Genomic DNA, 144,179 nt, shown 5'->3' with positions numbered 1-144,179 from the left:
ACAGGGACTCCACTCACAAAACCCTCCCCACATGACTGATGACTGAAGAGTTCATTTCTAATCATTAATCATCTCTAGGAATTCATTAGTCTGATCCAATGCTCCCTCTCAGGGGAATTTAGACTTTCAATGTTGCAAGTAATTTCTTTGTTTAATAATTTATATACTTGCATCAATACCTCCCCCCAGATTAATAGCACTTGCACTGCTTAGCATAAAAAGGTTTTTAAACCACAGCTAGCCCAGAACAGGAAGATTAAGCAGAGACCTCAAACCTGAAAATACTAAGCAACATCAAGTCAGTTCCTGCAGTGATTTGTTCAGCCCATGCAGAAGCATAGGAATAACATCAAAATTGCTAAAAAGAAAAAAGCCTTAAAAAATCCAAACTTTCTTTAATAGGAAACATGAAATTCTGGTAGCGTAAGCTTATGGAGGGCTGCACTCCATGCAACCTTAAATTTCCTTGTTAGTAAAAGTATCTTCCCTCTTCCTTCTGACTCAGAATCCAAATACAATTTTTTTGGATTCCAGTTCATGCTGTCAGCTTTCCACTCCATGCACTGCCAATCTACAAATACACCAGCTTATTTTGTTTGTAAGTGTTATCCATGCCACATGGACTAACCCTTCCACTTTTAGCAGTGGAGTACTGCCTTTAGTGTTCTGTGCTGAGTCAATGGACATCCTACTGATTTACAGAGGACTTGCAATAAAATCATGCATACAGTAGATGAATATGCCAAACCTACCCCTTTCTGATGTATCAGTGTTAACAGACCTAGAAGAAGCCAGCAAGCCACTACAGAGTACTGCTACAAACCTCAGATCAGACGGGCATTCACCTCTAAATTATCTGCTATGAAAACTATCAACCTCCAACATCTGTGAAGCTTTCTTATTCTTCCTAATGCTCAATTTTAACATTGTGTGCCAGACACCACAATGAGCTGACAAATCATCCAGGGTATCGCCTATTTTACCATCCATAAGTGTTCAAAAATATTTCACCTAATTCTGTGTAGAGTCTGGTGTTCCCGTCTTTCTTCTCAAAAGAACTATGCACTAAAGCCTCACTGAAATCATGATGGGGATGGGCCAAGGGGAAGGATCTCTTCCTTCAGCTGCTGGCTATGCTTTGCCCAGGATGCCATTAGCTTTCTTTGAGGCAAGGGCAAATTGTTGGCTCACATCCTTGTTGTTCTTTAGGCTTTTGTAATTTAAGTTCAAGTCCACTTAAACATTCATAAATTGCTTTGCCAGTTTATCTTTACAGCCCTTGGTATGGCTGTAGGCCTCCACAGGACGTCCATCAGCTCAGAGACAGCTGACACTTTTCCTCAATATTTAGCTTTTGGCATCATACTTCGGCTAGTTGAGTTTCCACGGCATTTCCAGGGCTTGCATCATTTCTAGGACAATCTGTTTTCTGAGAGTAAATTCCTCAGTTTTATTAGACTTGGTTGTCTTAGCTTGGCCGTTACAATACACTTTCACACCTAACCATTTATTTGTGCTACAATGCTGAAGTAAGAAACTAAGCTATCCTCATAGCTGTTCATGTAAGCTGGGACATCCTGACCTCTGGACAAATGGCCCTCTGTTTAAGCTTTCTTATTATTTCAGAATAGAATTTTGTAAATGTGCTTTTCAGCTTGCCTAGACATTTTGCAGTCATTGTTCAAACAAAAGTGTTCAACGGGATATTTTTTCTTCTCTCTATAATAACAAAGATATAATGACCTTTGTATTGTCTGAACGCATGTCCACTATTTGTTCCAGATTACAGTAGGTGAGTCCTAACTCATAACATATCTTTGTGGCAATACACTTTGTTTCTAGCACTGGGGTTATCTTCCTGACCAGAAAGAGAAGATAAATTGAAGATAAATAAGGCAGAATAAGAAATTGTGAAAAAGCTAGGTGACAGTATGCATTTGATGCTGCTCCTGTTTTATAAGCATCTGAACCCTCTTGAACACAAGAGGGATGAAAACAAATGAAGGCAGTTTTCTGGTTTACAGCAAGCACTTTTCCAGAAATCTTCTAACCCATTCTTCACGCTTCTAAATCTGGATTGATTCTTTCTTCCAAGTTTGTTCCTTTCTCCACCTCAGTTTATATCACCTACTGCAAATACCCTTCAAAAGGTTATTCTAACTACTGAATGTCATTATGTCTTCTTCTGTTTTGGGTGAAATATGTGCTTAACTGTCTTTCATAGCTATTTTACATGAAAGGCAATGATTTAGTAAAGTTTGCCTTAGCCTTTTAATCTTATGTACTTAATTGTTTATAGAGTAAAGACTCACGTAGAAAAGTTAATAAATGCAGTTCTAAATCCTCTGCATTGTCAATAAAGATTGGTTTTTTGACTGAATGATATTTCTTAAGCACAATGTCGTATTAAAAAATCCTTTCTTTTACAAACCTACAGACAAATGCCAGCTGTTTCTAAGAAGCATCAGAGAAAGCTTTTACTTTCCAGCAAAATCCTGCACTATTGAGCTCAGAATAAGTGTTTTATTTCATCCAAAACATCAAATGCAATTTAAGGGAACCAATGATAAAATTGGTGTATTACCAATCACACAGGATATCTGTTAGAATAGCTACCTCAGTCAACCATACTCAAGCACAATGATCCAACTGATTGATGCTAACAGCTTGTTCAAAAGAAAATGACAGCTACTTCATACTTCAGTTAATGTCTGCTAAAGCACAGAAGTCTCAGCTTCACAAGGGTGTGGTGCAACAGAACCTGACTCCAGATATACTGAATTCATAATGTAATGGATACATCATCTGTGAGTGACTGACAACCTTATCTGGGGTGTCAGATTTTGATGAAGTTCAATGACAGTCGGTTTGACTGATTAAGCACAGCTTCACCTCTGCCTGCACTTCAGTTTTCCACAGGCATGAGTCTAGAAGCATTCCATTCTGTCAGACTAAAGACTATAGTCTACCAGCTGTATCTCTTCCAGGATACCTCTTTACATGTCTGGTATGTAAAGTCTCTTAATTTTCCACGTGGCAATCCAGAAAGGATGTGTATCAACTGGAAAGTTCAGGGAACAGAGCTAGAAAAAAGGCAATCAACATTTACTAGAAGACAGAAAAAAAAAAAAAAAAAAAAAGAGCTATTTTCTTTAGAGAGGAAAGACTAGGGTATATTCACGTTTCCACTTTTCAATATATTGACGTATAATGGCTTTTCAAATATGTAAGAGGTAGCTAGAGAAAGATAAAGAGAATCTCCATGCATACTGTGAGTAAAACCAGTATTAGTGTGTTAAAATTGCAGCAATTGAGATTTCATTCTGCATCAGAAATTAAAAGCTTTCTATCAATACAGGCAATGGAACACAGGAGCAAGTTACCAATCAAAGTTGGTGGAACCTCCATCGCAGAAGATTTCAAAAATTTGTCGGATCTTTTAGAAAAGAAATCCACTTCAGCTATACCTATATCCTTTCCTTCTGTGCTTCTTTCCAACCCTATTTTTTTATGATAAAGTCTGCCCTTTAATTTGGGTTCAGAGCCCTTTCTACTTCAGAAGGCACTTAAACATCTGCCTATGACTTCTGATGTACTTCCAACTTTAACATTTTCAGGAAATATAAAAATATTTCAGGTGAAGATTCATTGTTTGATGTTTAAGTCATAGATTTTTCTATGGCTCTGCAATGCTATTGCAGCAGCTCCAATATATTCCAATATATTTTTTCTTCTCTTTAGACTTCTCCATTGATTGGGTAGAAAAAGACGGCTATGGAGTCCCAACTGATGACTCTCTTTTGCTACACAGATACCAAACCTAGGAAGGGTTGTGTGGTAATTGGATTTTAGCAGTCAGGCCACAGGATTTTGATTATGCCCATGTTAATTCTCTAGCTTGCCATATATATATATATATATATGTATAAATTTTTTTTTCTGCACAAGATCCAAATATATCTCTACTGAAATTCTTATGAGGAAAAATACTATTAGAAAATTAAATAATTGTTTATGTGCTTTTCTGATATCAAAATTCTAAGCTGCCAAGATCCATTTGAATGAGTTCTGGGAAAACAGGAAGGCTGCAATAATATTACATTTTTCTAGTTCACTTGGTGACCTATTTCATTAACATAACAATTTGATCTGGACCCCTAAATGATGACTGTAAAGTACAATCAGCCACTAGCTCCATCAATGTATGTCAAAATGTATTTTTGCTAACGGGCAGAAGAACGCTACATTACGGAAGAAAAAGTATTCTGCAGTGCCTTACACAGCTTTTTTCAAAGTTTCAGTCCTCCTACAATTAAAAAGTTGTCCTAATACTCATCCTGTCTCTTTGCCACTGGAAGATACTTGCAGTTCTCTGCTCCTCATGGTACTCTGGAGGTAGAGAGGAAGATTACCTACTTTAGCACTATTTTTTCCAGATTCTGAGGCCACTGAAAATCTAAGAAGCTTAAAAGATCTGAGGTGATTGAAGATCTAAGGAAAAGAGCATTAGTTTATATATTTTTTACATGAAATCATGAACTTAGAACAAATGCTTGCGCATCCTAAATAAAAAAACAAGCAGATACCCACCTAAAAATACAGAAAGTGAAATGCAAGCCTTTTAAGATTTATTGTAGATTCTGCTTCTACTAAATGCACCAGTTAGTCAAGGATTGATTTTCCAGGGCAAGCAGCTCTACAGGGGATGTTTCCTGAATGATCGATATGTTATTGCTTATTCAGTAAGTGATGATGAAGTTTACCTGCCTGGCAGAGCGTTATCGGCCTAACTGGAAACACGTCTTCCCTGTTCTCTCTGATATGGAGAAGGGCCATGAGCAGTGGACAGATGTGACAGAAATACAATCCACAATGGCATTGCCATTATCACATTATCCCTAGTTGCTGGATTGTTCATGTATGTCACTGGCACAAGCGACTGGAAAAAAAAGCTTCAGATTAACCTATATGCTCTTTTCTAGTATCACGCTTCTTCCATTTTCCTGGCACATTCCACTGACTTTTAGCATGGTATTTATCAAGCACGATAGAAAGATAGATCCCTTCTCCCTGCCTAGTCATTCTCTCTACCCTCTCTCCCCAAAAGCTGCATAGATTTATGTCACCTGCCCTTAAAAGCCTTCAGAAATGATATTATGTCCTCTCTGTGAATAGTCTGTTCCTGTTCTTCATTCATGAGCTCAATTAGACTGCCTAAGAGCAGCTACACCAGGTCAGCTCAAGGGTCCTTGTAGTCCAGGATTTTATCTCCAACAGCTATAAACAAAAGAGTGGAATAAAAGGACAAACACACCATAGTAATTCTTTGGACAATGTTCACCAGTTGTCATGAATTCTAGCTTAGGAAGTCACTGAGGCAGTGTTGCACAATGTTCTTCCTAATAAACAACCTAAAATTCACCTGCAAAGGGTAGATTCTGTGCAGAATAAGGAAAGTCTATACTGAGGAATTATACAGCCTAAGAGTAAATTCAAGATTCAGTCTTGCAATATATATTACAGTGAATATCAGCTGAAATTCTTCAAAGGTATTCAATTAAGTCTCAGATTTTATCTCCCACTTCACCTCTCCCAATCACTATCACTTTCTCCCCTGGCTTTTAATAGACTTCAGTGTGCTCTGAATTGGGCTCAGGAAAATATTCAAGTCCCACATTTAAGAAATTTGGCTGCCTAGAGTAAACCAACAGTCAATTAAAAATTTTTACAATAGGGGATTTCCTTCCCTTTTCCACTTGAAAAGTTTCTATTCCTCTCTTTTTTTTTCCAAAAGGTAATCTAAAAGTAGTTTGTTTCAGGACATTTTCACTTTCAGGTGGGCAAAAAGGAATTTGTAAAAAAAAAAAAATCTGGAAAATGATGATTTCAACAAAGAAAGTTTTGCAACAATTGTATTTTTTTTTCCTAATCTTTTGGAGTAAAAACATCTACCCCCCCCCTCTTTTTTTTCAGGGGTTTTCCTTTTCTTGTCCAGCTTTTTCTCATACGTTGCTTTCTGCTTCAAAAAATATGGAAAGGAAAAAAGCCAACAGTACTTGCTAATGTAAAATGATAAGCATTGTTAATCAAAGAAATATATACTAATAAAACAGGTGTTAAAGGAATGAAAAATCATGTCACATTTACTAGAAATATTGCTTGTGTGCCTTTTAAAAATCATTATTTAATTAACTTCAATCTAACATCCTAAGGTTTAAGGATGCACCTCATCATACTCGTGATTTGCTTCTTTATTTTGATTTGTCTGATTAATTTCTGCCTCTTATAAAGATTAACCACTTTAGGTGGCTATATTCTGCAGCAAACAAGAAGCTAGGCATATCTCATAGGTTAGATGACACAGCAGTTCAATACTTCCTCTGACTTCAGGATAAAGGTTCCTTCATGCTAAGAATAATTCTTAGATTTTGGAGTTTCTCTGCAACATATTCTGAAAGTATTAAAATGGTATCACATGGTTTTATTTGTTAGTGAGTGAATAGATAGCCAAAGCAACAGAATAATGTGGAATGCCATCTATTTAGCACAACAGGCCTATTGTTATGTTGGCATATTACGTTGACGTGAAAAATGTTAAATACAATGGAAACAATATAGATATTTATTCATTTTCAAATGTAGCCTTATGAGGTCTGCATGAGGACCTTTGAGTAGTGGCATAACCAAGAAAGGCAACTGCTTAAATTGCGGATTCACAAAGGCTGCCAAAAGACAACTTAAAAAGAAAAATAAACTAACAAAACCCTGACTTCCCCACTTTGCAAAATACATAAGTGAATGAAATACCAGCCCAAATTTCAGAATGCTCTGGGCTGAGAGCTGGTATTCAAGCCAAGTTATGAGGTGGTTTCAGAAAAGTTATTTTAACCTTATCTGGATGTTCTCTCTTTCTTCCTCTCCCAGCATGTCTCCCCTTGGATGGCTTCAGCTCATTAACTGGGATTTTAGGCTTTGAGGGAAAAAAAAGAGAAAAGGGGAATAAATAAGGAAATTTTAGTTGTGTTGCTTATGAAAGTCCTGGTGAATATTTGAGAAAAGAATACTGGTAGATAACTTAAATCCCTAAGACCACTTTGTTTAGATGCAGGTGTGTAGCTCTGAAAGACCAACTTATGAAGTTTCTTTTTATCTCTGTTGCATTAATCAAAACCACAGAAAAATAGGAGGTGATTTTTTCACATTGGATACAAAAGAGTAGGACATACAAACAATATGCAGATACCATCATATGTCATACTCTTTCTAAAAAATAAACTGAAATTGCGAAAAGACCTTTGAATTACACAGGAACCTATGCACAATTAAAAACCTGAAAGTTTCCACTGAAGTCCCTGTCTGTAAAGTGTAAGTGCATAAATAGTATGTTTAACTAGAGCTATATAGAGCAGCTTTGGAATACGAACCTGCTTACCTTTCCTGTCCTGGAATACGCAAGGTCTTCATTAGCTGTAAGGTGGTGTATCCAGGGGAAAAAAAAAACTTATTCTGGGGGGGCTCCAGAGTGGAAGTGAAGGGCAAATGCATTTGCAAAGCTTCAGTAATGCTATTTGATTAGAGGGAGGTTTCTTCAGAGGAAGCTATTAACTATAGGAGTTTTAAAATGTTGTTTTAAGATACAGGAGTAAAGCAGTTGCATTTCAGTGAGCGTTAGCAGAAATGATTTCTGGCTGCTTTTAAAGAAGTGCAAAGGGGTTAACTGTCTTTCTGCAAAGATCCATAATGATATGATGACAGAAGTATTGTTCTGGAGAGCAGATAAGGAAACAGAGGCATGCACAGTTTATGGAAGTGCTGTCAGCAAACCAGACAAGCACTGCAAGTTGTCCATGCACAAGGTGTCTAAAATCCTGTAAAGTTACCATACGAACCTTAGAGGAGGAAAAGACAGCCTGATGGCAGTGGCTTGCTCATTTCATGGCTACATTGAAGGAAGAATTGGGATCCTCTTCCAAAGAAAGCTTCCAAGATCATGAAAGACTTCTAACTGACTCTTAAGAGCTATGTAAACAGAAAAACAAATACTCAAGGCATTTTTACAGGCTTGTCAGTTTGCAGCAGATACCTGGCACTGGGATGGCTAGATCAAGGCTCCTGAGCTCCAGTGGCTATTGAGCTCTTTCAGTCAGCCTGGGCGCTTTGGGGTAGAAGACTCTATTAAGTCTGACAGTGCTGGTTTTAGACATGGATCATGTCAGTCCCTGAGCCCTCATATGAAAGGAGCTCTGCACAAAATAGCCCTTACTAGCTGTGCAAGACCTACTGAGCACACAGAGAGTAGCTGCACAGTGAATATGCAGCAAGTCTGGTGACTTCCCGTGCATGCAAGATTGATGGTGCAGGCTCCAGCAGCCCTGCAAGCCCCACTGACAGCGCTGGCTGCAGCACCGCTTTGTCGTTGCAGACAGAGATTCACCCACAGATGCAATAACGATGTGATGACTGTTCCTTTTGCCACACTGAGAGGAAAAAAGAGCAACGTCGATAAAGAATTAGGCTTCCAATAAAAACAAACAATCAAACAAACCAGGACAGCATCCTTGGCATTCCAGTAGCAGAAGGAGCACACAGCATGCCAAGTATCAATAGTCAAGTCAAATAAGCATCTCTTTCTTGGGTTTAGCTACGTTCATCATCAGTCCTGCTCCCCATACTTCTGTGAGCACACCACTTTCATACCACCCTGTATTTCTACCCTCGCTGTCTAACAACATCAGTCAAACGTGCAGTAGAAACCCTTCTCACTTTGAAGTCTTTACCTTACACCCTTTTTAAGCCTAACAAGAGATGGCCAGGCCTTAGGATGCCTGCTTCAAATTATCCAGTTTGCACTAAAAAAACTAAAAAAAGTTCTGGACATGCCCTTCAGCAACAGACATTGTTGCGGAAAGGACTGTGCCAGGTTCAAACTATGCGTGAAAACAGACCTCAGATGTTCGATCTCTCGAACAAAATCATCTTCTGTTGTCTGCTGCCAAGTCCATGTGTGTAGCTGAACGCTAGAGATGCAGGAGGACAAACCGTGGCACTTCATTACGGCCACAGAAATGTAAAATTCAGAATGCTCTGTAAAAAGGCCAAGCATCTGTTACCATGGTGGGCTTAAGAAATTCATAAATAAAAAATAAGACATTGAATAATGAATAAGACTACATTGAATAAGACGACTGAGAGAAAAACGGTACAGAATGAAGATGCTTCTTGAAATGGCCTAAGATTCAGAGACTCAACCCTTAATTTCTATTTAATTCTTGTAGAAATTGTGTTGAACGGTGAAGAGAAAGTACTTAAAAAGGCATAAAAAATCCATTGTTTAGTGTAGTTCCCAAGGCATAAAAAGAAAAATAGCAGAGGAAAGCAGAAATACAGAAAGCAGGTAACTCCAGAGTTTGGCACCAGGGAAACCGATTGATATTTTTCCACTCTATTTTGTCAGAAAAAAAGGTACTTTACTGTCCCCAAACTCTTATCAGCCAGCGCACCCCACCTCCCAGAGACGAAAAACACTAAAATCCAAACTCAGTCTGCTGCAAACTTTTTCTTGGCTCTTGCTACTCTTTCTGAAGGGAGGGAAGCACATCTTTGCAAAGCTCACAAAGGTCTGAGAGCACTCCTGCTAGTCAGTTCCGATGGCTCTTGTAACAACCAGTATAAATGTCCTGCAAGAAAGGGATGTTGGCAACATGATAGACTATAACTGAAAATCTTTTTGAGGTTGACCTGGCTTTCAGTTAATGACAGCTTTCATCGTAATGGAGACTTTGTGACAAAATCCTCAAACTTAAACTACTCATAAGACATACATATTAATCCTGGAGAGCAAAGGTGGTTAGTCCTGCTTTTAAAAAAGCTATCGAATCTGATCCTGCTCTTATCTAAGACAAACCATCCGAGGCAACCTTAATTGTGGGAGGGACAACTCCATCCAGGCTATGCTCTACAAGGAAACTTGTAAATCTCCTAATGTAGTGTTGTAATCCCACAAAAAATTCCCATCTTCTTAGTTTGTCAAGAGCTAACTTACTTCACTCCAAGTATGCAATTGTACATTTGAAGTGGTATTGCTGTTACAGATGAATTGCTCATTTGTTTTTTACTAGTTTCACTTCTTGGCTCTTATCCCAACACAGAGCTGCAATTCTCAGGCTCCAAACACTGCACAGGGAAGTTTCATTGTAAATGAAAAAAATGCTTTCACCATTATTATTTAAAAACCACTCAAGAAAATGAATGTGTGTGATGTACACAACAAAATTTAAAGCTGAATCTATACTGTAGCATCAGACTGCACTGTCTTAAGACTTCTTCATATAGTCTGTAGGCCTGTAGGCTTTGGCAGCTATCCTAAAATAAGTTTCAGACAAAGAGGTGTAGCTTTACTTTCATTACAGTTAGTTTTGTCACTGACTTCAATAAAAGCAGGACTAAGTCTGTAAATGTTATTCAAACAGGTCGCAAAAAGAGAAACGTCTGACCGCACAACCGACTCATCTCCTATGGATGGCACCTGATCTAGAAGCTAAACATCATCTGTCTGTTGTTCACTGTTCACTGTTATTCACTGTTACCTGAAATTGCAATTCAAAGGGTTCTTATCTGAATATCACTGCTCTGGAAATCATCATGAAAAGTACTCTGAAAGTGTGGCATCAGAATACAAGCTCAACGGTCAGCAGAAATTCACTACGGAAGATATACCAAGCAGCAGATTTGAGGACAGGTTTATCAATTCATAGCTGCCTATTAAATTTGAAGGACCAGACAAGGATGAAGGAAAAAATGCAGCAATGCTACAATGCTACTAATGTTACTACTAGAAATGACCAAGGCAGAGTGAGAAGAAAGATTAAATTCAGGAACACTGAACAGTCATGTGGATGAGGTATGCAGCTGCAAATTCCTGCAAGGAGAGAAAATAGGGAGCCTCATGCACATCAGGCTTTAGTCATATTTTTAACTGAAAGGAGGTCAGACACTATAGGAACAAGGATAGTGAATGAATATAAACAGAATTAAAAGTCAAATGTTATTTTTGTTTGAATTTTGTTTTCCTGAATCATTCAAAAAAATAATAAAACTGTTCAAAGCTCTTTTAAATATCTAGGTCACAGATTTTGGCCACGAAAGGAGCAAGTCCTCATCCTCCTGATGTAAAGTTCTCTAAAAGTAACTTCTACATGGAGTCACTGGAACGCAATTGCCTCAACCTAAGTAGATCTGCTGACCTCAAACAGAACAGGATCTCATTTATCAAACAGTCTGATCTGGGGGAGCTAGGTTATCTGAGTGAGGCAGTGGTGGAGACGGGGTAGCGTAGGCCGCATAAAAGAAGAAAAGGATGCTATGTCGCTGCACAGTGGACAATATTCTGGTTTGGGATGTCTTCACCTTCTGCTCATTTCTCATCTTTCATGTACTGAGGAATCCACGGCTCAGACAGCTCTACAGTATGTTAGAAACCCACCACACACATTAGTCAGAGAACAAGTCTAAGCAACAACACAACGCTCCTTGACCTGACTGCAGCACTCATCTCTAACCCCAGCACCATTCACATCCCCAGCCCATGGGCCTGGAACACCACAAGGGTTTCTTTATGGCAACATAGACACAAGACACTGCAGTCGTTCAAGAAAAGCACCCTCTAAATTATTTTGGGGTGAAATTCAAGGCAGCAAATCTGGTTAGCCAACCTCTTGCTGGTTTAGGCTGCTCAACAGACCCTTTCAGCTATGCCCGTCTCATTTTCTGCCTCCTCCCTTGGTTGCAATGAATAATTCTGTTATTCAATAAGAACTTCATAGGTACAATTGCTATGCTATCGCTATCATTGCAGAAGCAGTCTTTCTTCTAGCTTGATAACATTCTTCTTTTGCTGTACTGTCCTGTATACATAGTTGTAAGTGTATGAATGGGGGGGGAGAAAAGATCTGTTTCACTGTAACAATTTTCATTTGAGGACTGGTTTTATACATTTATGTGAATGAAATTGAAAATTGAATAAAACTGAGTGTGTTTTATTCTATAGAAGAATGAATACCCAAAATAACACAGGGGAACATTTTCTAGTTCACATAGAAAGTTGGAGCCAGACAGGATCTCCGGATACAAAACATTCACACAACTGATTTGCCAAAAGTGGATGAACAACAGCAACAAAAAGATAAGGTATTTTGCTTCCTCTCCAATTGAATACTGGTAATAACCAGCCATTTCTGAAAGCCTTAGCACAGGCTTCTGTGGCAGTTGTTAGATAACATTCTCCCCAAACGCATCCCAGTGTGGCATATGAGAGGCAGGAATAAGATGTAAGAGCACACGCACTGTAAAGGATACAGCTGATAGGGATGTAAAGGCAAAGACGTTTTCATGTGATCCCTGCAGTAGCACCAACATTGCTCGCTGGAATATAAACAGATATCTTCTGTAATAATAATAAAAGTTCAAGATGTTTCTATTCTAAAAAAACAAATATGCAAGATGGAATTTCCTCATGTATAACATCTGGTAAAAATAACTGCTGAGCTCTTCTGTTGCCATGCAGCGCTGAGCACATCAAAAAGGTCCAAGGGTACAGTCCTTACACAACCAGATCCTGAGGCACTAAGATCAGGATCTGAAATGGTCCAGGACCAGTGGTCAGACCGAGCTTCACAAACATTTCTTCTGGTAAAAGCACTGGTTGTCTAGGCACCACAGCACCAGCCTTACTAACGGCTCCATTCTCGAAATGATGAAGTGCCCCAGCAGCCCAGGGAACTAGCAGATAAAGAAGTTTGCTGGAGTACTTCATCTAACAGAAAAAGATCTCTCCCAGCCCCAGCCAAAGCACTTAGCACCCTGAAGGATATTTCATAATATAAGCCTTGCGTAGACAGTACCATTGCAAATGCAGTTTTTTAAGAATAACTCTGGTGTTGCGGCAAAGAGGACTCTGACAAGTAATTTACAGTTCTTGCAGTGCTCTATAGCCTGTGTCCCTCTTAAGTAATAGCAATATAACATGCTCACTCTTTCCCGTGTATCTGTCTACAGAAAGTGAAGAAGTCTATCATATAGCAGATAGTAGAGGTCTATAAATTACCCAATATACATTCTAGGAGGTCTGGTTTTAACACTGCTACAGCTCAATGCTAAGTTGAATAAAAACGTTGTTTTTTTTTATTATGAATCACGATGTTGCACAGCAGCAACGGCCAGTTTTATAATCTCAGCTGTCTGAAATTCCTTTTAGCTGTTGTTTTCATAGACAGTAGGAACTGTCAAGAGCTCTAACAGCAATTAACATTAGCTTAGCTATTCAAGACCGAACACTTCCAGATGGAAAACACAGCAGCTTTGGGTACCCATGCTGGACTCAAAACATCCTGCAGATACAGGGATGCAGCATCTTTCACCAGAGCATGGGACTGGCAGTTAATATTCAAAGCAAAAGCTCTAATACTCATGTTCTCTCAAATTACCTAAACCAAAAGCAAATGATGACCTTGCCTTAGGATGTGAGTAATATTCTGTTTTCCTAAGACAAATATAAAAATAGCATTGCTGGGTTTTTCTTGCAGCAGAGAATGAACAGTAACTCCTGAAATCCTTCCCAGTCTCCACATGTGAAATAAAGTAGGTCAGGAAGCAGTCAATGGTAAAGCCTTTCAGAAAAGCTACCAGCGAATGAAATATGTGGGAAGGAAACAAGTGGGCCTGTGATTTCTCATCCATGCAGCATACCAAATGTGTGGGCTGCTGGTTAAGGTAGAACTGAGACAAGTTCAGTTCTTCGGAACCAACTTCACAGCCACGTCCCTTTGGAAAAACAGTCCCCAGATCAAAGCCTAGGGTAAGAAAACCAAAATAGCTGCTTGCAGATCCAAGACTGTACCCTGCTTCAGCCTCTTGCACTCTCTTTAAGTCAGTGTGTAAGAGAAAGGGTGTGAGACTCATGCAAGTGGCTTTCACTTTGTGCTCTCTCCTTGCGTGATACATCAAGCTACGTCACCACAGCTTCCCTTTTGCTAACTAACTTAAGATGTTGGATGCTACCGGCTGACCTGAGCTGCAACCCACCGCCTTTCTGCACCTTTCCATCAAGTAAACAGAGCAAGTGAAGAGCCTGTGGCGCTGCACTTCAGCTACAGACTTACAGTCCAACAGGATTCAGTTAAGGAGCACGCTGTCCTTCTACGAGGTCCAGTGATCCCAGTACTCTAATGTAATTTTCCATTTAAGCTGGTGTGACTTGATTTCCATCAGCCCAGAGAAACCTTGGTGGCACTAGACCCTGCTAAGCCAAGAGCTTTCTGAGGGTGATCAGCCTTACCTGTAGGGATATAGTTCTGCATCAAGGAGGAAACCCTCCCTTTGCTCCTCCACATCACATGGTGACTGAAGAAAAGAAAAACCACACTCACTGTACCCTGCACAATTCTACCTTACAAACCAGTCTGGGGGAAGCTCTAGCATCCTTTCTTGTCATGCACTCCCCCATGCAAGTTTTTCTTTTGTATTTAAGCATCCTTTGAAGGCTTTAAAAAAAACAAACAAACAAACAAACAAAAAACACTCAAAAAGGTGTTTAAAGAAACATATAAAAACCTACAGTTCTTTTAGTTCAATACTCTCAAAGTGGACCGAAATTCAGTTAGATTTAGAAAGCTATTTGCTGCCCCTCTTTGCATGTAGGAATTCCAGAGAAACTCCACTAACACAAAGAAATTTCCTCTGGAAATAAACAAATGTCAGTTAGTCACTAGGACTCCTTTTGTTTTGTGCATGTCTCTGCTATGTATAGCCCCTCCCAGGCTGCCTACTCAAATTATCTGTTGGAGCTGCAAGGGTATTAAAACGTTGTCTTTTTGTATGTTCCCCAAATCCTGCCAGCTGAGAAAAGCCCACAGCAGCCAGCCAAAACAAAAGCCAAATGCAAAGCACACATCTGGCAGCTCACAGGAAATCTCAGCTTCATGTGCTGCTATTCTTGGGTGCTCCTTAGACAATAATTCCCAAATTAAGTAGCCACCAGTCTTAAAACCAGCTCTACGAGCTCAGAAAAATAACAGGCTTGAGTGATGTTCTTTGTTCAGTGAATGCCATAGCACTAGTAACCTGACATACCTGGGCTGTCTCATGGTTCTGCGCTGATAAGCCCTGTGATTCGGGGCATGTCCCTGCTTAGCCTGGTGATGCCTGCAAATCACCTCGTTAAAAAAAAAAAAAAAAAAAAAAAAAAAAAGGGATTTTGAGCATTTGCTTTCGATGTGTGTAGGTCAGATTTCGACTTTCATTCTATTGATGATGACAGAGTGGAAGAACAGAGGCTTTTTTAAACATTAATGTACAAGGGTGAATGGCTGGGCTGTGACAAGGAGCTGGTATCCTAGCAGGCCCGCTATGGAAAGCACGCTCTGAGCATCAGCAGGAGTGATAGAGGAGGAAAGAAGGGATAGGAAAGACTGAACAAAGAATGAATGGGGGTGAAAGAAAGAGGCTCTGACATTGAATGCACGAGATTTAATGTTTCAGTGTAGCTGGTCACATCAGATGCTGTAAGCTATGAGAAGAACATAACTACAGCCTCTAGAAACAAATAATCCTCTGTATTTAAACACATTACATAGGCACATCTTTGCACACATCCAGCTTCAGCAGGCCCAATTCCTCACGTTCCCAAGTTGTAAATTCTGTAGCTGTACTGATGTAAAGCAAGTATAAGTGTAAAGCAGAACAAAATCTGAAATGTTCATTTTACAGATGTATTTCTTTTTGTTTGCTTTGAAAGAAAACCAGTCCTGTCAGGCAACGGTCTCAGGTCACAGAAGTTAAATAAACAGGAGGTGAACAGGTTCAGATCCGTGGGCAGTCTGTCGTTGCCATCTGGTGGCTCAGCATGAAAAGTACAGGAAAATAAGGAAATAATCACATCTTTCTTACCAGCGTTTTTAAAGATTGTATTGTCACCATTTTCTCTTCCATGAGGGTTAGGAACGTGAAAAAGCTACTCCAAGACTCGTTACTTACACATGCAACTTCTCAGGAACGCAATTATTCTCTTTTACCTTTGGCTCCCAAGGATCTCACCCTCATTTTCCCTCATGTAGCTTCTTCCCTGCCGATCAGCTCTAAAAAGAATTTAAAGTAGTTGCATGCATACAAACAAGATTCTCACATGGTCCCCATCATCTGCTAGGACACCAGCCCTACAGACATTGCCACCCCCATATCCCTGTACCATGACATTGCTATATCCCATAGAGGCTTTGTAACAACAACCAAGGGTGGTCATTGTGAGGTTCAGGACGATGGCATTTAGGTGGCCAAGAGCATCAGAAGGACTGATGACCTGGGCATTGCGAGGAAGGCTAGTGGCCAAGGTGTGACGCTAGCCAGGATGCAATTACATGAAACTTTCTGTAGGAGGGCTTGCTCATTTTCATTTTCCTATCAAAAGCCCTGCAAAATAAGACTATTTCATTTGTATTTTCAAAACATCAACACAAAGGCTTTCCATTCATGCTCCCCAGCTTCCCTATTTCTATGCTGTCTTTTCAAATAACTTTGGCTTGTTCCAGCAGAAGAACAAGTTGCTATTGGCAACCTTTCTTTTTATAACCCCCTGTGCAACACAGTCTGAGGGAGTCACCCTGTGGGTTCAGAACAGCGAACATAGTTTCTCCAAGGACTAAATGAAATGCAATAGTAACTCAGGCCATCTTTATTTAAGCTCTTCAGGTGAGGAAGAAATGATTACACCTTCTGGTAAAATACTAAGGTATAAACCCTTTAATCCAGTATGTGTTCTCCAGGGATGGATACAGTGCCATATTTCAGAGGCACCCCCGTGTAGGCATAGCACCAGTCCTATCAGTGTACCCTGGTGGCCAAGAAGGCCAATGGGATCCTGGGGTGCATTAAAAGGAGCGTGGCCAGCAGCTCAAGGGAGGTGATCCTCCCCCTCTACTCTGCCCTGGTCAGGCCTCACCTGCAGTACTGTGTCCAGTTCTGGGCTCCCCGGTACAAAAAAGACAGCGATCTCCTGGAAAGAGTCCAGCGGAGGGCCACAGAGATGATACGGGGCCTGGAGCATCTCCCCTATGAGGAAAGGCTGAGAGACCTGGGTCTGTTCAACCTTGGGAAAAGAAGACTGAGAGGGGATCTTACCAATGTTTACAAATATCTTAATTGTGGGAGACAGAGGTATTTGGCCAACCTCTTCTCAGTGGTTTGTGGGGACAGGACAAGGGGCAATGGCCAAAAAATGGAGCACAGGAAGTTCCGCACTAACGTGCAAAAGAAATTCTTCACGGTGAGGGTGATGGAGCACTGGAACAGGCTGCCCTGGGAGGTCATGGCATCTCCTTCTCTGGAGATATTCAAGGCCCATCTGGACACCTACCTGGGCAGCCTGCTCTAGGGAACCTGCTTTGGCAGGGGGGTTGGACCTGATGATCTCTTGAGGTCCCTTCCAACCCCTACAATTATGTGATTCTGTGATCTGAGGCTGCAGATGCTTATATAACCCAAACTAAAAACACCGTATATGAAATATCAGATACTTCTACAGAAAACTAATGTAATCTTATTCAGCTAACCACATTTACAGGTTTGGCTGCAGAATGAAGCCAAACTTAGGATCTCCTTCTTAGCATCCAAGAAAGACCCTGTAGGTTTTCATCAATGGGTTTGTTTTAGTAGTCTTTCAGTAACAAAAACTAAAGTCTACATCAGTTTCACTATCAACAGTAGCTTAAGGGCAAGAACCCAAGTTAAATGGCATAACACTAAATGCTCTGACAGAGCTAAATGCTGTCGCCAGTAAGATCCACACAACACATTCAACTGATCCCCGCACACCTATCGCTGTGCATCCTTGCTCTTCATCCTTCCACTACGGAGGTGCAGGAAGCATGCTTGGTTTGCATTTCGTGCGTAGTGAGATCTTTTCTCAGGATAACAATATTCAGAAAAGGAAATAAACTGAGACAGGAATGGGACCTGCCCTCTGATGCCCACCACTCGCATGCAAAGACAAGATAACAGTAGACGTGGCAGGTGTCCTCAGAGCCACCAGTTTCATTGACCTCATATTTGATGGTTGAAAGGCAGATGGTGATTTTAACTGAACCACAGCAGTGCCAGACCCTCATTCAGTCAATCTAAATTAGCACTTGTTTCAAGCTCTGCTCGAGTGATGCATTCTCAGCATAAAAAGGTTCAGCAGAAGACGGCCTTCCTTACACTGAGGGGTAGGCTAGCTAACGTGACTGAATTCTTGAAGTGATTTTTTTTTTCTTCAGACAATATCAAAATCACTGATTGAACACACAGAAACAGATGTTAGCACTTCCTTTTCACATAGAGTCTCAGAAAACCAATGACTTCTATTTAGAGGTCAGGGCAGGAGAAAACATTTTTCCCCTTACATTGCAGGACTTTCACAAGAGTTATTTTAAAGAGTTGTTTATTTCTTGTCTTGCCTTTCTTTAACTTCTGTCTCTAATCTGAACTCTGGCCTTTCCTCCTATTTTTTCTGCAGCTGTATATCTTTTTATTGCCATCTCAATTGCTTTTTTTATCAGGAGGTTGAGTGTAGTTCAATCTGTCCTTCGCATAGTGATCACAGAAAGTCTAGGAGTCTGATTTGCTTGTGTATCATTCCGATTTCACACCAGCACAGTTTCTTTTTGAAGTGACCAGAGAATAAGACTGTTGAGATTCAGGCCTATGCTACCAATTTGTATGCAGCACTGAACATCAGTGAAGTATTTAGATGTCTGTTTGGAGGAGAAGCTTATTTGAGCCACTGGGATATTTTTCAAAGAAAGACATCGCTCGAAATATGCAGAGAAAGGGGGAAAAAAACCAAACAAACTCCCTACTTTTTGCTGACAGCAGAAATCATGATCGTGGAAGTGGAACTTTCCCTGATGGCATTTTTTTCCTGCATGCACACAGTGTACAACTACCTCCATCAAAACAACTTGTTTTTGCAGCACCAGCACTTGCAAAGACCAAGAAGTAGCTAGATCATCATCTGAAAATCAAGTGTAGACTTAAGGAATACTACAGGATTCGGGTTGAGGGGAGTTACTGTAGTCTTGTGGTCAGGATACAGGGCTGGGAAACCAGAGACCTTCCTGTCTACTACAGTGACCTCAGACAAGTCATAAAAATGCTGTACATCAGATTCGGTGAGGGCAAAAAGAAGCATCCTGCTTCAAACTACCCAGGAGAAATGGTGCTATCTGCAGCCACGTAGTCTATTTTTTTTCTGAACAATGAGGTCCTAAAAGGAAACAAAACAAGGTAATATCTCCAATCACAGAATAATCCTGAATAGGACAAAAATTGAAACAGACATTGCAAACTTCTGGAGCAAATATTATGTCTTATGTCTGACCACAAAAGATCCCACTGGGAATTATTAGCCTCTTATTTCTGAGATGAAATTCAGAACAGGAAACTATTAAAAAAATAAGCTTCATACTTTGCATTACGATGTAATCACACAACAAACAAAAATGTCCAGAACAGTGGTGCCTATTTTTAACTTGTTTTTAAAATTTAAAGCCACTGTGTCTTGTTCATCAACAGAATTGAAATGGTTCCCTGCCTCTGACTACACACACCAAATCTCTTCCAGCTGCAACAGAAGATCAGAAAGAATAAACAGCTAGGAGCAGACAAAATTGCCAAAGCATATGTAACAGTGATAATCACTGCAACATGACTATTTGTAAAATTCAAAGAAAACATGTTTGGTAGCTATGACTCACCATCAGTAGAGAGGGCTATTTAAAAGGCAGTACAATTCAAGTCTGTGTAGGTAAGCACATTAAAATAAATAAATAAATAAGTAAATAAATAAATAATCTTGTCCTTCACTCCTGTAGCATGCAAAAACTAGAATACCAACAGCCTTTAGAGCACTCCAGTAGAGCTATGAGGAAAGCTCATCCTGAAGCACTTGCAACATAACTAAGTTGCAGTTTATTGATTTCTCAGTCCAGAAAGGCACATATTTTGGTATCAGCTGTGCTCTAAAACCAGAGGATTTCCATGTGTACATCTTTAGCCCTCCTCCATTCTCTCTGTTTTCCACATCGGCATCCCATTCTATGCCAGTGAGGTTGGAAGAACCACCTGAAGAACCTGTGCTTGTTGCACACGAAAGATCAATGCCCTGGGAAGTCAAAAAGCTGAAAAAATCCACAGAATAAATTGCTTCTCTGTAAGAACTCATTCTCAGTCCATAGCAAGATTTGAGGCACTTCAGCCATGGTGAGTGAATTCTGCATTAATTACAAGCCTTTTATGTTATCATGGTGACATCAACACAGGCAAGCTTGAGCTGATTTAACATCTTGCTGCCACAAAAGAGGCAGATACCCCCCACATCACCTTGTGCCAGGGCTGCAGCTTGTCCACCTCCTTCATGGGCCAATCCAGTGGCATTTGAGGGAGGGGATTTTCCCCCTCTGCTCTGCTCTCGTGAGACACCGACTGGAGCCCTACATTCAGCTCTGAGGCCCCAGCACAAGGACATGGGAGTATTAGAAAGAATCCAGAGGAGGGCCATGAGCATGATTGGAGGGCTGGAGCACCTCTCCTGTGAAGACAGGCTGAGGGAGTTGGGGTTGTGCAGCCTGGAGAAGAGAAAGCTCCAGGGACACCTTACAGCGGCCTGCCAGTACCTAAAGGGGGCTACAGGAAGGCTGGGGAGGGACTCGTTGTCAGGGGGTGTAGTGATAGGACAAGGGGGAACGGCTGTAAACGAAAAGAGGGGAGAGTTAGGTTAGATATAAGGAAGAAATTCTTCACTCAGAGGGTGGTGAGGCCCTGGCACAGGTTGCCCAGAGAAGCTGTGGATGCCCCATCCCTGGAGGTGTTCAAGGCCAGGCTGGATGGGGCTTTGGGCAACCTGGGGTGGTGGGAGGTGTCCCTGCCCATGGCAGGGGAGTGGAATTAGATGATCTTTAAGGTCTCTTCCAACCCAAACCATTCTATGATTCTAATACAGTAGCAAACTGAATACTGACGAAACCTAATGAAACATGCAGCCCATTGAGCACCACAAATAGGAGAGAAGTGACCTGTGAAGCCAAGAGCAGGAGTAAGCAGCAACAGCTCCTTTGTTTGGTATGGCAAGCTATTAAAAAAGTGCAGCATCTTTCATAACTTTATCCTTCTGCACCTTGCAACACTGTGGCTGGGGTAAACTGTTACCATATTAAGAAAGCACAAGTTTTGTCTCTAATAGATAGGTGTATGTGGCACCTTGCAGAACGGGACATTTCAGAAGCCCTGTAGTGAAAACCAAAAGCAGCATGGTTTCTAGGCACCTGCGAAAGTTTTCATCCATACAAATTTTGTTGCATATACTACCAGAAAAGTATATAGAAGAGGGAAACACGGGTTATAAACCTAGTTCTTATTTCTATGCCCTATATATTAGTAAAAAGTAAGAAGCTGGTATTTTGAATAGTTTGAAAATACGAAGCTAGAATAAATTGTAAGAAAAGTTTTCTAGGTGAAAAAAAATCTTCTAGGTTTCATTTGCTTCTCTTCTATTGACACTTTACAACAATACACCTCATTTAATTCACTCATGAAACATTTAATAATAAGTTCTGTCAGAAACACTTCAGATTTAATTAGTAAGTGGTTCTATAGCATAATAGGGACTTGGAACTCATGATTTTCTTCACTTTTTCAAAATAAATTAAACCTATGGAGCCCTCAGGAGCTAGGCAAGTCTTTTCACTGTCTGTATGGCAAATACATAACAGCAAAACACAGATATTTAATATTTACAAAGCAGACAGTATATTAATCCACAAGCAACTCTCCCTTAAAATTACAGAAAAAAATGTTGAAAAGAAACCCATGAGGTCAATTTGGCCCAACCTCTGCTGAAAGCTGGGCTAACTTCAAGGTTATATCAGGTCACAAAGGACTTTGTGCAGGCATTTTGAAAAGTTCCAAGAAATTTTGTGCTCCATCTTTTGGTAGCCTGTTCCTGTGCTTATGCACTGCCATGTTGAAGGGACTGCAACTATGAGACTTCTTCCAGTTGTTTAAAAAAAGGCTTCCTTCTTTTTCTTGTCTTGAGAGAGCAGTCAGTTGCAGACAGACAGCATGATGTTCCCCCTTGCTGGCTTCCCTTCTAATCCTGACACATAAACCTGTCATCAGCTCCACAGCAGACCTCTGTGTATTTGAGCATCTGCTTTAAATCCTCTCTCTCGCAGCTGAAACTGTAACAAAGACTAGCAACCGTTATCTCTAGATAACTCACCTTTATTTGATAAGCTACAAAAGTTGTCCTCAGACACTAGAGTAACTTGTACCTCCACTCAAAACAGGCTGTTCCTCCAGTGGGTCATAAGGGGAGTAACTGGTGTCTCCTTAGCCTTATGCTGTAACTAAAACAGTTTGGAAGTTCCCGTCTTAATCACCCATCAGACTAGTTTTGTGACTCAGAGGAATGAAAGGCTACTGCAAAAACTGCCACTGAGAGGCCTTCTTCCCACCCAACCCCAAATCAAAAACCTGAGTCAATTCCCAGCATGCTTACTCCATTTAGTAGGGACATTAAGGACCCTGCCCACAAGTATGCAAAAGCTTTATTTGTTGTAAATTAATGTGACTACATTTGCACATGCTAAAGGGCTAACAGAGAATAAGCTAGTAATCCTGCAGGTATATCACAAGAAAGTAGTACAGAAGTTGATCATTATCTGTATTTGAACAGCACCTTAATGTACAACCAGGTTTCTCATCACCCAGCAAGTACAGTTCCTACATAAAATAGTCACACAAAACTCATTTCAGTTGGACTTAAGGAAAGCTGTGTCATGCTAAATGGCATGTAGAAGGACAATCCTACTCAAAACATCATCTGATATGCACCTCAAATAACAGAATAACAGCGAGTTTGTTTCCTCAGTTGAATGAATCGGAAAAATAAACAAACAAACAAACAAACAAAAACTTCCATAGATTCCTCACAGTTCAGAGAGAAAGAAAAAAAACAACAACCAACCAACCAACCAACCAACCTCTTAGTATCTTTAGTAAAAGATTTTTCCACTAAAACATGGAGAAAGGTGAGGGAATAACTTTTCCTACTTTTTGGTTTATTTAATATTTTTGTTTTAGTGAAATATTTTGCCTGCAAAGTGACCTATACTTTTCTGTATAGGAAATTCTGTATAGGAACAAGCACAATATTTTATGAATTTATCACAGCTGTAATTTGTTCTCAAGTAAAGCTCTTCCACTGCTCTTTGGCTGCTGCTGTTGTGTATTTAAGGGTCTTAATGTCTTGTCCAAGCTGAGACACACTGAAGGCTATACGTAAAATGGCTGAAAGCAGTAATTCAGAGCTTCTAAGTGGGGTGAACTTCTCAATTAGTTTAAGAATGCTGAACAGCACCAAACTTTTCACAATATTTCCATCTCAGTTTCCTCAGTGTTACCTTTTGCTTGAATAAATGCAGCCAAAACCCAGTGGGGTTAAATCCCTCTGGAGTATTAATCTAAAGATAAAACATGTTTTCGCTCAGTGCCTAGTCCCATGGTGCTTCATTAACTCCATTTCCAAGTGCTTCAACCAGAAATTAGCTGATCAAGGATTCTAGGTTCCTAGGCCAAAAAGCGCCCCGGCCATATTAGCCTTTTTAGGAACACCAGAAGATGTGTCCGTTCTTTAGCCCACATCACTTAAACACAGCATTGATTTCAGCTTACATTAATGAGTAGAGGCAGAATAGTGAACACGGGCACATTATGCTGCTCCAGGTACAGAACGGTGAGCTATGCTGCTGCACAGGGATACAAACTTCCACTGTGGTCATTTTCAATCTCACGTTATAAGTTATACGTAAGTTATATATATATAACTTATATAAGTTATATAACGTCTCAAGTTATAGGGGAGAGCTAAGATATTCCATACTGGTATCTGCAACAGCCTGCATGCTGAAGGTAACCTGGCAGGCATCTGGGTTTGACGTGACAGTGTGGCAGAGCACTCTGCTCAGACTATTAGCTGGATCATTAAAAGCAGGGCTATCACACAATGGGGCCAGACTGTGTAGGATGGTATACAGCACAAGACAGGACTAATATCAAAAATGCTGCTGTTGTTGTTGTTTTAATATCTGTCTTTGGTCAGATATTTTGAGTTTTTGTTTGTTTGTTTGTTTGTTTGTATCTTACAAAATTTCAGATCATGCTACTGCTATGTCACTGGTGTAGTGCACTTTGCTAAGAAGGAGGTACCAACACTTCCGCAGGACTCATCTAGTGGTTTTGTACTAAGATTTTCTGGTGTAATGAGCTCTGCAGGTGAGGTCAGTCAAAGTCCAATGCCTGGAATTCATCCTAGGTTTAGGTTTTGTCTACATCAGGAAGACGTGTGGTGCAATAGGAGTAAACTTGTCAACTAATTGGGTGTTGAAAACAGGCCGACCATACTACATATAGATGTGGACTTAACTTTTGAGTTTTATTGTTGGAAATGTGTCTTAAGCATGCATTGCCACCTCAGCTGGCAGCGGGGCAAGGGTTCTGAGCACAAAAATCTGTAAAGAGCCAGGGAGGTCATCCCTACATGACAAATTCCTCTCTGCTCATGGACCTAAAGGTTATGGACTCCTCTCAAACATGATGAACAAACTGAATGGATTTTTCCAAAACCATGCGGTAGAGATTTTAAGAGGTGCAAAAAGACTCCAGGAAATGTAAGCATGTAGGAAGCCTGAGGCCAGTCCTCAAGCCAGGAGCTGGCAGTCCCAGGTTACACACACACTCTCTTAGGGGTTGAACCTCAGTAAAATGGAAATACAGAGCTCTGAGACATCAAGCAGTCAGTCCTCCTCCTGGTAAATAAATCCACAGGTGCATCTATGTCTCTGAAGAGAGCCTTTCAGAGAGTATTAGGGTACACTCTTTGATAAAATAAATGTCTTAAAGTACAGTTTTTATTTTTTTTCCCCCTTGTTTTCCCTCCATTATGCCACATATCCTGTGGAGGATAGCACAGCTCTGTGTGAAACAGACACGGTGAACCTAGTGTGGAAATCATTGCTTCACCTCCTGATGGCATTTGAAACGTGGGGTGGCAGGATGTCAAGGATATCGGATAGAGGGGGAAAGCAGGGGAGAACTGGCCACGTCCAGACGGACAGCCAGACCTCGGGAAAGGCTCTGGGCAGGCTGAGGTCCCGATCCCGGGGTAAAAGCCCCTCACGGGTGGCCCAAGGCCCTGTGTGAGCCGCCGGGTCAAACATTTAGCACCGCGGACCCGCCTGAGGCGGCCGGGGCCCGCCCGCCCCAAGGCGCCGCGGGGCGGGCCAGCGGCGGGACTTCGGCCGGCGGGGCGGCCGCTGCGGGGCGAGGCGGGGAGCGGCTCCGGAGCGATGTGGACGGCCCTCGGCACCCTCTCGGAGCCCCCCGGTCCCAGGGCAGCCAGCGGCCGCTTCTGGGCTGCCACCCTGGGAGCAGCGGTGGGGCTCTTCCTCCTCGGGTTCCTCATCGGTACAGTGCGGACTCACCCGCCGCGGGTCGGGAGGCTCTCCCGGCCGCCCCCGGAGCTTCCAGCCGGGGGAGAGGGCTCGGTGCCGGGCTGAGGAGCGGCCGGATGGGGGGGAAGGTTTGGGAGGGCTTCCAGAAGCCGGGGGATCCGTGCCCGTGGTGAATCCGTAGCCGGCCGAGCCGCCATCTGCCCAGCAGGCACGGCTGTCTTCCGTCCAGAGTGCCTTTTTGGCTAGTTCTTGTATAATTTAATTTTAAATACGGTAGTTAGGCAAGAGAAATGGCTTTTGTAGTGTGCTTGGGGTTGGTGGAAAGGTCCTGACTGAGTGGTGCCAGCCTGTTGCCTGCTCTGCTCCCCGCCGTGTCCCCGATGTGCCACCTGTGTAATGGCTGCTGCGTTTGCACTGAACACGTACAGCCCCCAGCTTAAAAACAGATGTCAAAAACTTCCTAGACAGGTGTTTCTCTCATCACTTACTCTGATAACGCCGCTAAAGTAAGGGAACGATTCCAGAAAAAGAGCCAGAGAATGAAAAAATAGTTACAGGACATCTGTTCCTCACAAAGGGTCTCTGTTTCTGTGTGTTTTTGTAAAGCTGCTGCCTTTCAGAGGTGACTGACAGCGTGATGTTCTGGTGCTCAAGGAAGATAGATAGGACTCCTCAGCATCTACAGTAAAATGACTGTGATAAATAGATATAATACAGTATTTTATTCCCCTCAATATGTGCCTAGGTAATACGTTGTCTCGCTGTGGTGTGGGACTGCCACTGACATTACCAGGTTGTGGCTGCTTGACTGTGCTATGATAAAAAACAGCTGTAAAATATGCAGCAAAATACTTGTGGTGATACTGAAGAAAAATTATGTGTGTCATGAGGATGTTGTTCTGGTGTTTTTACTGTTGTATTTTGCTGTGTTGTGTAGGCTGGTTTGCAAAACCTGTAGAAGAGAAGACATCTTCGAGTCCTCATGGGGAGGTGAAGGCGGCATTTATGGCTGAAATGAAGGCTGAAAACATCAAGCAGTTTCTTTTGTAAGCAATGTGTAGGCTTATCGGTAAAAAGAAAAAAACAAGCAGGAACCAGCTCACAGATATCACCGGACAGAGCATGGTGTACAGGTTTTTTGGCCGTAGGTTTAATCATGTTTTCCAGTGAGCTGAGTGCAGTCCATCTCGGCTCCTTCCAGTCTTATCTGTGTTGAGAACACTTGAGTTGTTGTCAGTAATCTCAATACTTAAAGTAATTAAAAATGGCCAAGTGCTTGTTCAGCCTTTGGTGAATGCTTGTATAGTGATGTAGAGGTTGACCCCTTCTCTTATGTGTGGCCTGTTTCAGCCTAAAGTAATGTTTACCTTACATTGTTTTTTATGGAAAAAATGTTTATTTTGAATTAGGCTGTATGACTAAACTTAAGTTGGGAGAGATTCAATGGAAAATAGCGGGCCACATCAACATAGAAGAAAATCATACTAGTATTTGAGTTTGCAGTTCTTCCTACAGATTAGAACTTCATACCTTATTGTTATTCTCCCTTCTGACTTTCCGACCAAATATATATGTTAATTTAATTATCAATCATCATTCTGACCATGTATTCACTTTCATGAAGCAAGATAGGTTTCCAAGCTTTCACCCTCTGCACGGTGAATAGCTAGAAGAACCATAGTAGATACAGGTTAGTCATCTAAGTACATTAAGCTGTTGATAATAAAACAAACACCTTTTAAGCTGTAGGGTCTTTTTAAGACTGTGTTTCCCCAATAATTTATTAATCTCATCTATCTTCTAGTAATTAAATTAGGTGATTTTAGCACTGCTCTGTTTCTTTTATTACATCTTAAAGCTGTTCACTTGTTCCTGAAAATTCAAATAATGAAAGATGGCAATACAGATCTTTTAAAAATATGCTGTAGTTTAATTACTGTAATTAATTTCTTAATTTATGTAGTTAGGAAGCTTTACAAGGAACATGGTGCACTATTATTTGTTTATTTAGGGATCTTGTAAACAGATTGTCTATTAGAAGACTGCAGTATTAAAATGAATGGTTTTAGGTGTAGACAACACAACTGATACAAACAGCCTGATTAAATAGCAGGAAGTTCTTTCTTGCTGCAAAACCAAATTACTAGAAAAAAACATTTTCAGTTTATAGATTGTGGCAACCCCACACATTTCATTTTAAGTGCACTTGCCATGAACTTTTGTAAATAAGTTAGCTGGAAAGTACATTCACTTTACTACATAATAGACACGTACTGGGCTATATAAACATTGAAAACCAAATACTTAAGATATTTTTTCAGTTGTCAACCTGTGTTTTGGCTCCTACAATGTCAACTGTTGCTAAAGAACTCTGTAAAAGGAACTTTCTGCCCTCAAAGCTCCCTGTCTCTATGCTAACAGTAAACATTGTATTGCATTTGCTGACATGCAGCCAGTTCTGTGGCGAAACACAGAAGATCTTTGTCACTACTCAGAACTACCCGTGCAGGCAGTCAACAGCTTAGAACAGGAAATGAAGAAAAACACAATATTCAGTTAAATGGGAATATAATACAGGAGAATGTTATTGCGTAACTCAAATTGTAATAAAAACCTGAGACTTAAATATTCTAAATCTTAAAGAAAACAGCCATTGGCTCTTTAAAAATAACCGTGGTGTTGGTTCAGTATGTTATCCAGAAAATGGTGCCTTCACAGTACCAGGGACTTCTCTAGCATAGTATTGATACGAGCTGTTAACATTATCAGAAGAACATGGCAGCATTTGGTACGAAAAGCAGAAGTGTATAGTTCTTTTGAAGTAAGTGCTTTATTTGCTGGTTTTAGTAATGCTCACTGGAACGCAAGAAGGAAAATTTTTCCCAACCTTATACCTCTTTCTTATCCAAGAACCTGTTTCCTTCATCAACAGCAGCTGGTGTGACACGTGCGTCTGTGTCATGTTGGTGGCATGGTCATATGACAGGATGAGAACACGATGACAAACCTCATTCAGCTGGGAGATTCTTCAGCTCAGTTCACCACTGGGCCTGCTCAGTGGTCTGAGCAAATTTTCTTTTTTCATGCAGTGGGTTGCTCACCACTCATGGTATCTTTCACTGTTACTGAATCTGGATGTCTCTGAAGTCACAAGGTGCTGAGTTTTCCTGTTCCTTGTTTGTAAGCCACTGTGAACTCTTATTTGCCAACAAGACATGCTCAGAGTGAACTTTTAGATAAATCAGTATTTATGCCAAAATTAATTAAAATAGTGGAATCCAAGGAGAATATCCATCTAATTAAACGCAGGGATCAGAGTAATTACGCACATTTCTAAATTGAATACCTGGAGGTAATTATACTTGATTCTTTTATCGCTTCACAAGGAAGGTCAGTCTCCTTCTGCACAGAAGTGTTTGGCCCAGGGTTGCCCAGAAGACAAGAAATAAACCAAGGACAAGACCCCACAGCTGATGTCATTATGCCGTTCTTGCTAAACCACACTGCTAGCAAGATGTAAACACCTGTGACAAACTGAAACCCTTTGCCTCAAGTTATGTGTAAGATAAATAGATACATAAATTCAGAAGAGTCTGGGTCTTAATTTAGTTTCGGTATGGTCTTATCTGGGGGTTTCTTTCCAGCTAGGCTAAAAAGGGTTTTGATTACGTTCTGCAACGCCTGATTCTAACCAATTGCTTCTTTTTCTCTAGCAATTTTACACAGCTTCCTCACCTCGCAGGAACAAAGGAGAATCTGCATCTGGCAGAGCAAGTCCAAGCTGAGTGGAAGGCGTTTGGTTTGGATTCTGTTCAGTTGGTTCATTACGATGTCTTGCTCTCTTACCCTGATGAAACTAAGCCCAACTACATCTCAGTAATTGATGAGTATGGAAATGAGGTACAGAAAACATCTGTTCTTGCAACCAGGGAAAAAACACCTTCATATACCTGGGAAGACTGGGAGGGAAAGCCATCTTCTGTTCTGTTCATGGTGTTGCACCTGATCAAAAGCTCACGGAAATCAGTGGTTACTGTTTATTTATTTTTTTTCCCTAAATTTGTATCTTTATTTCTTCAGCTGTATGCTAAGAATACTAATAATTATCCTACTTCATGCAGCATACGGACATACATGGATGAAAGGAGAATTATTTATTAGAATTACTTTATGTAATTCAATTGTTTTAAAATTGTTCTTTTATTAAGAAAGAGGAAATCGACCATGGTCAGCATCGTTATTTGTATTGATTCATTATACAGTATTGATGATTGTGCTAGATTCAGTTTCTTGAAGATTATAGAGTTTATGCCTTGAGACTGACAGAAATAAAATCAGTTCATTACAGAGCAGCTCTAGTGTTCATAGAAGCTCTGGGGATGAGCAGAATGCATGAATTTTTTTGTTATGATCTAACCGTCTGTTATGTGCTATATGAGACCACTTTAGAGTAACCTGTGTTCATTTAAAGGAGATTATCTGCAAAGAGTGGAGATGGGATTTGTGAGATCACACGTTGAACCTGCATATGGAAAGTGATGCCCAGTGCTTGTTAAAGTTTTGGTCACACCTCATTCTGAGTTATAAAACTAGTGTCCTTTAAGTTGTAAATGTCTGTGAAATGTGCCTATGTAGACAGTACTTCTTTTTCATGTTGACTGTTTTACATTTTTGTTTCTTCTTTCCCAATAGATTTTCAACACATCATTATCAGAGCCTCCCCCTCCAGGGTATGAGGCTGTTAGTGATGTGGTGCCACCCTACAGTGCATTTTCAGCCCAAGGAGTGCTTGAGGTAAAATAAAATAGTAAAAGAAACAGAGATAACAGAAATAGGAAATGGAAATAGACAAAGATGGAATACTGTAGCATAGTGTAGAGTACCATTGAATGGAGTAGAGTAATCTGAAATTCCTGGATCTTAGGCTTTATTTGTTCAGAACCTGACATATCACCCTTGGGAAAGATGAGCTAGCTTTGATGTCTGTGATTTTTTTTTTCTCTAGTTGGAGTTAAAATTGGACTGTTCTGCCTTGTTCTGAAAAAATGTGGAAAGAAATCTTTAAAGTTGACAGCTGCTTTAAGCTTTTCCTGATTATTCTGTGAATACACACCATTGTTTTCCATTTTGGTGAACAAATAGGACTCTTATATTTATGTAGCCAGGTGAAAAAAAATGATTTTCAAAATTCTGCTTTCCAAAGGCTCACACACAGGTATAACTGTGCAAGTTTACGGTGAGTGTGAAAATGGCCTTTGCTAGCACTTCTAGCTCGTGGAAATAGGTGTCACTGTGATCTGAGCTTAACACTAATCCTTTCTATCTTGTACAGATGGTACCAGCTGACGAGCTTTCTTTTATATAGCTGGCCTGTGTAACAGGATTTTTCTATCCTATGAACATTAGTGGATTCAATTATTAATTTATAAGAATATAAATTATTTTTTGTTTGCAGTATCTTTCCTGCCTATACATAGGATAATGTAGGTTGTCAGGGCCCTCTGGAGATCATCTGGTCCAAGCTCTGCTATAAAGTTGGATGTGACTTTGAAACCTGATAACAATGCCTTTAGTCATCATACAGCCCAGTATTAAATTCTTATACTTTCTGAAGTTTGTTAATAAGCTGTGCAAGTCCAGAAGACAAAAGATATCCTGGATTCATTTGCCTCAGATACTCAAAGGAAGCTGGAGAACCAGACGGATAGACTCTCCCTTAGGATATGAGAGCTTTGAGCATTTCAAGAATTGCTGTGGGAATTTTGGAATGTAATATAAGGTCACATTCATGGATTCTGACTTTGTATCTTAACATAATATCCCCCAAAAAAGACAGAATAACTTCACTGCTTTATTTGGTTTCTTGAGAGCTACGGTAATTGATGTGATATGAGAAATAGTAAAAACAAGTTTAAAAAGCTGCAGCTTCCTTCTTTGGAAAATGATTTTATTTTAATTAAATGTGAGAATGTTGCTTCTGAAAGAAACAATACCTAAAAGACAGATTATCTTTTCAAAATACATTGCTTATGTTTCCCTTAATGCGTAGTACTTTGACAAAAGCTCCAGGTACCTAGCTAGTGCAGTTAGCAATAATGTTCTTTGGTGAGCACTAGTCTGCATCTATACTGCAAATAGCATAGGAGGGAGCGTGTACATAGCTCAGCAGTGGGAATGCTCCATGGGTTTTGGGCTCTTCTGAGTTTTCCCAGATCTGTTTCTGTACTTTATGTCAAAAGCCGTTCTATTAAACAGATCTAAGCTGTGGAGAGAGAGATTTGGAACTTGCCAAGTGCATTCATCAGTCTTAGGTTTTCTTTGTGCTCACAAATTTTGCAAACAATTCCTGCATAAAGGTCCAAATTCAATGAAGGGAGAAGGCTGTACAGTACCTGCATGCCAGGGTAACGGCAGTCTTATGAGTAGGACACTTTCCTGGAAAGTGGGAGAAATGGATCAAAGTTCTTCATACTGAGAGACCAGGAGCTCAGCTCTCGTATTTTCTGAGTGAGTGCTCTAATCAGGGAGTTGTGGAAATACCATTGGGCACCACTACAGTTTCCTGCAGTTGCTCTTTAAAGATAAGTGGTAGTGACTGTGTTTTGAAGGTTAAATACTGCCACAGTAGGATAGTAGCTACTTGCCAGTTAGAGTGAGACCCTGCAGAGATGTAGAAATAGCTGCTACTCATTTCTGGTTCTCAGTAAATGGTAGATAGAATATATCCTGGGCTCAGATACAAATTGTCATAATGCATTTTTGTGCTGTGTGGTGTATTTCTATTAGATCCCAATAAACAGAGGAAAAAAAAAAAAACTTTGAGCAGAAGTGTCTTTTAACAGATTTTTTTAGCAAAAAACATACAAAGTGGTGAAGTCGCATTCTTAAACAGCAGTATTAGTTTCTGTTCCTTCCTTCCTTTTTAAGTGACTGCAAAAGTACCCCCATCTAGGTAATGATGGTCACAGATAACATGTGTGCTTGAGACCTCTAACTAAGCTGAAAGAGACCAGACAAGGCATTTTATGAGTCCACACTACATACTCATAGCTTGTATTTTGTAATATTTTGTAAGGGGAGGCTCTACAAACTTGAGGGATTTTATCACATTACTAGGAAATTAAATTGTTGCAGTGCTCCGTTGAGACATTGATACCATTGGTGTAGTTCTTAGTCCTTTTAATGAAAGTTAAAGATGAAGAATTTTCAGAAATGTTAAATGAATTTCCTTAGGGAAGCCTGATCTACTGTGCAATGTATCAAAGAATGACAGAATCTCCAAATAAGTACCTTTGAATGTAGTTTCAGAAATTGACAGAGATTAAACAATACAGTAGAAGTTCCAGGTGATTGACAATCAAAATAAATACGTTACACATAAATAAAGTATTCGTGACTGTGTTTCAAACATGTTATACAATAGTTGGTGTGTGATTCTAGTGCATAGGATGCAATTACTATTTACTGCGATGTCTGGATCCAAAATACCTCCGGCTGTCCAAGACTGCTTACAGCTTAAACAGACTATGAAGAGAAGTAAGGGCTATACTCTGAGCATTTAATCTCAGTTTCTGATTCAGTCACGTCTTATATTCTCCATAGAGGCTGAGGTCACACAGCTTTTGATGGTATGAGTCTATTAGGAGTCACTTACCTATCTAATTGTCTTAGGATCAAAGAAGAATTCATACAAGAGCCTGTCCTGGAGCCCATTGTTCCCAGCTTATTCTCTTCCTAGATCACACCTTCCTGATACCTACACTGACATTCTTGTTTCAAATTCTGCCCCTTTCTATCAGGGTGACTTGGTCTACGTGAATTATGGCCGCACAGAAGACTTCTTTAAGCTAGAACGTGAAATGGGAATTAACTGTACAGGAAAGATTGTTATTGCCAGATATGGGAAGATCTTCAGAGGAAATAAGGTAATGACTCTATGTAAGAATGTTACTTTCGCTGTCCTTTGGTTGATTTCAAGAGACTGGAACTCGTTACTAAGGTCTTCTGGAGCCTTTAGTGCAACTGAGTTTTCCATAGAGGTGCATTCAAAGTTGATTCTTCATTAGGAAATACAAAATACTTATTTGATGTGTATATAATACATCTAAAGGATAAATGTAATTAAGTTGGAAAATGTTAAATATTTTAGTATTTATCTGCATACTATATTTTTTTCCAAAATGTAACTAATAAGCTTGGGTAATACACTCTGTGAACTAAACTGTTCTTTCCTGTTAGTTCAGATATACTTTAAGATATCTGTGCTGTGGTTGTTGATAATGGTTTCTGTACACTAGGCAGAGGCAGATCTACATGGAGGTTATTTTAAATTCTGTATTTATTAATTCCATGTCCCTATCACGTGAACATTTTTAAATTACAGTTTTCTGCAGATTTCCGTGGCCTGACAGGAAAGAACATAACCATGTGCGTACTTCAGTTACACACAAGTTATTTCCTCAAAAGGGTTGTAAAGAGACAGTCTCTTGTAAGCGTATTTGGCTCTTGTATGAAAAATAATTTGACCATAACTTGGGCAGGGCTATATTTTGAATTTCTTGATTACTTCAGTGTCAAACACTGAATCTCTTCAGTGGAATGCCAAATCTTAATGAACACTCTTGACTGATCTTCTGCGAGCTTTAAGTGGATAACTCACTGCTTTACATATATGCCATTTTCACCAGTGAAAAGTGACACTTGACTCTTATTCTGGATCAGGTAATAATTTCGCAAAATTTTTAAAGGTTACCACTCTTCAAGATGCTATCTGAATGGAAGAGACTAAAGAAGGTATCACTGTCTATGAATCATTTATTAAAATGAAATACAAACACATCAGAGTTACTAGTATCTAGAGGGAGGGGCAGTTGTTCTTTGGTTTGGAAGTGAAATGCCCTCATTGACACAAAAGAGTTGATACCTGATATCTATATATATACAACAATAATACATATCTATATAAGCATTTTCAGGAAATTTTATGATATGAGACAATTATGGGACCTTTACTTAGCCCAAGCTGTGTAAAAGGCCTTGAGCTATAATCACTGTAATTTTTAATACTTTCTTTTGCCCCTTGAACATTTGTGTCAAACTGTAAAGGTCTGGATAGGAACCAGAGATGTGCTTTGCAGGTGAGGAATGCTGAATTGGCAGGTGCCAAGGGAGTTATTCTGTACTCAGACCCTGCTGACTACTGTGCCTCAGGAGTAGATCCCTATCCAAACGGCTGGAACCTTCCAGGCGGCGGAGCCCAGCGTGGAAATGTGTTAAACCTGAATGGAGCTGGGGATCCTCTGACACCAGGCTATCCTGCAAAAGGTGAGATATCTGTACCCTGGACCATCAAGTATTTTCTAAACTGGTGCTGGAAGTTATTGTGGCACTAGAAATTCATCTGTTTTCTGTACAGTTGCAAAGAAAAAAGCTAGAGTTGGTGATCTTACAGATGAATCCCTGTCTGCCCCCTCAATAAGGGTTCCTGTGAATGCTGTAGGGTATAGGGAGGGGAGTACAGTGCTGTAGGGAGTATGAGGAAACTCCATTCTTTTCCATACCTGCTAGAGAAATGGCTTCTAAACGTCAATGGTTGTACACATTGTGAAAATTAATATCCTGGTTTGTAGAAAAAAAACATCATTTGTATTTTAGCTGTGTCCAAACAAAACCTGGATCTCATTTTGTTCACAAAAATCAGCAAAACAGAATACTAGTAGCCTAGTATATAAAATTATGTCTACATCTCTCTGGCAAATGCTTAAGTTCCCAGCTCAGTGTTCCAAGCATCAGGATACGGGGTCCCTTTTTGTTCTTGTAGTTTCTCTCTGGCTTTTTCTGAAGTTCCTTCAATGGAGAGAAACACTTCTATCCAAAACCATTTCAGTGCAAAAAAAAAAAAACCACTAACTAAGAAATTATTTTAAAATTTCCAGGCAGTTCTGAATGCATAATTGTAGATGCTGTGGGAGATTTTTTTTTTATTGTGTCTCTGAAAATGTGTTGATGAAGCATGAAGAAGGAAGTCACTGAGGAAATGTCAGCCCAACTTCTAGCGAATTGAAATGATTATCCCTGACTTTTATGCTGTAAATTGTACAGATACCTTCTGGAAGTTGTAAACATGGAAATACCTGTCTTCTGCTTTCAGAATACACCTACCGATTAGACAAAGCCAGTGGTGTAGGTCTCCCAAAAATTCCAGTTCATCCCATTGGCTATCATGATGCTGAGTCATTACTGCGGTAAGTATTTAGTAGACATGAGGAATTTTAAACAGACTGTTTAGTGAAAGCGTTAAGAGTATTTGAAAAGAAAGGGAAAAGACTTTTTCACTTCGCTTCTACTATAGTTGTTGAAACAGTATGTTTGTACTTAGGTTCTGTGTAGGAAGTGGACATTCTGTTACCTATTACTGCGTATCAGATACGTGCAAAGAGATTTAGAAAGGGCCCTTTGTAACACATCAAGTATGAACTGCAGTTATAACAATTAGCAATCAAGCATACTGAAGTTATAATATAACTCTCAGTTTGAGTAAAGGCAAGGATTTGTGGAGCTGCCATGGTACCTGCCTTGTGAAAAAGACCAAAAATAAAATCATTGATTTATCCAGGTAAATTCTTACCATGCATCTTTTATGGAACATTATCTGCACTCTGTTGTCAGTTCTATCAAGCTTTCTTTCATCTTTTGTATTATGTTGCATAAATATGAAATGATGCTAGCAAACCAATATAACGATACTGGAAAAAAGGAAGTGTCACAGGAGATTTAGCAGACATATATGTTTCACTACTTTATATACTAAGTATGCAAGTGACATGAAGACAGGCTACCAGCTTTCCAGAGGATGGTATTAAAATTCATAATTATCTTACCAAACCAAATAAATTGAAAAAACTAAGATGCAATTGAGTTAGCAGGTGCAGCATCGTCCTTGTATATTCACCTTGGAACACGAAAAGATGACTTGAACTCGTTATATTTCTTCAATTTTAGACATCTTAAATCACATCAACTCTGTCTGTGCTAACATACTAAAAAATGTCTAGAGGCAGGCACTGAAAGACAGCTGCTTGTCCTGTTAAACTGTTAGAATGGCCCAAATAACTCAATCCTGAATAAACTGTAAATGCAGTTCAAGACAGTAGAAAAGGGCCATTTTCAAGAGGCAGTTTGCTTGCAAAACCCTTGCAAGCAAAGACTGCTTTCCAGGACAGCTGTAGACTGTTCCAAGCTGACCTCAGTGTGCCGGAGAATTCCTCTATGTTATTTACTAACATTAATGTAGCTAAAAATACAGATTAATCCCTGTGAAAGCTTATAGTACAAAATGTTTAAGACTGTGACCCACCACTGTGGTCTACATTTGTATGGGACTTAACAAAATTAGCAAAATGTGGTTCCTGGTTCCTCATTTGTCTTTGGTGTTCTTGTAAGATGACTATAACTAATAATGGTAATACCTTTTTTTTTTTTTCATAATAGGAATATGGGAGGATCTGCACCACCACATAGTAGCTGGAAAGGCAATTTGAATGTGTCTTACAACGTTGGTCCTGGTTTCACATCAAATTATTCTACAAGGTCAGTTTTGTTTCATAAGGAACTTGTTTGAGATCAGAGAAATATAGGTAGAGAATTTGATGAAAAGTAGAATAGTTGGGGTTATTTGCATCATTCCTTTGATTCTGACCATTTTCTGGGATGAAAAGCTCTCAGTGCGAAGCTGCAGCAGATTTTCATCTAATTGGGTGGATATGACCGAATTGCTTTAGTTTCAAGCTAATCTTGAGCCAGGTTCACTTGGAAAACATCTAGCTTTTCAAACAAACTATTTAATTAGAGTGGTTACTTTTCAGAGAACTGAATTTGTGTCTTTTAAATTCATGCGGGTCCAGCTTTTGATTTTACCAATTGCCGTATCTAAAACATTATAAACTACATGCTAAGTTTTCCAGAAATAAATGCTTTAAGTGCAGTGTCATTTTTATTGCTTTAGATTTGTATTTAAACTGATTTAGTAATTACAGTTTAGGATTAAGTCCAGGTATTTCACTATTGGCTGCATTGTTTTGTTGACTTCAATATGAAACATTTGACCTTTTCTCTCTGTCTTAGTCAAACCGTGTGAAAAATTCTTCCTGAAAAAAAAAATTTAAAAAAGGCAACCCTTGAGGATGAGTTGTTGCACCTTCAACTGTGTAGTGGATAAACAAAGTCTCTGACACAGCTCAGGCTGTCTGATTTTTGTGGTGTCTGAGGTGTCACATCAGTATGATCACATTGACCGTGTTGGAGTTGGTTCTGATTTATACCAACCTCGAGATTCGATTCAACTATTTACCTTTTTAATATTAGATAGTTTTCATTTTTCTTTCACTCTATCAAATTTAAGAACTAGCTCCTAGCCAAAAAAAAAAAGAAAAAAAAGAAAAAAAGAATTTGGACCTCTTGAAATCGTTATCCATATAAATCCTACTGACATCACACATTTCAAGAGCCAAATGCTGTTTGTTCTCAATAGCACAAGTATAAATCTGAAAAAAAAAAATTTACACTGAAATATTTTCAGATTTACTTTGGTTTAACAGTGGGTAAATTTAGCCGAAATCTTTTCATTACACTTCATATTGTACAGTTTTTGAAGGTGTTGATGTTTTAATATCTAATCTGGTGGATATTCTGTTTGGATTTTCTTCCTAATGCACTAGAAAGGTGAAAATGCACATTCATAGCAACAACAAAGTAACAAGGATTTACAATGTGATTGGTACCATCAGAGGCACAGTGGAACCAGGTAAAATCGTTTGTCTTCAGTGTAATGTGAGTGTGCAATGACTTCTACCCACACTTCAGAGTTAGGGGAAATGAGGAAGATAATTTTCTCTGAAATACTGGACTGTGTGATCCTTTGTGTTGAAATATTTACTGCAGCAGATTTCCTATGTCTCGGAGTATGTCAGCACTTTCACCATACATGCTGGTTTTTCAAGGGGAAGTCATACCCTAGACAGAAATATTTTGCTTCAGGCAGGTAATTTTGCAACTGAAAGAATACTCTTAAGTGGGTATTTTTCCCTACTAATGGAGAAACAGTATTATCAATCATATGAATTCAAAAACAAATGGAAATGGGGTATAATAGTACAAGTCCTGAAAGATTTTGCATTCCATCTGAACACATCATTTCCACCACTATTAATTTATTGCCTGTCTTACAGTCTCCTGTAGCCAGTGAGATCTTTACACTATAAAAAAAACAGATATATAGACATCCCTAGAATGATAACAGCATTTCATCTGTAACTGCAGCACTTCTCTGTTGCCTGAAACAAAATTGTTAACCATATTGTGGTATCACGTAGCTCTAGTCTGACTTGGATCATATTAATCACATTTCCATCCTGATTGTAGGCATTCCTTTTTGTGATTGGTAATATATATACCCAGAGAAATACACACTTTAATGTTGTGAGTTGTCATGCTGTACAAAAATGATTAGTTGGTCAACTTCACCACGAAACACAGTATTGTAAAATGTGAAAAAACGGTTCTGTCTTCAGAGGAAAGGCACAGTATTTCTAACAGTAGAAGTAGAATAGTAGAATTTAGGAGATTTTACGTATATGGGATTGAATTACTGTGCTTGACAATTTTTTTAACACTTGCTGAAAATGCAGAAAAATGTCTTTGGAGATTTAAAATGTCTTTTGCCTTTCCATTAAATGTATGATAAACTAGTAAGCTTTGTTACCTGATGCTTACACATTTACATGGAAAACTAAAAATTACTTCCAACTAACAGCACTATGGATTTTTTTTTTCTAAGTAGACTTCCCTGTTTCTCTAGACAGATATGTTATCCTGGGAGGCCACCGTGACTCGTGGGTGTTTGGTGGTATTGATCCTCAGAGTGGAGCAGCTGTGGTTCATGAGATTGTGAGGAGCTTTGGAAAACTGAAAAAGGAAGGTAATTGTAATGAAATACTAAAGCACACTAAAACCACCGCTGTCAACAGTGCCCATTGATATGGCTGGGATTGCAGCATGTGCTTAAAAGTAAACGTGTATCTCTCTGATCTCTCAGATAAGCACACTGCTCTGCAGCTGTTAACTAGTTCCAGTTACAACCCATCAGTATTTCTGAATTATTTCTACTCAAGAGAAAATACATCTGAAAGAAAACAAAACACAAAGTGGAAGATGTGAGGATAAAATAAGTGAGACATTCAGATACAACTGATTGCTGTGTATTTGGTGCTGATCATACCGGATGTTTCAGTGGTCCTACAAAACTGGTACCATGGTGGTCTTACCAACAACTCTTCAGCAGGGCAGCATTGGGAGTCTTCTGATCGCTTGACTCTAGTTTGGAGAAAGACTCAAGGACGAATAAAGTCTGTGCAATGCAAAGAATGAGCTGTGCAAGCATAGTATAGGAGGTAATGGTTAAAAATACCTCAAACACAGTTACATTACAATAGGAAAAGAATGTGAGCTGTGCCAAATTTCTGCTGTTGTCAGAGCAAATGCTGTTACCCTCCCTGACATCCCATGGAAATAAGCTTTGACACAACTCAAATACTGTGCTATAGGAACTTTCTTTGCCTACCCACTGCGCTTAAAACCTATTAGCATTCAGTTTTCTTCCCATTCCCTTGAAGTTATTGTATGTCAGGGGAATCAAGGGAAACTCTCCTTAGAATGCAAGTTGAAAATAAATCAAAAAAAAAAAAGTTGAAAGGTAGCAAAGACTGAAAGGTTCTAGTAGCCTCAAACTTTGGGCAGAGACACAGAGGCAAGGCAATAGTGCCATTTGGCCTGGGTTTAAATGCAGAACTTCAAGAGAAAGGTCTTTGCTTTGAAAGTTACAAGGAATTCTGTAGGTATTGAAATCTGGTATTTGGGAAACAGGTCAAAGAAATTCAGTAATAGATATGAAAATTTGCTAAACACACTTTTCTGAAAAAGTAGACATTTTAAAATGTGCACTAAGTTGAATTGAGCAAAAAGAAAAGCTTTCTTTCAAGCATTTGTGCATATGCACATTATTTTTTCTTGTTCAGAGTTAAATTTTAGAAATTTTTGTTGAGAGAAGAGCAAGCATACATTTTTATCATCATATTGAAGCAATAGATTGCTAAAAAAAAATTAGCAAGGCATTATTAGATTAGTAAGGAAGCTTTTAAAGTTCCTTAAACACACCTCTTTTTCCACAAATCAGGATAAAAGATGACACGCACACACCCCCAAGTGACACAAGCTGTCTTTATTTCTGTAACACACTTTTCATGGTCTTTTATTGCAGGATGGAGGCCAAGGAGAACAGTGATATTTGCAAGCTGGGATGCAGAGGAGTTTGGCTTGTTAGGATCGACAGAATGGGCTGAGGTAAACTGACAGTGTTAAAAGAGAAATTTTCACAGTGGCAGATCTTTGAGAAATCTGTGCCAGAAAGAAGCACTCCCTCTTTCCCTTGCTCTCTCTCTTTGTTGCACTTAGGAACTACCAGGGCTCATTGCAGTAGGTTATATGATGTCTTTCCCAGAAACAGCTGTTAGTTCTGGGGGTGGGAAAATCGTTCTGGGAGAAAAAGTTCATCAACATCTTCTTTCTCTTTTCCTCATAGGAAAATGCCAAACTATTGCAAGCACGCGGAGTAGCTTATATCAATGCAGATTCCTCTATTGAAGGTATATTGTTTCGATTTGTGTTTTCTAGTAGTGGTGGTATATACAGGTGACCAGGAGGCAGTTTAACTTGGAGATCTATGAAAGCTCCAACATGATAATGTTGTTGCCTTAGTCCAGGAGGAGATAAGGAAAGAAACTGTCCCAGAATCATAAAGTATCCTTCAGGTATTCCTGTTGCTTCAGGGAAGATGTTTACAGCAGCTGAACTGTTTGGGAAATCATGGGGAGGGACAAGTGTTGTGCCTCTGTCAGCAGTTTTATAGCAACTCTTGAGTCTGCATCCGCTCTCATAATGTATGTAATCAACATAGGGACATAGGAAAAGCTCTGAGAGTTGCTTCAAAAGGTGGGCTGTAATTCGTCCTAATTAATACAAATGCATTAACTAGATCACAGGAGGAGAACCCTTATGCAAGGAGAATCAGCTTGTTCCTTGTAGCACATGTAACTCTAGTCCCTTTCTTATCAACAAATAATGGCACAAAGCTTCAGCTGAGTTGAACTTGCTTCTTCATACAAATAATTTTTCCTATTTTTCAGGAAACTACACACTAAGAGTGGATTGCACGCCACTGATGTACAAACTAGTGTACAGTGTGACCAAAGAGGTAATATTGCTTGAATTTTTTAGCCAGAATGTTCAGTACTCACTCACTGGCTGGGGCTCTGTGCATAAAATATGATGTCAGGTGTTGCTTTCTTTTCTAACTGCAGTCACCCTCTTTAAGTCAACAGCTTTTTTCCCAGGAGTGGCAAAGGGATTTCAAATGTATACCTTTAAATTATTGGCTATTCCTGATTTTTTATCTCTTCCTGTGAAAGTTCTCCTTCTGAGAACAGAGAAATAAAGAAATTCCATGAGCCAGGGAACAAGGACAAGCACAAATGTGGCTGCCCAGTCCAACAGCTCAGGTGCCCGTGGTAGTGGAAGAGTCTGTCTGTCTCCCTTTAGGCAGGGTAAGACATTAGGGTTGCTAAAGTGTTGTTTGTAACATGATGTGACAGGTTGGGTCAATGTGCTCATCTTCCATGGATCCTGTTAGGTACTCATTGGCTCTGCCCATGATGCTCTCACACGTATTTATGTGGCACATAAAATTAAAAGGTTTCACCTTTCTCGGGAAATAGCATCTCCGTCTTATATGTAAGATGTTCCTTGCTTTGAGAGTGGGTCTTAGAGGCTGATACTAAGGGCTTTTTATTTGTTTCTTTTCTGTTCAGCTGCATCAAAGCATGAGCATTTATTTCATCTTCTGTGTATTTTATATATATACATGTAATATACATTTAACTGCTATGTGTATTCTGTGAATTTACTGTATCTGTCATCATCTGCTGTGTCTGCTTCACCCATCTGTCTTTTCCAAGGTCAATACCTTGTTGTCTCTTGGGAGCTGACATTAGTCTGCAATAAAAGTAAGGGAAGGGTAGTAACTCAGTATAATAATTTTCTGGCAATTGCAAGAGAACAAATAAAATTTAACTGTTAAAATTAGATGCCCATTTACAGATATTTCTGTCTAGAACTGCAGAAGAGCTGATCACCTGCAGTTCCCATGGTAACTTGTGCTAAATGCGATTGTTCAGAACTGTCAGAAAATCAGGTCATTAGAGTCTCAGTTTGGACACCAAGAGCTATCATTAAAATGTTGACCTAAATACCAGTAAACATGGTTGAATAACCTTCCCAGAGCTGGGAAACAGCAACAAAGGCTGATGAATGCGTGTTACTACACTTGCTGGGTAGCTGATGTTTGAAGGGAATGCTAATCAGGAAGGAGGTCCTGTGTAACCCCATCCAAAATGAATCTGTAGCAAAAAGCATTAACGCTGTTCTGTAAACAATCAGCTCTGTGGCCAGATAGCCAAACATGCTTTACTTTGACTGTTATTTTTGAGAAATTCTTAGAAACACATAAAAAAATAAATATAGTTATTGATAATTCTTAATAAAGACAATAAAACCTTAACTGCCAATCAATAAAAAAAGATAAAATAAATACACAGTGTTTATTTTGCTCAATAATCTGTGAAGTACTCTGAAAATAGCAATAGGAATGATCTTGATAATGATGATGACTTGTATAACTCTGTTGCACCTATGATGATAGAAGCAACTTCTACTGTACACTTTGTCCTTCTAAGGTCACTACTGCATCCATGGAAATAATTTTTGTGAGCTAAAACAAGGATGAAGCAATTTTGAGTTAACCCAAGACAGAATTGTTTGAAATTTCCTGCCAAACTGAAACAGGAAGTTTTTTTAATGATTTTTATGTTGAATATTTAGATTATATGACTGAAAATCTCATAAAGAAATACCAGAGTGTAAATACTGATTTGAAATGTTTTGCTTTTCTTCTGTTTTTTTTTTTTTTCATCTAAAAAGTTGCCTATTTTTATTCCTTTGAAAAATGCTATTCATATAAAAGGTTAAAGTGAAAATGCAGAAGGGTTGAGGGACTTAAGAGTGTTACTTATTCATTTCCCTAGGCCATAGCCAAGTTATGGCAGGTTGTAGTTTTGCTGATTGGTAACATTTAAAATTGTACCCTTCGTCTTCTTTTGCCATGCATATTTTCTAGATACCAAGTCCTGATGAGGGGTTTGAAGGAAAATCTCTCTATGAGAGCTGGTATAAAAAAAATCCATCAAGAGAATATAAAGAGGTTCCCAGGTCAGTTACAAAAGAAAATCAAAACTTTGCTGGAACTTATTGTAAAGTGTGGGTTTTTTAAAAATATATACACTTGAAAAACTGGGCACTTGTAAGAAAGAGTATTTTCAGCCGGTATAGATTTCAGAATTTTGTTGATTGCAGCTCGTACAGTGTTCTACAACATTTTCGTGAACTTGCTGTTGTAGCATGAACAAGAGTCTTTGTGTATGAAAAGTAAAATGTTGATTTAGTTTATAGAGATTTAGACAAATAAGGTTGGTGTGCACAAGCCAGTGGCAGAAGTACAAGATGGTAACGCAGACCTACCCTTGCACTTGTTTCCAGTCTCCTGGAAGGCCTCTGAGTTTGGCTGAGGAATATACCAGGCAGGTTCTTAAAACACTCTACTTCAAAATTATCAGGGTTCCTTTACTGAATCTCATGTATGGGGTTGTGCTGGTACTGTTCTGTTTTCTCTGAGCTTAGAGCCTGGGGTAGTGGAAGTTTAACAGGAGTTCATTGGGTCTGTCTTCTCAATGATTAAAGACAGTGAGTTAAATTCTCCCCTTGAGTGTTTGATTTCTCTCCAATGACTCTGTCCCTTTGAGAATACAGTTGTTGGTAGGAGGTACATGCAATGCTGGAGTCCAGGCAATTCACAGTGTATTGACAGAAAGAGCGTGCTAGGGAAAGACTGCGTAGTGACTGTGACTGGAGAAAATTAGCTATCACAGTACTTAGAAACAAACTAAAAAATATATTTTGGGTATTGTCACTCAAGGCGTTTTCCTCTTTCTTGTTAAAAGAATAAATAAATTGGGTTCTGGCAATGACTTTGAAGTCTTTTTTCAACGTCTTGGCATCGCTTCAGGCAGAGCACGTTACAGTAAAAACTGGGTAAGTCTGTGTCTTTGTAATTACATCTCCCATGTAACTGCCTGAATAATATCAACTGTGTAATTGAGCCATTCAGTCTGTCAGCTTTTTGGAGTCGGCTTAGTGTGTCAGAGTGTTCATTAGTGTGTTCATTACTAGAACTCTGTGCTACTACAACACAAATATTTAATAAATAGGAATGGTCAGCTTGGTGTCAATCAGACAAGAGAAGGAGACCTTTGTTTAGAGTAACTGGGTGTGCTCAGAATTCCCTATGGCTGATGAAGGCATGGGTGGCTTCTGATGGCTTCTGAATGAATTGGGGTGGCTTACAAAGCTTTAAATTCAAAAATGGTTCATCTTTTGTGAAGAGTATAAGTTTGACTCTGGAGCATGCTGTAAAATGAGACCAACTGAGAAACATTCAAGGAACTATCTATTAAATGTGATCTTTTCCTCTGAAAAGACATAACCAAAGACATAAACAGAAATGGCAGTTGAGATCCAAGCAATGAGAGGAACGGCAACCTTAACTTAATTTAGCCTACTAACAGTTATGTGTCTGCTATTAGCTACCTTCTTAAGGACCTATACCTGGTTAATGTCTCTGAATGACCATCTCATCATAGGTTGATGTCTAGGAGAGCCACCACTGAACAGTTCTTCTCATTTGATTGTATGTAGTGGCTACAGCGGATTCCAACCCTAATGATTCTATGATTCATGTGACCTGAACATTTAACTTTACAGTGCCTTGAATCCCACAGCAAAGGTTTCAAGCAAACCTAAAGTATCCACCACTGTCAGAAATTAATGGTTTTGTTTGGTTTTGTTTGTTTCAGAGTGTAGAAAAGTATAGCAGCTATCCAGTTTACCACAGTGTCTATGAGACCTATGAAATTGTGGAGAGGTTTTATGATCCCACTTTCAAGAATCATCTGACAGTAGCTCAGGTACGGGGAGGGCTGGTGTTTGAGTTGGCCAACTCTGTTGTGCTTCCTTTTGACTGCAGAGATTATGCGTCAGCTGTGAGCAACTATGCTCATATCATCTATAATATGTCAAGAAATCATGAAGAGCAACTGGCAACATACAACGTATCCTTTGGTATGTACAGTCTGTAATCACATTCCTCTGTTAGTGCTAGCAGTGCCTTATCTTAATGTATAAGCCTTGGTCAGGACTTGGTATTTGCCTTGTGATGTAAAATAATAAGAGAGCCACACCCTAAAATAATTTGAAATGTGACTGTTTTTCAATAGTGTGCCATTGCTCTACCACGTAGAGCTAACAGTTCCCATCACGTGTTCTTTTACCTGTGCATGTTTCATCAGTGTTGCTGGCAAGATACCTTGGTCTTGGTCCCTACAAAAATACTGCTTTGTGGCTTATAGTGCTGAACAATTCAACGGTGATCGTAGGATACTTGTGATTAGAAGGGGTCTCAGGAGGTCTCTAGGTCAACCTATCCAAGGCAGGGTCAGCTCTGGGATCAGACTAGGTTGCTCAGAGCTTTGTCCAGTCTGGTTTTGAAGACCTCTGAGGACAGAGACTGCACAACCTCCCTGGACAACAGTGCTTGCATGTGCTTAGGGTGAAAAAGTTTCTCCTTATATCCAGTCAGAACCTCTGTTACAGGAGTTTATGGGCACATGATGGCAACTTTAAGCATCATGAGTAGTTTGAGGGTTTGTTCAGGCAGGAGTGGTTCATCCCCATGCTACGGTACGGATCTTGTGCTGGCGCATGGAATTTTGTTTCAGGTAAGAGAGATTCACAATGCATCTGCTGGCTGAGAAGCATTCATTTTATGGGCAACGTTATACACTGTTCTGTTTAGGACTGGACTGCTAACGACATATAGTAGATGTGCCTATGCACGCTCGCTTTCTTTTTCTCTCTCCCTCCCTCCTTCCCTCACGCTCACTCAAAACTCCTTTTTGTGTGGCAGGACATAACAGTAAAGAACAGGTTGTTGGGCTCTATAAAACTGCACAGCTACCTGAACAGTCTGGTTCTGGCAATCCATGCTCTAGTTTTTGGTACTTCTGTACATTCTTCAATCATCAAATATTAAACAGTGTTCCCAAAAATACTGATTTCTATTGTCTCCAAGGCAAGTTTTCACAGAGAATTACATAGTTTTTAATGTCGGAATATGGGGTTACTTGATTTTTGTTCAGCGAGAATGATCAGATCATGATCACAGTGAAAGATAAGCAGTTTTAATTTGAAGAATTTGATTTGTTAAATGGTTCCTTCAGAATTTAAAGTTAAATGCTTCCTTTTTGCTCCCACCAGATGCTCTGTTTTCAGCTGTGAAGAATTTTACAGAAGTGGCTGCTAACTTTCATGACAGGCTGCAGCACGTAGATATCAATAAGTAAGTTTTTTCTTCCAGCTGAATCTATGTAGTCCTCTGGGCTCAGAGGGAATTGTCTTCACTTGCATTTAGTCCCCTGAATAACCTTGAAGTCCTTATGGATTCTTGTCTTTAAGGATCTTGTTACTCTAGGAAACAAACTATAGAACTGTTGAACTAGCGAACATCAGAGGCACTGCAGAGCCTGGGAATCTAGCTATTTTAGCTTTGAAAAGTGTCCAAGCTAATGAGTGTTAATTCTGCTCAGGAGCAGCACCAGGATGTGACAAGACTATTGGTTAGCATGAGCAGAGCCAGCTCAGGTGTGTCACTTCCTCCAAGTACAGACACATCCTAGGACTGTGTCACTGGATTATCATTAAATAACTAATGATGACTTGTAGTCTTCATTTGCCAGCACTCGAGTTTTCAAGTTACTGATACTACTTAATGAAAAAAAAAACAAACATCTGTACCATGCGTGTAGTCATGGCAAGCTTTTTGACAGGTTTTCCAAAAATTCTGTATATCATCTATTCCATAATTTGCACTTGCATTAATTCATTCTTTGTAGGCCATGCCCGGAATTAGAAACTATGCTTCCTTCTGTATATACATATGTGTATGTTGCACTTATTGGGAAGAATCTAATTTAGCTGTATGCTTGCCCTTATGGACGACTAAATGAGAATAAAAGCCATCCTTTTAATGGCAGCAACTTTTGAGATAAGTAAATTAACAATTATCTCATATGCAAAATATTACATTTACGGCATATGGTACATATAATATTTATGTGAGCTTTATATTTCTAGAACATTTACACTTCATCATGTTACTAGAAAAACACATTTGGATGAGCAGAAAAATTGTCTTTTAAGTTAGAACACAATTAGTTTTCTGTTTTATGCTCCATTTACAAATCATAACTTCTGTCTCTACTATGTCAGATCTTTTCTGTTTTATTGTGATTTTGTAACTTCTGTCAGTTATCACAGCTTACATACTTATTTACCATGCAAATTTCAATTTGTTTTTCTGAATCACAAAAGTGTATCAATAAACATAGTAGAAGTTTCAAAATACGTATAAGAAAACACTTTACTGTTAACCTTTGTGATCCAGTGTGGAAAGTAACATGTCCTGCAGAATTCTACAGCACGTTAGCAGTTGATAAAGTTCACTTCAAAATAATTTCATTGATGGAGGGCCTAAAGATAAGCATTAATTCAGCTAACCTGATTCACTTTCCATTTACACCCATGTAAACTTGAAACAATTTCATTCACAGTAGTAGAATTACTCCAGACTTACAGTGATATCAATTTTACCACTTTTTCTTGGTGAGTGCTTTTCACAGAATCATCTAGGTTGGAAGAGACCTCCAAGATCATCTAGTCCAACCTCTGACCTAATACTAACAAGTCCTCCACTAAACCATATCCCTAAGCTCTACATCTAAACGTCTTTTAAAGACCTCCAGGGATGGCGACTCTACCACTTCCCTGGGCAGCCCGTTCCAATGCCTAACAACCCTTTCAGTAAAGAAGTTCTTCCTAATATCCAACCTAAACCTCCCCTGGCACAACTTTAGCCCATTCCCCCTCGTCCTGTCACCAGGCACGTGGGAGAATAGACCAACCCCCACCTCGCTACAGCCTCCTTTAAGGTACCTGCAGAGAGCGATAAGGTCGCCCCGAGCCTCCTCCAGGCTGAACAATCCCAGCTCCCTCAGCCGCTCCTCGTAAGACTTGTTCTCCAGACCCCTCACCAGCTTCGTTGCCCTTCTCTGGACTCGCTCGAGCACCTCCGTGTCCTTCTTTTAGCGAGGGGCCCAAAACTGACCACAGTACTCGAGATGCGGCCTCACCAGAGCCGAGTACAGGGGGACAATCACTTCCCTAGCCCTGCTAGCCACACTGTTTCTTATGCAAGCCTACAGTAAGTTACTTTAGATGTAAACTGCCAAACCCACATATAGTCAGTATATTATTCTTCACAGTTCTTGTATTAAGCATCAGTAGTATGCCCAGAGCTATTCAAAGCACACAGAAACAGATGGTCTCTGCTGAAGGGAATTTACAATCTGCTATCAGACAAACACAGTTCTTGGATGACTCAAAAGATGATTCTAACATCACAAGTTTCCTGTTTCTCAGATGTTGTAGTTTTACATATAGAAATAAATGTGATTTAACTGAAGTAATTTGCTGCTCGCTGGCTTTGTAGAAAATGGGGTTTTGTACAAAAGAAGAGAATGGTTTGTCCAAGCATCCTAATGAAAAGGAAGTCCAGGAATAAAGTGCAGCATGAGAGAAAATACCTGAAAGGCTTTCTTCTTTTACCGTATTTCTTGGCCTTTAAGAAAAGCTTTAAGAGACTTTCATGTTATAGGCCAGGCTGTCTCACAGTATAGAGCAGCATAATTCTCTTGTGCAGGTTAGCTGTCATGCTCTGTCTGCTGTGGGCTACACTTGAAATTCAGCATTGTAGATGTACTGTCCTTCATAAATCCACAGCTGTATCCATTATGGCACAGAAGGAAAGTGGGCCAAACACTCTGTAGCTAACGTGTTCTTGTCTTGTTTTGCTTTTAGCCTACTTGCTGTCAGATCATTAAATGATCAGCTCATGTTTCTAGAAAGGGCTTTCATTGATCCACTTGGATTACCTGGAAGGCCATTTTATAGGTAAGAAAGACTTATTTTTTACATTATGGCTGAAGAACTGTATGAGAATTCCTTTATGATTTATAGGTCTCTAGATGGAATTGTAATGGTTTTATTCAACGTAGTAAAATTAGATTAAATAGGACAAATAAGATTGAAAAGCAAAAACAACGTTAGGGAAAACTTCAGTGAGATACTCTGTACAGAGTAGGAGTCCTATTTTAAGCCTATTCTGGTCAGTAAACCCATTTCCATTGATTTTAGTGGGCTTCTAAACAGATCAAAAAGTTCGTCTGTTGTCTCAGCTCAAGTCATTTCACTGGTAAAGGAAGTTGGGATTCAAAGTGAAATAGGGTATACTTGAAGCATCTAAAATTTGACCTGCCATAGCAGAACAGCCATGCTAGAAAATACACCGTAGAGGGCAGTACTCCAACAGCCGTGAAGTGAATTCACTAGTTCTCTCTTCCAGTTCAAGAAATAAATCTTGTTTGAGAGGCAGAATAGTTGAGTCAAGCCTAGCTTTTTGGTCATTCCAACCACTCTGTATTCAGATCAGTCATCTTTCCACTAAAAAGTTCCACTAAAAATTAAGTGTAGAAAGAGAATGTAAGATCTACAGTCCTTAAATCTCTCATGACTTCTGGTTAAAAATCTGTTGAGAACAGTCAAAAGCCTTAAAGCATGCCTGTATCTGTCAAAGACTGTGTACATCTGTGAGAAAAGGTGCTGGCTTGCTTATTATTTTTTTTTAATCTTTCCCTTTCATCCAAAAAAAAAGAAAGAAGAATGCTTTAGTCAACTCTGTCTCAAGTCTTAGCTACAGAGTTCTTGCATTCACGTGGAATAATGTAGCTCATTTTATTTTCTTGCTTAACAGACTATAGGCACTATTGCTGCAATGATACTATTTATTTACCCCTTCAGTGTCAAAAATTTTAGATTTGTATAGAAAATAATATTTTATTTTCCTAATACAGTATATTATTGTGTTTTGCTTTTTTTTCCCCTCAACTTCCCTACAGACATGTTATCTTCGCTCCAAGCAGCCATAACAAGTACGCAGGAGAATCATTCCCAGGGATCTATGATGCCATGTTTGACATTAAAAACAAACCCAATCAACGTGAAGCCTGGGAAGAAGTTAAGAGGCAAATTTCCATTGCTGCCTTCACTGTACAGGCAGCAGCAGGAACACTGAAGGAAGTAGCTTAAATATCAACAACGTAATCATCAGCGAAGACTACAGATAACAGCTTGCAGACGCCTCAAAACAAGAACTTCTAAAACACTAAGAGGATTATTAGAAAGAACACAAAACCCAGATAGTCTTGTTCTTTGCAAATAATATAACCAAGTGCAATGCATTTAGCAGTGTTAAGGTAAAGTAATCCATTCTGAGAGCTCGGGCTTTAGATAAGTTCTGAAGTGAGAGTCTACATTTAAAAAAAAATCACTATTTTTCTGTGTTTCATATTTCAAGAATTGCTAACCACTGGCTTTATTTTCAGAGCTGTGAGTTTTGCCTGCTTGATTAATTTCTATAGTAATCCTCATAATGCATTAGGAAAACAAAAGACATTTCATGTTTTTATCAGTTTCTATCTTTGTTGTCGACTTTCTATTTTTTACCTTGGAATTGCATAACATATACAAGATAACCTTTTCAGCTCTCCTTTTATGTGAAGATTCACATATGAAGATGGGAAAACTGTCACATGCTGCGTGAGGAATATATCATGATCTTAAGAAATTTGGGGCTGCCAGCCCAAAATATTCATCCCTGATGTTCTTCTCTTTATATGCAGAGTCTTTCAGCTGTTTGCAGGTAGAGTTGCGCAAGAAGCCTTCTAGTCACCAGAGTGAAAACAAGACAAAAGCATCTTGTCAGACTATTATGATCTCACAAAACATGTCTTTCAAGATGAAGACCTATTTTTATTCTCTTATCCCAAACGTACTTGTGCTAATTCTTGGCCATAACAAGGCATTTTAATATGAAAACAATTAGCAAGGAAAATTCATCATGTCCTTAACTTGAAAGGATACCAAATTATTAACATCTTCATGGAATCTGTATTTCCGATTTTGGCATGCAGCTTACTCTTACAACAAACTGCTCAAAAGAGTACAATGGGACAATGGAGATCAGGCAGAAGACTCAGAAAATCAGGTCAATTCATCTGACAGTCTGCCACTGGAGGATTTAATAAGCTCTTGCATGGCAAATATTTTTGTGTAATATAATTTGCTATTTCAGCTCAGACTTCCACCATTTCTTAGAAGACTGAGCCATGATCTGGTGGATTTCAGTGTTGTGATAGAATTGGGATTTTCCATAAAATCCTAATTTATTCATAGGTATTTCTGACCTAACCACAGCATAGGTTCATTTAATTAGGTTTTTTTTGGCAATAGCTGGCAGGTAATATACAATGGCAGGGCCTAGGACCTCACAAAATATTAAGCTACATATATGTGTATAAAAATATGTATCTGTGGTTTGTTCCCTAAGCACTACAGGTAATAGGACATAGGGACAGAAGCTCTCTCCTCTTGACTCCGTGCCTCAGAACAGAGCAAAGATACAGGTTGGCTGGTGCAGAGTGTCTTGGATAAGATTTAAACTGTCTAAAGAATCACTGCTAAAGTTAGTAGCAAAAAATGGTTTATTGAAATAAAATACTGTAAAAATGAGGCTTAACAAAGTCCAATGGCAAGGTTCAACTTGATACTTACTGCACAGAGGATAATAATAAAGATTCAAATTTACCAGTACAAGAACTTAATGCCCTGTGATACAAGTTATGCACAGTATTGGTCACTTACCAAAGATCTGCACCTGTTAAGGTGTTTCTCAGCCTTGAGGAGGCATCCCAGTTCAAGGGGGGATCACTGCCATGCAGCCAGCTGCTTAGCAGGGAGAGCTCAAAGCAGCTCCTTCAGACTGTCGCATTATGGAATAAAGGTGTTGGCTTGTACTCAGATTGTGAAAGATGGAAAAGGTAAGCATGAGTCCTTGTACCCACAACTTCTTTTATTCCATGATAATTAGTCTTGGAAGAACCTCCTGCTATTCATGTGTTGATTGCATGATTGATATCCTTGTTTCCAAGCTCATCATAGTGTGCTCATCAAAGCACACCATGTCACCTGTTCCTGTGCGGGTTTTCCAAGAACAGGGGGGAATTAGAGAAGTTTATGGCCTGGCCAGGGTCTAGGCCTTTAATTCCTTCAGAGCCTAAACCAAACTACCACTAGTTTGGTCAAGGAGTTGAGGGCATCCTTCACATAGAGGGGGGAGGTACGCAGAAGGGTGGTTGTAACACAGTGATTGACATGATGTTTTGGTAAGTTGGGGTTCAAACTGTCCAGTGCCTTTTCCCGGATTTGTGTCTGCTTTGTGACCTGCATTTGTTCAGCACAAACCACAACCTGTAGCAGTTGAATTTTGAAAGCAAATAGACCATTGCTTAATTTTTTTCAGAGAAGATCCTCAGTTGCACTCAGTCCAGATCTTTCCCTAAGCCCTCATGCAGTCACTTTAATAAATCTGAGGTCAAAGCGCAGTGCTCCATGCTGCCTGTGGGCGTGTTGCCCCACTCCTTTGACAGCATGAAGATTTCCTGATCTCCAACATGAGAAGTCTGACTAATACTTGGGGCTGGCTTCTCTCCAGACAGCCACTGTTATTCTCAGCCTCAGTTTATCCAGCACCATGTTGGCTGTTCCTGACCGCACTACAGGAAACCACCGCAATTTGCGGAATTGTTATGACCAGCACTCATTTTTTTCTCAATATACTGGGCTACAACTTGTGGCTGTTTGGTGGCTTCTTCGAGAGCTGCTACAACATTTTCACATCTTTATCCGTGACTTGCTGAGAGAGGGGAAGACAGACAGCAGGTGATAAACATGATAAGTGTTCCTTGGTAACCCGTCTGAACTTGTAAATGTCAGCGCCTCAGGATCCTTCCTTTCTGTAAGGAAGGAAGCGCAGGTGTCTAGTTCTGCAAGCTATAAGTTGTAGCATTTGGCTCATCCTGAAGTTGTTGATCCGTTTTTAAAATTAAAAATATAAGTCCGGGTGCTCTTTATTCTTTGAGGATTTTAATGGAAATTCTGATGGGATCATTGTTCTCCCTGGATCATTTCTTATTGTCAGTCTGCCATGGAGTTTAGGTAAAGGCACTGCCGCCTTCAGTTTCGCAGACTATCCCAAGCAGAAGTGTGCAAGTTGTTCATGTAACTACAGATGTTTTCATCTAGAGTTGGTCAATAGGAGAACTGTCTACTATAACCAACTTTCAAATCTTTTGTTTTTTAAATATGCTGTAATTACTGCTTGGAAAAACTAACACCCTACTTCCAGGCAGCTCCTTGCTAACACTCATTTGGCTTTCACAGTCACTGCAGACAAACCCAATGCATCACTGATTTATATACAGCAGCAGCAGACTTAATTACAAGACGAGTTTTAGAAGTGTTTAGTAAGCAGAAGAAGGAACTGCACTGTTAAGAGAAATAAAAAAGCAATGCTATTTTTTTTAAAGAAAGTACTTACAATCAAAGAAAATGCTGCCAGAATTTTCCAAAGAGCTCCATACAATAACCATTCTGTGCACTGTGTAAATCAAATAAAATGAAGGTGTGCATACCCATGTGTTGGAAAAGTCGAACCTATACTCGTATTAAAATATATCCTTGCTGTCATGAAACAAGCAATATCAATGTTGTTTTGGCTGGTAATTCTGTTGACCTGGCAGCATCATTTCTGAATTAGGATACTGTCACGACAGATCTTTCTTCAAGTGGTAGCTCAGCTAAGACAGAGCCATCACTGGTAGTCAAGATCTTTGAGATGAGTGCCCATCTCTACGTACATAAGCTGTTTGAAGTTTGCTGCTGGACCACTGACAACTGTGATGGAGCAGAATAGCCAGCACTTAACAGCTGGAGTCAAAGTGTACATAAATTGTATTCTGTCACCTGACTGACAGCAGCTCCTGAGGGCAGGGGATTGCGATGAAGAGAAAAATGTCATTCAATCATAGGATCATAGTAGGAGGATCATAGTAAGGATCATCATTCAGGCTGGAAGAGAAATTACGAGGTCTCTAGCTCAAACTCCTGTTCAAAGCAGGGTCAGCTCTGAAGGCAGACCCGGTTGCACAGGGCTTTATTTAGCTGGTCTGGTCTTGAAGAACTCCAAGGATCGAGACTGCATAGCCTGTCTGTGCAACATGCACCAGTGCTTCACTGCCCTCTTGATGGAAAAGCTCATCCTTAAATCCAGACAGATATTGTTTCAGTTTACGCCTGCTGGAAGATATCCTTTGGTTTGTGCTCAGTGTACAGTCCTTTACTCTCTCTGCCTCACTGGGCACATCCTCTTGTAGAAGAAAGGGTCAAAGTTTGCAAGCTGAACTTAGCTGCCAGCAATGTAAATTTCATTTTAGCTGGAATCTGATAAGGGGCTTCTGAAGTTCAGGACAGCAGAGACTCCCACTCAAGGCATCAGACTCCACTGCCCTTTTAATTTGGGAGTCAGATAGACTGCAGAAGCCACGAGAGACTTCTGGGGAGACTGTGAAACTGGTAGAGCCAGAAGGAAACCGCTGATTTGAAATTGCAGTTGAGCATTCCCCTGTTGCCTTTTTGCTTGCAAGATCTGCCCTCCCCACAAAGCAGGGCCCTTTGATCTTTCAAGCCGCAAGTTCAACCTTTATTCAAACAACAGATCAAGTAGCTGCTCATATTAACCTTTGGGTCCCAGTTGCCAAGCAGCTACAACTGCCCACTATGTACAAGCCGTGGCATTTGTTCTGTGTCTTATATATTCTTATATACTGTGCTGGTTTTGCTAGTTGGCAGCATAGCATTGTTATGCATTCAATACACAAATATGTGCTAATTTTGAATCTGGTATGTATATCCTAGCCATTTTTGGAGCTTTGCTAGTTTACCAAAGGGTTTTATTTGTTTTGGTTTTGTTTTCTGTTGTTTTTAACTGACAGCGTATGTACCTATCCACAAGTTCTGCCCAGCTTCAGATGAACCCTGATTGCATTTTCACTCTCAGCACAAGCCATTCTCACCATTCCCGAGCTCAATACAGAGTCCATACAGTTACCAAGAGTTTCCTTGCTAGTTGTAGAAGTGCTAGTAGCTTGAACAAGTACTGTGTGTTCATGAGTTTGTCTCTGCTTTGAGTCTTTTTGGTAGTTAGGCTGCCTGGCCTGAGAAAAGGGATCTCTTTTCCTAGTAATCTTTCCATTACTTGACATGCATAAACTTTGTGACTACCTAGGATCAGTTGTATCTCCCATCGGCCCCAAGTTTGAACTTCAATTAACCTTAGGCTCAAGTTACTATTATCTTACTATATAGTTACAACTATTATCAGATAAGCAGTCATAGCAGTGTCTCACACTGATAATACCTTAATTCTAGCAGGAAAAGCCCCACATAAAAAAGATAGTCGATAGATGTTTGATTTGGTCAGGAAGTCACTCAGAGACATGAGCCTCATGAGATACTGATCATCTTTATAGCTCTGAGCTCATGCCTTGGCTGCTGAGATGCTCAGTAGCAGCGAGATGTGCTTTGGTTCGGAGCAGCTTCTCCCACCTCCTCACAGATGTGCTTTTCCATTCTAGGCACGCTGTACCTCAGCTTTCACTGGGTCAGGCTCATTTTTCCCTGGCTTCAGTTATTCTGAGGAGCTTCAGCATCTGTAAGACATGGCACTACGACTTTGGCTTTGTGGTTTGGTAATGTGTGTTGTGGGTTACTCGGGGCATGCCTCAGGAAGCAGTGAACATGCAGGGTAGATGCTGCATTTGTTACGGTGCATGTCTTAGAACTGGTAGTACCAGCAAAGGGGAGAAAGTAGGAGAGGCAAAGAAACAGAAAATGAGGGGGATGAGGGGATAAGAAATGAGCAGCAAAAATGCTAAAGAGAACCCCGTCTTCCAGCTTAGGCACCGAAGAAAATCAAAGTGGGTATAGGAGGGCGTAGCTTTATCCTCTCTCCCTTTTGAAAAACTTTGTTTTAGCTGCTGTCTCTGCATACTCTAAGAACAATCTAGGTTACTGCACCCTGTTCCCCCTTCCAAGAAAGAAGCCAGCAGCAGTTATAAACTCTGTTATCAGGCCAAGATTCTGTTTCTCCTGGATGAATGGGATTTATTTAGCTTTTATATGTTTTTTTTTTTTCTCATCTTCCCAGTAAGTGTGTAGATGAGATAGTTCAGGTATGCTCTCGCAATGTATCGGCAAACAATCTCAAATAAATGTATGTAAAATAGATATGATCCAGGCGAGACAACAGAATATCTTGTGTAGCAAAGCCTCTCCTTACACTGGCCTCCACAGCATACCAAGGTAATTCAAGGTATAGATTTATTCTTGCATTTAAAAGGAACGTAAAATATTCCACCGGTGGCCAATCCATGGTGTGTAAGAATATGCCACACCTAACAAGTAATAGTGTTAGGGCTTTGTCTTAAATGGTAGAAGCCACTTGGTTACTGCAGTGTTAAACATGAGATGCCTGGTTCAGCTTCAGTATTGCTGATGCCATTATCACTTTAAAAAGATGTAGGTGTAGAAATAAATATACTTCATACTGCCTCAGTGTTGCTATTCTTACCCTCTTCCTCCACTGATGTTACCATCATGTGAGGTCTAATTTAGGCATTAATCTCCACAAGCCCTTGTCACTTTACTGTCTATTATGTGCCAGTCCTACACCTGTGGTGCTATATAAATGCTAATAATACATCAATATGCTCATTCTTTATAATTTGTGTAGGTGGAATCCCATCTGGTTTGTACATGTCAAGTGAGATGTTGGTGTGAAAAGGCCTTGCTGTTCAGAATTCGTGATGGTTTTTGAGCAGTTGGGAAATGACAGAAAAAAAAGAAAAAAAGATCACAAAACTAGACGTGCTTATCATTTGAACAAAGACATCCAGCCCTATTCTTAAGGCTGTGGCTTTGGCTGGAGCAGAATACCCAAGTGGTGTAATTCTTCTCTAATCTCTGGCCTTCCTGAAAATCCTTGGTGAAGTGATTGGGACGTTAAGTGGTCTTTCCAGCTGTTTCTGAATATTTTCATATCAACATAGTCTATCTGAGAAAATGTTGATAGTTGGAGCACTGCCGTTTCTTTCACAGGATCTGCCTCTGCCTCCTCTGGACTCTCAGAAGTAAGTGGTAAGGCTCTGGGCTCCCAGAAAAGCTTTCCTGCCTTCATCCCCATCAGCGGTCTCACATGGGCAGCTCCTCAGTTCAGAAAGATCAGTCTTAGCTTCAGTGATGTGCAGGAACCCACCAGCAGGGAGAGATGTGCAGGGCCATGGTGAGTTTGTATAAACCATCTTGTTTTTTCCTTGGGCTGAGGTTGTGTCCTTTGCCATGAGATACTGATGGATTTGGTGGAATTAGACTGGCAAAACTAGATCTGCAGAATCTTGTAATCCAAATTAAAAAAAAAAAAAAACAAAAAAAAAACCAGGAAATTATTTTGCAACTTTTCCAAGCTGAAAAGTGGATGACGTCTGGAAGTGTCCCTATTGGCTAATCTGAATTGTATTCTGAGCTGCTCTAAGTATTTATCACTTGCCAAGGATTAACGTAACCACAGGTTACTCGGGGGAACAATTCAGTGCTTCCTCAGTAAAGAGGAAACAAATTTTCCCTTTCCTCCATTTTGTCTCTTGGCCACTTCCACTGATTGTGATTAAGCTTAAAACAGGAACCTTCAAAAGCAGAAAGTCTTGGTAATTAGAAATGAGTAGAAATTAGTAGTGGAGCATTGCTTGCAGCACAGGCTAGCTGTTTGTTACAAAGACACACAGACTGTCTTGTGGGGTGAGACTAAACCAGAAGCGTTGCATTGCACTCCGAAAAATCACATCCTCATCCCAGGCTTAGGGCTGGCACCAGAGCCAGAGCCGAGGATCGCAGGAGCAAGGGGCAGCCCTGGGGCTGAGGGCGGGAGGAGGAGGAGGAAGAGGAGGAGGAGGAAGGCAGCTGCTTGCCTGCCCTCTTCGCTGCCCGCAGATCTGCCTGCCACTTGCGGTGCCCCCACATGGCCAGGAGCTGGGCCGCTGTCCGCACGTGGCTGGGCTGCCCCGGGTTGCTGGGCTGCTTCTTGCTGGGCTTTCTCATGGGTGAGTACAGAGCCCCTGGGGCTCAGCCCACAGCCTTTGCCCGCTACGGATACTTATACGTGACCTGCATTGTGATTAATTCCCCGTCAGGGAGCTTTTACTCTTTTTTAGGGACCTTATAAAACACTCACTTGCAGCACTGTTTTTCTGAGAGGTTGTTCTCTTTAGCATTTTGGGGCCGTGGGGATTCAGTAGAATTCAGCAGTTGCGTGCTTCAGCAAAAGATGAGCCCCAGTGATCTGACAGCTTCCCATAACGGGCAGTCAGACGTTCAAAGAGGAGAGGTTAATGGAAGAGTTTGAGACTTTTGTGACCCCAAAATCTCAAAGCTTTTTTTTTTTTCTTTTCATTTTTCTTTCCTGATTTTTACTGAAGGTCTGGGAAATGCTCCTATTCAGTTGCTATCTTAGAAATTAAGGACAGAATGCAGGGGAGGAGGAGTTTTGACTGACAGCCAGGAGTGGAGTTGCTGAATTTTCCATCATGTATAGTGCACTTCACCAGAACATCAGATTCTTCTCTGCAGTCACTTGCAGCATTTGATTTTAAACCTGAAATTGCATGTCTGTGTCTGTCCTTTTTAATCTTGTGCTGCAGCACTCACTTAAAGCTCAAGCATTAAAGAAAACTCCACGAGGGCTATGAAATACCCAAAGCATTAGTTTTGTTTAGGAGAACCCCGAGCTGCAAATTTCTGGTGCTATTCTTATACATTTCCCTGAATATCATCTTTTGGCTATGCTCTGAAACAGGCAACTGGGCAAGATGGACCTTTGCTCTGATCCAATATGACTGTTCAGAGGGCTGCTACAATTGCATCTATGTCTAACAAGTTATATATATTGTGCACGTGGCAGTACATACACTTTGATTTATGGTGACAGTTTTCCCAGTTTGGGATTTCCTAGCTGTAAAACGATTTCTTCAAATTCATACATTTGTTATCTTCTCTCCTGTCAGATTTATGGCAACTGAAAAATCTTCAACTGTTTAAAACTAACCAGGGTCCCACTTAATGTTATTCCTTTAACTTTTAAACAGACCAACCCCACCCTTCTCATATTTTGTAATTACTGTAATGCTGACAGGGTGACTTTTGAATCTTAGGCCTTCACTTGGAATATGCTCATGCACAGATTTTATTTTTTAATATCCGTATAAATTAATTAAAGGAAGTTAATTATGGGTATCAGAAGTTTAATTCTCCCACTGCAAACAGATAGTTCACAATTTACACTAAAGTTTAAAATTAATGAGACATGAATCTTCCTAAATATATATATATATATGTACCAGAAATTTAGGGTGTGCTCTTTTAATAATGTCAGTTTTTTGCACTTCATTCAATTGCATGTATTTTACTTTTCTATTTCATTTCTATGTCTGAGTCAGCAGCCACTGACAGAGGGTGCTCTAAGCCCTGTTCATCCTCTTGGTTTTTATGAGGCTGTTCAGTATTTAAGCTGCACATTGTCTCAAATATGGGAGGACTGAGGTTCTTGCTAAGTGGGAAGCTTTCCAAATGTATTTCAGGATGGTTTACAAAACCAAACGAACCCCCCCCCAGCACTTCAGACATGTATGAAAATGTGAGACAGAAGCTTGTGGATGAAATGAAAGCCGAAAACATCAAGCAATTCCTTCGGTAAGCCCTACACATCTTGGTTCTTGAATAATTTTATCAGTCACAAAAGTCAGAAAGTGATAAAATGAGCTCCAAAAACAGCCTCTAAAAGTAGAGCTGTTAAGGCGCCTTGGAAGTGTTTGGTTTGTAGAGGCTGCCTGGGGAAAGGAGATACTCACAATCCCACTTTTTCTTTTCCCCTGGTTTTTGAAGCTGCCTTTTCAGCATGGTTGTACTTCCCTCAAGCTGCATTGCTGCTAGTGCTTATCATGCCTTTTCCTTATGAAAATATCCCATAGTTTTGATTTCAAGTAGTATGACTGTTTTTTTCGTCTTGAGTCTATGAAGCTCTAACATTAGAAAAGAACTTTGCTTTAGTCTCAGACAGAGATGATGTTACTGTATTTGGGAAAATGTGATTGCTATTAATTACATTTAATTAATAACCTGCATGGTGTCTCCTTAAACTTGCAGTCTGAGCAACTAATACCCTAGTTAGTCTAAGTAGAAAATGTGTATATTCAAAATCCTACAAAGTTTGCGTGGCACTCCATTGCATCTATAGTTGCAACTGATAATGTCTTTAGAGTGGCAAGATCGGATAATGTGCTGTTGATTGGGTGCTTGAAACCCCATTATACCCTCTTGTCTTTCTCAGAAGGTAAAAGTCCCTGTCTCAAACACACTGTGTGTGAATATTTGGCAGTCTTGCATGTGGCAATGGTTATTAAATATACTTTTTTGCATTTTACTGAATCCATGCAGTTCTTTCAAAACATCTAAAATGCTGAAGATACAGAAATACCCTCTTGTTTTCCTCTGTATTTCACTGGAAATGAAATATATATATATATATATATATCATTCTCATGCATATTTATATCTTCTGCAAAGGATCAAAGATTTTCACACAAAAAGTCAACAAATAAAACCTCTGGTTAGTGATGTGTTGGTATTCAGAATGTAAGTCTGCAGCTACATCATAAACATCAAAGGTTTATTGACAAATTTGATTTCTGTACATTTATTCTAAAACTAAAAGGTTTCATTTCCAACATCAATTAGCTTTATAAGTCTGCAGGCCTTATCTTACTTCCTTATCTTACTTTGTATTTGTTGCTCTCAGTAGATTGGTGGGTTTCTGAAGATGATGTTTGAGAGTCCAGGCAACACACAGGTTGATGACAGCAGTTATGTTGAAGGTTCTTGGCCATAGGATGTTAATGGCATCCAGTTTGTCTGCTTGTTTTGATGGTGGGCCAAATTCTTCATAGTGGTTTGTTGTTGTTTTTTAATTAAAAAAAAAAAAAGCAGGAACTGCAGAAAAATTATATATTTGGTAAAGTTGCTTCTCTGTTTCCAGAAGCATGAAGACATGGAGATAGTTAGGAACAGTCAGCATTTATTTTCTGTTTATTTATGTGATCAGCCTGACCAGCATGCCTGCGCTCAGTGAGGAAATGACTGGTTATATGGATGAGTGGAGATGTTAGAGTGGGCGTAACATCCTTGACTTTGTCAAGCCTTTGGGCGTCATCTCCTGCAGCATTCTAATTTGGAAGCTAAGGAGGAGTGTACTGAAAAACAAGCTGTTGGATGGGTTGAAAATTGTCTGAGCTGACAATTTCAAGTGGTACTAATCAATGGTATTCGTTATTATTTATTAACGGCAACTGATTAGCCATTAACAAGTGGCCTGTTGGGAATCCAAAGGTGGTGCTTAGTACCCCACTGGGTGATCAGCATTCACCATAATTCATTTGTTCAGTGGACCAAGCAAATTGTAGACAAGTTTTTGTAGACAGTTAGTCCAGAAGGGCTGGATATTGTTTCTGACTATTTATCACCACTGTGTTTTGCATTTGATCTGAATGTAAATGTTGATAAGAAGATTTATGTTATTTAGGCTTTTGATTAAGGGGAAAAAAAAAAAAAACAAATATGTTCAGATAATTTAACATAATGATTTTCAAGTTAACCTTGTTAGTACATGTTATACCAACAACATACAATTTACTTGGAGAGGTCCTTTCTGGATACGTAGCCTTCCTACTGCTTGCATACCGTTCATATTTTGCTGAATATCTTTGATGCTGATTTTCATTGCTAGTGTGTAGATGTGGCTATTGCTATGCAAAGAGAAAAGCTGAGCAACCTTATCTTAAGGCCTCAGGAAAGATCCTCTCTTCTGACTACATTTTGTGCTTATCCTGATACAGACTCTGATAAATAATCATGGCATATAACCCCCACTTTATCCATAAGAACTACTTTTTGTGCGTATGGCTTGAAGATGAGCTTTGGACACACTGATCCGAGTTGGTTGTTGTGTTCCTCTGCACTTACTGCTTACTAGTGACTTTCTGTTTTGTTCTAGCTCCTTTACCAAGTTGCCTCACCTCGCAGGAACTGAACAGAATTTTCTTCTTGCTAAACAAATTCAAGGCCAGTGGAAGGAATTTGGATTGGATTCAGCAGAACTTGTTCATTATGATGTGCTTCTTTCCTACCCAAATGAAACACAGCCAAACTACATCTCAGTAATTGATGATCAAGGCAATGAGGTGATCTTTTTAATGATTAAACTATGTTTATGTAAGACTTCTTTAAAGAAACAGCATCTTCCACTGTCTTCCCATCCCTTCATCCCAGCATTGAACTTTATGATGTGATAAAAATACCAGTGGAAAGGGAACTCAAATTTAGAAGTGGTTTTCCAGACTGCAGCAGAGCAGAGCCAAGTGGCTGAAATCTCAGTGCCTCATACAGCAGAGGGACGATGTGTGGAGAAGCAGGGACTCGACACCTGTAGGCCATAATGTGTAATAATGTCCACAGTGGTTCAGATTAAGAATATGTCTAGACCAATATCCTGGTTCTATAAACAACTCCAAGTGGATGCTCAGGGAAGTTTAGGAACAAAGAACAATGTCTGATGTGCATAATTCTTCCAGTGTCTGGGTGTTTTCAGCTCAGATGTCCACTGGATGTGATTCAATGAGTATCTTTAAGAAACCTCATTAGACCTCTTTTCCAAGTATTTAACCAGTTAGTAGCTGCATTATCTCTCTCTTCCAAGTACCTATCTAATGCCTGCTTGAATACCTGTACATTTTTTGTTTCCACAATGTGCTGAGGTGAGGAATGTCACACAGATGCTGCCCTTAGCCACCTTCTTCATTTTGTAGACCCAGGGGAACAAAGAAATAGAAGTACAATCTGCCAAGGAGCCTAAATGAAGGGGGGAGCTGGAACTACTAGGGAAGTATCACAGCACATAGGCAGGGATGGAGAACCCTGGTAGGAACTGAGGAATATGTGCTCAGGCAAGATATGAGCTTAGAGGTAAAAGAATGGAGAAATTCTTTCAGAAACTTCTTAACACAGTTTCTGAACTAGAATCTTACAAGGTGACAAAGAGTAGAGGTAAACCTTGAGACAACATGAGTGTTACAGATAGGCAGTGATGAAGGGCTGCACATTTAACTGGAGCGTAACTACCAAAGGGGTAAAGACACGAGTAATAATACAAGTGGGAGTAATCACAAAAAAATGCCTGTGATGACATGGACAAACTAGGTGTCTTTTTATTGCCACCACCTCTTGGCAATTTTCAGCTACTTCTTTGCTTAGGTTCAGGCAGTGACTGATGAACATCTTCTGACAAGTATGCACAGCTGCATTCTGTTACAAAAAATCAGCTAGGTATCCTTAGCTGATTTTTGTTTGAAGTTATGCATGCTAGTTAACATTCTATTTTTCACTGACAATCTATGGAAAATAGTATATCATTTGCAATAACCCAACTTACTGTACAAACTTGTGCCTGGAGGCACAGTAATTGACCAAAGACTTCTGTTATTTATTTATAGATTTTCAATACATCATCATTTGAACCACCTCCTCGGGGATATGAAAATGTTACTGATATACTGCCGCCATATAATGCTTTTTCACCACAAGGAATGCCAGAGGTAAGAAAAAAAGGAAAAAAAAAAAAAAAGAAAAAAAGAAAAAAGAGTATTATTAGCTGAATCCATATTTTGTTAAACACTTGATGGAATAGATTTCTCCCACTTCTCAAAATATTTCATGTAGAAGTTTTAATTAATCATTGTTATAAGTGAAGGAAAGCATAGCTAGGCCACGTGTTGTGGGAAGGTTAGAGTTCTATTAAAAAAAAAAAGGTTTCTCAAAGTGCTGGAAATCTGAATTGCAAAACAAATGAAAAGCTTTTAACTTTAGGGAAGTGTTTCATACATCTCAAATCACATGGAAAGTATTTTCATAAGTCTAAAATGGAAATAACAATATATAAATCAGTTTGGAAGACATTTTGGATTAAGCACATATCTTCAAAGGCTACGAAAGTCCCTCACTTCATCTGATAATACATCATGAAGGGATCAGTCAGAGACAATATTGCATTATATATATATATGAATAAAATTATATAACGATGAGTGTTTGTATATCCAGGGAATAGGACTATCTTTTCATGTCCACAGAAATTTGTCAGTTTAGCAAAGTAAGTTGTTGTAGCTTGAAATCACAGCTTATAGGGCTGCTGTTAAGCGCTAGATAATATAGAAAGGCCAGCAGTTTGAGCCAAGATTTCCTATATAATACTATGGAAATCTTTAGTTATTAATTTTAGGAGTACTGGAACTTATTTGTAGAAATGCAAAATATATCATACACAGTGAATGAAACTGCATATTTTGGAAAAGAGGTATTTTGTTGAATGACCAGTTGTCATCAAACCAATTTTCAATTCTATGCAGTCAGATCTGGTATATGTGAATTATGGCCGCACTGAAGATTTTTTTAAGCTGGAGCGTGAAATGGGAATTAACTGTACAGGAAAGATCGTCATTGCCAGATATGGGAAGATCTTCAGAGGAAACAAAGTAAGGGCTGTGTTTAATTTTTTCCTCCGTGGGTCATTGTTTCTGTTGCTGATCACAGTAGACCCAATGGGAGTTAATGAGGGCTGTAAGTTGGAACATATGAGCAGAAGGAAGCCTGCAATGTATCCAGCATGACTACCTTGTAAGAATAACTTTCAAAACAATAAAAACAGATAAATGTTTTAATCTCCTGACACTGACATTTTAGGCAGTTCTTGCAAGAGGAACGAAGTTTGGGGAACTCTAGTTTGTAGAGCCAAGGTTTTTACTACTTTTCATCCACAAAGCTGCAGAATTTTGAAGAAGCATTCAAGAAGGAATCTGATGCACAGACATTGAATAACTACTCATTTGGCTGTAGACATCAACTCCAACAAAACTGGTGATCGTGGGAAAATGAGGATAATGGTTGGTTCTTGTGCCTCAGTGTTAGGCCTTGTGCTTTATCTCATAGCCTTGAGCTAGGACTAAAGTTGTGACTGACGCAAATAATGAATGTATCATGCTTTGCTGTTCTTTGTTCTTCTGCTTAGTCTATGATCATTTTCACTCTTCCACGTATACAGCTTCTAAAACTATGTCCCGGTGGAGGTAAAATGCAACTTCTGGAGTTATTACTGCATTAAAAAAATTAAAGGCAAATAATTTTACAGGTTAAAAATGCCATATTAGCAGGAGCCCAAGGGATCATACTTTATTCAGACCCTGCTGACTACTGTGCCCCAGGAGTAGATCCCTATCCAGATGGCTGGAATCTTCCAGGTGGCGGAGCCCAGCGTGGGAATGTGTTAAACCTGAATGGAGCTGGGGACCCTCTGACACCAGGCTATCCTGCAAAAGGTGAGATACCTGTACCGTGGGCCATCAAGTACTTTCTAAACTGGTGCTGGAAGTTATTGTGTATTTCTGATACAGATGCAAAGAGAAAAGCTACTTAAAATGACTTTTAGCAGTTGTTCATTTTCCTATTGCAGCTTGGGTTCTATCTGTATGTTCTTTGAAGTGGTTGCATTTGAGCTAGGCAGGGAAAGTAAGTTTTTAGGAAAATCTCTTTGTACAATCTCAGCTTTATAGCTCTCAGACAAACAGGACGTGTATAGGTTTACAGACTGCAAAGCAGTAGATAATGGCTGAGAATTTATAGGTGTTTTAAAATCTCTGTGTTTCTTAGGAGGACCAGTTTAAACTAGATTATAGACTATATATTATTACTCATCAAAGAGGAGTAATAGGATTGCTTGGAGGTATGTTTCCTTACTAATCCTAAATTCCTAGTAGAAAAAGAGTTTAAGATTCTCTGTACAGGGAGTAAAATTTCTGTAATAACAATAAGAGAAGCCTGGAGTCTTTCAAAACTTGGCACCATATGCATGTCTTGTCCTTGTAGGCATCCTGAACTAAGATGCCTACCGGTTCTGTCTGCCAATGGGGTGGGAATGCAGGGGTGGTTCTGTAAATCTTGCTGGCTTGTGTGACCACTACTGGAGGCATAAGAAATCACTATACAGAAAAAAAAAAAAAAAAAAAAAAAACACAGGATGTCTGCAATGTAGGTAAATCATAGGGTAACAGAATGGTTTGGATTGGAAGGGACCTTGAAGATCATCCAGTTCCAACCCCCCTGCCGTGGGCAGGGGCACCTCCCACCAGACCAGGTTGGCAGGGTGCTGTAAGGTCTCCCTGGAGCCTTTTCTTCTCCAGGCTGAACAACCCCAACTCCCTCAGCCTGTCTTCACAGGAGAGGTGCTCCAGCCCCTTGATCATCCTCGTGGCCTTCCTCTGGACCTGCTCCAACAGGTCCGTATCCTTCTCGTGCAGGGGGCCCAATGGCTGAATGCAGGGCTGCAGGTGGGGTCTCACAAGAACAGAGCAGAGCAGAGGTGGACAATCCCCTCCCTCACCCTGCTGGCTACTCTGCTTTTGATGCAGCCCAGTATACAGTTGGCTTTCTGGGATGCAAGCACACGTTGCTGGCTCATGTTGAGCTTCTCATCCACCAGCACCCCCAGGTCCTTCTCCTCAGGGCTGCTCTCAGTCCTTTCTCCACCCAGCCTGTATTTGGGCATGGGAGTGCCCTGAGACAGGTGCAGGGCCTTGCACTTGGCTTTGCTGAACTCCATGAGGGTTTGCACAGGCCCACCTCTCAGGCCTGTCCACGTCCCTCTGGATGGCATCCCTTCCCTCCAGTGTGTCAACCGTGCCACACAGCTTGGTGTCATCAGCAAACTTGCTGAGGGTGCACTCTATTTCACTGTCCATGTCACTGACAAAGATGTTATATACTGCCAGTCCTAATACCGACCCCTGAGGAACACCACTCGGTACTGATCTCCACTTGGACCTGGAACCGTTGACTGCAACTCATCGTTGAGTGCAACCATCCAGCCAATTTCTTAACCACCAAGTGGTCCATCCATCAAATCAATGTCTCTCCAATTTAGAGAGAAAGATATCATGGGGAACAGTGTCAAATGCTTTGCACAAATCCCGGTAGATGAAGTCAGTTGCTCTTCCTTTATCCACCAGTGCTGTAACCCCATAATAGAACCCCACAGTAGAAGGCATGATCTTCCCTTTGTCAAGCCATGTTGGCTGTCACCAATGACCTCCTTATATTTCATGTGCATTAGCAGAGAGTTTCCAGGAGGATCTGCTCCATGATCTTGGCAGGCATAGAGGTGAGACTGGCTGGCCTGTAGTTCCCTGGGTCTTCCTTTTTTCCCTTTTTAAAAATGGGGGTTATGTTTCCCCTCTACCAGTCAGTGGGAACTTCATCGGAGTGCCACGACTTCTGAAATATGATGGACAGTGGCTTAGCAACTACATCTACCAGTTCCCTTAGGACCCTGGAATGTATCTCATCAGGCCCCATGGATTTGTGCACCTATATTTGGTAGAAGCTGATAAGAATGCTGTAATCTTGACATTTTGTTCTGGTTTCTCAGAGTACACTTTCCGATACAAAGTTAATGAAGGTGTAGGGATTCCAAAGATCCCAGTTCATCCCATTGGATATCATGATGCAGAAGTGTTACTACGGTGAGTATACATCAGTCCTCTTCATCTCTTCAGAATTTAGTATTTGCAAATGTGCAACTAACATTTTTATACTAACTGTATTGTTACTTGTACTCATTGTTCTTTTGCAGTAGTGTGTACTTCAGAAAACATGGAAAATTCAAAACAATCTGTTTCTGGCATGATGTTTTTAAGAATTTTGTAAACCTGCCATGGTTTAGTTGCAGTAAGTGTTAAGGGAATTTTTGTTTTTAGTCCACTGGTCAAGTATGTTTGTCTTGTCTTTCACTTAACAGTGCAATGGGAGGACCTGCAGCTCCAGACAGCAGCTGGAAGGGAAGTCTCAATGTGTCTTATAACATAGGGCCAGGATTTGCAGACAGCTCTTCAACAAGGTCTGTTTCAACACTCACCTATTCATAAAATATTGCAAAAAATGTCAGCAAGACAAAGACTGTGAAACAATACATCTAGAGATATTATCATAGAATCATAGAATGGTTTGGGTTGGAAGGGACGTTAATGTTCATCTAGTTCCAACTCCCATGCCATGGAAAAATCAACTTCCTTTTTGGTGAGCACCACCACTATAACTATGATAACTATAATGATAACTATTAGAATTTGAAAATAAATGGTCAAACCTATAGTTACGGATAGACAGATGGGTAGACAGATGCAGAGGGTACATATCCAGCCTACCTATCTATTATTCTTTCTTTCCTGTTTCTGATGACCAACGGGAAAATAGGACAGCCAATATGTAGAGGTCCAACAGGGAAGTACTACCAATTCAGTAGTTCTCTCCTAAATTTTTCCCTTGTCCACTGGAAGCCTCACAGTATTTCTTTGAACTTAAAGCTGTGAAATATGGAAATGATGTGGGAGTCCATCAGCTGTTTCCCAAAGCAGGTAGGCCCCCTGGTTGAAAGCCCTTAACAATAACAAGACATAAGAGCACAAAACGCATATACCTTACTAACTTGTTTGGGAGAAACTGGACTTTGACCACTTGTATTAGCAATAATATGTATGCTCTTTACCTTTTTTCAGCTCTAACAGAGAAATAAAACTGGTAAGGTTTTCAGCACTAAGAGTTGCTCTTAGGCAGTCTGAGCCATGTAACAATTGTAGTTGGCTGTCAAGGATTTGACTGGCTGTTAGGGGCTGTCACAGCATTCCTTTTGGTTTATAACTGATAAGCTATGTTAGATTAAGATCAAGACCACTTTCCTATAGGAATACATCCCGTAGTTTCAGTTTGCACAGAATTTTATTTCACAAGGGCCGGTGGATAACAATGAGCAAATGGTGTGTAAAAATTATGCATCATTATCACTGCTCCACCTCCTGCAGAACAAGAGAGTGTCTTAATATACGATTTTGAAAAAACTTAATTGATTGTTACTCTTTTCTTCTGTGTTTTAACACCAGCTTAAAGTGAATAAAGTAGGGAGAAAAAGGCGTATTTGACATAATTAAGGTGCTGTTTTGAATGTCTTCAAGAGCAATAAAACCCAACAGTGAGAAAAGAAACAATATGATTCATCAACAAAACATATACATGGGACATATTTTTGAAAAGCACTTTTAACATCTTCATACTTGATAGAGACAAGTTTTTATAAATAAAGGCTAATCCTGCATATACTTCTCTATCAGAGTAACTCTATATCAAAACGAGCCTTTTGAATCTAGGTAGACAGTCGCTTGCACATGAAAAGTGTGCAAGTATATACATGCTCAAGGCACTGGTGTCAATTATTTTCTGGGCAACAATCCAGTAGCTGTCCTGAAGTAGATTTTGATTTTGACAGCTCTGCAGATTTGCTGCTGAAAAGATAGCTTCAAATGTGAAGCATTTGGAGTTTTGCCAGACCCAGAATAAGCATTGTTTGATTCTTTGTTTTTAATACAGATTAAGAGAAGCTGAATATTGCATTATTTTTAGGTCTTCTAATACCTGAATTTCCTTCCTTTTTATAACATTTCATGAGACCTTTTTTTGTTTGTTTGTTTGACAAAACCTGATCACTTTGATCTGCTGTCCTAAACACCAATTTCAATTTATTCATGCATAACTATTTATAGTGACTCTCTCCCCAACTTCTATACCAATTCACATAACTGTGCTACAAAATCGTGGTGTATTCTTTATAAAATTGCAGTTATCAATTTGGTCAAAATGTAAAAACATTTTTAGTTACTGCATATGCTTTTCAGTTTCCTTCTCTACAATTGACCAATTGACTCCCATAAATAACAATTCAATAAATTCTGTAAATGTTTGAAACATTGGAGGTTAGACTGCTTAATAGGGTTTCTTTAAAGCCACTTTCTATCAACAGTTTAACATGAAATAAAAAATAGGACACTGATACAACATGACAGATATGCTGAACACACAAAGCAAAACAGAAGCACAAACTTTCTGGCTTACAAGCTGTGACTTTTTATTGTCTTCTCAGTCAGAGATGGTTACTCCACACTGTTTTTCATTTCAGAAAAGTCAGAATGCATGTTCATTCAAACAGTAAAATAACACGAATTTACAATGTCATCGGTGTCCTCAGAGGAGCAGTGGAACCAGGTGAGCATCAAGTGCTTGAGAATTTTAATTCCTTCGTTATTTTGTGCTTGGTGAATTGTTCTCATGTTGCAAGAAATAAAGTTTTAAAGATATATAGATAATATTGGAATCTGAGAAATCCTTAATAGCTTGTCCTGTCCCTCCCATCAGATGTTTTTTCATGAGCATTACCAAGAAGATATTTCAATAGGAATGCTAGAATGATAGGTGTCAAAGAATATTTTATGTTTCATTTTATCATAGGATTACAGCATTCATGCATTTTGTCTTAGAAATCTTAACACAGTGTGAACTACAGAAAACTAATGATGATTTGAAACCTTGACATCCTATATTGTGGAAAAATATATATAAAATATTTCTTGTCTTCATATATACCCTTCAATAGACTAAGTGAATGACTGAAGATTACCTTAAAAATACATTTCTAATGCTGATATTAAAATTAATTTGTTTGACACAAGTAGGGATGCAATCATAGACTCACAGAATTGATGGGAGGTTGGAAGGGACTTTGAAGATCATCAAGTTCCACCCCCCTGCCATGGGCGGGGACACTCCCCACCAGACTGGGTTGCTCAAAGCCCCATCCAGCCTGGCCTTGAACACCTCCAGGGATGGGGCATCCACAGCTTCTACGGGCAACCTGTACCGGGGCCTCACCACCCTCCGAGTGAAGAATTTCTTCCAAATATCTAATCTAAACCTACTCTCTTTTAGTTTAAAGCCATTCCCCCTTGTCCTATCACCACACCCCCTGACAAAGAGTCCCTCCCCAGCTTTCCTGTACCCCCCTGTAGGCCTCTTACAGAGGCAGACCTCTGTAAGGTGTCCCTGGAGCCTTCTCTTCTCCAGGCTGAGCAACCCCAACTCCCTCAGCCTGTCTTCACAGAGGAGCTGTTCCAGCCCTCTGATCATCCTTGTGGCCCTCCTCTGGACCTGCTCCAACAGGTCCGTATCCTTCTTGTGCAGGGGGCCCCATGGCTGAACACAGGGCTGCAGGTGAGGTCTCACAAGAGCAGAGCAGAGGGTGACAATCCCCTCCCTCACCCTGCTGACCACACTGCTTTTGATGCAGCCCAGGATAAGGTTGGCTTTCTGGGCTGCGAGCACACATTGCTGGCTCATGTCGAGCTTCTCATCCACCAGCACCCCCAGGTCCTTCTCCTCAGGGGTGCTCGCAATCCATTCTCCGCCCAGCCTGTGTTTGTGCTTAGGATTGCCCTGGCCCAGGTACAAGACCTTGCACTTGGCCTTGTTGAACTCCATGAGGTTTGCACAGGCCCACCTCTCAGGCCTGTCCAGGACCCTCTGGATGGCATCCCTTCCCTCCAGTGTGTCAACCGTGCCACACAGCTTGGTGTCATCAGCAAACTTGCTGAGGATGTGCTTGAGCCCACTGTCTGTGTCACTGACAAAAATGTTAAATAATACTAGCAGAATCAATGGAAATACAGATAATCTAAATGTATATTTAAGTAATTATTGATATTGTGTGCTTGTTTCCAGATAGATATATTATTTTTGGAGGTCATAGAGACTCCTGGGTGTTTGGTGGTATTGATCCAACTACAGGCGCAGCTGTTCTTCAAGAGGTTGTTCGGAGTTTTGGTAAAATGAAGATGGAAGGTAACTTATTTATTGCAGCCTTAAAGCGATGGATATGGAAAACAGCAACAATGAGGGACTATGCTGAACGTTCCCAGAAGCAGTTGTGTTGATTTAACTTTTCACCTCTGCAGAAAGTTGTAGTTCTCATTATGAAACATGCAAATACATTGAAGAATTGCACGTGTATCATTGCATCTTAGTTGGCTGAATTTATTCCCTCATGTCTCTCATCAGTAGAAGATTAACCTTTTAGGTGTATAGAATGAAAATTTTGCATTAGGAAGAAATGCTTCTGTAGTAATATGTTCCTCTAAGGGTTTAGAGAGGATTTTTTTTTTCTACTGCTATATCAATTAAGTGCTAATTTTTAAAAGTGATTCAATTAACTGTGTTGGTCTTTTACTAGACTTTCTAACTTGAGCTGAATTTTCAAGTTTAACTATGTGATTGCAGGTTGGAGACCAAAAAGAACTATTATTTTTGCTAGTTGGGATGCAGAAGAATTTGGATTGTTGGGTTCCACAGAATGGGCTGAGGTAAATAAAGAATAGTGTGAAGAAAGCATAACTTGGACGTCTGTTGCAGGAAGGTACAGAGCCCAGTGGTGTCTATCACTAGACTGCAATCAGTAACTTCAAATTAAAATTGGAGCACAACAGATTCCTCTTCAGGTGCTGCAAGGCCCTCATATATTTATGCAAGTTACCTATCTAACTTCTCACAGAAATACAGTTCTGCTGAACTACATCAGTTTATTGGTACTGAATGGTTTAACATTTTTTTTTGTTAGAATTTTATTTACAAGGCTGTATTTAGAAAACTTAGAGTTTTAAAAATCAGTACAAGAAAATATTTAAATATTGTTATTTTAATTTATTGGCATGTGTGTCAGTAAACTACAAAATTACATATCAAAATGACACAATTGGAGGAGAAAACCAGAACTGTGCTCCCAATACCAAAGGGATTCCATCGTTCTTCTGTTAACAAAGCTGTGATTTCTCTTCCCTTGGATTTGCACTCCCATAAACCATTCAGCTTCCAGGTGCAATTGACTCCCTGCATCTTATTATCAGTTAGTGGGACATTAGATAAAGAAAGCATAATTTAAAATTATTTAAATCGTTTAAATCTTTAAAATCATTTACTGAGGGATTTTAAAGGATTTGCTTTAAAACTTTATGTCACCAGAGCTCCACTGATGACAAAAATATAGTGTATATTACTCTTTTATTTGTGATTCCATTCTCTATCTGACTGTTCATTTTTTAGATACTGTCAAGAAAAAAAAAAAAAGAACAATTGTTTTAACTATGAAGAATATGAAAGCATGATACTTAAAAGATCTGTTTCTCTTGAGCAAGTCATGAATAAATTAGTTATTTTGTACTTGTTCTTGTATTGCTACTTCTGTTCTGCAGTGTTTCTTGTTTAATAATTTAATAGCTGGTAATCTATCATCTATTGCATTTCATGTGATGGCAGCTGTACTAGATTAGAAAGCCATAAGCACCATTCATATCTGAACCTCAGTGTTTTTATATTATTGTTTTCTTGCTTTATCTTGGTGGTATGCATTCCTCCTCTTTGACACCAAAATTAGATTTTAGTTTCTCTAGAGATTTTCCTCACAGCTTACATTTGTGTTTTCTGTAGCTGCCAGATCTGTCACCTACTAAATCTTGAGGAAAATTAACCCACTATGTTTACTGTTTTCTGTGATGGTAAAGTAACAAAAAGACTCTGCAACTGTGGCAACATCCTTTTGTTACATAAACGATCTCCATTGCTCATAAATGAAAGAATTTCATTATGTTGCAAATAACCTTTTGCACATATATAAGGCCATGTGTATGCATATCCAAGCTTACTTCCTCCCTTCTTCCCTTCATTTTTTTTGTTTGTTTGTTTGTTTCCAGAATCTTTTCTACTTCTTGTTTTAAAGATACCAATTGCATTTCAGAGTTATCACTTACCAATCCAATTTGCAGTTCACGTGACTTACAAATGATGAGTTGTGTTATAAATGGAATGAATCAAATATCAGTTACTAACCTAATTAGAATATCTATTACAAAGCCAAGATTTAGTAAAATACCACTTAGTGATTAGAATATCAATTTCAAACATAATTGCCAGTTTGCAAAAAATAAAGCCTGTGTGTGTATATATTTAGCATGAAAGCAATGTTTGGTTGACTCAAAACAGTCAAATTCATTGCTTTGATTCATCCCTTTTTGAAGTGGAAGAGTGTAGAAATGACAGCAATACCCAGTTTATCAGTTTATCAGTGTTAAAAGTGAGTTCAGTGCTGGAATCTGACATGAACAACTGGGAATTAAAGGCATTGAGGAATCCTAGATCATCTCACAGTCATATTTTGCGCATTCAAAAAGTGGTTGATCTTGGACTCTCTCCACTATGCCCAGGTCTCTCTGGTACTGTGGGCCCAGCACTGGAGCCAGCAGTCCAGGTGCGGCCTCACTGGTGCTGAGCAGAGGGGCAGGATCACCTCCCTCAGCCTACTGGCCGTGTTTGCCTCATGTAGCCCAGCACACCATCGGCCTGCTTAGCAGCAGGGCCCATTGCTGGCTCACGTTCAGCCTGGTGCCCACCAGGACCCCCAGGCCCTTTTCTGAGAGCTGCTGCCCAGCCGGGTGGCCCCCAGCATGTCCTGGTGCCGGGGGCCGTTCCTCCCCAGGGGCAGGACCCTGCACGTCTCCTTGATGAACGCTATGAGGCTCTTGTCAGCCCACCTTGCCAGCCTGCTGAGGTTCTTCTGGCTGGCAGCATGGCCCTCTGGTGGGTCACTCCCCTCAGTTTCATGTCTTCTGCATTATTTTTCCTGTCCTGTCTTGCTCCCGTGTGATGCAGCAGACAGACATACATTTTGTGGGTGGTTCCCAGAAAAAATTGAGTCCCAGATGTAAGAGTGAATTTTGTATGCCCAGATCATTAAGCCACCCTCAAATACTAGTATAATTAGTAAGTACATTGTGCTACTTCTCTGACATGGGTCTTAAAGGTAAGGTGGTAAAAAACAATGTACTTAATATCTTGACTAAATGTCACTAAATCAAAAGTAATAATTGCACTTCTACAACCCTAGGAAAATGCCAGAGTCCTCCAGGAACGGGCAGTTGCTTACATCAACACAGATTCTTCTATAGAAGGTGTGTCCTATTTTTAAACTCACTTTACTTTACGGATGTCAACTTTAATAGTTATTGTGTGTTATTTATTGTGTCCAGAGCTAGCAAATGCAAAATAGAGGTGACATTCAGCATAACTGTACCAAATGCAGAATTAAGTGGAGAGAACAATTTACATTTTCATGTTGCTTTCTTCTTGCAAATGGTTCCAACCATGAGCTGCAGTTGGCTGCCAGAATGCCTCCTCTAGAATTTAGTGTTCTGTGCTAATGAATTGAGCAGCCTGAATTGTAAAACTGCTTAAGTGCTTAACTGCTTTAGCTTTAATATACAATTACAGTTTTGATATATAACAGACTGTTCCTTGTTCTGTTTGCAGCTCCAGCTCAATTTACTGTGGAAGTACAGTATCTTGAGACACTATAATTTATTACAGTCTCAAGACAATTAGTGTCAAGACCTTGGGCTTACATTTGTGGGGGTGGGAAAACATTTTGTTGCTTTGGGACAGCGTAGTCACCTTTGTTCATTGCTATGAGCAGGAAGGCTCTGCAAGGAGTTACATACTATGGCAACACCGTCCTAGAAAAATGAGCTCTCCAGAGTGGTTCAAAAGAAAGAGATCCCCCATTATTGAATTTACTATGCCCTTCAGATTCTGAGAGGAATCTGGCATACAGGAATGATGCTTAGAAACTGGACTTTGGAAACTGGAGGCAGCACGGTGACCTAAATCAGAATAAGCAGGACAATTTCCCTCTTAAATTATTCTGAGCTTTATTACAGAGGGGCTTCATTTGCTATTGTCTATGCTGAAATAATAGTCAGTAGAGTCCTGTGAAGCTGTTCTGCACCATATCCTCTGTTATTTAGGGCATTGCTCTTCCCATGTTAAACCCAACTTATTTGGGCTTTCTCTGTGTGAATAAAATGGATATCAATAGGCACATTTAAAATTTTGTTTTATTCCTGTCAGCTGAAAATTCTATCTGTCACAAAAGGATTGGAGGGAAAGAAAAGCCAAACCCAGTTTCTAAATGCTCGGTTGGAGTTGGGGTATAAGGAGAGCAGAGCTGTTCCTTCAATTATGTAGCCTACATGCTGTGTAAAAAGTGGAGCAGAATTTCATGCCTAGATCTCACGGATGAAATAATAGCTTTACAACTACTTCATATTCTCAGCATGGATCATAACACTTTTTTTTTTTTTTTGGTTGATTTGCAGCCAACATGCTGCTGCATTAACAATTTTCTTCCAAATCTTAATTATTCAAACATGCCTTTTGTTTTATGCATTAAAGAAAATGCAAAAGTAAAACTACTGGAAAAGAAATACATAAAGAAAAAGAACACCATCTTCAGTGGACTGTTTTAAGTATCTTGGACTTCTTTCACTTCACTCTGAGCATCCCCTGTAGAGCCATAACATCCATATACTCTGGAATTACTTTGTTTATCATCACACTACAGTGCTTCTTGTGCCATGTTTTGAACAGCAAATTATTTCTATTGATTGTCCTTTAGCACCCAAGACAGGAATAGTGGGTCATCCTTTTAGGCATTTTTGTGACTCTAATTTTCAGTTCTCAAATATAGGCTCTCTTTGGAAACATTATTTTTACCTAATATTTTTTTCCATCAACGTGGGCTTTTCTGTAATTGTCAGTTGAGTCCTGTTGTGAGTGCACACCATGCAAAGGATGACCAAAAGGCCTAAAGCAGTGTCAAAACCCAGCAGCAGTGTTATCTGACAGCTTGTCTTTCATTGCGTCGAAGCCTTCTCACTCCCCTTTGCTATTGTCCATCCCAGCTGCTGCTGGGTGGCTGTAGCCTACAGAGAAGGTTGCTTTACAGCCTACCTACCTCAGTAGTGGCAAAAGTTTATTTCCAATGGGGCTCTTTGAGACAGCTTTGGGAGGAGATACCTAGCTCAAAATAGCCCCCAGGGAATGTTGAAACTTCATGGGTGTAAAGTGAAGAAGCTACAGCATGGTGGTAGAAGGGGATGTTCAGAAGAGAGTAGATGAAGACACTACTCTGCAGCTTTGTTGCCTTCTGTATGGGTGAGGTTTAATACTGAATTACAAAATGCCAGAAGTCTTACAAGTCTCTTACTCAGAAGATGACTTGTGTTTTTTTTTTCCATATACAATCTAAAAAAAAAAAAAATTGCAAAAGTTCTCTTCATGGTAAGAGAAGAAACAGCTGCATTGAGAAGCTTCTTAAAAAATCTTGCAAAGTAAATGTCAGTTCCTGAATGCACTGACTTATTTTTTACTTCTTTTTCTAGGATGTTACCACTGCTTCTGTTTAATACAAGCTTTGGGGAGCATGTGAGTGACAAGGATTTGTAGCAGATGAGGGACAGTTGGGCATATTCTAGAACTATGGGAAGGCTTTATTACATTACTGTGTATGTACCATAACCAATGCAATGCTGTTGTGTAGGAGCAGTAGCTTTTACATGGTGATCGAATAAATAGTCTGTTTCTGTATATATTCTAAGGCAAGATCTAAATTCTTTGCCTTAGAGTCAAGGAGAAGTTTGTCTAAGAAGGAACTGCAGGACTAATCCATTAGGAAGACGATGCCGATGGTATGCGGGGGAAGATTTCCATGTCTGTGTTTCATTTTCAGGCAACTACACATTAAGAGTTGACTGCACCCCTCTTCTCTACAGACTGGTGTATAATCTAACAAAAGAGGTACTGAATCAGAGTGTTTATTATTTGTGACTTTCTGAGAATGTAAAATTGCAAGTTTATTGGATAAAATTGGATTATTGAATAATATTCTTTTTACCTTGTAGCCATGCTGGAAGAATCTCGATCCTATCAAAATTAGAGTCAAATATCCCTTCAGTGGTACATAGTCCAGGCTCACAGTTCCTCAGTATTTGTAGGAAGGCTGAAATGTATCACTAATATAAGTGGAATGTTATTTGCAATATATAATAAGATAATATTATGTAGAGATAATTCTGATTCTCTCTATAATTCTATATAGATAAGTCCAAAAATAAATAAATAAATTCCAGATAATTAAACACTTGAGCAAAATCAATTCTCTAAAATAAGCATTCAAGGAAATAAACTGCATTTTACATTTTGATTTCAAGTGCAACCTATTCAAATCTAAAATCTATTACTTTTCACATTGGCAAGCTACCATTTTTTCTTGGTTCTACCCGATTCTTCTCCATTTCTCACTGAGACCCTGAAACACAATGATAAATATGAAAGGATTGAGTGGGTTTTGTAATAGGCCAGATGTGTGGATTTGCTTGACTACAAGTGGCCTTGTAGTACGTCTCCTTTGCTTTCACCTCTCAGCATGAATTATTATAAGGCTGAAGGACTGTGATCCACTAAGGCATGAAATTTCATTGGCTGTATAAGTTGTTAACCAGCTGAGGCACATAGCATGAGCCATTGTCGCTATCCTCATCTCAATTAAGTGAAGGCATCTCTGTCTGACTTAAGGAAAATAGGAAAATAGGCTCCCTTTAAAGGCAATGGGTAGAAATAGGATGAGATTCATCTACCCAAATGTGGTTGTCTACTCTTGTGCATACAGAACCCTCTAAGAATCTTCTTCCCCTGCTATTAAGGGAACCTAGGTGACTTGGTCTAATCTAGAAATCTGCACTGAAACTTCACTTGGTAGGATGGCTCCAGCTATGAGTATCCCTTCCCATAAGATGCATTCATTGTGAGTTATTTTCAGATGCAGTACATTTTCTTTTGACACTGGAAATGCCATCATGTGAACCTGAGGTGGTTTATCTATGCTGTTCCCTTGTTTTTCTTCCATTTTCTACATTTTATTTTCTTATCAACTCTTTTTATTGTACTCTTTCTTCCTTGCAGGGGAAGAAGCTGTGCTTGTTCAGTCATCAGCTGTCACACTTCGCACACTGAAGGGCAGTCTGTTTCACCTATACAAATTCCTATGTTCCTAGTGCTGCAGGGTCCTCGTCAGAATAATTTACTTTCTCTGTGCAGCAACCTGTTTACCCAGGGATCTATTTTTTTCTTTTTTCTGCAAAAAATAATCAAATTAAAATATGCTCTGGGGTAAAAATAGCATCTCATTCTTTGATCTAAAGTCAACTATTCAACTATTGCTGGCTTTGGGTAGGAAACTTCCTTTGACATACCATATGAAGTTCTTAGGGCTGGCATTTTTGAAAATCTTCTTATTCAGTGTTATTTAAGATTTAACAATAGAAGAGTAATATAAGCAACAGAAAACCTGACAACTACTTCATAATTCCACGCTGTTTCCTTGCTAAAAAGCTCCTAGAAGTACATTTTATTTATTCATATTCTTCATAGCTTCATTTGTTAAGTGGATGAGTTTATGGTAGAGAGCTGTCAGTGAGAAGTCTGACTGTTGGTTGAGTTCCTTAAAGCTACTGCTGGAACATCTTAGATTTTTTTCTTTTTCTTATTAGTTTCTTATAGACAAAAAAAAAAGTTTTTTTTTTCTTTTCTGTTTCTTTCACAGAGCAGAATTCTGCAACAGCATTCTGATTCTCTACTGTCCTCTGCCTTCCATACACATTCAATCACTTTGTGCAGTTTTCTTCTATCATATTGTCTCTGTCCAAAGAATCTCATTTGTAATCCTTTCTTTCTTTAGACTATTTTTTTTCATTGTTTTGGCAAATAAATTTAAGATACTCCTTGCCATATTTTTTTCTGGAGGAAAATTTTAAATTTTAAATTTTAAATTTCCAAACCATCTTTAATTTACCAGTGTTGATGTGTCACAAGTGACCTCCAGCGAACCATACCTCACCGGTTGTGAAACCTTTCTCTCACACCCTTTTGAACTTTCCTGTAAGATCATTAATAGAGGTTGTTGAAATTTTCCCAAGGAAAAAGATGGTCTGATGGACTCTGTGAGAGAAGTCAGGGATACCAAGGGGCATTTGTTGAAAGACTGCTTCTACCTCTGCCATCATTTCTGGTGGCATAAAAACATGTATAGAGATGACTGAGAGACACTGTAGAAATACGTTATATCTTTTCCTTGGTTCGCTGATTCTGGCATCACAGAATAAAATTAATGTAAGGGTTCAAACATCTTTATTCTCTGGAGCTTTAAAAATTCCAGTGAATTGAATTAGCAAAAGGGGGAGAAACTAAAGCAACATGGAAGCTTTATTTTGCAGAGGGATCTGCTTGTATTTAGGTAGCTTACTATAAAGATAACTAAGATCTATACCTCTGCTAAGCTGTGTCTTTTCCAATAATCTTAAAACAACAAGAACAAATAATAATAATAATAATAATTAATAATAAACAAACAAAAAACAACAACAACTAAATTCTGTAATGGCTAAAAGAATTCAGGCAAAATTATTATTTTCTTAGTTTTGATATTCTGACTGCAGGGCTGTTTTTGGAAGAGACTGGGAGGCTAGATGGACACATCAGAGCCTCAATCCATAAAGTCTTTGCATATGCTGGTAGCTAGTTTCTTGAATAGCCATAGTCAGAAGTCCTGTGTACCTTAGGAGTCCTAGTTAATTCTTGGAAACGGGACTGAAATGTTCCCTATGCTTTGCTTCAGACTTTTGCATGGGGTTGGATTTCATTCAGAAAGCCCAGTAAGTGAAAGAACATTAGTGCAGATGTGGGTGATTATGCATGTCTGAAAGAAAGTTATTTCTGTTCACATGGAAGAGTCCAACATCCAAACTTGGATGTTGGGTGTGTGTTCTTAGACCAAAATCTTTGACATACACCCCAAGAGCTCTTTGCTCATCCCATTTTATATTTTTTTTTTTGTGAACCACTTATCACCAAAAAACGTAGTGTACAGACGAAGTGTCATCTTTCAAGGAGTTCTGCATTTAAGTGTAGTCCTTAGCGTACAGATGGGATGTTTAGCAGTTGGCAATCTCTTTTGGCCCAGAAGTACTGCTAGATCTCTGAAATTGTTTCTCACCAGCCAACATCTGCAATAGTCCAACTCCAATTCCCCTGTTCTCTTCATCACTTTTTACTTTGCATTTGTATTTAAAGAACGCCATGTCTTCCTTGAGGTAGCAGTGAGCTTGTGCTGATTCTAGATTTGCGTCTAAGTTGGGCTGAATGGTTTTGACGTGACCACAGTTGTCAGAATAACATCTCTGCCAGAGCATGGAGTATTGTTACTCACATATGTCAGAGTTCAGCTTGCTCTTATTAATATGCCATTTTCAATTTAGCCATAGAACTTGACCAAAGTGCCCTGAAAATGACAGCAGTCAAATGGTTGCTTCACAAAGTTGTTATTTTTTTTTCTGCTAGTTGTTGCCATAACCCCAGAGGTCAGAATTCCTAGGATTTTCAATTTGGAGTCCGTATATTTTTCAGTGCAGCATTTAAGACTCAACAATACTGTGGGACTATGTATCTAACCATGCACATTTATGCTTTGTATTTTGAAAAAAAAAAAAAAATCCCAATCCTCTGCACATGATAGCCAAACTTATATTTAAAGGACCATGCTGGCTTTAGCCATAACTAACAAAGATTGATAAGTGTAGCTGGAGACTACTGGGCCAGACTTTTTATTTATGTGTAACTCTGCCACAGATTTTCTAACAGCTTTGGTCAATTGACATCCTACTGCTTCATAGTTTTCCCAGCTGTATTATGGCTGTACTAGTATTTACCTTTCCCTTCATGATTACACAGCTTTCCATTTTTTTAAGGTAGGGGTGGGACCTGCATTTGTACACACGATGTCTTGCACAACAGGGCTCCAGTCTTGGTTTAATTCCCCTGACACTGCTGTAATATAGTTAATGACTGGTTACGACCCTTCCTTCTAGCGTAAATCCTATACCAAAGAGCAGGCAAATTTCAGGCTTAACCTGTCGAGAGAATATTGTTGCTGTGTGAAGCAAACTTGTGATGGCTTAGGGCTCTCTTCTCCGCTTGCCTGCTGAAAGGATTGCTGCTGGAGCAGCTCCGTAGTGCTATTACGTGCACCTGTGCATGTGCATACACAGGGCTATAATAAAGTGGTAAGAAATCCTAGAAATCCCAAGTATTCTTCCAATTTCTTCGAAAAACTGATGGGTTCAAGCTAGTATCCTTCATCTTTTACCTTGCTGTACTGTCTGTGATAGGGTCCAAGTGCCTGTCAGATGCTCTTTACAGTTGGGATCCATAACTGTATAGAAGAAATGTAAATAAATGATGTGTACTTCATTGCATACAGCAACACTATTGATTAAGAACAATGCAGATCAATGCAGATAGCTGTAAATGTCTCCTTTGATACTGATTTCAGTTAGAGATACTTCCAGTGAGATTATAATCTTTTCGTCTTCAGATTTCAAGCCCTGATGAGGGTTATGAAAAGAAGTCTCTCTATGAGAGTTGGCTTGAGAAAGACCCTGCACCTGAAAATAATAGTTATCCCAGGTAAGTTGTTAATCTGTTTTTATTTTCCCAATATTTTAATCATATCATAGCATGGTTCCTCTACAGAATTCTTGAAGATGTATTGCTATTGATGACAGCAATACAAAACTTTTTAGTACATGGTGTCTCCAACAATATTTGATTTTAAAATCAAATAAAATTGTATGACCTTTTTTTTAAATGATGATCTATACCCACTGCAAGATGAAACCTCACACTCTTTAAATGCTTCTTATGAATAGAAGAGCAATCATGGAAGTGCAGGGCAGGGAAAGAATTTAAAGTATAGTTTAGTCACCCTACCAGATGAGATAATATAAGATTGTTAGGCTAAGCAAATGCTCTGTTGAAAAAAACTGCCTAGAGCAGTAGTTAAAAAGCTCTTATGATAATTATTTTTTTATTTATATAATGGATGTACATTAAAAATCTGTATTTGAAGGTATTAAAACTTCAAAACATTGTCTAAGCCTGTGACTGGCAGGGTTAAACCTTACACTCCCATAAGGTGAGTAGAACTGTCCCCTTGTGTGATTTGACCCAAATGTTCTGGATGTATGACCCTTGGCAATATGATCTTCTAGATTCATTAGACTCACTAAGATTTCTTCCTTTTGAAAAAGCCACTAAATCTAATCCTTCTCAGCTGAAACAAATAGTTTCTTGAGAAATGTATACTAACAGGAGGGCTTTAGCTGGATTATTTTTCTTTTTCTTTTTTTTTTTTTAATCTGAGAAATGCCAATTATTCTTCTGGCTAGACATTTAACCCTAAAACTTAATATAAAACTCAAATAAATATTTGAAAATGCTGAGAATATTTCAGGTTTATATTACTGTTTTTATTTTTCTTTTCCTCTGTCTTGCCACACCTACCCAGCAGATGGCAATATTTACTTGTAAGTAATAAATGCTAATCTTCTGCTGTGGAAATTATTTACCAGTCTTTGTACTGTGGAATATGCTAAGTATATAAACACATCTGTCTTTACATAGATTGCCTCCCAATTCTTATTAGTTTGGAAATAGATGTTTAATATTTTAAGATTGCAGAGGCTTATCTGATGCAAATCTACAGCTCTTGTGTATACTATGTACATTTTTTTCCTAATGTGGCCAGTGTCATAATCAGAGTCGCTACCTTTAAACGACTCTCCTAGTAATATTGGATACCGGATTAGTGTGTTGGAATAAAACCAGTTACAGTAATTAAGCTTGCTGCTCGTCTACTCTCTGATCTTACTAGTGTCCCTGGTGTGCCCTTCAGAAGCCTTGACCTCCATTTCTTTGAAAATCTACATTTTGCATAAGTTACTATAATATTATAAAATAAGTACTCCCTCTATGACATGTTGTCTTTTCTACGTATAGAATAAACAAACTGGGATCAGGCAGTGATTTCGAAGCTTACTTCCAGCGACTGGGAATTGCATCGGGCAGAGTGCGTTACACCAAGAATAGGGTAAGCCATGCAGATTGCTTGAAGGAGTTCAATAGGGCTGACCGGTCATCTTTTAAAAGCATTTATTCATAATTAGTAAAAAAAAAGCTTCAACATTTTTTTTTGTCTCATTTGTACATCAGTGCCATTTTTTAATTAAATAAGAAACCTATTAGCTTGGAGAATAAAACATTACAGTGATATGTTTATTTTATAGGCTGTCAAGTACTCAAAAGGATATTTATAGAATCTGTTTGGGGGTGTGTATTTCACTCCATCATACTATTAGAAGTCCCCTTAATATACACATCCTCCTTGATATTGTTTGGAAAGCCATGCCACATAAAAAGGATCCATGACTGAGGATTTCTGCGATCCAGAACTGCAGGCTGATTTCACTTTCAGTGGAGGCACTCTGTACAAGGGAACTGAAGTCAGGTCTGTGTAGATGGAGAGAAGGAAGCCTGCTCACTTAATCGTGTGTGACAGTCCATGGATTCAGGTTGTTTCATTTTCCTAAGATGAACACACAAAAATGGGAAGGATAGCAAATTGTGTTTTGTAGGAAATAGCTTTTTTGATTTGGATGCTGTGCAAAATATCGTACCATCAATAAAACCGTTAACTGCAGTTAGAATACATGGCACTGACAAATCTGCTTGCTCTTTTTCAGAAAGCAGACAAATTCAGCAATTATCCTGTTTATCACACTGTGTATGAGACCTTTGAGTTAGTGGAAAAATTTTATGACCCCACCTTCAAGAAACAGCTAACAATTGCCAAGTTACGAGGCAAACTGGTTTATGAACTTGCAGATTCCCAGATCATTCCATTCGACTGTAGAGATTATGGAGAAGCCTTAAAAGGATATAGCAATAGAATTTATAAACTGGCCAAGAAACATGAAGAACAGCTGAAAACTTACAAAGTGTCATTTGGTGAGTAATAGCCACAGCAGAATTTATTGAGTGCATTAATTAGAATTATGCAGAGACATGATATATCTGTTCTCTCTCTGAAACTGAATTCCTTTTCTGTTTCAATTCTGCCATCATAATAAAGAAAGTTCCTCTAAAAAAATCTTTCTAAACCTAACACAGTATTATCACATTATTGGTTAGATGAGAGAGTTAAAATAATTTTCATGCATGTTATTAATTATGTTCTTTATTACACTGCTCACGAGCAGTCATGAACCACAATCAAACGCAGAACAAAGAAATAGTATTGACCTGCTTCTCAGCCAGGACCAGATTATATTCTCTTGCTTAAAAGAAGAGGACAGGTTAAATGTTTGGAGCAACTGTCTGAAACCTGGGAGATGCAGGTGTCCTTTCCTCCTCAGCCAGAGGCTTAATCTTGGGAAACCTGCTTACCATCTGTGTCAGTGCCTGGTACCACATTTAGGCAACAGAAGCCCTCTCCAACTTCTGCATAAATACATTTACTGAGCACTTGAAAACATTGTGATGAGGGATATAAAATGGAACGGAAGAGGCAGAGTACTCTGGATCACAAACTAGGATAGTTTCCACAATCAATTTTTTTTTTTTCCGTCTGTGTCTCTTTCTTCTTTCTCCTTGCCTTGTTCACCCCTAGTGTTTCTGTACAATGGAGGATTTTCAGTCAGTCCTAATCCACCTGGTATCTGATGGACCCATGGGTTAGAGACATAAACTGGCTTTTCAAAGATGCAGTACTCGTTTGGGTTGTCTGAAACATGTGAAGTAATTCAAATCAAATCCTCACTTGGGGAAAACTAAAATGACATTTAAATCTTGTAATGGTTTAGGTGGAAAGTTCTTGAGTATTTTGAAAAGGCATACTTTTTTTTTTTTTTTTTTTCTTTTTGTAAAAAGGCTTCTTGGGACAGAGGAAGCCCTCTGTGATGGATTGTCTGGTCTGAGATATCATATAAGAGATTTATTTCAATACATTCTTGTGTTAACTGTAGCATATCATCTGGGGAAACATCAAGATTGGACTTTCTTTTTGCACTATTAGAACAACTACCAAATTTTCTGTTAAATAATTTATTTTCTTTGCTTGTGTTTCCTTCTCATTTCAGATTAGAACTTGCCCAAATTAATTTCCAATTGATATATATACTTTTATTCTTAGAAGCAATCTTTTTTTTTTTGTCTTTTTTTTTTCCTATCACTTAACTCTCTCCTTAGTAACTTTATAGACGTGGCATTTTGGCCATTTTTTTTTACAAGGTTTATTTTCCAGTCTTTTCATTATTTTCATGTCTCTTCTCTGATGCCTGATCAGTTTTGATTTATTTCTTCAAAAAGAAACTATGATTTTTATTTTTTTGTATAATCTATTGCACCAGAGTGCATTACAATGAATAGATAGCTTTTATGATACTTTGCAAATTGAAATTCATTTCACTCAGCATTTTCATAGAATTGCCTATTGACAGCACTGAATGTCAGAAAGCTGTTAATTAAGCCTGAATAAATCACGTAGTTGTCCTTCACAACAATTGAGGAAGTTTTTTTATTTGCCTTTGTATTCATATTTCAGCTGCTCCTCTGCAACAATGAACACTGGAAACCTTATTTTTTTTTCTCATGAAATACTACTTGTAATAATATGCTATCAGGAGCTAAGGTCTGCAGGGGAAGAAAAATAAATAAAATTGATGATAATATTTTTTAAAATAACCAGAAGTGGCAGCACTGAATAGTTCATGAACATGAGCACAAATTGTCTTATATATTTTCAGATGACCTTTCTTTTTTCTCTTAAACCCCCTCCTACTGCTTCTGAAATATAATCTGTTGCCTCGATACAGCCATGATGTCAGCCCTGTCCTCTGCCAAACTGATAACTACTACCCTGGGCAAACGCAGTTGCAGACAAGCACAGTCCATAAACAGGTTGCAGAGGCAAAATCTGTGCCTCTGATTATGTAAACTAAATAAAAATATTAATGCAAGAACAAGCAAGTGTGGGCTGGTGATGGATAAATACGTTTGCTGGAAATGGAAAGCAGATGAGACTGCAGAGCAGCTTTCAACAGGAGTCGTGGGAACAGAAAGCCTATGTGATTTCTAAAATAGCGTGATGAGTTTACCAGCACAGCAGGGCCTTGTTCCCCACGGGGGATGGGGTTTAGGAGATGACCTAATCCATGTTCTTGTGCAAAGGGAGGATACTCTGCTTTAGCTAAAGTTTCCTGAAACTTGTGGGCAAAATGTGCAAGTTGTGAAGCTATGTAATGAGTTGTGCTAAGGCCAGAAGTTCTCCTCCTCAAACCATCCACCTTCCTTTTGTTCCACGAAAACTAGCTGCAGAACTCGATACTTCTTCCCAGGTCTGTATCAAATTGACCCTTCCAGAGGAAAATCATCGCAGCTGACGTCATTAGCAGGAGAAGGTATCTGTAGCTACTTCTGAGGCCAAGCTATCCTACGTGGCTCAGACATGCTGCTAAGGGGCAGAGCAGGAGAAAGCAACAGGACTTACAGCCCAGAGTGAGGTGTAACAGGCAAAATTCTGGGGGACCAAGCAGCAGCACGGGATGGCACAGCGTCGTGGCAGAGACACCTCGCGGGCTGCACCTCAGCAAGCATGGGGCTTGGTAACTTTACCCTACCCATCTCTGGCTGTGCACCACTGTGACTTTTTTTTTTTAATGTTTTCCTCAATACTATTCAATAGCACGCTCTTCTCTTATGATATGAATAGGAAATTATGTTCCAAGAGGAAAATCCAGCTGCCTTTGCAGAGCCAGCTGGAAGAGCTGGTATTTTGATCTGTAAGGCTTTTTTTTTTTTTTTTTTTTTTAACCTAAACTCTGTAGTACATCCTGGTGTTAAAAGGGAAACAGCAGAGTTTTCCATTTGCAATGCCAGCGTCTTCTCCTTGGCAGGCAGAGACAAGATGTGGGCTTGGGAAGGCCGTATCCAGCACTCTGCTCTGTTGCTGGCGTAGTTCCACACTGTCCTTGTCTGTTACTGCTGGGAGTGCAGCTCTTAAAGTCTGCACGGGGGAAACTAATGGAGACTGAAAAACTAAACTGCTAGGAGAGACAAGAAAACTAATGCAGGTGTAACAGCAAAATAATGCAAGTGTAACAGAAAAACAAATGTAGTTTTGCTCCCCCTGGGCAGCTGAAAGGTATATTGGGCTCTGTGGATCCTCTGAAGTTGTTCAAAAAAGTCTGTCCTTCTCTAGATCCTCTTTTTTCTGCTGTGGTGAACTTCTCAGAGGCTGCTGCTGAATTTCACAGGAGACTTGAAAAAGTTGACAAGAAGGAGTAAGTCTGGAAAAATCTATCCCATCTTAGCAAAATCTCACCCGTGGTCTTTCCTTTCTTTGTCCAGGGGTGTTCCTGAAGCCCTCCATCAGCCTTTGGGTAGAGAAAGTTAAAAATGAAAACCATCTGAAGCCTGTGTCAGTTTGGGGTTTGCTCCTAGTGCAGTCTGCGTGTCTGGTCACTCCTTGGGGTGGCATTCATCTCGCTCAGTTTTTAGTTACCTTGAAGATATAATTACTTGTGCTGATTCCCTTTATATTTCACGGAGTGAAATTTGTATTTTGAAGGGGCAATTAATCACGTCTGCCTCAGGTACCCAGGGCAGCTCTTTCTTTCCAGTGACTACACAAGGAGCCTGTCTGATTAGCATGGACCAGAGCCCTTGAACTCTGAGACACGCAGTATCTGCCAAGATTAATTCTGCTTTCAGTGATGAATAGTATCGTCTGTAGAGCTTATAAATATCAGCTAGTCATTACAATTATTGTAATAAATGGAAAAGCGGGTAGCAGTGGAAATTTAAGTCTGATTGAGCTCTGTATTTAGACACCTAAGCTTCAGTGCTGTAGGTGACACAAATGTTTGTACTTTCAGCATGCCTTGAGACAGGGCAATGCTCCAGAGTATTTAAGACACCCACATGGTGCTTTTGAACCTGTGGGCCCTATGGGACTCCCATGCCCTTTGGGTGCAGTGGTTGGAGGCCAGGTGCTCCTTGGTACCGTGTATGGTACATGGTAGTTGTGTTTAGCCAACTGAATCCCATCCTTACAACATTGTTCTATTTATATATATATGTATGTATATTGTAGAGAGAAGTCTGGACCCTTGGTTTAGAGGTGGACACCAAAATCTAGATATCTTGACCTAAATCTCTACCTTCCTGTCCCTGCTGTTACGTGGGATCCTCCTAGTGCCGTGCAATACTAAACAAGTGTCTATCGAGTTGTCTAACACAGAAATCTGAATGCATTAATAAAACATGTATTATTTCCATTTGCAAAACCTCATCTTTTTGTGAAATGTAGACATTCTTTGTCACTTTTTTTTTTTTCTGTACAAAGAAGAGGAAAAGTGTTTGAATGAAAACGAGCAGTCCTGTTTCCTTATTGTGTGAAATGTCATTGTCTACATTTTCTGCAGTCCACTTGCAGTGCGAATCATGAATGATCAGCTGATGTTTATAGAAAGAGCTTTCATTGATCCTCTTGGCTTACCAGGAAGGAAGTTTTACAGGTAAGGCAACAAGTTTCTTAACTTGTCTAATTTTTTAACTGTCTAAAGCACTGTGGTTTTGCAGATGAATCCCAACCTCACAGGCTGATCAGCTGGACTGCTGTAGAGGCCCTATAAAGCCCAACAGATTCTGTTTCAGGAATAATTCAGTGACTTTGCAACTCCAAGGAGAGTATCTCCAAGGACAATTTTTTGCCTGCAACACCCTCACGGGCACTCTATTTTTATTAGCCTTGATAACTGTGAACTTTATTTGAGAGTATGTGATAGATACTACTTCTGTTACACCTTGTTCTTGTAAATCTGTACCAAGTGATGACTCAGTGGAGAAACAACTGTATGGAAAGAAAGGAAAGAAGGGAGTACAGTAAAAGGAAGAAGACAAGGACAGGTATGTTGTGAAGGTCAGGTAAAGAGAGATAGATGTCAGGTAAGGAGAGAGAGAGAGACTGGATAGAGTGTCGTCTCCCCTCAGGACAGACAGCACAGAGATCACAAGATGGAGAAAGGCCCATGGGCTGTGCTGGAGAATCCTGTCTCTCCCACCTTTGGCTGCTTCCCATGAGCTTAAACCCTTAACTGGTTATTACTGAAATTTTCTCTGTACAGGTCTGTGGGGCTGGAGAAGGACAATACTTTATGCACCTCCGTATCCTTTATAAAAGTGCACTGTAGTTATTAGGAACACTTGCTGGAAGACAGCTTTCAGCATCAGGTGTGTGAGCGCCTCCCTTTGCTCTCAGCATCCCCTAATGCCTGGGTTTTCCTAATGCCTGGGTGCATCTGACTCACTGCCTGATGGCTTTCACACCACGCCAGAAGCCCCTTAGGCAGGTAGAATTGAGAATCACGCTTCCAACCTCCTAGGATAAACTGTTGTTCACACTTCTGGAAGAATGAAGTGGTTGTTTTCTACAGTTCTTCTTGCTGGGTGTTAGGTAACATTTAGAGATTTTTTTTTTAAATATATTTTATTTTTGCTTGCATCTATTATTGCAGTTTTAGTATTTATTTCGAGTTGGGGGGCATCTTTTGCATCTATAAATGCGTTTCATTACTTCATGTGAACAAAATAAATTTGAAAATAAATCTGCAACTATTAATTATAAAAAAAAATAAAAAATTAAAAAAAAATTAAGCCATGGTTTTGCCCTCTTCAAGTCCAATACAATCACTTCTCCTCTGAAGAATCTGTGTTCTTCTCAAGAATTCTCCCATAGATTTTCCCCCCTCTGTTCACATTCCTTTCCCAGCTCTATCACCATTCAATTGCTCAATCATTTTTTGATGTTTCTCTAAATGTTTTTTTTTTTTTTTTTTTTTACTTAGTGTACCTACATTTTTTCCTTTCCCCACAGACATGTCATCTTTGCTCCAAGCAGTCACAACAAGTACGCTGGCGAGTCCTTCCCGGGGATCTATGATGCCTTGTTTGATATTGAAAGCAAAGCAGATCAGCAGGAAGCCTGGGAAGAAGTGAAGAGGCAGATTTCCATTGCGGCCTTCACTGTGCAGGCAGCAGCAGGGACACTGAAGGAAGTAGCGTAGGACGATGGCTTCGAAAAGCTGAAATAGCAAAGTCTGAATGCCCTGCAGTCAGGCTGCAGCGACCCAGGCTCTGCGAACTGCCTGCTGTACCTGAGCTCCGTCACACAGATGCACAGGTAGGGGGAGCAGGAGCTCTGTGCTCCAGCAACTCCGCAGCTAGAAATTACTGCTTCTCTGATACTGGCAAAACTGTAACTTTAAGAACAACCCTGGATGGAAGACAATCTGGGGGACAAGCGGGTGGGGAGAAGGAAGATTCAATTCCCAATCAGATTTTTTTTCTGAAAGATCTGACAGTTTTGAGGCCCCACATCTTTTGGATGTACAATCCAGTTATTTGCAAAACTGTCAGCAAATCTTGCCCGTAGCACTGAACAACACCACACATTTCAGCAAAAAAAAACACAAATGAAGCACATACATCTCTCTCAGCGCATACATTTCTCTTGCTCTGCTGATTGCGTTTATCACATAATACACCAAAAGTATCTCTATTTTAGTACCCATTCTGCAGGACTGGTGAGCGCTCATTTTGCAGACTTGCTTTCTTTTCCTAAAAAAAGAAAATAAAATAGTGGCCCTCTGGCTAATTGCCGAAAGGGCTACCAGCCTTTCCTCATAACCAGAGAAAACAGCTGCTTTTATGCAGAAATCCAAAACCATGATATTGGGGATTTATGCAGAGAGCCACAAACAGCGAGTGCAGTGAGTGTCCACCCCTCTGAAAATCACTGTGCACCTCCCTCCTTAATTTACACTTTGGAAAATAGAGATTGTGGGGGGTAACAGAATGGATGTCCCTGCTCCTTTTGGTGCTTTCACTAGTCTCAAGCCATTGGCAGCTTTTTTTTTTTTTTTTTTTTTTTTTTTTTTTTTTTTTTTCCCCCGGTGGAGCTTTTTCATGCAGAGATGTCTCCTTCCAGTTGAGGGAGATGGATGATAGTGTGAGCGTGTGGTTGCTACTGGCATGGGGCTTGAGATTATGGAGTAATTCTGTCTTCTAATAAGACCTGAGACAGCTTTCCATCAAGAGCTGCATATAGATTCAAAGAGAAACTGAAATGCATGAGAAGGATAATTGTACAAAACTGTTTAATTTGTAAAAAAGAAAATAAAGAATTGATTCTTGCTTCATTTGCCCTTTAAATGTACTTCTCATCCACTTGCTTTACAACTAATAAAGTTGCAAGAATTTTATTAAATCACATTCCAATTTGTGAGGGAGCTGATAATAACCGGTATTTTCTCTTATGTAAAATATACTACAGCTTATCTCACAACCATAAATTGCAGCAGGTTGTGGGAATAAAATGCTTTCTGTTTTATGGGGAGTAGAACAGATGGGGTACTAAAAAAGACAGAACTGAGAAACGGGGCAGTGGACCTAACAGCTACTAGGCTACCAAAAGAGCCTCTCATCTCAAATGCCTTGAATTCAGGCAAAGGAACCAGAAATGCCAATTGTTAGTCCTTTGGGAAGTTGGCTTGAGGGGAAGATACCACCCAGAAGTGCATGTGTGCATTGGCATCACTTCCATAAGCATCTCTGAAAGATGAAGGACTGTGTACCTATGGATACCGTGCTCGTAATCCACTGTTACTTTGCTTTTCACATATCAAGCCTGTTGCACCCAAGGAGACCACACTTCCACAGTCCATCCCTTACCTTTTCCACTGAAAAACGCAGTCACCTTAGCCCACCTCGTTAGCATGCACATAAGAGAGCATTAGGTAGCACAATGCTGAGGACACCAAAACAGTGACTACATTTTTGTGCTCTTTACTTCTGCCTAGCGGAGGCAACCCATTAAATTTGCTCATCTCCCTGGGGAGCTGTCAGTGGTCACTGCCCTAGGCGCTACCAGAGGGTAAGGCAAACAAGGAATGTCTATAGAAAAAGGAAATATCTGACGTAGCATGCGTTCGTCTTAATTTACAAATATCTCAGTAACAAAATAAACCACCTCTCACTTGAGGGAACAAATGTTTCTCCAGTAAACATACACTTGCAGTGAAAGTTTTTGCAGCCCTGTGCCATTACATTGCTGCTACGAAGTAGCGTGTTCTCTCTTGTTGTTTCCATGTGCTGTTTGGAGCAGTATAAAGAAATTAAATCTCACAACAGAGTAAGTGCACAGCTGGAATCCATTGCTTCCTTCCTCTTCTTGACTTTATTAGTAACTATTATGAACGTATATACATCCTGAAAACTGTATGAAGTAGCTTAAATCTCGTTCTCTTCCTCTCTACTACATTCTAGAGGTAGACTGATTACCAAACCCATAGAGGTCCCCTATTCATGTGCACTTGATTGAAACCCATGAAAATTAATAAATATATCCTTTAAGGTTTGATTGCTCTCCTCTTTGAACAAAGGTACTGATTAAAAATGTCAGTCGTGGGTCTTTTGAAAATAACAAAATTGCTTGAGAGCAGAAATAATTTATCCTGCAGTGATGCCATTCGGGGTTAAGAGCTGCTGTGCAGCATCTGCAGGGAGAAGCTACACAGTGACCCCACATTAATCCTGAGAAAAACAGCAGCAGGAGGAGATTCTGGAAGATGCCAACAGGGTCTGAAAGGGTCTGTTGCCATCACACCCCTGAGACTTAAAGTATCTCCAGTAAAGTACAAGTGACTGCTGTTTAACCCCGTAATTTAGCTGTGTCTATAGCACGGTTAGATTTCAGCTCTGAGTAAAGCTCAGCAGGGACATCAGTTACTGCTGTTCATCAGCAGAAGGAACTCGGCCTAAATGATTTAGGCACCATCTGTCCCACGGCTTGGTTCTGTACTTGGGCCAGCTGTAATCCACGAAGTCAAGGCAGCTCATGGCAGTGCCATCAGTGTTTTTCCTGATGGATCTGACACCTTTAAATATTTTCTTCCTCATCCAAGAAAACTTACGTTTGTTCTTCAAGTCAATGTCAGGCACAGCCATTTTTGGGATGGAAGCCCTGGGGGAGCTCCAAGAATGGAGGAGGAGGAAGAGGAGGAGAAAGGGGAGATGGAGGAGAAAGAAGGAGGAGGACTGGCTTGCAAAGCACCTCATGTAGGAGGGGCTGGACCTGGTTCAAGTAAACGTGTATTACAATCTTCCATAAAGGGAAAGAACAGGAGCAGCGATAATGGGAAAAGCATTTCACAGGAGGGGATCAGATAAGAATAGACCTGCTATGTTTACATGGCACCTTCCCCAGATGTGCTTTGCTGGCTCGCTTGCTGACAGTGAGCTGCTGACGCATTCCTGAGGCTGCCATCCACATTATCTCCAAACTTGGCTGTATTTTTAGAAGGAAACTCAAGCCACAGTTGCTGGACACAGCAACTGTTGTGGCAACACATCCTTAGGTAACCCGTAAGCAGTAGGACATCAGGCTAGGGAAGCGTGGTCAGCTGCGAACACTGGGCACTGAAAGACTTAGCTCCGAGATCACTTTTCCCTTCTGATTTTCCTGGAACCAAAACACCTCCCTCCTGAACAGAGCCACACTGTTTTGCTTCCTCAGCTCTCTGCTTCTCTCAGGCCACGTTTCCATACTCTTTCCATCTGAGCCTGCATGCTGTCACCTTATGCCTGCCCTAAAACTCCATCTTCAGCCCACAGTTCAGAGAGAATTATCTTGGCCCCTGGCCCTACGGAAGTGCAGGAACTGCACTGGTGTATTGTCACCCACTGCCAGGGCAGAGGAGTAAAACACAAGCATCCCCCCCTGTCCTGTTAGGGGCAGAAAGAAACACTTTACAGGTAAAGCCAAGTTTACTGTTAGTGTAATTAAAATTTTAAGTGTCCAAACAATTTTTATCTCAGTCTATTTATTATAGAAAAACTAAAACCAGTTAAAACAGTTATATACTGCCTAGTATCTACCCCTTCCACTGCCTTGCTGGGTCCTCAGTTTGAGCTTGATTGAGCGTGGGGTGGGACAGCTGCAGCCAGTGATCAGCAGTCCCAAGCCCTTCACAAGGAGTATGGGATTAATGCTTGCTTTTTCCTCATCCTGGTGTCTGTTTGGGGCTACTACCTGTTTCCTGGCACACCTTGCACCCTGTGCCACAGCTTTCATGTCCCCTGATGTATCAGGCTTTTATTCCTCTGCAGTGAAATGTGAGGGCCGCGAATACGTTGCTCCACACAGAGTAAAAGCCTGTTACTATTAGCTATATCAAAAATATTTTTATACCATAAACTATAAAAGGAGAATCAAAGATAAAACAAATGAGGCAATAGCCTGGTCATCAGAAGATTATTAAAACATTCAAATGAGCTAACACAGATCTCCAGGCAGGCGATGAGCAGTTCAGACAAAGCAAGCCTGGCAAGTCCCAAGGCCTTTCAGAGCTGGAAGGAGCTGGTGCCTTGCTACCAGCTGTGGCAGTGCTGTATTTATCGAGCTGTAAGCAGGGACCTGTACTCAGGGACTACCTGGGGGGAGAGCCCAAATTTTCCAGAGAACACTCAGTAAGGACAGCTACTTATACGTAGTCTTACACATACTTTGTATATAGTCTTGGCAAGTCTGAGAAATGGGGTGTGAGAAAGCTTTTTATTTCTTTCACATTTTCTAACCAGCCCAGTTCACATAATTCAGCCTGATTGGATTTTGCTTTCACAAATATCAATCATTTTTAGCCACCTGGAGTCTGACATACGATTGCCTGACTGAGGGCTATACATTTATACAGGACTCTGAGTGTAACTGCAGAACTCAGCACTTGCTTCTCAGGCAGTATTACACTCAGTTTTGTACCAAAAACCTATTACCAGATTATGCAGAAGTTCTGACATATAAACAAGGTCTCACTCAGTGACAAAACATCATCTCTCTCATGGCTAGTGCTTGTTCTGCAGACAACAGTGAGTACCTAAAATGCGTAGAGGGAAAATGAGGGCATAAGGCGCTGCCACAATGCAATACTAACATATTTACATTACATCCAAGCTAATAACAGAACTGTGAAATGAAAAAACTCACAAAAACGACATGTGCTTCAGCTTAAGAACCATACGCTCAGTGGTGCTGCCACTCAACCACATCCAGGTTTTACACCAGTTTTCACTGGGCAAACCCAACCACTCTGCAGTTTTCAGGCCCTGTGGATCAATATAATGGTGCAATAAACGAAACAGTCTGTGTTTTAAAGTAAAACATTATTGGGGAAAAATAAAAAGAAGAAATGCTTCAGTGCCACTGTGCTCACAGCAACAAGGTGAACCTTTATGAAAAAAGGGGAAAATTACAAAGTTCTGTGATTTCAAATATTCAGTGCTTTAGATCATTCACAGTTGAAGTTGCTGCTTTGTATTAACCTTCAGTCTTAATGTGTTTTCTACAATTTATATTGTATCTTTCAAAAAATATCTGAAAACCTTTAAGACTTTAAAATTATTTTCCAACTACATTTAAACATACTCCATTCATTGCTTCCATTTAATCTTCTTTACAATTGCTAACACATGGCTCGTGGCAAGCATAAGAGCTCCATTTAATTTATAAATTCATTGAAGTAACAATTTTCTAACAGAGCTGCTGACAGGCTTCTGATTTTCAGAGCTCCAATCAAAGAATAATTCTGAACGCTTCTGTTGTAGACTATATTAGTAAGTAAACAAACCAAACGCTAACTACATTCACAAGTGAAGGCAGAACTTCAGAAATTTGGGTTAACGTTCATGTATACAATATTACTTGATTACAAGGCACTCCTTTAAAAATTTAAAAAGTCCCTCAGGGTCTGGAAGTGCACAGTATCAAGTGCCTCTAATACACAAGTCTGATTTTCAATGAGGAAGAACAAATTAGGTTAAGCATATTAAGCTAGAAGCACAGTTAGTACAACCCTAAGCATTGAATTCTGTAACGCTACTGCAGTATCAGTATTTATGCTAAATTTAAAATAAACATTCCAGAGAACAAGGTTCTGGGACTAACCACATTTTATAGATTGCTGTAAGGTACAGTTCTGCCTCCAGCTAGCTTTGAATGACTTTTGGTTGCAATGCAGCTGTTATTAATATTTAACCAGAAACTAATTTTTCAAATAGTTGCTTTTAGTAGGTAACAAAAATTAAATGTCCTATTCAAGAGGATGCTCCGTGTCACAAAGCAGAACTGCCTGAAAAACAAAAACAAAATTTAAAGAAAAAATACACTTTCTGGACAGCCACAATCAGTCATCACAGAGCTGATCAATTAATTTGAAGAAAAACACATCCATGCATTTCACATACCTTTAGATGGCAGGTATCTGTTTCTACATCCCCCTTCCCTTTGAACTCACAAGCCTGATGACAAATGCACACTTGATGGCACTCATGCACAGCACATTCTTTCATTCCTGTTCATGCTAACATGAAAATAAAGCGTTCAGCAATTCAATAGAAAAATGTTGGTTTTATGAACATGGGTTGAACTTTGCGCGCCTTGGACACAGTTTCCCTTGTATACAGACTGACCCGTGGAAAATGCCCACGTTTTCATAATTGTGTTACAAATCTACACGGAAGCCCTCTCCCTTAACGAAGTCAAAAAATCCGAGCATAACCAGCATGTAATAAGAATTTTATTGAATAAATTTAGAAAAAAATGGAACATGAAGACATGAGATTCATTTCTGCTTTTTTTTTTTTTTATGAATGTGCAGAATCAAACAACCATGCAAAAAGACATCTCTCCCCCCCAACCGTAATTCAAGACTCTTATTTATAATGGCAAAATTATTAGCGCCTTAAAACAGTGTTCCAGACACGTAACTCATTACTTTAAATAGGATCTCTTTCCTGAATGAAGACAAAAAAATAGTAGCAATAAGGAAAGACAATTGATTAACAGGTACAGTATTTAACCAGTAATCATGCCATTTTTAAAGAATGCAAGCAAAAAATGCATCATTACATAGAATAAGTAGAAGTTTTTTCAAGGCAAAATTCCTAATATAACTAATCCCTAAACTACTGAAATGGTGACTTGATAATGCAAGTGTTCCAGAAGATCATCAGATGGAAGATTTTTTTGTGAAGTTACATCAGTGCCATGTAAAATATAACAGAGTATCTGAGCAGCCCAGTGCTAACAGCGTGTGAACAGTTCAAAAATGAACTCCAACTCCTCCAGGAAATGTTCTGTTTTAGATATACAATGGTAGGTAGGAAAATGGACTTAAGCATGAGGAAAAAGATTTAAGATTTCTGTTATAAATTCGTGCACCCACATAGTTTTTGTCTCATTAAAAATGTATTGTGAAGTTTTACATGCCCCTGGGGCAGTCATATCTGAGACATATAATGTGCTGTCTACATGTAATATGCAAACCCATTCTGAAACACAGTATAGCTTTTTAAAGTCTTATGAATTATAAAAATATAGCTAGACCCCAAGTTAAACAACTTGTTAAATACAGGACAACTCTCAAAACCGTGAAGGGCAAACTGAACTGCACATAACCCAGTACATAACGTTTTCGCACTTCCCCTATTTAATTTCACTATTATTAAATAGGTGACAGCCTACATGAGCAAGACTGTTTAGCTTAGCTCTCAAAACTTGCTTCTGAGAAGCATTATGATTATTTTCATATACTATAGTTATCTTTTTTCCCCTTACTAATAAAAGTCAAAGTCAAACCCAATTCTATTGAAAATAAATACCACTAGCCATATCAACATGTCATTTTGTAAAACACCGGTGTGTTGGAGACTGTTTTGAGCAACCACAATGACCTGCTCAAAGTACTCAAATTCAGCAATACAGCTTTTGCAGCTTGATGATGGATGCACACAAATAGTTACAAAAAGCTGCTAAGAACGCAGTTAAACAAGACTTATGACATATGCCATCTGAAAGCTTAACTTTTTGAAAATCATCATAAGCCATGGAGAAGCAGGCTGTTATTTGTAAAATCTACACCTTTGTGCCTGATACAAACTGGGATTTTGTTTGCTCACGTTTTTAAACAGGTGCATTTTAAAAGTGTTTATACTGTCACTGAGGTGGAAAAGTCATTATGCAACTCCTGAGGCATCTGTAGTTCCCTGCTGAGAGTATGAACAACAAGAATAGAAGGAATGAATAACGAATACTGAAAAAAAAAAAAAAAAAAGCAAAACTGAGGACATTGTCTGCAGGAGCTTTCTTCCACTCACTACTACAATGTTGATCCTGCTTCTAGCAGGATCTAGTTTCAAGGAGTATAAAAAACAGCTACAGGGTCCCAAAGTCTACAATGTTAAAGCAAAAGTCCATTCATCCAGATTTTGCTCAACTAAGTGCTTAGTATATTCAGGGTTCACAAGAATTGCTTAAAAAAAGAAATTTTGTTTTTGAAGAAATTCTGTTTCCCCAGTGGGGAACACCTGAACAACTTTTAGACGTACAACTGCAGGAATACATTTTTGTAAGCTTGTACCCTACCACTTCACTGCATCTGACATTTTCAAATGTATTTATTTTTGTTTAAAAGGCATTATTAGAATTCGATAGAATTTTTCAGGCAGAACTTGGCACTTGAACTTTTAATAGGAGCCCAAAGGAGTAAGCAACCACACTTCCTCCAAGTCAATAAGGAAAAAGTTAGAGAAGCACTAAAACATTTCAACACCAGCGTTACTTTTTAGGTGTTTGGGGCTGGTTTCTTCAGTAATGCATGTGTTACTACTTCAAGGATTTCAAGTACTGCTGAAGACAGAACTCTGAACTCAACGCAAATTATACCTGTTGGAAAACACTAAGATTCTGAGAAATTCCTACTTGACTTCAGAATGCCTTTACTACTTTCACTGTTTCTCTTGGACTCATTTCAGGTCTGCCAAGGTAGATAGATGAGCATCAGCACATTCCACAGTCCACAGGACTACTTGTTTATATATTTAAGTTTTGGCACAATAAATAATAATATATATTTTGGTTGACTTACACATTAAAGCATTTTTCTTTCAGCTGCAATCTAAAATTAAGGAACGATTTCAAGCAGCAATAGAAAGCAATATTACTGCATGAATTATTCCTTAGACAGAAGTCTCATCTTTAAAACTATCCTGTTTTCAGCTACAAATCATTATTGCTGCAGAATTGAAAACAAATTTAAGGTCCTGATTTCAAATTACTATTTTGCCTATGCTCTTCAAAAAGATATTTTTAAAATATTTTAGCTCAACAGTACAATTATGATTTGAGATGGGCATTTGAAAGCTTGTTGTTTGTTTCTCCTTAGATTTTATTTATCCTGTAAATTTAGTTCCTAGATTACCATCCTCAGGAACAAGAGCTCTGCGTATCTACATAGAAAGGATTTTCCTAAGATACCTACAGTGCATACTGTCTTCTCCTCCTAAAAATATCCACTCTGAAAAAATTCAGTTTTGAACTTTGCAGAATAGGACTGAATAGACATTGTAAAGACTGTCAAATATATACAGTAGCTGGGTAACTTTACAATATTCTGCAGTTTGTGTATTTTCTACAGCTGAGATGCTGTTATTCAGCCATATTCACTGTCCATTCACGTTTACATTTAAAAATTCAAGTACCAAAGTTAGGAGAATAAGAAAAATCCCCTCTTGCCATCTTTGTTCTTATTTTAATCTGATCTGCTTTTATACCTGAAAGACAGCAAGAGTCGGGAAATACTGAAACATTTACTAAAATACCTTTTATTTTATACCTCTACAGCCAGCAGATATTGAAACAAACATTAGTTTCAGCAGACAAAAATGGAAGTCTACAAGTGTTCTTTCACATTTATTTTTATGTGCCTTTTTATTTTAGATGTGGAATTGCATGTTTATCACTTCAAAAACTCAGATCTGTAATACTGTATGCTTCATAATGAAGAGTGCTGAATTGAACATATACTACCAAGGAGATCCAGTCTAAACAGAACACTTGAAAAATTAACACACGCTGTGGACTGAAAGCTTATCTGTTTGGGTAGTCAGTGCATAGTAGGTAAGATTGTAAACACAGGGCAATAGCTCTTATTTTAAATTCCCATGGAGACACTCCAGCTAGAATAAATACACTCACGGGAGCAAGAGCAGAAGAACCAGCTATTACTCTTCAAGCTGACACCCTCATTTACTGTGCATCTTTTTTTTTTTTTTTTTGGTAGAGTGGAACATAAGGTCTAGCATTAAAAAAAAACCTATCTATATAAAAGTTAAATACTTGATTACAGTAGCAAGTCACCACTTCATGATGGGATATATCTTGGAATTATTATTGATCTGAATTCTCTTTCTTTTGTTCTGTGTTGGATACTGGTAATTCAAGACTCGCCCATAATAGAGGCTCTGCTTTTCTCATAGTAACCTCAATCTTTGTAGCTGTCATGTTCACATAACTCCTCTTTACATCAATTACCTGAAATAGAAAACATATGTCACACTTCACTTTACAAAACTGAATTAAGTTCAAAAGAGTACCTTATCACTAGACTTCAGCAGATATTTAGGTAGATGGAGTTCTCTCTTATCTGGAAAAGCCAGCCCTTTCCCATTCCCAAGCTGTGAACATGTATATACAATATAAACATAGGTCTAATGCATACATAAAGTAATTACATAACGTTAAGAGTTTATATCTAACACCACTATCATACTTAGGATAGAATCTTAGGACAAATTGGGTTGGCGGGAAACTCGAGAGGTCATCTTGTTTAACCTTCCTCTCAAATAAGAGTTGATGTCAGGCCCAGTCACTTGGGGCACTAGATTTAGATTTACATTTAATTACTGAATGATGTGCAATTTATTTTTTTTCAATAAGTAATAAGGAAAAATAAACTGCTTTTAAAGAGAAGTAGCTGAGGGTTTGTGGTATTATTTCTTTTGTTGTGTGTTTTTTTATTTTTATTTAAATATAGAAACAATGTTCTTATACTTACTCCCCATAATTTCACATTGCGATGAAATTCCTTTTCTCCTTCAAATACAATATGAATATTTAACTTAAAAAGGAAAAACAACAGAAAACTTTGTCAGGCTAATAAAACATGAGACACCTCAGGTATGTTTAAGTAAAATATATCATATTAGGACTCAGATCCTACAACAAACAGTGATCAAACTGTCCCTCAAACACAGAAGTGGAAAACATATTCTAATAGACTGTGTTAAAGTATCTTACTCTGTGTACCATAGCGGCCACACAGACCTTACAGGAAGTTTTTTCATTTTCTCCAAATAAGTGATTAAGGAATCACAAAAGGTATCATTTTAATACTTGTTTAATATGACAACCCGTGAAAGTGCATGCTGTCAAGAACAATATTCAATTACTTTAAGCCAAATACAATAAAATTACAAATCTATAATTATTTACACATATGCTGATTCCATCACATTCAGGTTTTAACTGCAGAAGTCTAAAGATTTTTCTGCAATACTATATTGCAGCCTAACATCTTTTTTTTTTTTTGAAGTAAAGATGTCCAAATAAGAAGGGAAAAAAAAAAGCTGTGTGTACTTGAACAAACACAAAAGCCAAGAAAAAGCTGTTTCTCAGGAAAGTTTCTTATGCTGTTCTACCTCTGCCTTAATAAATAAAGCAGAAGCTGTATTTCTGCTTAATAAATAAAGTAGAAGCTGTATTTTTCTAACTTCAAGCTTCTGTAAGAATTAGAAAGGAATTACGTATTAAGGTAGGAACTCACCACTGTACTATTTGCTTCTACATAGCTCAGATCAGGAACAGAGTTCTTAGCATATATTGAAATGGTCACTTCTCCTCCAGTCTGGTGCCAATCATGCCTGCATGGAACTACCTTCTTTCCCTATATAAATAAAAGATTATGAGGAAAAAAAAAAAAAAAAACATTCAGGATTATTAATCAGGAATATTTTAACACCCAATAAACATAGCTAGCATAGGACTATACCCTGTGTTCAGATGAGAGTGCAAACCGCTATTTAGATTTATTAAAAAACAACAACAAAAAGAAAACCAACTATATTCTATATTTCAGATACTGGACCCTGATATACAATAGCAGCGAGGAAAACAGTGTTCATGACAGAGACTATGGTAAGAAGCAGGAACACTTTGATGGAATGAAAGTAACATGTTCTCCTTTACAAAGCCAGAGTTATCCAGCAGGTAGTGGGAAGGAATCAAACAAAGAAAGCAAGACTCCAATCGGCTAGAAGCCCATTATCTCAATATGCACACATTTAACGAACAGTTTCTTAATGTCTGAGTAAATTCTTTACAAGAACGCTCTTCTTCTTTAGGCTTAGCACTTCAGCTTATTTTTTTTCCTTTTTAGTATCTGAAACTACTGCTTTAACACGAATCTTCAAAGCAAGCAGCAAAATTCTCTGAATGAGGAAGTAAAGGACTTCGACTGTACCCTCTTATAATACATTTTTCATTTTCTTTTGTTAACTGATACTTATGTCTGCAGTATCAAGAATTTAAAGAATATATTCATAACAGGAATTGTGTGTTCATCTGTATCCAACATGTGACCAGCTTTTTTTCTAAAGCATTCAGTTCCATTATTAAATTCTGAGATATTCTCCAAGAACCTTTTAAACCTCAAATGGAAATATTTTGTGCTTTTTAATTCTGCGTTTTTTTCCCCAACATTGCAATGCCATGAACTAAGAAGCTCTCTCTGTATTTGCTCTACTGGTAGTCAAACCAAGACATTCAGTATGCTTCAAACCAGAAAACCAGACGTGTAAACAGAACCCCAATTCTGTTGAGTCTGAAAGAGACCCTTCCGTACACACCCGTCCCCCAAATCAGGCAACTTCATGGACTTTATCTGCCCTGCTATAGCACAAATGTTAATGCTACTCACTGCATCCTTTTTAGTCCATACGTGTGTTCCTGTTGTGCAGCCTTCTTGAGCTAAAAATGTATTGAAGTCAGACGTTTTCCTTTTACAGCAGCTCCAATACTTCATCCTTTAAAGTTTGCAAACAAGGTAATTAACAAAAAACATTTAGGACACTGTTTATTGTAAATACTTAAGATCTTTCCTTTATGCAATATTACCATTAATTTAGGAGACCCTTTTCAATCACTGCCATTTTCGACTGTGAGAAATACAGAATGAAAACAAGGTAACATCTACAAAGAAATCAGTAACAGGTAACAGACTAATTAAAAAAAAAAAAGTAAAAATCAAGCAAACTGAATACTAACCCTTCGTGAAATATAGGTACACCAGAATGGTATATACATACATCTTCAGTGCTGTGCGGTCCTTGGTACGTCTGGTAAAAAAAATAAAAAAAAGCATTTAAAGTTTCTTACTATTACAGGAAGTGGAAAAAAAAATGTAAAAAAAAAAAGACAAACAAAACACAACCCAAAAGAAGAACACTGAACACAAAGTAAAATAAAGCTTTCCAGTAGTTAATGCAATGCAATGCTTTGGCATTGCATCCAAATGCAATGGCTTGCTCTAGTTTTTCAAAAATAATTACTCAACCTCCATTCACAAAGCTTCCCTGGCTTTCCTTTTCTACAAGTTGTACTTCCTATTGGTTCAATGGAGTGCATCATTGGTGACATCATCTGTGTTCATAAAGATCACTTTATCTCAGAGATATTCACCTTTAAAAATACTCTGAAAATTCAGAGAAAAAAAGTACTTCAAAGGAAATAGATTAAAGTTGCATGGTCCAGGACACATCCATTTTCCATTCCTTTACTCAGTTTTCAGGAGAAGGAACTGAACATACGGCCTCGAGTTGTGCCAGGAGAGGTTAGATTGGATACCAGAAACAATTTCTTCATACAGAGGGTGGTCAAACATGGGAACGGGCTGTCCAGGCAAGTGGTGGAGTCCCTGTTCCTGGAGGTATTTAAGAGATGTATGGATGTGGCACTAAGGGACACGATTTGGTGATGGGACTTGGTAGGTCAGGCTGATGGTTGGACTTGATTTTGAAGGTCTATTCCAACCTACGTGGTCCTATGATCTGTGATTCTTAACCAGAAGCAAATCAAACAATATGCATCCCTGCCAATGAGTATCACATCAGTTCTTCCTAACACAAACGAGTGAACACTCTAAATCCTTCTCCAACCAGAGTTTCAGCAGAAACTTTCAGAAAGTTTCAGATGTCCACTGAAATACCTATTGCGATTTGACTGTCCTGCTCTGTACAAAACAAGTGTCAGTAAAAAAAAAAAGAAGCAACAAAACACACCATAAACAAAGAAAAGAACAATGTCAGTTTAAAAGACCATGTAATATAAAGACTAATTTCAATGCTAGAAGTGTTACAACAATTTTCTTTGGTGATTCTTCTGGCAGGAAGCATTATGTGATAAGCTCTGCAGATGTTTCTGAAGTACATTCAGGTTATCAAGAGCAATTCAAGTGCTATCAGTAAGCCACCTCTCACCACTATATTATTTAACATTTTAAGTTGAAACACTTCAGTATTGTATGTTTGGTAAGCTTAATGATTAGAAGTTTGAGTACTGTGTTCAGCTCTGGGGCCTCCAGCACAGGAAGGACAGGAAAGTATTAGAATGAGTCCAGAGGAGGACCACGAGGATGATCAAGGGGCTGGAGCACCTCTCCTGTGAAGGCAGGCTGAGGGAGTTGGGGTTGTTCAGCCTGGAGAAGAGAAGGCTCCGGGGAGGCCTCACAGTGGCCTGCCAGTACCTAAAGGGGGCTACAGGAAAGCTGGGGAGGGACTCTTTGTCAGGGGGTGCAGTGACAGGACAAGGGGGAATGGCTTTAAACTAAAAGAGAGTAGGTTTAGATTAGATATTTGGAAGAAATTCTTCACTCGGAGAGTGGTGAGGCCCTGGTACAGGTTGCCCATAGAAGCTGTGGACACCCCATCCCTGGAGGTGTTCAAGGCCAGGCTGGATGGGGCTTTGGGCAACCTGGTCTGGTGGGAGGTGTCCCTGCCCATGGCAGGGGAGTAGAAGTACGTAAAGGTCTCTTCCAACCCAAACCATGCCATGATTCTAAGTTTGGGATGGACCTCAAAAAAACATGAAACATCTGATACCTACTACATCCACCATACAAAACAGCTCACATTTATCAATACTAAAGTATGCTATTGAATATTTGTTTGTTAAGCCTGATGGATTTTATGCTATTTCCAATCGATTTGTACTGGGGGAGGGGGAACAAACAAAGCAAGACAAAACTGAGCACGTAATAGTTTAGCAGGCAAGTGTAAGAGTGAAACTGAATCACTTACTTTTGAACAGCCTGCATTTTTACATGCTGTCCCAATCTTGATTTCATCACTGTCCTCCTCTGCAAAAAGAATCATATTACAGAAAAAAGCAACTGAAGTATACAATGTACAAAATATTTTGCTTTTATTGAGAACCAAATAGATTAGAAAAAACAAGTCATCTATCTTCTTGTCACTGAAATCTGCCAGAAAGGTACAAAGAAACAAAAATTATGCAAATATTCCAATAACTGTATTATTTGTGCATCAAGTTTTAGGTTCTATACATTTACAGTGTTTTAAGTAGGGGAAAAAAAGCACAAAGAGAATTACTACAACCATACAGTAAGTGAAACAATCACAAGACTACTGTCACTTTTTTTTTTTTAATCTTTTTGGTAAAACTGAGACTGTCAAAAGCTCCTGCTATTAACAGACCAAGGAGAAATAAGAGCAAAATGAAAGTTTTAGCAAAAGCACAAAAGGGTATAAAATAGTCACAAATGGACATAGGTTGAAGTTGGAAAGCATTTCTAAAAGAAGCAATCTTGAAATGCTCTCTAGGAGATAAAAAAAAAAAAAAAAAAAAAAAGATGGAAAGTAGACAAGGGAGAACCAGCTAGTTTTCAGCAGAAATTCACCAATTTCTGAAAGGCATCATATGGTATCACGTTTGCAAAGGAGTAGAGTTCATTTCTTGGAAAATTCTTTCAGCCGTTTGATTAGAAATGAATGTTCCCATCATGTTCATTATAGCAGGATATCTTACATAATAAGCAGTTCAAGTAACTGCTGTGGGAACATACCACTCCTAATACCCAAGCCCCCACACTGTTCACATTTAACTTTGATTATCGTTTTACAGACTGTGAAGTGTTTTCCAGAATATTAAGAACATGAATGTCTTTGTCAAATAAGTACCTCAGAAACAACATAAAAATAGCATCTTATTTATTTATCTGACAAGAGGTGTCATATACCTACTTAACCTGCCTATATCCTTACCTTTTTTCTCTTCGTTTTCTGATGACAGTTTCAGTTTATCTAGTGCTTGCTTCAAGGAAGCTGATACTTTCAGCTGCAAATTTGTCATTGGCTCATCTGGGCTAAAAAAATGTCCATGTATTCATGTCAACTTCATGAAAAAAAAAATTTACAAAAAATGACAGTAGTAATTTTCCATCTTGCAATAAGACTCTTCCTTTCCAATCTCCCTTACAACAACAAACTAGACTCCTAAGTGCCCATTCTCACTCTTAATGCGAAACCAGCCTAGAAATTTAGAAGAAGGTCTTAGTTTTCAACAGGAAATCTTAAGTACTCTACAACAATAGAATCAAACCAGAGTGATTAAGGAATCTACATGCACACACCCTACTATTTTTATGTAGGTTTAAAACGGTAAACAGTACTGCTAGTGGCTTTCTAAGCTACGAGGCTTTACACCACAGTTTGTTTTCCCGTGAAGCTAAGTGTTGAGAGATTCGGTAATACCTTGTCCTAACCCGAATTCTTTTATCTCATTGTGAAGCTAAAGATAACATCATCACTGCTACCAAACACAAGCTCTTTTAACGTTAATTTTGGAATTTTTACATTGAACAGGCTGTGTAACACTTAATCAAATAAGCTTTAACTTGGTCAATCAACCACAGATTTTGAAAAAAAAATAATTCTGTATACAATACCTTGGTCTTTTAATTGTTTCCAGTGGTTTTGGTGCCTTAATTATGTGTTCCTGAAATTTGGGTTTCAGTTCAGCTAGCTCCTTTCGCTCAGAGGTAGTTTTGACTTCTGGTTTAACAGGCTCAGGAGGTTTCTCACTATTATGACGACCCTTTGTACAGCCCTATTATGGAAAGGATATGTTTGTTTATATATATACACTTACATACACATATATATGCAGTGTATTTTGTGTGCACAATTAGAAGTTATCAAAAACCACAACAAGTTTTTTTTATTTTTTCAGACCTACCTTCCACTTTAGCCCAACTCATAACATTGGCCACAAAGGTAATCCTACAACTATGACGGAAAATATCTTAATTTGCAAGCACTTTAAATAAAAATGCATACTTTTCAAAATGAAGTGAAGGAACAAGAAACAGCACATTGACCTTTCATTATTAACAAGACTGTAAACAGATTTTGACAGAATTAATTATATTCACTATAACTTGAAAAATAAAACTCAACTTCAACATTATAGCAGGAAGAGTAGCATACTCAAGATTTAAGACAGTTGTAACAAAAGCAAGCAAATTTTAAACATGTAAGCTGTGATTTGACAAGTGTAAAAATTGTAAATAATCATGAGTACATACCACAATGCTTAAGAAGTCAGAAAAGTCTGTTGTTCTTCTCTTACAACATGACCAACCCTACAAACATTTTGAAACAAAAACCAAAACAAGCATGATTACCTTATTTAGCAGCAGTTTATAAAAAGCAAAAGACCAGTTATATTGCTTTATAAGATGTGGCACTTCATGATCACCAATTATTTTATTCTCTTCTTTGGACAATACTGTAATCATCTGCATTTTTAGAAGACAGAGAAACCTGTTACAGTTGCCTTAATCAGAAAAATGCAGTAAACACGAGGCAACATATCCATGACAAGTGCAAACTCTGTATGAGAAAAAAACAAATATTACTTTATCCTGTAAAGTAACATCTTCATAGATGTTATAGAATAAACAAATATTATACTTGAGACTCACCTGTGGCATAATGTACAGCCCCCTTTATAAAATGATGAGGGTATTTTCCTTCCTTGAGCACTAGGCAAGTCTTTAAACGGCTCATTTCCCTCCATAAACTGGAGATCTGCATTGCATAGCCATCTATTCAAGTACATCAACTGAGAACTTCTTTATTTTTCATCAGAAACCCAGTTATAGAGAAAATTATCTTTATACCGTGAACAATGTATCTCAGAACTCAAAGAACCTTTTCGAAACCAGTAGTTTAACCAACAAACACACTTTTCTAGCATGTTGAGAGCTTAAGCAATGAGACACAGGGTTTTAAGAAGGTAGTTTTAAAATATCCTCAAAATACTCATTATTTCTACAGCCACAGAAGTAAAACGTCCACCCCCGCCCACTTCCAATTATCTACAATTCACATCAGGAAGAAAACTACTCATAGAAAATTATGATAAATTAATTAGACCAAGAATTAGGAAGAAGGGGGGAAGTAGTACCTGTGTTAAGAACAGTGCTTCTCTAAGAGAAATTAAACACAATCTTTTGAGGTAACTTTATAACTTTTGTCCTTGTAATTAGGTAGAAGTCTTATACACTGTGTTGTTAGTACAGTTATAATTTTTTTAAGAAAACAAATTGCCATAGTCTAACTACCACATTTGACCCAACAGCTCCTTTGTAATTTGCCAGTGGCATGCTGTGGCCGCTTCCAGACTCATGCCCTGCAACATGACTGCTGGCTCACAGAAAACGTGCTACCCAGCACACACAAGCCCTCACACAGAATCATCTAGGTTGGAAGAGACCTCCAAGATCATCTAGTCCAACCTCTGACCTAACACTAACAAGTCCTCCACTAAACCATATCACTAAGCTCTACATCTAAATGTCTTTTAAAGACCTCCAGGGATGGTGACTCAACCACCTTCCTGGGCAGCCCATTCCAATGCCTAACAACCCTTTCAGTAAAGAAGTTCTTCCTAACATCCAACCTAAACCTCCCCTGGCGCAACTTTAGCCCATTCCCCCTCGTCCTGTCACCAGGCACGTGGGAGAACAGACCAACCCCCACCTCTCTACAGCCTCCTTTAAGGTACCTGTAGAGAGCGATAAGGTCTCCCCTGAGCCTCCTCTTTTCCAGGCTGAACAGCCCCAGCTCCCTCAGCCGCTCCTCGTAAGACTTGTTCTCCAGACCCCTCACCAGCTTCGTTGCCCTTCTCTGGACTCGCTCGAGCACCTTCGTGTCCTTCTTGTAGTGAGGGGCCCAAAACTGAACACAGTACTCGAGGTGCGGCCTCACCAGAGCCGAGTACAGGGGGACAATCACTTCCCTAGCCCTCCTGGCCACACTGCTTCTTATACAGGCCAGGATGCTGTTGGCCTTCTTGGCCACCTGAGCACACTGCTGGCTCATATTCAGGCGACTATCAACAAATACTCCCAGGTCCTTCTCTGCCAGGCAGCTTTCTAACCACTCATCTCCCAGCCTGTAGCGCTCCTCACGTGCCCCAAACACCCACATGATAGGACAGGGTTGAAATGCACTGCCAGAAGCAGTTCCTAAATATCAGAAAAAAATGACTGCCCCCCAGCTTGGTTAAATAGCAGTGCTATCCCTAAGAAAGGACAATGAGGCTATGTCAATGTCAGTACACTGAACAGAGCCAGGCTCCACGTCTGGACCACAGATTTCTGACCATATACTGTTAAATTGTTAGAAGGATTTCCAGTACTGTTTTGGCCAACCTAAGCAGTTCTCTGTCAAATCATTCTCAGAAGGCATTCTGGATGTATCCAATAGATCCTGAAGTAGAACAGTTTAATATAACAAACGTGGGCTATGTAGTTGGCCTAACCACTACAGACAGTCCCACGTATATGTACTTCACTACTGAAGATGTAGCCCAAGACAGCTCCATCGGGGTAGGTGGGTGAGCAGTCCCATCTTAACCCACACATAAATTTTTCAGATTAACAGAACACAATCAATTTCCACAGTAGGCAAATGCCACATTCACATTAGTGCTCTAGTCATGTTAAGTGCAGGCAGCTGGTCTAAATTCCAAGCAAGTGGATTAACTGAAAGAGTATGACTCCTCTCAACATATCCAGAGACCTATTCTGAGGACCTAATTAAAATGTAGAGATACCTAAAGTCAATTAACAGAAACACCAGTCAAACAGACTTGCACAACATTTAAACTGTGTGAATACAGTTTTCAGTTCCTTTTGCAGTTTTAAGTAAGTGTGGTTTTCTAATTTCATGGGGCTGCTCCAATGCTATAGACTGGACATTACTGTATAGAACTGACAGACTTGGGAAAAGAGAAAAAGGAAAACAAGCAACTGTTTTACGTATATGGAAAGATAAGACCTAAAAAGATATTTGCATACTTACTTTGAGAGCATCATGAAAGACCGGTACACCTGGATGATACGTGCATGAATCTAGAAGAAAATGACTATTATTAATATTTAGGCATACCAAGAATTCTTATTCATCTGATCACAAACCTAGCAAAAATTTCATGCTTGCAATTCAGGTATGTCATGAGCTGTCCCACCACTTACCCAAGTGCACGTGGTTATTAAGGAAAATGCAGACTTCACAGAACAAGCTTTCTGAGCACATATATTAAACCAAAATAATTGAGTTCTTTTTTTGTTCCCCCCCCCCCCCCCCCCCCCGTACTATACAATGCAAATCATGAAACAGACACCTGAAAGTAACTTCTGTTCTTTACTTCTATAAAAGTAACTGGAGGAAGTAAACTTTCTACAGATCATCTCTTGCTTTCAACAGTAGTCCTCATTAGTAATTCAGTGATGTGATAAAGGCGGCCCTGCAGCCACACGACGAACATAAAACACTCGTTTACATGATCACATACACCTTCTTGCACCTGATCAAGGCCTTCTATGTAGAAACACTCAGAGTTCATTCAGTTATCCATGGTAATTAGCTTGTTCTTTTATCACTGCTGGCGGTTTCCTAGATGGTTAAGGTCATGAAGTCAAAGGCCAATCTTCAATACACACAATTTAGCCACGTGAGTACCACTAGTTATTAGTAGGTTCTGTACAAACACCATGCTGAAACACCTCTTCTATTAAATGAACTGTTAATATTCACAGATGTTTATCAACATTACAGATTTTTATGTAGTAACTGTTCCCTTTTTACTTAATGTATGTATTTTTCAAGTGTAATATAATTGCTCTGATTATGTAACATCTTTGACATATACTCATGGATAATATTTTAATGATCTGATTAAGAACATAATAGGAAACACTAGCTATCTTCTAGTCTTTAAAGCATTTTTTTGGTAGAAACAGGTAAAATTTAAAGTAACACAAACAGTAACAATTTTTATAATACGCTTTCATAAAACACATGAGTAAGAAATATCACATTTCAAATAATGAGGCAAATAAGAGAAGTAATAAATAACTCTACTGACAGTCTGCCTACAGATATTAAATGGGCTAAAGACAAATCACTATTTCACTTAAAAAAATGTAAATTTTAAAGAACTTTTTCTTCTTTAGTTATATAATCAGCATGTAATTATAAGGTACTAATGCAGTCAGACTGACACACTGCCTTAAGATGACAGCTCCCACCTCAAGCTGGAAGAGGCATATTTCAGAACGTTCGTCCCTCAGCAGGACTTACATACGTGCCCGTGAACTTCTACCAATTCTTTCAGCTTCAGGATGAAAAGCTAACGCTGGTAAACCTCACAGGAATATAAGATAATGTTGTTACTATGTACAAAGAACCAAACTGCTTTGTACCAAGGACTTCACTGCTTAGTTTTATATTTTTAAAAAATAATTATTCTTCTCCAAAAGTATGAAAGCATGCTATCACAAGCACCATCACAGAAGAACTAAGCAGCAAAGATTACTTCTGAATGAGAAGATTTTAATTACTATTTTTGATCCCTGACAAGTACGTGGTTTCAAACGAGAGAGGTGCTGTTTATCTGTGCACCATTTCTCAAGACCAAAACCTATCTTACAATCAAGTAGTTTAGCGGCAGCTACCCTCCAGCGCACAGGTCAGACAGACAGGCATCCGTTTGTCCATCTGGCCAAGTCTGATCCTTTCTCCTTGCTTCCTGAAGCCCTCTCATCATGGAGCAGCTGACAACCCACTCCCTGCTGCTACCTGAGGAGCGACACGCCTGCTTCACAAGAGAAGATGCTGGGGCAGTAGGACTTACCCACTGAGCAGCCTGCCATTCTGCTTTCAGAGAACAGCAGAATGTCACTCATTTCCACTCACACTGAGCCCAGCAACTCTTGTTGCTCTTATTGTATTCGTAACAATATCTCATCTCAGATTAGGTGGGGGAAAAGGGGCATTCAGCACACAGCAACAGTCGCTTAAGCAGTTAGAAATGTGTTGTGTTTCTGATTTGTTTGAGCTCAGCTGACAGCCTGTGGTTGACATTCTATGTTTTTTACTGTTTTATATATAGCTCACCTCTCCACTGCTGTTAATACCTTTCTTTAATGGGGACAAAAAAGTTTTTTCAAGCAATTCTTCTTCTCATACTCAGATCATTTTGGAGACGGCAGTACCACAGATTTTCACTTTTTAAAATGCTGATTTCTTACCCAAACCAATCCCAGTCTCACAGTGCACACACTGTTGGTCTGCTATTACCTTACTTCTACATCCTTGCTAATTTGTTGAAGCACTTCATTACACTTTTTTTGCATGTCAGAGCAGAAAATTGTATATGTCAGGTAAACTTAGAGGTATTTAAAATGGAATCCTGTTGAATTCTTGAGGATGAAATGAGCTATGCCTACAGACCCGCTATCCCGTGGAAATACTCCAGTATTTTGCAAGCTGTGCTTTACAGCCTGGCAGCAGTGGAAGTTCATTAAATCTCATGAACTTTGTTCAGTTACTTGAGAAAGTCGATGTCTTCAAGGGTTTGCTAAAGGTAGGAAACTACCATGGAATTCCTCTGAATTTCTCAGTGTTGGAATAAAATGTGGAAATCAGGATAAATGTGGTATAGAAAGAGCTTATAAAGAGTTCATAAAGAAAGACTCAGTCTGAGAAACAGAATGCTGCAAGGAAGACAAAGGATCAGAGGGTGCACTTTATAGGAACAGAGTTTGAATTATAGGGACCAAAGTTAAAGAAAGCTGAAAAGCTGAATGGGCAGATGAATTCCAAAAATACAGGCTACAATTTCTTCCAATTCCACCTCTCTCCACCTCAGAAATATATAAAATAAGTTTTCACCAGCTCTGCAATTATCTTTATCTTACAAGTACTACATCATAAAGTTTGATCAAGGTAAGAGGGTATAAACAATCATGAAAAAGTAAGTCTTTCCGTTCTGGCAAAGGACCAAATCAAACCACATTAACAAAGTTCCAAATTATGACCTAAACCAAAAACTGTTGCAGTACACTGAGGAAATTGAGATAAACACACTTAACACATACACTTTTAGTCTGTTTGTGCACACCACCTTTTCAGCTTTAGTTTTAAGGACTACAAAAAATTTTTCTAATTTAAGCAGGACTGTTTTCAAAACTACACAAAAGCTTTTTTTAGCAGCAAACTTTGACCTGGCCTTGAAATGGATTAGAAATGTTCATATGGACATTCATTTCTGAAGAAATAAAATGATCAACTTTAAAAGGGGCAGAAGGGTTTTAAGTTCTAATGTCCACATCAGATGCTGCACAAGTTTTTAGCAGCGTGAATGCAACAAGCAGCTAATGTACCTAAAATGCATGTTAAATTTGTACCTTGCTAGGCACGCCACAAGTTATTTTATAATTGTGCATTCAGTCACAATTGTGTAGACATACCTTTAATGCTTTCCCTCAGGCTGTTTTTTCTGCCTCTCTTTAAGAGGCATTGAGTCCTTCATGTCAGCCAGTTGCCACTTGCTCATTTTTTGGAAACAATGAGTTTCTACAGAAAATATATGCATATATTATTTCAGCCATCTGATTCTAAAGAGAAGATTAATGGCCTCTTACACCAGTCATCACTATGGCAATATCTATAACTGTAGGCTGAATTTAGACAAAAACACTAAAACATCCAGAGGCCAACAGGACTTATTTTCTATTTTCATTGAAAGAAAAAGCTTCCTAATAACTATTGGTCTTATACTTACATATTAGATTGTGTTAATATAAAACTTTTCAAAGGAATATATATTTTAGTGCTTAACACATATTAACCTTAACCCCTGTAGTATGTTGGACTGAAGCATTCTCCCAGCACTGAAACACTTGAACTTGACAGCTAAGCACAGCTAAATAGGGATTTGGATGTCTAAGCAGTAATCATCCCATTGATCTTGGTGAAGTTTAGTGATGCTGAAAGTTGTAATCATCCTACTTCAGCATAAAAACATCAAACTTGATTTTCTGAAGTGGCCTGTGAAGAACTGTGTTTATCTTTAGAACTACTTAGTCTAGGACACAGGAACTCCATTAAATGTTCCAGTCACTTACTGACACAACTTAATCTTGAGAAGTTATCTTTCTCAATCCAAGCACCACGTGGTTAGCATAGGGCCATGCCAATTACATTGGGTCTACTACAATTTGTATCATATGTATTCTTTAGAACACAAGGAATTGCAAAGAATTGTTATTTGAATAGCAAGAACAGGTCATGAAGTCCTAATGAAAAATTTTGATATAAGAAACCCTATCTGCTTTGTGTGGTATTACTGAGTGGAAGCATTCCAAACTGCCCGCTTTTGCTGTTACTAACATTAGCAAGTCTTAACACACAATTCTGCCCTTCTCTTTGAAAAGACTTAGCTCAGAAAAATAAAGACAGTTTAAGCAGCGGTTCTTAATCACAGAATGTACACATGCTAGATCACGTTAGCCCATTTCTAATCTCGTGCGTCACTAAAAATTAAGCTAATGCAAAGAGGCCAGTCTAGAAATTCAGCCCAGAGAGTTACTTCACAAACCAGTTGAGGACAAGCCTGTTGAGAGCTCAGATCACCCTTGTGCAGCCTCTGAGGAATGATGATGATGTTTCACCAGCTACAGGACCCCCAGCATGCACAGGGGAAGCTCAGCAAGAGCTCAGAGCACTTGGCAAAGCACGGATCATAAGACACATTTAATCACCTGCTATGAGTACACGTATTGTAAGTTAATAAAGTAATAGTTGATAATGTAACTGCTATGCATGCAACACCCACAGAAATGTTCAGAAGCACTCTCAAGAAAAATTTCTGTTGCTCAAGGCCTCCAGTTTCTACCTTTACAGTATGTCACAGTAATAAAAACTGCTTTTTACCGCCTCTTTTCCCTCCTGTTATCAAGCAGCATTCTGACAAGAGCAAACTTAAGCCTACAAAGAGGTGCAAAATCTTTTAATGTTATCAGCTGCTCCTTCTGACACGACAGCAGTTTGTTACCTGTCACCAGCCAGGCGGGCTCCCCGCTGGCCCTTCAGGTTTCACTGTCCAGCTGCCCCCCAGCCCTCTTTTAACACTCGGTCTCACCCCTAAATTCAGCGAGGGAAAGCACCACATAAAAACATCAGTCTCCTGTGAGAGGAGCAGGCCAGGAGGAGCAGTTTGCGGCAGCAGACAGGCGGTGGGGGATGCAAACAGAGGCAGCCCGGGTGCTGCCCTGTCACCGCTCGCTACTGGCCGTACCCGGGGCTCCGGGACAGCCCCGCAGTGTGACCGGGCACCGGGGGTTCCTCAGATCTCCCCTGCAGACCCCCACTCACTCTTCCCCATCGCATCAGGGCACGATGAGGAAGCCCCCCGCCATCTCTCACCCTCCGTGTTGGTCTCGGGGTCGAAACGCTGGCCGCAGCCCCGGTTGTAGCACAGCAAGGACATGGCGGCGGCGGCGCTGGGTGGCGGGGGGAAAAAGAGCGGGAGGCTGTTGGAGCGGTGGCGGCTCGGGTGCCTCGGAGAAAAGAACCGGCCGGAGCCTTCCGGAATCTTCACGAAGCTTCGCCGGGGGAAGGAAGGAAGCGGGGAGAGAGGGGAAGAGGGCGGCTGCGAGTACGCAGGCGCTGGAGGAGGAGGAAGAGGAGGAGGAGGAAGAAGCCGAGGGGGAGGGAGAAGCCGAGGGGGAGGAAGAAAATGGCGGCGGCGGCTCCGTGCCGCGGAGCTGAGGGGCCGGAGGGTAGTCGGGTAGCAGCGGGTGTCCGGTCTTTGGTGGTTCTTGTAATTTTTTCTTGAGGTGTCACCTCAACAGAGACGTGGTGACGGTGAAAGATGTAATTAGGAAGCTTGCTTGTTGCGTGACAGGAACACGTGAGCTTAATTTTAAAAAAAGTATTTACGCGTATGTATTAAAGCCATCGGGTTTGTGTAGAAACAAAGATGATTACATCTGAAATTTAAAGTTCTTTGTTAAGGATTATTTTTGTGTTTTTTTTCGAGTTCCTGGAAATTCCCCTGAATGCTCCTGTCAGCTGACTGACTGACGTGTCCTCTGCTGAGCAGGCTCCTTTGATGTGTATAATAATTGGCGCGTATATAACAATTATAACAAGCTGTGAGCATGTACAAACTGGTTTCTTCAAACCTTCTGTAAATATACTGCACAGTTTTTAAAATAGAATTGCATAGGTGTTCATGAGGCATATGGCATCCTGAAATAGATACCAAGAATGAGCAGAATAAGTTCTTGCTAAAAATGCTTCTTCAAGGGGGCTTAGTGATGCAAAAATGATCATCAGGGATTGCTTCCAGTGTAGCTACCAACTACTGACTGGAAGATCAGGTGAGGTGTGCTCCACTCCGTTATCTATATATCTTAAATAATGATGGACGTATTCTGAGCCAAGAAACTCATATTTGATAGAGCCATTGAGTACCAAAGCCATCCAGTACTTCAGCTCTTACTAAAGAAAAATAAAGCTCCCACTGAGGCCTGTCGTAAGATAAGCTTTGATCAAAGCAAAAAAAATACTATTTTCCCCTTTAGCAGGAGCTTTATAATATAAGGTGTGGTAATAACAATTTGAAAAGAAAGAGGTGTAAGAATATCACTGTTTTATGCCTTCTTATTCACATGGAATGCATTTAAATTGTTTCTGTTTGTTGGATAGCTTATTTTATAAGGAGAAAATTGATGGTAACATATTGCATAATTAAAGTATGAGTGTTTGCATTGTTGTCTTGGGGCCAAGAAGTGCTGTTAAAAGATGAAATTCACCTTACATGCTCTCAACAAGAGTACCACATAAGCATAAAGTCTGATTTAAAATAAGTTTTGTGCTCTTCCTGTGGCTCTGGTTGCATTTTATTCATAGCAACATGGTTCTGTTTGAGAAAGAAACAACTTTTTTTTTCCCTTTTTTTAGTTTTTTTTTTTCTTGAGGATATTCATGAGTGATTCAAAAAATGCTTTCTTTTAACAACATTATGTATGCTGGATTAAACAGCATTCTTATTGCCTTACTAATAGAGTTTGGTTCAAATATTGACAAATAAAACTTCTAGTGAGAAAAATAAAGTTAGAATTCCATAGAATTCCCAAGAAGTATCTATCACGTGGTGCTGCTACACACCCAATTACTATATCAGTGACATAGAAATCCACCTTTAGATTTTCCAGAAGGAAATTCATTAAAAATGTATTTGTTTCATACCTCAAAATTCTGTAGTGTGCTACATTAAAAACAAACAAACAAAAAAACTAATCTGCAAATTCAGTTTCTTATTAATTTTTACACACACGTAATCTGTTCTCTGAAGGTTACTGAGCTGTATCTGTCTCGTCTGTGCATGTTGTTATACAGAATGAGGTTTTTTTCTTTATTTCCCAGAATAGCATACAAGCAAATAGTGTTTTGTGATTAAGTGGGTCTTTTGAAGTTGCATATATTCTTCCTGTACAAGGCACTACGGACTCACAGCACATAATATCATCCAACAGAATTGAGTATAACTTCAAAAAGGCGGTTTCCATGCTTAAAAAAAAGCATAAGAAATTTTTGACCCGCTTGTAAACATTTGTGGAGTACATTATTCAAATAATATTTGGATAGTCATCTTGTGTGGATAACAATAGACTTTTAAGCTTTGTTTATGAATGTAGAATAATTTTTGTGTGTAAATCCGTTTTTAACAGCTTTGGAAATCTGTTAAAAAAAATCTGAAAAATCCAATGGTTGGTTCCTGGTTTTGGGTCCCTAGCACTTAAAACATTAAAAGTGGATATATAATTTTTGATGAGTTTTATCCTTTGTTTTCATTTGCAAAGTCTTCCAGAGTATTAGACAAACTTTTATGATGTCTTTAAGAACTGAATCTTTTATTTGTTTTTCTGAGATGCCTTACCAGAGAAGCAGTGAAAGATTCAAGTGTTCATATAACTTCTTTTTTTTTTTTTTCAGTTGTACACATGATTTATGTTTCTCACCTCAGAAATTCTACACTAAAAAAGTTGGAAGCAGTGTTCTGCAGTGAACAGATAGACACATGAGAAAGTACTGCCACTCTGGAGTTGTATGTATTCATTTGGATAGACTTCTAAAGTGGGTGGGCTTTAATCTGTCAGTGCCAGTCCACATGACAGTAAGAACACAAACTTCTTTTGCCGATCATAGATGATAAAATGTGAGAATTGTTCTCATAGTGGGGGAATTCTAACGTAATTCTAGAGAAGGGTCAGATGTGATCATTGTCTGTATAATTCCGTGGAAAACTGGTTTTTGAAACAGAGTCGCTAAGGCTAACAGAAAGAACTATGAAAAATCAGGGTCTGGAAAGAAACTACACATCTACAATCCAGAAATGAGATACACGTTCCTAAGAATTGTGATGATTAATCTTTGGAACAGGTTTCCAAGGATTATTATTTTTCCATTACTCGAAGTTTTAGAATGATGTTTGGCTTTGTGCAGTGTATATTGATTTTATGTATACAGTGTCTGTGTGTATAAGATAGAATGTCTTTCAAGCATGGATTATATATCTGAAGCAGCATTTGCTCCAGGAAATTCCTGTCTCGTTATTCTGGGGGTCAAACTAGATGATCAGGCAATGAAATGAGTTTGTCTTGTGGGGAAGGAGTTCAATCTCTTCTTCTCAGAGAAAACCCTTTTTAATTTGGGAGACTGAAGTGTCTCAGCAACACATTCATTGTGACAGTATCTTCTTTTTCTAAGTTCTCTTGAAATGAAAGTTAGACACATTGAGCTAGTACAGTGTGCATTGCCTCTCAGAGTGATGAGCTGCTGCCCATCCTGTGATCTGTGTTATCTGTGCCCGTTCTGTCATCTGTGCCCATCCTATGTCATCTTGTGATGAAAAAAAAATGTTTTCTTATTACCTCCTGGAGATGACCACTGTCATGTGAGGCTTTCTCATCCTTTCCACAACCTACTGTGTAGTATCATGCACTGTGTTATTCTTAACATTTATGTCATCCTATCGCACCCATGCTTAATGGAACCCATACAAAAGTTTTCAAGCATTTGAAACAACAGGGTTTGACTGTAAAACTGCATCTGTAAAGAAACAGAATGTTTCATTTCACTTCTTAAAATGCAGAAACTTCTGATTTTTGGCCAGTTTGTTGAAGAGCCTTGGGTCTCTCTGTCTGCAAGCCAGGACATTGTTCGTGCAGAATTGCTAATCCGAGGATTTCCAAAAGCCCCAGAGTAAACAAGCTTTGAATAAACCTGACAGAAGAATGGGAAAGATTGTCAAGGCTCTTGCTCCAGATCAGGGCTGCTAGGTGGGTGAAACCTGAATGTTTCGGCTTCTTGTCATTGGCAAAGGGCATTTTGGGCACCCTTAACTTCCTTGGCGTCTGGGGACTCCTTGAGAGTCAGGACAGGGAGCTCTGTTTCATTTCCAGAAGTATATCAGACTGTGAACAATTAAAAAATCCTTTCTTCAGGAAATTTAGCAGAGGTTTAAAATACAGATGTAAATCCCTGAAAAGCTAACAGTCAAAAGCCTGACGCTGTCCAGTTCAACTGAGTGTACTCAGATATGATGGGCAGAACATTTGAAAATGTCACATCTCATGGAGAAACAGAACAACTGGCTTTTTCAGAGAGAACACTTCTCCCCCTTCTGTGATTGCTGTTGCTAATGTTCTTTAAATGCCAGTTTTTCCCAGGAGGTAAAAGAGATTAAAGAGCACCCACTTTTAATAATCCACCTGAATGCTTGCTGCTAAAACATGGCCTGAATTTGAGTAGATGCTTCATTAAGGCTTGCCACCTGCCTTTGATATTTGGCTTTGCTGGCATACAGTTTGATTTTAAGAATTCATTTAAGATAAAATTTTCAAAGGTGTCATCTAAGTAACCTAGGTGCCTGCATTTCATTCTGAGAGAGGCATAATCACTTACAGCTGGATTCTCTAGGGGTCTTTGAAATCTAAAAAACATTATAATTTTTTAATCAGTTTTCAGAGGTCTTTCAGGAGACTGGAATTTTCTTTACTGAGCTTAATAGGGTATGGGTTAAGTCCAAAGAAGACAGTGATGCCTCCTCGTTTATTTTTTTTCCCTTTGCCTTTGACCTAGCTACAGAATGAGACCTCTTTGATGCAATCTGTACCTTTCTGTACAGTGTTCTGTAGAGAAGTGCTTTGTAAAATCTTGCAGTGGTGTGTATATTATAATGATCTTTTTCATCCTTCCTGCAGGAAGAATTTGTCCTTTTTCCTTCTTTTATACTAGAGGAAGCTAATACATACACAACTGATGTTTTTGTGGATAGTGAGGGATTCAGTCCACCAGTTTCATCAACAGCAAAGAATTATATTAGATGAAGAGACCTGGTTGAAATTATAGAAAATAATGACCTTTACTCCTGGGCTCGTTGGTCACGTTTTCACTTCCACTTTGTCAGTAAACCAGCTTTGAATAAAGTACTTAAAAAGAGGAAAAGAACAAAGTGCTGGTTTTGTTATCTAGCTCCAGAAGTTTTAAAAACAAATTGTTTTAACAGTAGAAAAGGTCATAACACACCTAAACAAGCCTGTGAGCTGGATTGTGTGCTTTTCTTTCTTTCAAGTTCTGCAAGCAATTATATTCAAATAAACGCCAACATACCTATCATCTTCATGATACTGTGAAATTAGTGGGTCTAAATCACATTTGCAATGGGAGAAGTGTACAAAAGACTTTACAAGACCACAGTTTATAAGGTATTATAGCAATGCAAACCACGGGTTTCTGTTCATTGCTAACTTAATGAAATAAACCAGGTTGAACCACAACATTTTTTTTGAGAGGGACAAGAAGTGGAAAATAGCAATTTTATGTCAAGATGTTTAAATTATTATCAATTCTTCTATATTTAATCAAATCTCTATTAAAATAGTTTTCAAGTACCTAAAACATTTCCAAATATTTAGGCTTCCTTGAAATGTTTTCTTCTTCTTCCCAGGAAGGCTGGCTAAAGGTGTAACGTTTTTTGGTGTATTTCCTATTTCAGTATTAAAGAAAATGGGGCAGTGTTGTGTGAAGAATGCAGACTGAAGAAACAATAAACACATTATAAACTCAGTGTGTACTGGTTAAATAAGTGATAAGTATTTCTGTTAGCCAGAAGGTGGTAGCAGAATTCTGTAACAGCTCGGAATTGTGTTCCAGCAGGCATTCTCAATACAAAGTGATTTTGAAATGCAGTTCAAAAAACATATTTTTTCTAGTGGCAGGAACAAATAGCATTGACATTTTTTTCATTTGGCAGCGTCGTTGAGTAGAAAAGTGTCTGCACTTACGCCTGAGATGTCATGCGTTGGGAATGCATGTGGGATCTGTTACTTGGTTTTTGTCTGTGTTTTTTTGCAATTGTAATTATGGTTTTTACAGACTTTTTAATGCCAAAGGGAGTCATTTATAGGCTGAAATGACAAGGGATATGTTTTGCTCATAGTATCGCAAGACTGGAAGATGTCAGTACCGTGAGAAGACCAGATAGCACGTTATTTCCATCCAGAGGAATCCTGTCACTCTTCCACAGACGCGAGCACAAATGTGGAGAGCATTCTCCATTGGCTTGGGCTGATGCAGCACCACGTTCATGCTGTTAGCATGCTTAACAAGTGTTACATTTTCAAGATGTGGAGGGATAACTTTTATTAGTTTTATTATTTTGTGATGGGCTTGTGATACTGATGTGACCCACTGCTAGGTCAGTTCACTGTGCAAATAAATAGCCGTTTGTATTTCAGCAGAGACACTCTTCATTGCCGAGAGAAACAAGCAAGAAATTCAGGCTCAGGAGCACTGCCTGTCCTTCATTTCCTTCTGAAGTATTGTTTCGCTGTTCTGATGATGCTCGGTACTCCTGTGCAGACTTTAAGAAATTGTTCTGTATCTTAGAAATGGTTTCTATGGTAACTCCGTGTGCTTTTTTAACTTAGTGGGCAGTTTGGAAATGGAGGGAGTGGAGTTTTAATGTCACATTAGGAAGACTCAAAGCGATGAAATAAGCTAGAAAAATAGTGTTTGTGTTCGGTCTATTTATCAGTAAACTGAAATATCAGCTCAAGAGAGCGTCAGTCTCACTGCCTGGCTAATAAGGGAGGCAGTCCAGAGCTGCCAGAACTTAACAGAAGAAAGCAAAGAAAAAGAAAGAGCCCCAAAGCAAGCCCTACTGCTGTTAACATTTTGCAGCTAGCGGCCTTTTTAGAATTGGCAGCTTTTTACAGTGCCTGCAGCTTTCATAGTCTCCTCCTGCTGAAGTTCTGACAGAGAAAAACACTCACCAAAGATTACAACAACAGAGTGGTATTTCAACGTGCTGCTCTCCCCATTTTCAGTTCTTCATGTTATAAATACAAAATTATGGCAGCATGTGTAGGGCAGTATGTGGTAGTGGTATCGGAGCCTCAACAGTTACAGAGATGAAGAAATTGGTTGAGCTTATTTAGAATGCAGCAAATGATTGTAGGAGTTACAAATAATGGGTAGGTATAGATATGGATATTGATACAGGTCTACGAAGCATGGTTAAAAAGAACGTGTATGTGTATACAGTGTGGCAAGCATGCAAAGATACATAGATAATCATGAAGTTCAGACATCTGTTTTGCACATGCAAAGAAAGCGTATTCACAGGTAAGGGGTGCTTTAGGCAAAAACTTGGGTGTTCCAAAGTTGTCAAAGTTAAAATTGAGTGTAAAATTAGTTTTTCCAATATCCCTGTCTTTCTCTGTTGAGGCAGAAGCTGGTATAGGCATAATCCAAAACAAACTTACATAATGAAAACACAAACATTTGAATAATAATAACAAAAAATAGTATAATCTTGTTTCAAGATCATTGTCATAACACCTACCTGTTCTCTGTAACTGTTTCACTTCAAAAGTTGGAGAAAAAATGTTAATTTTGGGGAACCAAAATTATGATATGAAATCAAAGAGAAGTGGTGAAGGATGATGTAAAGGAAAAAAATGCTGTTAGTAGAGTGCTCTGTTTTTTTATCCATACTGGTACGTGCAATACATTATCCTTCTGTTTCTTTACAATATAGAAGGAAAAAGACGACACTATTAAAAAATGCATTGCAAATTTCTTCAGCATAATACGCCAGTGCACTTTCTTTCAAATGCACATCGTACAAAAGCAGAATTGCTGGATAGGTGCAAGCAAGTGTTTTAGAAATAATATATAATTCATTTTTCTCCAAGTCTTTGCGTAGTTCTAATGAAACCCAAGGATGTTCCCATTTGCTTTAAATTGATACTTGGCATCTCCGTTGAGATTACTGAATGTTATTTTATCTTCATACAGTGCTGAATGACTATTTGCTCGAAAATTGAGGTTCTTTTAAGATGCCTTGTGTTGCGCACCAAATTAATTGGGGTATCTGAACTCTATTAGTCATCTGAAACATCTTGGTCTCTATTTCCTGCTCTTGCTGACTTATTAATGTGGTTGGAGCGAGAGAGTAAGAGGGCAGAGAAGAAAATGTCAGTGCAGTTATTTGCAGCTAATGCTTCCATCTGGAGTGCAGGGAGCACTGCTCCTTCTTGCAAAGAGGCTGGGATGCACCAACCTTCTGTAGAGTGGGAAAGAAGAGTGTAGAAATGAAGTGAAAACCCTATTGTAGTAAGATGTGGAAAAGACAATAGTAGAAAAAAAAATATAAAAGGTAAAATTCACTGTGCCTAACTTTAGCTATGAAAAGGTTAGGCATCTAGCATAAACCAACCATTAAACTATCCTTATAGTCTCTGGAGGGAGTGGCGCTTTTGTACTGATTTCTCCAATCTGGTTTTGATACTTGCTCAGGAAGGCAAAGCCTATGCCAAACCCTTTGAAATTCTGCTCCCTTGTTGACAGCGAGAGACCAAGCGAGGCTTGAGGAGGCCCAACTGCTACTTGTCCTCCACACTGCTCCTATTTCCCTTTATGCTGTAGCACTGATGGAAGGGAAATCTGTAGCCTGCGTCTATTTAACTGTAAATAAATGGATGTGTCAGTCAGTGAGAAATTTTAAAAAGAAGGAGGAAAGCTGTGCAATTGATCATATGTAACAAGTATGAGAAACTAAGCTCTGAAACTGCTGACACTGATCGTATTGTCAAGCATGAGTAATTAGAAGTAGGACTGGCAAAACCAGGGTACTTGTAATTCAGGCTGCCTGGCTGGACTCACAGTTCTCCAAAGCATGATGTGAATAGTCCTGTGATTAGCTGCTTAAGCCTAAAGCCATAATAAAAGTAATGAGCTGTTGCATAAGGTGTATGAGCGGGTAATCCATTGCTAAAAGTCTAGAAGAAAGTATGAAAAGTATCACTTGTGGATGATACCAAGTTGGGTGGAGTGTTGATCTACTTGAGGGTAGGAAGGCTCAGCAGAGGGATCTGGATAGTTGGATCGATGGGATGAGTCCAGCTGTGTGACACCCAACAAGGTAAGTGCTGGGTGCTGCACGTGGGGCACCACAACCCCGTGCAGTGGTATGGGCTTGGGAAAGAGAGGCTGGAAAGCTGCCTGGCAGAAAAGGACCTGGGGGTGCTGGTCGACAGCTGGCTGAACAGGAGCAAGTGGTGTGCCCAGGTGGGTAAGAAGGCCAACGGTATTCTGGCCTGCATCAGAAATTGTATGGCCAGCGGGATCAGGGAGGTGATTGTCCCCTTGTGCACGGCACTGGTGAGGCTGCACCTCGAGGCCTGTGTTCAGTTTTGGGCCCCTCACCACAAGAAGGACGTGGAGTTGATCAAGCACATGCAGGGAAATTCAGTGAAGCTGGTGAAGGGACTGGAAACGAGTTATGAGGAGCGGCTGAGGAAACTGGGCTGTTTAGTCTGGAGAAGAGGAGGCTCAGGGGAGGCCTCATTGCTCTCTACAGCTGCCTGAAAGGAGGCTGCAGCGAGGAGGGTGCCGGTCTCTTTCCTCAGGTGCCAAGTGATAGGATGTGACTAAAAGGGGAGGTTTAGACTGGATGTTAGGGAGAATTCCTTCACAAGAGAGGGTGATCAAGCATTGGCATAGGCTGCCCAGGGAGGTGCTGGAGATATTTATCTCCCATTATTTATGTCCCTGGAAATATTTAATAGGTGTGTGGCCATGGCTCTAAGGGGCATGGCTTAGTGCTGGGGTTCTTTAGGTCAGGTTGATGGTTGGGCTTAATCTGAATTATTCTATGATACTATGATCAATATTTTTTGTGTAAGAGAAGCCAGAGGTCCTTGTCTTCAGATTCTTGTTGGAGAACAGACCCTGGTGGGCCTAAGTGCATCGCATGCTGACCTTAGACCACAGAGACTGTGGAGCGGCTCTTCTGGGTGGATGCCCATCTGTAAAAAAAAAAGTGATACGATGGCCATGACTGCTTTAGGATTATCTCGGCACCATAGGTTGAGCTCTAAATGAGACCAGTGCCCTGAAGGATTTATAGTGGCAACTATGCACATATGAACCTCACACTATGTAGTCTGGGCACAGCAGCGCCTGCCTGAGGATGGATTCCTGGTCTAGAATAGCTGACACATTCAATGTAAAAGATGATGACATTATGTGGGATTAGATTGACAATATATTTTCTTAATTTGGGGTTTGTCTGTTTTTTTCCCAGATTGTTGCTCAGATCTCTGCGGTTGATGGCAGTTTCCTCAGTTTGTCATTTGCCTTTATTACGGTGTGCCACAATCACTGCTAAACATCCCTATATAAAACTATAGCAGCGATCAAAATATTTATCTACACACTACAGCCTGTTTCTGAGATTAAGGTGATGAGGTGTGTATTTTCCTTACAATCTCCTAGTAATTTCAATTACTATTCCACATTGGAAAAACGATCTCATCAGTAGGAACTGTGAGATTTCCCTGTTTTCACAGTTATGTGAATGCCACTCTTCCTGAAGTAATAATCACTCGTTAACCTTACATTTGCTGCTCTTTCGTATTTCACAGCCAGAACTGACACTGCTGACAGCTTGATAAACTGTTTGCCACTTATGATGGCTTTGACTCTTCCAGGAACACTCTTTTCTCTGTAGACTCACTTTGAAGAACTACTCTTATTTTAATCCAAAGCTTCAGTGCAAATTAGGCAATTTTTGCTGCTGCAAAATTACTATGCTTAAAAAATATGAAATTTGGGTTCAAGAAAATGTGGCTTCCCATAAATGAATGGTTGGAGTGGAAGAAAAGCTCTGCGGCACTGACCATACGACTGCCCCTTGATGTGGGTCTTGGTTGCACATCTGAGTCTTGGCAGTAAGATGATACACTTGAGGATACGCTTGGCAGGTTGCATCATAGCATTTCATTTCATGGTCTGCTGTGATAATTTGCTATTGGATTTTAGATAACTTTGTAAGAAATTTGCCGACAGGTGGTGCTGCTGCACTAAATTCAGTGTGTTCTGACTTGATTTGGGAAAGGAATGCTGACAATTGTATTTCAACATCCCAGCAATTTCTCAGGCTCCAAAGAAAAATATTATGAAATATTACTCGGGTATAATCTTTTCCATGTATTCCAGGGAAGATAATTACAATAATGAATCAGTATTTTTTATTATAACAGTGTTACTGTGTATAGCATCTCTCAAAACAATGAGAGTGTTCCCACATGGGAAAGATCTTGAACTGACTCTTCTTGCCATGGTCTCTTGGAATATACAATGTACATTTTCCTAATACTTGCTGAAGTAAGTAACTATTTCCATGCATCATGCATGGGAACAGAGACTAAAAATAATAATAAAAAACACCGCTTGTCTGAATTCCATAGGAATTCTTTGTCAAGGTAAGAAATTAGATCCAGGTAACCTCTATCATACCTAATTTACTTGCTGTTGGTCAGGGGCTCATTCCTTAGGAAATAATTTGGGAAAGGATGCCTATCCTGTCTAGAGGTGACAGAAACATCTGTGTAACAGCAGATTGAGCAGGAATGTGGTTATATTACCAATGTCCTCTTTTCCAGAAGCAATGAGGCGTAACTATTTTATTATGTCTGTTGTTATTTGACAGGGCTACTGCTTGTTTGTCCGAGGCTACCAATAAACACAATGTGATTCATGCAAAACTGCTCGAGGGATGGCTCAACTCCAAAAGCACAGTTTAGCTGTTATTTGGCAGTTGTTTGCTTAATGCAGAAAAAATGTCTATGAAAACTATGAAAAATGTATCTGTGCTGTAACACACCGCTTGTAAAATCCACTTGATTTATCCTGCAGAAGATATTTCAGCGTAAAGGAGTAATAAAGACAATGCCTACCTTGATTTTCTTTTATTGTTCGGTTACGCTGTCACCTTCCATATTATTGCAACAGATTCTGGCTGAGATGGAGTCATCATAACTAAGAAAATGTCTTTATAATCAAAGTTGTCTTCTGAGCTGAGATGCTGAGCTTTGAAAAGGACATTTTTTTTTCTCATCTAATTGTAACATGCACGGAATTTTCTTCCCCTTGTATGATTACTCTGATTTAATCTTGAACCACATGGGAGAGATGCAGTGGAATGGAATAATGGAGCATTGGGAGAGGCATGGTTACCTCTCCTGAAGTCAAAATGTACTGGATTGCTGTCATAGGCTGATTATTGACTCCATTCTTTTCCTGTGGTTTATCTAAAGGAATGAGTAGGGATGAGGCCTCTGTCTTTGAGGATCTTTGTACCTCTTCCTAGGGGCTTGGAGAAAGGCAAGTGTTTGAATGGGATACACAGGGACGGCCATTTCCAATGAAAAACAGAAAGTGAGGTTCTACAAGGTAAGAAAGTTTGCAAATCATGGATCTAAATGGTTCTCCCTTCAGAAATGTGAAGTGCAAGGGTGAGCAATACAAATGTAAAAATGCAGAAACAAAGCAACTTCATGCTGGGTAGGAAGCCAGATTTTTCTGACCTAGCTAGAGGCGAGTAAAGAGACAATTGTCTGGAATAGAATGGCAGTTCTGACAGTTGGATTCATCTCCATTAGCATTTTAATTTGGATTGAGAGTGCACTTTGGAAATTAATCTCCCAACCATCCCCATGCTTTGGTTTGCAGCACAGAGTGGTCTCCCAGTACCTAAACCAGAACCATCTCAGATGAAACCAGACTGGAAGAGGTTCACCAGTAGCACACCTAACACGTTTTAGTTGGTAGTGAGCGTGCACGAGATGGGGCTAGCCTGAAGGAGGCCTCCTGAAATGCACATGATGTGGGCGTCGTGCCCTCAGCGCCAGGCCTTTTGGTCTGCACTTGGGGTCTGCAGTGAGATTATGGGCCAGAGCCTTCACGTGGAGATGCACGACAGCATTCATGCTTTTAAAACAGCCGTCTCTGAAAGAGTTGGGCTCTTCTGGGTATTGTTGTCATAGGTGAGACCTGGGTGGGCTCTGGGTAATGCTATCACTACCAGTGAGAGAACAACACTGTGTTGAACCGAGCTCCAGCCAACGAAGGTGATGGAGGTGGGTGGCAGGACTGTAGCAGATGGACCCTGCCATTGAGGGAGGGGACACCTGAAGGGCGAGAGCCCCACTGGCTGTACTCAAGGGACCAGCAGGAGAGCAAAGGTCTCAACAAACTTAAGAAATGTGGCATTCTCCCTGCTGGTGTCCCAGTCATGCATAATTGTTTTCCTAAAATTTTCATATTGTCTTGTCCAAATATTTTCTTGCTTTAAACTTTCAGGCCCTGGTAAACACAAGTTCGCTTAGCTCTCCTACACAGTGTGAATAATTCTCTTCATTCCTTGATATTGCTTCCTTCAGGGTATTTAAACTGTTTTTATCATCTCCCTTCAGGCTCCTTTTATCTGACAATATATATTAGACTCCTGTTTTCTCTATTTTTATGTCACAGTCTCCCATCTTGCTTTCATTTATTTGCCTATCTCTGTCTTTAAATATGTGGGCTAAGCTAGCAAACTGATATGGCATTTTGCTGAGGTAATATAACATTTCATATAAGTTTAGGTGGATAATTACTCCATCATATAAAGCCCCTCAAGATTCAGCTTGGACACCTGCTGTTCCAGTTTCTTTTACATATCCAACTTTGTTAAATTATAAAGCTACTGTTGGTTTTGTTTTGTTTTGCTTTTCATTTCAGTGAAACCTACGGAAAATATGTTTGTTTTAAAAAGTTGAAATCGTCTAATTGTCTGTTATTCATTGTTGTTTGTTTTCATTTTAACTTAGTAGGTTTGTTCTCCCTTTTTTAAAGAGGAGGCTCTGAAAAGTCTGCAGTCCTGCAACAGGACTGGTACAGACGCTTTTGCACTTGGGCATAATCTTGTTAGCATCGCCAGGTCTTTTTACAGACATTAAGGTGCACCAATATAAATACAGTTTAAGAATGAAGACATAGCTTTGACAGCACACAAGCCAACATAAAAGCCATAGTTAAGGTGGGAAAATGAGAGGCAGCAGGCATAAGTGGAAATGAGTTCACAGGTTGCCCAGAGTTGTTGTGCAGCCTTTGTGTTTGGAGGTCTCCAGATCAGACTGGATAAAGCCCGGCACAATTTGGTGTGACCTCAGAACTGATCCAGCTTCGGGCAGAAGGTTGGACCAGAGACCTCCTGAGGTCTCTTCCAACCCAAATTATTCGATGATAAAGAGAATGGCTACAGATCTACATGATGATGTGTGGGAAATGATTAATAGCCCACAGGAGTAAGTCATTGTGTACTGAGCCTCCTTCAATAATCATTATTATATTAGGTTTGTACAACTTCATGAAAGAAAATTGAATAGATTTTCATTTGGTGTGGTTCAACTAGCTGCTCCTGTAGTGCACACTATGGAATTTTGCTGTCCGTATGTTCAAGATGGCAAGACCAAATTTACAAACATCTATACATGTTTATGATTGAAAATAGAGCTTGATGTTGGAACCATATCACATTTTATAGGTAGCTTGCTGAGGCAAATAACCTCTGATATGACCATTTTGAATCAATCAGGGTTTATCAGTGTGAAAGGGCCAGGGACATAAAACATAATAGGGCAAAGACTCCCTGGCAAATAATCTTACCGCCTAGCTTTAAAATTATATGGCATTTTTTAATCCTATAGCAAATTCTATAGCATCTTTCAGTAAAATTGAGATTGCCTACTCACGGAGAATACACTTATGTTCCAAACAACCAACGCTGCTAGCTTTTTTTATAGATTTTTTTTTTTCAGAAGATTTTCCATCGAAGTACAAATTTAACCCAAGACTGATTGGCATATGAAGTCTGAAAAGATCATAACACTAGACAAAATAAAAATGACTTGTGAGATAATTCTAAATGTGCTTTAAATTGAGGTAGTAGGGTCAGGTATATCAGTCCACGTAAAATGAGGTGAAGGATGTTGAAGTATTCAGAATGAAGCTACTGAGAAAAACCTGTTAAAATAACAGAAATCAGTCAGAGACTTATCAGAGAAAAGAACTTTAGATGTAAACATGCCTAGAGGAGAACTCCATGCCATAGAGGAGAACTGACTGAAGAAACTGCCTCTTGACTTGTGCTTTGATCTGCAGTTCACTCAGCTCCTTTCCTCAATGCAATCTGATGTGTTGATTCCTCTAGCCACAAGTAACTGTCCATTTTCCTTCCTACCTCCCTCTCCCCCTTCTTCATCTCAAATTTCCCTCCCTCCCTCCCTCCCTCCCTCCCTCCCTCCCTCCCTCCCTTCCTTCCTTCCTTCCTTCCTTCCTTCCTTCCTTCCTTCCTTCCTTCCTTCCTTTTTTCTCTTTTTCTCCTTCTTTCACACTCCCTGATTCCCTTCCTTCCTCCCTCCCACCCTTTTCCCTTCCTTTCCCTTCCCTTGCCTCCCAAACACCCAATATGTTCCTACAATAGTACAGACAGAAAGGGAATGGTCCGTAACGTCACTAATAGGTCAAGAAAAAAACTAGCATGTATCACATGGGAGCACAGTACTCAGTATAGGTATTTGTATTACTATTATTATTATTATTATTTTCCTTTTAAGTTAGAATAATATGTAAATAAAAGAAGAAGTAATAGAAGTATGAAAGTCCAGAGTGCTGCATGAATAATACTTCTGTAGTTTTTTACAATGATTTTAAGAGTGTTTCAGATGGCTCGTACAGCTGCCTCTTCATGGGCTGTATAGGAAACCATACCCAGTTCTGTCCAGATATTTAAAGTATTCATTTAGCATTTTCTGCGAAGGAAACGTTCCTGACAATCCAACACACTGGTGAAAGGAACCTCAGAAGACTGAAGACAGACAGCATTGCTGAGTTAACCTGAAAAGGTCTAGTATGTATAGTTGCTTATGTTTCATAGACGAGTCAACTGAGAACATCAAGTCTAATGCACTTTAAAATTATTAGAAAAAAAATATTAATTGTCTTATGTCTAGAGAGTATGGTATATTCAGCAGCAGGGCCTTTTGTTTTCTTTTTATGTATGGTGCTAAAATAATTGAGCAATGAAAAATCCTGTTTAGGACTGTAATAACAATTAATCAAAATTAGGCATGTTATAAAACATGGCTTGGATGTTCATCCGATGCAAATCAGTTCTTGTTTGAAATCAAAAGAGCTGTGGCAATTTATGCCAGCAAAGGGCTTGGCTCTTTTTCTTTTGAATGAATAATATACCCCAACTATTCATTTTTCTTTCTTATAATAAGTGCCAGATTTCAACCTGTTCATTCACAAAGCTGTGGAATACAACCAGTTTTAAACGTCCCTGTCTCACATAATTCAGTGCCTTCTAGGATAGGGTTTGTCATTGTCCATTTTTCTCTTTTCTCCTAAGTGTCACTCAGGTTAAAAAATGTAATTGTGAGTTTAATCATTCTGCTAGTCTGACTTTAAAAGTTAAGTAGGACTGGAATCTTTATTTCCTTATGCCTCCAAAAATCTGGTGTAATGTTCACGAAGTCATGAGTGTTATAGTAGTGTGAGGTAACACCTGCCTTTGGATATTCAGTTACATGAAAGAAAACAGCAGGTCTAGACTGAGGAGGAGGTCTTTCTTGGAAGAGAAGAATATTGTAGGAAACAGTGCTGCAGCATTGTAGCACTAGCATAGCAGATTTTAGCGGGAGACATTAGGGGAAAGGGGATTATATTTTAAAACAAAATTGATCTCATTCATTCCTTCATACATTTCCATAAACACGTACACACACCAAGATGTGTGTGTCCAGTAGTCTGTCTACCATTGGAGCACCAAGATGCTGGTATGCAGACAGGCAGACCAGGGTTCTCTGTGGTGACACAGAGGCCAGTTCCTCTTCACATCTTCTGGGTTCTTCTTAGGTTGCTGATTTTGGATACAGCTTTTTTGTTCCCCTACAAATTGACAGGGATTGGTCTCTGTGTCCTGTCCCACCTATGAGTCATCAGGTTTTATTCACTATCGTTTATTTCCTAGGCTGAGAAAAAAACATGCAGATGTTCTGGCATCTTGATGACCTCCTGATCTAAGTGACATCAGCACGTGTCAATCTTCTAGCCCTTCTCTTGCCATTTGCTCCTTCTGGTTCTCCCACACCCATACATCTTTATCCCTACCAACCTAAACATCCCTACTGCAGTTCTCTACAACATGAGACAGATGCCGTTCCCCGAATATTTAATGTAGACATTTATGATGAACTGTGATGCTGAAAGTTATGTTAATAGGGGCATTACAGAACTGGTATTCAAATCTTGTCATAAATTGTCATATTAAATATCAGTATATCATTACTGCTATATTATTTCCCACTAGAAGGAATATTGCAATAGCAAGACTATTATGGGCTTGAATCAAAGGTACATTAAGCTTGTTTTTTAATCTGCAGTTGACTGTACCTCTTAATGTGGACAATTGCTGCTAAGAAGTATTAGCATAATCTGCATCTCTTCTTGTTCTTGGGACAGAATTAATCTCATCTAATCACAGACATCTGCAGTGCTGTCATTTACTTTTGAGCTACCCACCTGAAGTTTATGTTATTGGTGAAGAGAAATGGGTACTTCTAGGATGCAGTTTATGTGACCTATCTTAGAAGTCTACTTTAGCATAAGAAAAATAGCAACCAAAAATGTTTATTTTCCCCACTGGTTATAAAAGAAGCCTAGAGAAAGTAGTTCAATTTTATAAATTTACATTTAACCAGTAAACATCAACCTAGATGTCTGCTTTTACAATAATGTCCCCACAACCATCATTGTGACTAGGTATGGACAAAATAAATTTGTCAGCTGCCCCAGAAGAGTCTCATCAGTGATGGAAATATTTATGTAATATAAAGAATTTGAATTAAAGTGTCTTTTCTATATGTGTAGGATGGAAGGATCGGCTTCCTTTTGAGTGCAATTAAGTGCATTTCCATTTAGTGCAGAGGAACAAAATCCATTTACATGAGGAGAGGATTTTATCCAGAATCTCTCTCTTCATTTATTTATTTATTTTGCCTAGCACATGATAAAAGTCTATCAAATGTTGCCTGCACATGACAACATTTTGTATTCAATTTTCATCTTAACGGTAACTAAATCAATAACCTGTTTAGCTCCTCTAGCAGGTGGAGATCAGCACCCATCACAGTTATCAATGGCAATTGCATTGTAGCTGCTGTATTTTTAGTATTTCTGTTTTCAGTGGTGACTACCGCAGTTTTGAATGACTTCTGTTCTTGCTAGTTTTGAGTCTCATTTTTTACCTTTTCTTTTCCACATGACTCATTCCTGTCTTTCTTATATACTCTGTGTCATCACTGCTGGTAAGTTGTAATGGCTGTGCAACTCCTTTTAAGTGTTACGGCCCAGAATTGCAAGTGTGATTACTAATTTTCAGTGCTTACTCATGAATACTTGAATGAGGCTTTATATTCGATGTTTTCTGACCATCAGGTACTATAACTCAGAGCATGTATTTTGGTGTACATGCATGGAGACTTTTAGCATGGAATTCAGATTTGGCCACCTACTTGTAGGTGTCTCCTGAGACAGTGTAGGTGTCCAGAGATGAGCTACATGTCTTAACTCCCTCTTCAGTTTATGAGGTGTTAGAGCTCAACTCAGATGCCTCAACATATGCATCTGCTGGGACTCAGCTATCTAGATGTAGGTGTCTAGCGCTTGGGGTATTCCACCCGGTATCCAGCCAACACCGCAAAATGGCACAGGTCTTACTGATGACATGTCTGACAGCTCCGTAAGGGTGTTAGAATATCTTAGTGGGTCTAAAATGGTGCTACATGCCTAAGTTTTGGTAACCGAGTCTTGCTCCCGTTGCTTTTGAAATTCTTGGACAAAAATACTGGGCAGGTTTATTTTAGAGCCCCATTTCACTAAGGTAAAGGAGGAGATAAATTGTCATGAATGGGATTCCCTTTGAATGCCTCAAGGTTCATTTCTCTACTTTCAGTAGAGCCACCTTTCCCACCCCCTCAAGCCGTGAAACCCCAAGCTCTTTTCAATATGTGTAATTATTGTTAAATCTGATCCAGATGTTAAGAAATACAAACTGTTATTAAAAGCTGAGTGGAAACATTTCAGCAAAATGCAGTGAAGATGGTCACAAATACATATTGTTCAATGCTGCACTGCAAGTGCTGAAGTATTCAGTTTTTGACTGTAACACACATGTTAACAAACCAAGTCTGATTCTTTTTTTCTTTTTTTTTTAATTTCTTCTGCTATTTTTAATGTTAATTTCTTCGTACAAAAGACCCTAGCAAGTCATTCACTTGTGAACTTCAAAGAGCTTGCCTACAGGAAAAACTGAGTTCTTTGAAAAAGCGTGTAGGATCAGGAACACTGGTTAATATTTACTGGTTTACAACGGCAGATGATAAATAATAATCGGTTGCACAGCAACACATAAGTCAGACTATTGCACAGAACTAAAATTAGTCCTGGAGACTTTCCTCTGTTCATAAGAGATTCTGCTGAATATGATAAAGAAAAGAGGGGATGGGAAATAAGGGATCCTTCAAAATAAGAGTTGACAACAAAAAGCGGGTTTGTACCATGTGGCATTTGAAATGGAGAGACAGTTGTGTGAGAAGAGTTAAACCTGTCCATAGGACAAAGCTCCTGGAAGCACGCTCAGTCACAGAGATATGCTGCAGAGAGAACTCCTACCCAAGTAAACGAAAATGGACAACAGCACAAGTATTCAAGGGCAAGCCTGGTGGTAATGTGAACAGTGTGTTTGAGAGGCAGGCCTAACAAAGACTATTCAATTTGTGGGAGCTACTATCACTGCATGAAATAGATTTCGTAACTGCTTTTATAGAGCCTTTTGTAAAAGAATAAGAATATGCCATGGCTCTGCCCCATGTACTTCCCATCATCCCAAGTCCTTATTGTGCAAAGATGCTGAATGTAGATAAAATAAAATTAAAAAAAAAAAAAAGTGGTTAACTTCCTTTTTAAGAAGATCTCTTGGATGTTTTTTTTTCATTACTCTCTCTTCAGAGAAGAACTTGCAACATCTATTGAGTAGGAGCTCTGACAAAAATTGAAAAATTGGGAAACAAAAAGTGGGAAGGGGGAAGTCCTTGAACTACTTTTCTCAGTGATGCTTCCCATCATGTTGGCTCTATTCTTTTAATTAGTACCACCACGGGTGCTTAGATCCTTGTTCAGCATCATTAAGACAAAAACTACGGTTTTAGCTGCAATGCAGTATATTGATTGCAGGTTCTGTTATCTTACACCAGTATTCTTGTGTCACTAGGTCTACACATATATTGCTTATAAATATCTTCCTCCTACTGTATTCAACACTGAAACTTTGCACACCTATGGCCAGGTCTTGCTTTCCTTATGTACACAATGCATTAGTGCCAATGGCTAATTAGCAACTGGCTGCAAGATCAAGCCCTGAAATTTGAAACTTTCCCAAATCCATAGTCAATAAAATCAACATTGTCAATCCCATAGTTTCTTCCATCCACACCCAGGGCACTGAATAACACATTTGGAATAGCGCAATACTTAGTGAAATCTGTATTTTTTACATGATGACTGCTGCCCCATAAGGAGTAAGGCATTAGGTGGTTTCCATTATTTCAGCATTCTCAGGCAGAATGTGTAACTTTGTAAGGACAAACCTTTCTTTGCTTCAAGATCTCCCTTTTAGAAGCTGTATCACAGGCTCCCTTCCAACCTTAATCTGAACTAGATTACAGTGCATAGTGATAGAGAACAGAGAAAGGAACCACACTGTGATCCTATATCAGGACCTGTCTGGATATGTGCCTTCACAGCATTCTTATGTTTTTGTGGTCCAGTGTGTGCAAATAAAATGTCTAGATGTTGTTATGCTGCATATTTCATGTCAGAAATGCTGGGAAAGTATGCAGAGATGGGGAGAGAATTCATTCTGCAAATGGCTGACAAGAGCTATGTACATCATCTAAACTCTATCCCAAGTCTATCCCATGCATGACTTAAATAACTGAAGGTACTCTGTTGGCTGTCTACATAGAATAACAAACTTTACCAACATCTTTAAAAAGAGAGTTTAAAAGTATGGACAGGAATTCAAAATATGGCAGTGGAGCTGTTATTCCGAGATGTTTCACCCAACCCCGAATCTGTGGAACTAGTGGAATGGCCAGGGGGAAATGGGGTTCCTTACCTGCCCTAACTCAAGCAGCTATAAACTTGAAGACCCAATCTGTATGAACCATCACAGGCTTCTTTTATAGTCAGGGTGTGATTCATGTCACACTAACATAGAAAGTTTAAAACTAGCTCCCAGGAATCCAAAGTTTCAGAAGTCACCTGCTTACAGCCTTCTGCATTGCATACTTCCAGGACCCTGTCCTTACACTCGTTAAGAGTTTTCTAATGATTTCTTTCAAGTGCTCAAAGATAATTAATATTCAATAATATTAATGAGCACACTGTCACTGTTGACAGATGTGGTAGTGATTCAAAGTCTTACTGCCAAGACCTCTGAATGCTCAGGAAGGTGGAGACTCCAAAGATAAGGTGCTTCCATATACGAACTGACACTGAGTGATTTACACAAAGGCATTAGATGATAGGAGAAGGAGGCAGTCTAAGTCTAATATTCTTATAGGCATTGCTCTATAACGATATTTGGGTATTCTATGGGAGTCCACAAAATCGATGCTCAGCTAAAACATTGCTGATTCTGTAACACTGGCATGTATGTGATTCTCATTCTTTGGATCCAGTCATTTTGTACCTGCTGTAACTTGGTGTCAATAACATGACCCAGTCCCAGGGTTTGCCACATACCTGACTTTTCGCAGGGATTTTCACAATAATGAGTACAATTTCTTGTAGTTGAAGCTTATTGCCAAACTTCATCAAAGTGTCTTGGGGCTGTATTTTGACTGTTTCCTAGCTGCCTAAGCAGTCTTGCAAGACAACTCTTGCATGGGGTGCCTTGCCCCGGAGGCACTGGGAATGTTTTTCTGTTGACTGTATATGGAGCCAAGACCTAGAGCTTGTTGATAAAGTGAGTTAGCCACCTGCTAGGTTGCCACTACTTCTGCAAAGCTGCAAAGCTTTCTGAGCTTTGGCCTCATAGTAGTTATAAGGACTACAGTTCAGCACCTCGATCGGGTTGTCTGAACAGGGCTCTCAAAAATCAATTGACAATAAAAAAATCCCTCAGTGGACTTCATGAGCTAGCTCTTTTCTTCCTCTAATTATTAAACTCTCTTACTTTGGAAAACAGGTTTCATGGCTTAGTTAGGAACTACTACTCTTTTTACCCACAGTATGCTTTAGATTGACTTTTCATTTCACAGTATCAAAGTGAGCAAATGCTCTTGTGCAACCAAGCCTTCCCATACAGTAACAGCATCGCCAGTTGCCTTTTTTTGGGATCAAGTAACAAGGACATGTTTACACAACAAATGAACATGAGAGCTATATATTATTTCTCAGTAAACAGAGATGTAGCAACCCCTCAGCACTCTAAATTGGTTTCTTAATAGTAAATAGACCAATCTCTCACTTTGTCAGTCAGCAGCGGAATCTGATATTCCCTGCACTCTGGCTCTGATAATATAGTTTATTATATACCCCCGGAGGCTGTTTCCATGCTGATCTAACAGGCGTTAACATCAACCAATCCACTTGGTAAATAGTTCTGAGATGCTTTATTGCCCGGCTCCCTGCTATTCTGCTTTACTTCCGTGTAACACCAGCCACTTTTAACCTTCTAGTGACAGAGGAAATAAGTTATGGAAAGTCTCTTTCCTGGAAACAGAGAAGTGCTGAAGAGCTGTTTTCATTTCATTTCTTTCAGAGAACAGTTTGGTGCCCAAAAGCAGTGGTGGTGTTGAAAGCTAAAGGCTAGTGCTTGAATAGGTCTAAAGTGTCCCAACTGTACTAAATGCAAAGGAGCTACAGTGACTTACACCAGCCAATGTGACAGCCCAGAACTCAGGGCTGTAACACTGCATCCTTTTTCTCTGGGGTCAGCTCCGTGCCAGAGGTATCCCGGGCATCAGGGGAGCACAGCCCTCCAGCTCCCACGTTAGCAGCGCTGGTTGGAAAAATGCCCCACGTCCTGGGAAGGGGAGGATATTATGCCACAGCGTCATGGCTGTAGAGGATATCAGAAACCTCCTCTAAAGGCAGATGGAGACCTATGGATATAAGCAGGATAGAAAGCACAGCTTCAGGACTTGATGTACAGGACTTGATGACTACATCAGTGCATCCCTTCTGTGAGTGAGGAAAATAAGGCATCTTAAAGGTATTATAAAATGAATGTTTTGAGCAAGAAAAAGGGGTAACCATAGCCTCACTGTCCTAAAACTCCAATTTCCCTGCGGGCACAGACAGAAAGAGCCCTTGCCATTAATGCCAAAACTCATGTCCTGCTCTGGATCCAGGTGTGACAGGAGAATAGCACCACCACCTTTCCCAGTGCTGGTGAATGTTGTTTCTGCAGTTCTGTTGTGAAACAATTGCCTTTAGGCAAAAGTAGCTGGGTTAGAATAAACTGACATTGAAAATTGCCACAAACACTGCTCAGGTGGTGGATGGAGATGGTAACATCTGGCCGGTGGGTGGCAAAAGGAGTCGAGGCAGCATGGGGAAGGCATGATGAGGCATGATGGGGAAGCTTGTCTGTTCTTCTCTTGTCTGTTCTTCTCTTGTCTGTTCTTCACTTTGAGGACCAATGAAACCGGAAGATTAGCTAGGAAATGCTTACTCCATGGTGGAAAGGCTGGTGAAGGGGACAGCTGGCTACAATGTCCATGTTGACACTCCTCACCTCTTCTCCCACGTTCACTTAGTGCTTCCTTCCCTGCCCCTCCTGTCTGTAGGTTTAACTCGGACTCTCTCAGATGTTTTTCCTCTTCCTGTGTATCAAGAAATGTCTCTATGCCTTCAAATCCCTGAATTATTCTTCTTTCTCCACTCCTTCCTTTCCCCAATCTTTCTGCAAAGAAGCCAGTCTCTTGTGTCATCCCAACATACCTAAATTTCTTCTGCTAAACCATGAGCTAGACCTTTGTTTTTTAGTTGTTTCTAATCTGTTTTGCAAAGCCAGGATGCAGTTTGAAAGGCCTCTATAAATAACAGCAGAAAACAAACACAATCTCTGATGCTTTTAAATACATTCAAAATTAACTTGGCTGGAAAATCCAAGCATATTGCTTGGGGGGAAAAAAGGAGAAAAAAAAGGAAATCTCTTTTTGTCTAAACGTGTCCTTAAATTAGGCTGTAAGTATATCTTAGCACCTAATGTGCTTAAGAAGTGCTACATGTGGGGGCTTAATACCTCGATTATTGGAAAACAGGTACTCGAGCTGAATGTGACCAGGAAATTTTCACTCGTGGTATTTCTTGGTCACACCAATAGATGGCAATCCATCTTCACTCCCCTTCACTTCTTCAAAAGTGAACTAAAAGGTGAGGAGGAAATGGAGAAAACAATTTTTCTCAAATGCTTTCTCCCTTTTATGTGTCAGAGTTTCAAAGCTAAATGTTCAAATGCCCTGGAAATGAGAAATTATCTGAAAACTAGTACACTGCATGCTACCACAGCACAAATTACCCCATGCTGTCCTGTCAGATTTAATCTGCCTGACTCATTTTTGGAAGGGATGATATGGGATTTAGTTACCATGTGAGCTAGTAAACTGAGATTAGCAGTGTTCATGACACTATTGCGTATTTTAATCTATGATTCAGTTTATTGCCTGAGTCACACGTTGTGAAATCTTCAATAGATATCAAAAAGGTAAAATAAATATATATAAGAAAAGCAGTCTTAAGTCATATAAAAGGTTCCCAATCTTTCCATCTGATTCTGCACTGTGTTACAGTACTGTAATTCAGGAATAACAGCAAAGAAAATATCTCAGTGTCAGATTAGCAGGTGTGATGACAGAATTAAACCCTGGCTGTTTAGCTTGTTTGCTCTGCTGCGATTGTAGGATTTGTGGGGTTCGAAGCTGTTTTTTTTTTTTTTTTTTTTTTTTCCTTTTTTTCTGTTTGATGGCCTCAGCTTTGCTTGGAGCATCTGATTGCTGAATTAATTTAACCTTTCCACTCCCCTTATTTACTCATATACTACCACTGCATGCACTGAGCCAATGGGCATATGTGATTTGTTTAGGAAATACTTCCTACAAGAACTAAATTCTTTACTGATGATTTAGTTAAAAAGTGAAAAATAAAACCAAATGGATGCCTTTGCTTTGAATGTGCAGTTCTCTCCATACTGAAGTAAGCTGGAGCCACAAGTTCATTTCATTTGGAAAATAATATTTATTTCCAGGGTGTTCCAGGGTGCTCTCCTTGCTCCCCAGCACAAAGAAAGCCATGCAAAGGGGACAGCAGTTGCTCTCTCTGTCCAGGTAGCAGTCTCTGGATGAAATGTGTGGATGCCAGGAGGCAGGATCCTGGCTGGAAAAGTGGAGGAGTGTCACTGGGAGTCACCCAGCCCTGCCACAGCTGGCCACAAGGGCTTGGGGCTGCAGCAGCACTCGTACCAAAGGCTGCTTTGCTTTTCTCCTACAGCATTTGCACTGGGCTCTGGCTTGCTGAAGGTTGGTGGGGTCTCCTCAGTCTGCCAGCCCCAAGCTGTTTGGAAAGAAATCATGCTCTTGGACACTGCAAACTTGTTTCTGTTGAATTCCCAGCATTCTGTAATTTATTCTGTCCTCCAACAACAACCCAAATACTCCAAGTCAGGAAAGAGGCTTTAATCTACAGCCATTGTTAACCAGAGAATGCAGGTAGTGCTGAAAATAAATTGTGTCTACTTGTGTGAAAACAGAGCTTTCTTATGCATCCCTCCTCTTTACCAAAAAGAGTGCTCAGGAAAAGCTATCTACTTGAAGTTGCGTGTATTTGTTTTTGTGGGGTGCTCTTAGCTGATGCTGGAGTGGGTATTGCAGTTACTAGAGGCAGACAGAACTGGTGGAGCACAAAGCTAAAAGAAAATGAAGTTTAATTCAGCATTTACTCATTCTTAAGGTTTCCAAGAGTAAACACTGTGCTTTCTGGGAATAAGATGGCCTGTGGCCTTCAGGTACAGAAAGCAGCGTAAAGCACTTTGCAACTTTCATGGGATTTCTGCTCTGAACGGACCCTGCCGTCTCACATAGACATTTCCAGCATTGCCCGCATGTCAGAGGTTAGGTGTTTTTTCTCTGATGAGATGTGCCATTTACCTCCAGAAGGAATATGATTTTACCTCTTTGCATTTTATGAAGCTTTTCCCTTTAAAGAAAAATAAACTAAAAGAAAATTAAAAAAGAAAAGACAAAAAGAAAAAAAAAAAAGAAAAGAAAACATGCCAAGGATTATGTGAAGTGTGGACAGAACACACAAAACCCGGTTTTCAGCTTCACAGCCGAATTGCCATAATCTGAAGCCAATACCAGCCAAACTGCTTCAGGGCTGCTGGTTAAGCCTCGATGCCATTCCCTCTCATCTTTGACCCAAAGGGATTGATTACCTACTTCTGGAGTATTAGTCTGTTTGCTGAGCAGTTCGCAGCAAAACTGTGAGCATGAACATTTTCTTGCCTAAAAGAACGGAGGAGAACACTGAGCCTGCTCTCATGTTTCCTGTTTAATTGCTGATATGGGGGATTTTGCCAGCTCTGCA

General features: G+C 39.4%; 3 protein-coding genes and 1 long non-coding RNA gene across 15 annotated transcripts; 3 read left to right on the top strand and 1 right to left on the bottom strand.

Moving 5' to 3' along the window:
* The first annotated feature begins 25,369 nt into the window (after positions 1-25,369).
* Positions 25,370-52,499, top strand: LOC106034162 (putative N-acetylated-alpha-linked acidic dipeptidase). 4 transcript variants are annotated; one of them, XM_048076459.2, is made up of 19 exons: positions 25,370-25,551; positions 26,476-26,584; positions 29,252-29,438; positions 30,231-30,332; positions 33,338-33,463; positions 34,676-34,862; positions 35,689-35,782; positions 37,029-37,127; positions 38,255-38,340; positions 39,394-39,513; positions 40,852-40,934; positions 41,173-41,236; positions 41,777-41,844; positions 43,822-43,913; positions 44,702-44,792; positions 45,614-45,878; positions 47,073-47,154; positions 49,731-49,823; positions 50,828-52,499. In XM_048076459.2, the coding sequence occupies exons 1-19, from the start codon at positions 25,434-25,436 to the stop codon at positions 51,015-51,017; spliced, it is 2,256 nt and encodes a 751-aa protein (XP_047932416.2). In that variant the 5' UTR covers positions 25,370-25,433; the 3' UTR covers positions 51,018-52,499. The 4 variants fall into 4 exon arrangements, with proteins under 4 accessions (XP_047932416.2, XP_066846007.1, XP_066846008.1 ...); XM_066989907.1 differs by having other exon boundaries at positions 25,396-25,520; XM_066989908.1 differs by lacking the exon at positions 25,370-25,551 and having other exon boundaries at positions 25,575-26,584; positions 29,281-29,438.
* Positions 52,500-52,729: 230 nt separating this feature from the next.
* Positions 52,730-93,942, top strand: LOC106034164 (N-acetylated-alpha-linked acidic dipeptidase 2-like). 5 transcript variants are annotated; one of them, XM_048076466.2, is made up of 19 exons: positions 52,730-58,167; positions 60,515-60,626; positions 62,983-63,169; positions 64,478-64,579; positions 65,390-65,515; positions 66,169-66,355; positions 68,461-68,554; positions 68,830-68,928; positions 71,038-71,123; positions 72,633-72,752; positions 73,188-73,270; positions 75,844-75,907; positions 78,523-78,590; positions 83,221-83,312; positions 84,684-84,774; positions 85,427-85,691; positions 88,942-89,023; positions 90,167-90,259; positions 91,618-93,942. In XM_048076466.2, exons 1-19 carry the CDS (start codon positions 58,125-58,127, stop codon positions 91,805-91,807), a joined length of 2,184 nt encoding a protein of 727 aa, XP_047932423.2. In that variant the 5' UTR covers positions 52,730-58,124; the 3' UTR covers positions 91,808-93,942. The 5 variants fall into 5 exon arrangements, with proteins under 5 accessions (XP_047932423.2, XP_047932426.2, XP_066846010.1 ...); XM_048076465.2 differs by lacking the exon at positions 52,730-58,167 and adding an exon at positions 58,180-58,981; XM_048076469.2 differs by lacking the exon at positions 60,515-60,626 and having other exon boundaries at positions 57,988-58,167.
* A 4,411-nt stretch (positions 93,943-98,353) lies between these two features.
* On the bottom strand, positions 98,354-117,695 carry CHORDC1 (cysteine and histidine rich domain containing 1). 2 transcript variants are annotated; one of them, XM_048076471.2, is made up of 11 exons: positions 117,486-117,695; positions 112,077-112,126; positions 109,292-109,348; positions 108,653-108,813; positions 107,970-108,070; positions 106,986-107,044; positions 104,956-105,026; positions 104,609-104,714; positions 103,457-103,576; positions 102,689-102,751; positions 98,354-102,165 (listed from the first exon to the last, which is right to left on the bottom strand). In XM_048076471.2, exons 1-11 carry the CDS (start codon positions 117,547-117,549, stop codon positions 102,022-102,024), a joined length of 996 nt encoding a protein of 331 aa, XP_047932428.1. In that variant the 5' UTR covers positions 117,550-117,695; the 3' UTR covers positions 98,354-102,021. The 2 variants fall into 2 exon arrangements, with proteins under 2 accessions (XP_047932428.1, XP_047932427.1); XM_048076470.2 differs by lacking the exon at positions 117,486-117,695 and adding an exon at positions 112,399-113,033.
* Positions 117,696-117,876: 181 nt separating this feature from the next.
* Positions 117,877-123,867, top strand: LOC106034165 (uncharacterized). 4 transcript variants are annotated; one of them, XR_010828422.1, is made up of 3 exons: positions 117,877-118,444; positions 120,063-120,174; positions 123,571-123,867. It is a non-coding gene; the product is annotated as an uncharacterized lncRNA (long non-coding RNA). The 4 variants fall into 4 exon arrangements; XR_001205838.3 differs by having other exon boundaries at positions 121,243-123,867; XR_001205835.3 differs by having other exon boundaries at positions 118,111-118,444; positions 120,063-121,408; positions 122,333-123,867.
* The last annotated feature ends 20,312 nt before the right edge of the window (positions 123,868-144,179 follow it).

The sequence above is a fragment of the Anser cygnoides genome, chromosome 1 (genome assembly GCF_040182565.1).
Source record: "Anser cygnoides isolate HZ-2024a breed goose chromosome 1, Taihu_goose_T2T_genome, whole genome shotgun sequence".
NCBI classification, from domain to species: domain Eukaryota; kingdom Metazoa; phylum Chordata; class Aves; order Anseriformes; family Anatidae; genus Anser; species Anser cygnoides.
This window is presented reverse-complemented; position numbering and strand designations above follow the sequence as displayed.

Coding starts and splice junctions, on each gene's coding strand:
- LOC106034162 (XM_048076459.2), top strand. CDS start 25,434: ATGTGGACGGCCCTCGGCACCCTCTCGGAGCCCCCCGGTCCCAGGGCA. Junction 37,128..38,254: donor ACATCAAATTATTCTACAAG/GTCAGTTTTGTT, acceptor CTAATGCACTAG/AAAGGTGAAAATGCACATTC. Junction 38,341..39,393: donor CAGAGGCACAGTGGAACCAG/GTAAAATCGTTT, acceptor CTGTTTCTCTAG/ACAGATATGTTATCCTGGGA.
- LOC106034164 (XM_048076465.2), top strand. CDS start 58,900: ATGGCCAGGAGCTGGGCCGCTGTCCGCACGTGGCTGGGCTGCCCCGGG. Junction 58,982..60,514: donor CTTGCTGGGCTTTCTCATGG/GTGAGTACAGAG, acceptor AATGTATTTCAG/GATGGTTTACAAAACCAAAC. Junction 85,692..88,941: donor AACTTACAAAGTGTCATTTG/GTGAGTAATAGC, acceptor GTCCTTCTCTAG/ATCCTCTTTTTTCTGCTGTG.
- CHORDC1 (XM_048076470.2), bottom strand. CDS start 112,465: ATGATCTGTAGAAAGTTTACTTCCTCCAGTTACTTTTATAGAAGTAAA. Junction 109,349..112,076: donor TCTTTCATGATGCTCTCAAA/GTAAGTATGCAA, acceptor AAATGTTTGTAG/GGTTGGTCATGTTGTAAGAG. Junction 103,577..104,608: donor TATGGACTAAAAAGGATGCA/GTGAGTAGCATT, acceptor TTATTTATATAG/GGAAAGAAGGTAGTTCCATG.